Raw genomic sequence first — 137,712 nt, forward strand, 5'->3', positions numbered from 1 at the left:
AAAAATAAAACACACACAAACACATTAAAAATGCCACAAATGATTTCTGAACATTAATTGTCGGAAAAACTTTTAACTAAATACGTATTTTCTGAAAATAAAATTATATAATAAATATACTTACAATCATAAAATGTATAAAAAAAAATAAAAAAATAAAAGTTTCTATTGGGATTCGAACCAACTTACCACGCGGCTGGTATTTGCGTTGTATTGGGATTCACTCGCATTAAAACTTAGCCACAGAGACAGCTTGTCATTATGTGCGAAGATCGTCTAACTAAACAGATTAACCTTTTGACATTTTTAACTTATGTAAATCAAATTATTTTGATTTTGAATTGAAATGATTTAGAATTGAAAAAATACAACAAAACATAGAGTAAGAAAACAATATATTAGGTGAATATTGATAGACATTTTGATGGTAATCAAATTATGTAAATAAAAGTATTACATACTACTTATGTATTTTGGTAGGTTCAAGGTAGGTATCGGAGCCCGTATAACGACTAATAAATTTCGCAATCACTTGCGTCGTGCAAAGTGCCTATGTTCAAATATCATAACAAAATTTGATCAACTATTTATAAAACACTTACCAGTGAAAGATTCTTTAGCTTTGAATAAGCGAGATCTGCGGCAGGCATACTAGTCACAGTTTGATGAGCTTTCACATTGGCATGCAACAATCATCTCTTCTATGTAAAAAAGTCCAAAAATATAATATGAAAACTATTTAAAAAGGCAGTATAACTATTAACTAACTTTTTGTTTGTTGTTGCTCTTCCTACAAATTTTAAAACGCAACAAGCATACATTATAACCAAACCACAGTCCCACAGCTGCCATATTGGATAATTTTTGTCATGTCATTTAAACATCCAATCAGAACAAAGTTATAATGCGCATGCGCCCGGTCGCTAGGTTTTCCCATATAAAATTTCACCGTCATTACGCCCGTAAAGAAGTATAACTTCAAAAACGTTTACTAAACTTAAATCGAACAATTAGAACTAAAGATATTGTAAAATTAGTGCACAATGCAAATTGCAAAATAAGTATTTTTCGAAGCTTTATCGCTCGTAACTCGGCTTCTGCGCATGCAAATGAGCCTTAGAATGTCTCATTTTAAAGCTTAATTAATAGACTTCCAAACAAAGTTTGTTAAATTACTTTATCTTTACTTGTTTTAGAGTTATACCCGTTTGAAGCTATAATTTTCTTTAAAAAATTGTACATTAATTTGTTTATAAGGGTTTCAAGCAAATTTGAGCTATAAACATTTATACTTTAATTAACAATAATGATAGAAGAACTCAAAAGCAACATTTTGTGCTTACGAAAATGTTTGAAAGTTTATTTTTGGCCAAGATATCGACATTTTAAGAGCGCGCTCGGAGGCGCAATCGGCTCATCACAGCGTAAAGGTTTACGCGTTAACTTCTCGATGCAAATTATAATTTCTATGTATACCTATATACGTTATAGGTCTGGATCCCGCGTATGAAAAAAAAGTTGATTAATAGCAAGCTGAAAATTTGTTAATACCTTAAGGATGCCTAGTCGGATAAACTTTAATATATGGGAACACTGGAACAGGGGCAGTTTTAATTGTGGAACAGGTTAAAAATTTGGAACGGTCAGACCACGAAAACGGCACAGTTATTTTGTCCGACAGAACACACTTAAACTCTCCTAGCAGAGATGAAACTCTCCTACATGCCCCGCTAACTCTAATAAAAAACATGTAATCGTATTTATTTTCCTTCCGTTTAGTCAGAGGCGCTGATGTCGGCATTGTGATTGGTGGAACATGACTTTTGACAAATCCTGCGCTATCTGTGAATCTGTAATCAGGGCCCGGATTACGTACACTCGATACGCATCGTATCCGCCATGTTTTCCCATAGCGCCTTACGGGAAAACATGGCGGATACGATTCGTATCGAGTGTTCGTAATCCCTATGCTGTATTCGTGTTCGTTCGTTCCGTTGTCGTTCACTTATTTTATATGGTCGGTTATGTGATGTGTTTGGTGTTTGTGTTTAGTTTGTAAAAGCTGATATTCAGTCGTGTTTTTTGATATTTTTGTTATTTCATAATCGAGTACCTTTTTAAAGGTAAGTTTTTCTGATTGTAGGTACTGTTTATCCAACAGTTTTAAAATACACATTTTATTTCGCGTTTTGTTGTTGGCTCTAATGGCCGATCAGCTGTTGTGTGCAGCCGATAAATTCAACAAGTAAACATATATTTAATCGAAATTAAATACTCATATTTCTATGTAAAATGTCACATTATTATATAAATAAATAATTAAGAAACAAAAGTTGTTTGTGTTTTACCTTTATTGTCCACTTGAATAAAATAATATTAAATATTGGAAGTACCGTATGGAGGCTATGGTGTACCTAGCGTGGAGGCTAGATAACGCTACCCTTCCTATCCAATCAACAGCAAGAACGTTTAAAATTTCACACCTATCATGTCGAAGCTACAGACCACTTATGTGGAGGCCAGATTTGTAGTATCCTTCCAATTTTCCAGGTGCTGAAATACGTGACATATTTTTTGAAGGATAAGATCGCATTCTACCAAATTACACAACACTTTTTTCTATGCTCTCCTACAAAAATCAGACTGCTATTTATCACCTGTCATAATTCCTGTCATTTGAGATATTCTACATGTTCCACTCATTAAAACGCCCGTTTGGTGATAAATAGCAGTCTAATTTTTGCATGAGAGTTTAATCTCTGTTCGGAGAGTTTAAGTCTGTTCTGTCGGACAAAATACATGTGCCGTTTTCGTGGTCTCACCATTCCAAATTTTTAACCTGTTCCACAGTTAAAATTTCCCCTGTTCCAGTGTTCCCATATATCAAAGTTTGTCCGACTAGACACCCTTAAGCTCTTAACAAATTTTCAGCTTGCTATTAATCAACTTTTTTTTCATACGCGGGATCCAGACCTATTATCTTAATTTTTCATATTTGAAGATCCTAATAAAATTTTATCATAATATAATTCTTATAATTAAATCATCATACTGTATCTTTCATTGTATTTACTTTGTCTTCTATTTTTTGTACTAAATGAGAAAAAAACATTAAAAACTAATATTTCAGAAATATAACTAAAAAGTAAGTGGATATTACAACGTGAAATGAAGTAAAGTTGATATTATTTATTAATACTATTTTTACAAACATTTTCTTTCATGCATTTGCAACGAGATATACACGGCGTTACGATCGATAAAGCGTCGAAAAATACTTACTTGACTGTGAGCCGATCTTGTGCCTCATACCGCGTCATTAATATTGATATTTTGGCCAAAAATAAACTTCCGAACATTTTCATAAGCTTATTGTTCCTTTTGAGTTCTTCTATCATTATTAATTATTGTTAATTAAAGTATAAATGTTTATAGCTCAAATTTGCTTGAAACCCTTATAAACAAATTAATGTACAATTTTTTAAAGAAAATTATAACTTCAAACGAGTATAACTTCAAAACAAATGAAGATAAAGTAATTTAACAAACTTAGCCTACTAATTATGCTTTAAAATGAGACCTTCTAAGGGTCATTTGCATGCGTAGAAGCCGAGTTACGATCGATAAAGCTTAGAACAATACTTATTTTGCAATTTGCATTGTGCACTTATTTTACAATATCTTTAGTTCTAATTGTTCGATTTAAGTTTAGTAAACGTTTTTTTCTTCGCTTTTTATTATAGAACAAATTTTTTTGAAACATTTTTTTGTCTCTTTTAGTTTATGAGCGAGAGTCTTATAAACAATTAAATTGTTTATAACAATTTTTTGACCACTGGGATCGAAATCCACCCTCGAAATTCGTAGTCAGCAGCCAACAATCCATAAGAAACCGTTGAGTTTGTCCATCAGAATTGAAAAGGACACGGTGACCCCTCTGGCGCCTAGATTATTATGATTTCTACGTATATTAGATGTTAATTTTGTATTTTTAAAATTATGAAAACGATTAAGTAAAACTAGATATATTTAGAAATTGGTTAAAGGGAAAGAAATGTCACAACCGTAAGAATACCTAATATAGAAATAAATTAATGCAAATCAGTAAAGAGACAATATCGACCACTCTACTATTTTTTCAATCAATAGCACCCAATCAATACAGACCCATATTTTTAAAAATATACAAAAAGTATCTTCAATGTGCCTCCAGCAAGTTGCTGTTCCATCGTTTTCGTAGTCTTCCCACTGATCTCCTAGTCCTAGTCCTATTGGGGAATCATCTTACATATTTATATTTCATTTAGTAACATTAATAGATATTAATAATACCTATTTACGAATGTTTCTTCTAAAATTTAGGAATATATTAATTTTATAATACATTTAAGTATGTAGTAATTTTCTTTACAATTTTTACTTACCAATTTGTTTTGTTTACACCTAATATCGCCGTTGTCTAGCAAGTGTCTGCGTAGATTGGCGGTATGTGTATTTAGCTACGGAACTGTTAGTACTTGGTTCGATTCCCACATAAGGAAATTTTTTTTGTTTATTATTAATGGTTATTGACATCTTAGACTATTATTATATGGACTTATAAATGATTAAAAATAATTAAAAATAATTAAAATAATTAATCGGGATGTTGCCCAACTAATTTACCGGGTTGCAAATTTATAATAATTGCCTATTTCAAAATGCACTTTTGAAATGAATTTTTCTTATACACAAATGCAATTTCAGATTTCTTATTCATTATTACAATAGTTCACAAAATTTCCTGACATTCTCACGAATCCAACGCACCAAACTGCATTAAAATACGTCTTACTGCCCCAAAAATCGAGAGTAAGGCCTTTTTTTGTGCTTCAATGCCTCGACTAATTCGACCAGAGATCGAGAGGTCGTGAGTTCGAATCCAGTGCAATCCTATACTTTTTTGAAGTGATACTTCTTTACGGGCGTAATGACGATGAAATTTTATATGGGAAAACCTAGCGACCGGGCGCATGCGCATTATAACTTTGTTCTGATTGGATGTTCAAATGACATGACAAAAATTATCCAATATGGCAGCTGTGGGACTGCGTTTGGTTATAATGTATGCTTGTTGCGTTTTAAAATTTGTAGGAAGAGAAACAACAAACAAAAAGTTAGTTAATGGTTATACTGCCTTTTTAAATAGTTTTCATATTATATTTTTGGACTTATTTACATAGAAGAGATGATTGTTTCATGCCAATGTGAAAGCTCATCAAACTGTGCCTAGTATGAGTGCCGCAGATCTCGCTTATTCAAAGCTAAAGAATCTTTCACTGGTAAGTGTTTTATAAATAGTTGATCAAATTTTGTTATGATATTTGAACATAGCCACTTTGCACGACGCAAGTGATTGCGAAATTTATTATATAGTCGTTATACGGGCTCCGATACCTACCTTGAACCTACCAAATTATATAAGTAGTATGTAATACTTTTATTTACATAATTTATATTTATATTTACATAATATATTGTCTTCTTACTCTATGTTTTGTTGTATTTTTTCAATTCTAAATCATTTCAATTCAAAATCAAAATAATTTAATTTACATAAGTTAAAAATGTCAAAAGGTTAATCTGTTTAGTTAGACGATCTTCGCACATAATGACAAGCTGTCTCTGTGGCGCAGTTTTAATGCGAGAGAATCCCAATACAACGCAAATACCAGCCGCGTGGTAAGTTGGTTCGAATCCCAATAGAAACTTTTATTTTTTTATTTTTTTTTTTATACATTTTATGATTGTAAGTATATTTATTATACAGGGTGTCCCGAAAAGATTGGTCATAAATTATAACACACATTCTAGTGTCAAAAATAGTTCGATTGAACCTAACTTACCTTAGTACAAATGTGCTCATAAAAAAAGTTTCAGCCCTTTGAATTTACAAAATAAAAATCGATTTTTTTCAATATATCGAAAACTATTAGATATTTTTTATTGAAAATGGACATGTATCATTCTTATGGCAGGAAGATCTTAAAACATAATTATAGTGAAATTTGTCAACCACATAAAAATTTTATGGGCGTTTTGTTCCCTTAAACCCCCCAAACTTTTGTGTACGTTCCAATTAATTCATTATTGTGGTAGCATTAGTTAAACACAACGTTTTTAAACCTTTCTTGACTCTTGGTGTTTTTTCGATAAGCCAGTTTTTATAGAGATGCCGCTTCTTTTTTAATGTATTTACATAAAAATTGTATGGGGATTTTGTTCCTTTAAACCCCCCAAATGTTTGTATACGTTTCAATTAAACTATTATTGTGTTACCATTAGTTACACACAGTGTTTTTAAAACTTTTTTGCCTCTTAGCCTTTTTTTGTTAAGTCACTTTTTATCGAGATGCGGCTTCTTTTACAAAATATACCTAAAAATGTTAATTATAAATAAAATTTTAGATTGTTAACAGGTCTATAATCGTACTTAACCATATACAAAATATGTGGTGGATTCCACAAATATTCAAAATATCTCGATAAACACTGGCTTATCGAAAAAGTACTAAGAAACAAAGAAGTTTTAAAAACACTGTGTTTAACTAATGGTACCACAATAATAATTTAATTGGAACGTACACAGAAGTTTGGGGGAGTTGAAGGGAACAAAACCCCCATAAAATTTTTATGGGGCTCACAAATTTCACTTTAATTTTTTTTTACGATGATGCTGCCATAATCTTGCCACATGTCCATTTTCAATAAAAAATCTGTAAAAGTTTTCGATATATGAAAAAAAATCGATTTTCATTTTGTAACTTCAAAGGGCTCTAACTTTTTTTGTGTGCACTATTGTATATAGGTAAGTGAGCTTCAATCAATCTATTTTTGTCCCCAGAATCTGTTGTATAATTTATGACCAATTTTTTCGGGACACCCTGTATAATTTTATTTTCAGAAAATACGTATTTAGTTAAAAATTTTTCCGACAATTAATGTTCAGAAATCATTTGTGGCATTTTTAGTGTGTTTGTGTGTGTTTTATTTTTTTATTATTTTAATTTTTGGCACTGTTTTAATAAAAATGTTTGAGAAGTAGTAAGTATAAATTAATTTAATATTTAAATAAAATATAAATAAAAAGTATATTAATTTCGTTTATAATCATATAATCATATAATAGAAGTATAACTTCTTACGTGCGTACAAAGTACACACACATTCTTTTTTTTATTTTTTTGAAAGCGGTAAGCACAAAATTAATTTGGTGTTTAAAAAAAATTAAAACAAACTGTTTAAAGTATAGGTATTTATTTTTAAGAAATCATATAATAGAAGTATATAACTTCTTACGTGCGTACAAAGTACACACACATTCTTTTTTTGTGGGGATATTTTGTCCAAAAAAACTTGTGGGGATTATTTGTCCGGGATTTTTTGTCCGGGGATTTTTTTTCCGGAGATTTTTTGTCCAGTGATATTTGTGTGGATTTTTTGTCCGGGATTATTTGTCCGGACCCCGTCTTTTATGTAGTTTGGGTTTATCTGTTTTATGCCTTTTGGTTGGTGTTTTATTTTCCTAGATGTTTGGTGGATATACCCTATTCCACGAAGATACTCCTGTTTTGGATTATTTCGACAACAAATATTTTACTGTGCAAAATAAGAAGAACAAAAATAAATTGCAAATTACATTGTTGTTTATTGGAATAATTATTAGCGTCATTTACTTTCGTACTTCTTATGTTGCACACTAAAATATTCGTTGTCGAAGTAATCCAAAACAGGCGTATGTTCGTGGAATGGACCATACCTATATATTTCCTAGTCTTGAATCTTGGTACAGAAGTTGCTTTTAATTTCTCTGTTTAAGAATTCTGTCTGGCCCTTCATTACCTCCAACGAATATAATCTCAGCGTTTATAAATAGGGCTGATACCTACCTACTCTTAGCTTCTGTATTCGTTGAGAGGTACCCCCTTGTATTGATTTTTTATTGTTGGAATAATATATTTTATAAAACTTAAGTGTTCATATTTAAGAGTAGAATTATTTCACTGAACAATTAAACGTATTAATCCAACTGTATTAAAAATAACATTCCTTCCATTTTTGCGAGACCCTGTTCTTAGTGAATAGTGAAAATTGATATTCAAATACCAAGCACTACGCCACAAATCGATCAAATTTTTTTGCAATTCGATATACGCATTGCCATCTACCGGATTATATAAAACACAAAATATAAACAGAAATCTGTAAGATTCCAAAATAAATTTGGCTTTATATGCATTAAATACTATATTAGATACAAAATTAAACTTACTTTTGTCGTAGAATATATATTCATCCTTTTTTAATATTCAAAATTCGAAATATTTTCAACAAAATAAATTTTATTGCCAGTATGATTTCAATGGATTATATTTTTGACAAAAACGATAGCCGTCACGCCCACTGACGTCAATTGTCAAATCAGCCAATGACAATCGTTGCAGCAGGCAGTGTTTGTGTTTCATGTTTTATGAAGTTTGTGCAGAGTTGCCAGATTGGGGTATTTTCCCCCATTTTTGGGGTAATTTGAAAGCGTCTGGGGGAATTTTTATAAGCAGAAATGGTTGGGGGATTTTTTGGGGGAAGAATTAATGGTTGGGGGATTTTTGGGGGAAGAATTATGGATAATTTTAACGCTCATGGTAAATTAAATTTGTGAAAGTACATAGTCTCATATAATCGAAGATGATAGAACATATGAATTATTTCAGAGCCCTCTGTTGATAAGTAGTATAATTTTGGTTTACTGTTCTCTACATTTGAGTACTATTCTTTTTCTCATGATCATCTTTCAGTGCGTCACAGTTTTTCGATTTCTCTCTAACGCATTAAATTGTATGTGACAGAAAAAAAGGCACGTCTGGGAATACTTCGGTAATTATTCTAGTTCGGTGATTATTCTAGTTGTCGATAGATGGCGCCATAATCAAAAAAGAATTATTTATTAAATAAAATAATAATATTATCAATATAATCTGTACAATTTATAAGATTATACAAATGAAAGAAAATACCATTTTATAAATGCAATAGACACAATTGATTTGGTTTTATTCCAAATTGAAAATAAAATTTGACAACTGTCAGATTTAACTAAAATGTCACGTTAGAATAAATGTCATAAATATGTATTATCACGGACTTACCTTTTTTTCTATAATTTGTGACGCACTGAAAAATGTTCATGAAAAGGAGAATACCGTGTATTAGTCTATTAGTCATACTACTACTGCTCCTAATTCATTAGCTTTGTTTGCGGAGACAGTCCATGACTGGTTTCTGACTGATTCGCATGCGCAATTCCGTTTTTAAGGGCTTGAAAACGGAACTGCGCATGCGTATGAGTCAGAAACTAGTCATAGACTGTCTCCGCGAACAAAGCTATTAAAATGCGTCAAAAATTTAAATTTGGGGGATTTGAGCTTCAATTTGGGGGAATTTTAGTTTAAAAGTGGGGGATTTAGAAAATCGCATCTGGCAACTCTGAGTTTGTGGCCGAGCTGGAAAAAAGAAAATGGAAATTGTGAAAACATCTAGCTAGTTTTGAGTGTCTTTTTCGAACGATTTGACCCAATTTTGTATAATAGCAGTGCGATTTTTTTACATTCGAAGAAATAGCGCGGATCTGTGTTAAAATTCTTGCAATGTACCGTCTTTGTTTCGGACCTTCTCGACCCATATTAGCTCTCCTTAAGGCTGGAGTTGACAACTTCAATTAATTATGTTCTTTCTGATTGAACATATTTATTTTGCGTAAGTTTGCTTTTTTATCTATTAAGGGTTTATTATTTACAGTCGCCCACGCTTTGATTATACTCCAGTTGCGAGTAAAGAACGAGATCTATTTATGAAAATTAGGTTAAACTGGTATTATTAACATTCTTGAGATAATTTGGCTCTGCAATGTCAGGAGAAATATTTATTGAATTAAATCAAGTTGGCCTTTTGTAGAGACTAAAAATATAATGGCACTGAATATTGATAAAACTACTGAACTTTAGAGCACTAAGATCATTCAATAAATGTATAAAATATGACTAAATAGAAGCAGTGGAACTAATATTTCCTGGATTCTAAAACTCTTTGTATACATATTATTGTAATTGAAATCTTTAACTTTAAACAAATGCCATGGTCAATGTCAAATAATAAATACAGTCGGAAAAATGAAAGAATACCCATGAACGAACATATAAAACACGCTGTATTTTCCTGTCACCGTGTCACAAAGAAAATTGTCCAGTGCAAGTACATGTAACAATAATTATTACATGTACTTGCGCTGGCCAATTTTTTGTGTGACACGGTGACAGAAAAATACAGCGTGTTTTATATGTTCGTTCATGGGTATTCTTTCATTTTTCCGACTGTATAGACCTTCAAAGATATAATTATTGTTGTCTTGTTCATGTCATTATTAAATACACTGTTGAACATAAAATGAAACTCACCCCATAATTTGAATTTATTTTAGAAATTATTCTTTTTAAGAGCCTAGGCGCAAATATTTTATCGAGGGAATCGACACATACACTCCTTTCACACACTAAGAATTTGAACGTGCAATCGCTAGAACACACAATGACATTCCAATGGTGACTCAAGCAATCCCATGGTAAATTTCACATTACACTGAACGTTTCAACCACCATGTAATACCACTGTACCAGAAAGGTACCATTGGATTGCTTGAGCCACTATTAGAATGTCATCATGCATTCTAACCCTTGCACGTTTCAAATTCTTAGTGTGTGAAACAAGGGTTACTCTCCTATCATCATCAGTAGCTTGACAACTTTTTTTGGGTCCTGGCTTGTTCTAGAATTTTCCGCCATTCTGTTCTGTTCCTTGCTTTGTTCTTCCAGTGGGTAATCTTAAGTGTTTTCAGATCTTGTTCCACTTTCTTTCCTATAGGGCTTTGCATTCACAGTCATTTGTTTCGAGCTTATGTCATATGTCATATAATCCGTGTTTATTAATATTATACACAGATTATACAACATATGACAGAAGCTCGAAACAAATGATAATCGATGAAAAGCCCTATTCCTACTTTTTCTTTCTGTACATGGTAAATTGGTAAATTACGTGTAGTAAGATTCTCACTGGTATGGAAGCTTTAAAACTGTCACTGTAAGTATCTACTACACATACACTACTGTCAGTTTCAAATATTTAGTGTCCTTGTCACCACATTCTGTTGGAGTGAGTGCATTGTATGACAAAGATAGCGAATGTTCAATTTGGAAAATATCACGGACATGGTGTTAATTTTTTTTCGAATCCTGGAAAAACTAATAAATATTTTTGAAAAATTTAAATGCAGAATGAAAGCTTACATCATTATGGAGGGTAGAAAGTCCCTTAGAATAAACAAAAGGTTTTTTTTGAATAAGATGTTTGAAATTAAAAATCACACTCAATTTTCTCTTCTTTTTCATCCCTGTAACTTATTAGAATAAACATTATAGAAGTTTCCACAGACTTTTTACTCTCGTTAGTGATGTAATCTTTCATTCTGTATTTAAATTTTTCAAAAATACTTATGAGTTTAGAGCCAAAAGTTTGTGCCTATCCCCTTAACTATTTTCGGTTGTAACATAGTTTACTAACGTATCGCTTAAGGCTTAAAAAAACAACATTTTTGTCCTTCAAAGTTTATTGAAAGTAATGAAAATAAACAATTTTCCTTTGATATGCTAAATATTGAAAAGCGACAATTTTAATTTGATTTGCTTTTTATTGAAACAAAACAAATTTTGTTTCAACATTCTCTCCTCTGGCAATGATAGCAGCTCATTTTGGTTCTATTCAGATATACATTTTGGATCACATTCTGTAGAAGATTGCTCGAAGATAATCGAGCTGCAAAAGTAATCCAGAGATGGAAGCCCCAAGGAAATAGAACAAGAAGAAGGCCCTTTAACAGATGGATAGATGACATAGAGGGAGATCTTCAAATCATGAATATCGGGTAGTGGCGAACATTGTTAATTAAGAGCAGACCAAATATTGAAATTCTGAAAAAATGCCTCCTAGGCCAAGTAGCAGTTTCATCATTACGTAGTGGTCCCTACGGATCTTCATGGCATATGGGGAACTTTCCATATCAGTCCATAGGGACCTCCATGGGCCGTAACGTGTTAAGCAGGCCAAGACTCACAAAGCAAGGCTTGTAGAGTCATTAGAAGAAGAAGAAGAAGGTACATGACTTCGTAAACGTCTCTTCATCTAATCCCACATATATGTTTTATGGTATTGAAGAATTCTTTTAACACATGGAACAAGGTTACAATTATGAAAGCCAGATGGATGTGGCTACAAAAGGTGTGGAGAACATTTGCAGAATGTAATCTTGTACATAATGTTAGCTTTGGTGGCATTATGGTGTGAGGTGGCATTAGTTGGGAGAGTTGTGCCAAGCTTATTAAGGCGAATATTCGAATGACTGGTAGGTACATACACAACATTCAAGAGCATGTTTTTTCTTATTCTGGCTTCATTGGGTATTATAACTTCTCCTCATAAACTCCTCATAAACTCCTATAAACTCCTCACCTTCGATAGCTCCGGGATCCTAAACTCTCAGCAATTTGGTTTTACTACAGGTAAGTCTGCTGAACTGAGTTTGTTGACCTATGTTGATTTTCTGTCTGAAGCCTTGGAGGAGGGACTTCAAGTTGATTCAATTTATACTGACTTTTCCAAGGCCTTTGACAGAGTAAATCATGAACTCCTGATTCAAAAGCTTAGCTCCTATGGCATAAGTGGACCTTTGTTGCAGTGGTTACAGAGTTATTTAACCGAAAGATTTCAACAAGTTCGAGTAAACCACTTTTACTCACAAACCTTTCCAGTTAAGTCAGGTGTACCACAGGGGTCCCATTTGGGTCCATTACTCTTTAATATATTTATTAATGATATTACCAACTGTTTTCACGATTGTAACGCCTTGCTATTTGCTGATGACTTGAAGTGCTTTAAAGTTATAAAAAATCATTATGATGCTGCCATATTGCAATCAGAACTGAATAACCTCTCTGCATGGTGTTCACTTAACGGTATGAACCTTAATTCAATCAAATGTCATGTAATTAACTTTAACCGTACTCACCACCCAATATTATCAAACTATTACATTGATGGCCAATTGCTCAACACTGTTAATAGAATCAAGGACTTGGGGATTACACTGGAAAACTCTCTTTGTTTCAATACTCACATCATCAATGTCATTCAAACATCTATGAAAATGCTGGGTTTTGTAAAAAGAACAACTCGTGATTTTACAAACATATCCAGTATTAGAGTTCTTTACTTCTCTTTGGTCAGGTCTCACCTTGAGTATTGTTCTTCAGTGTGGTCCCCACACTACTTGGTCTACATTAGGAAACTTGAACAAGTCCAAAATAGTTTCTTCCGTTACATTGCTTTTAAGCTTCATACCTATCAAGATTACGCTGTATGGCAGCATCAACTGCAGGTCCCTTCTCTTGCAAGCAGGAGAAAACAAAGGGACCTTTTGCTATTATTCAAGATCTTAAATGGTATATGCAGTTGTTCTCAACTACTTAATAAGATCGCACTGTTTGTACCACCTCGCACCACTAGACAAGTGCGAACATTTTACGTACCTTTCCACAGGTTTAATTATTCACTTTTTTCATTCGTACCCAGAGTCTTGAATTTAGCAAACTCCCTTTGCAATTTACAACTGTTCGACAACTCCATCAGTCGTTTTAAAAGAAATTTAGATGGGATCAATATTTGAGTGAAGCGTCTGTAATTTGTTAACTTGGTTTTGTAATTTGTTAACTTGGTTTTATGATATTATTTCATAGTACATATTTACTTCTAATATTATATTTATATTTCTGTATGTCTGTTTTTTATATTATATTATGTTATTGTTTTTTTTTCTGTACACTATGTATTTTTGTAGAATTGGGCTTGCCCGTAAAATAAATAAATAAATAACTTTGTACTAAAGCATGATAATACCCATGCACATGTTACAGAAACAGTCTCATACAATATCTTGAGAATGTTGTTCTGAAGCTATTTTCTTGTGGCATTTTTAGAATCAATTACTTTTAATGGGAAATAAGCGGATATTCTTGAGTTGGGTTGATTTCATGTAATCGAATGAACTATCTTTCAGTAAGTCGTCCCAGGAACGCAACTCTTCAATATTGGCAATATCATTTTAAAGTCTTCTACTTTAAAATGTATAATACATGTCTGAATTGCCGATATAAATGAGACAGATTAAATAAATTATTAGAAGAATTTTTTACTAAGCAACAACATTTTTGTTTATTAGTATTATTTTGTATTTTGACAACGACACCCGACTTGGGTGTCGAAACGTTAATAAAATCATTATTTTGGTAAAATTGTGGCTTATTTCCCATTAAAAGTAATTTATCTTGAGAATGTTAGAATTTAGTCTCTAGACTGGCCACCAATGATTCCTAATGCAAATCCTATAGAATGTGTATGGGACACCCTAAAACGACAAATGTGAGCAAGAAATCCAGCTCCACACTCAATTACAGAATTCAGAATTGCTACACAGGAGGAATGAAATCAACTTCCACAAGAAACCATCCAAAACCTTCTACGAAGCATGTCTAGAAGGATGCAGGCTATCACTAGAAGCTAGAGGAGGTTAAATACTAAGTACCTACATACTAAACTGTTACACTGTTGCTGTAAAACAGTATTTCTATTTCTAATTAAGGCTATGGGTACATAATTCGCAAATATTTTACGTGTATCCCTACTTTTTCTGTCTTTACACGGCAAATTACGTGTAGTAAAATTCACACTGGTGTGGATATGTAAACCACAAACCATACATACTCATAGACGTTTCACGTAAATTGTCAAGGTCAAGACAGCAAATTAGTTACCATTCCAATCCAGAGATGTCGCTGTCAGTCAATTCCCTTGTCATATTTAACAACTGACAATTGACAATTAAATTAATTTGTTATTTACTTTTAATTTTACAGTTTGTGGCTTAATTATTTTATTATAGTGGTGTTACGTTTTTAATTAGGTTCAATCACAATTTTAATCAATTGTATTAACCTCCTCTGCGTTTTAAGGCGGGTTGACATTACTAGTGAATAACAATTTATGCAATGCATAGATACAAATGCACTGCTCGAGTTTGCAAATAGATAATAAAATATCTAACAATAGCACGGGCAAAATATGTAAGCGTGAGCCACGTTCGTTATTCACTAGTAATGTCAACCCGTCTTTAATGAGTAGAATTTTTAGTTTACATTGATTATCCCGTGTTGTTTCTCCACATTTAAAAAAACAATATAATAGATCCTGAAACAGTTTAATAGACAAGTGTGTCATCAACATTTCGGGCCTATATATTTTTGGAAGTTTGTAAAAGATTATAAGGTAATGTTTATCTAAACAATCATCCTACAAGATTCTTTCAAAAATTTTCATTCATATATTACACATCAGTGCTTTCACGTGACACATGGCAGTAGTGTTTAGCATTTTGAAAACAAATTGGAATATTTGAAGTTTTCAGTAAAATATTGAATAAAACATTGAATTGTCTTTCTGTTGTTTTAATTTTCTGTGAAATTTCATCAAAAATCCCGCAAAATTTATAATTTGAAATTCCCACGTAACTAAAATTTGTCAATTTAGTTCCCATTCCAATCAAGAGATGGCGTTAATTCGATCCGAAAGATTAACATGGTCGTGAAACGTCTATAAGTATGTATGGTTTGTGATGTAAACATTACTAGAATGTCATTCTACTTGAAAATGTCATAATTAATTTAAAGAGATGGCTTTTGAATGTTCTTGGATAACTGTTATTTTTATAATTGCAAATTATTAATTCAGTTAATAAATGTGATAATTTTTTCACTAACTATGTTTTCAGTGATTGTAATAATTTATTTGTACAACAAAAACTAATAATCAATCGAGAAAAGAGGAAAAGTGTTAAAGTGATTTTTTAATAATATGTTGTTATTTTGGAACGCTTACAATTTTGAACATCTCTAACAACAAAATACTTGGATCACAGGATATATCTGATGTATTCTCTGCTTGGATCTTCCACAAATAATACACAATAAATAACTTTTTATTAAGTTCACGTCTTAAATCAATTATTTATCAAATACACTATATATCAATAATATTTAATCAATTTCTCAAAATATTCCCGATGCAATGTCAAATATTTAAAATTGTCACTGATTGTCAGTGTCTGAGTGACAATATATGCTGACAATATTATATTCGGTTGAGTGCGTTGTAAGACAAAGACAGATTTGGAAAATATTACCACGGCATTGTGTTCATTTTTTTCAAATCCTGAAAAAACCAATAAATATTTTTGAAAAATTTAAACGCAGAATGAAAGACTAAATTATTACCGAGGGCCGAAAGTCCCTTAGAATAAATAAAAAGTTTATTTTGAATGAGATATTTGAAATTAAAAATCACACTAAATTTTCTCTTAGTTTTTTCACCCCTGTAACTTATTAAAATAAACATTATAGAAGTTCTCAGGGACTTTCGGCCCTCGCTAATAACGTAATCTTTCATTCTGCGTTTAAATTTTTCAAAAATACTTATTAGTTTTCTCAGGATTTGAAAAAAATGAATCCCCATTTGAATAGCATTGCAGCCGAAAATACGTACCGATCCTCTTAACTGTTACAAGCAAAATCAGACTATGTATATCATTAATTTCTCTACTTTGTTGAAGCTCTTCAATATGCAAGTTAGTTGGCAATGAATATACATAGAATAGTCCAGCACAATTTATTTAGCAATACAAAGTACAAAACTTTTAAAAACGAAAAAAATATACTTCAAAAGCAGACCCAAAATATCATATGCAATATTTTTGTCTATGAGTGTTTTAAAGATTTAATTATTGGCTTATTCATGTCATTATTAAATATCTTTCATATAGTCTTCTTCGTTTGGCATCATAACCCTAGATCTCTCTTGTGTGTTTCTCCTCCATTGTCTTATATTCATGGTTTTCAGGTTGTCTTCCAGGTCATCCAACCATCTCATCCTGGGCCTCCCTTTTTTTCGCCTTCCTTTCATATGCATAATCATCAAGCTCTACTAAATATCGATACTAACATTGTGGAATTCATTTCATTATTATTTATTATTGTTACATGACCTTTGGTCTTGAAATATATAAATTTCAAAGTGTAAGGTTTCAACTTTGTCTGATAACAGTTTCTCAGCTGTTATCAATGTAGAGTTTTATTTATTTTGCTTCTTTTAACTGTGTTTATAAAATTCAAACCAAAATTATCTGTGCACAAATACAATAAATTTAAATATTTATTCCCAAAAACTTAGATCGAAAATGTTTTATTTACGAGGCACAAGTATATAGTTATTTTCCTAACAAGTGCAGAAAGTCATACTTTTCCGCCTGCGACTGCAGTTTGCCGAACGACGCAAAGCGGGGGATTATTTTTATTTATTTATTTATTACGGGATGTCCCCATTTAACAAAAATAAAGTATCCTAACTATAACACAAATACTAAACTAAGTATTAAATAATTGTTAAATATTGTTAAACAAATGATTATACTTTAAGTAACTTAAATTTCCTGAAAATATTATTTAAATGAAAATGAAATGAACAATAAACTAAAGAAGAAGAAAAGAATACCTACACCTAAATATAACCATAAATATAAATATAACCAAGTTAAACTATGTGACATGTGACGTCACGGGTCGTTTGAACTATTTTAAAATACAGAAGACTTTAAACTTATACTTCCAAAAAAAATTTCATTTTTCTCATTTTTAAACAAAACTGAACAATATTATGTAATAAAAAAAAATGTGCAAGTTCCCTATTGAATTTATGTAAATACAATCACCCATTTTCAGAAGGGGTATAAAAAGCAAATTTACTTTTAGCCCAGTAAATGAACTATTTGAACATTTGGATTTAGGTTCTACTTATCCTCCACTTCAAAGTTGAAATTGTGCCGTTGGTTGCTTTTACTTGGGGGGTGACAGTCACCCCTTCTAGGGGGTGAAAAAAACATACGTTCAAGATAAGACCGCAAATGGATAAATTGACTGATTTTAAGCATTTTTTGTTATATAATGTTTATTATGTAAGTCAATACTTTTCGAGTTATCTGCGATTAAAAATGTGTATTTTTCGACAAAAAAACTACGTTTTCAGACGGTTTTTCGCAAATAACTCAAAAAGTAAATATTTAATCAAAAAAGATATCCTTAGCAAAAGTGTAGCTTATAAAAAACCGAAAAAAAAATGGTGTATCAGTAAAGTCTATCAATCAAGTAAAAACAAAGTTGTTGCTCATGAAAATACACTCATATTCGTCTAATTCCAAATCGAATATTTCAAGGTGAAATCACCGAAAAATTAATCACTTTTCGGGAAAAACCCTTTCGAACTTTTTTAAAGTGTTTATAGAATGCTTTATTTTAATTGTTTACAAAAGTTTCTAGCATTAAAAATAAGCGAGTTACGCTCAAAATAAAGTTGGCTTTTTTTGCTAAACAAATCATGAAAATCCCCCCGTGTTTAGCTCCCCAAATGAAATTAATCACTACCGCTTTACAAACAATTTACTTACTTATCTATTTTTTATATGATCTGTCGATCTCGCCGTTTTAAAGTGCTTATTTTTGAAAGGGTTATAGTTGAAAAAGCTTGAACGGGTCACTATAATCACGGGTGTATGAAAATTTTGAACAGCCATATCTTAACCAATTCTTGTCTCACGGAAAAACAAAATAAAACTATCATATTTATAATAGCAAAACCTACATTTCTTTACTATTTAAGATTTTTCTTATCACTAATACTTTCTCAGTTATTTTGAAAAAAGTAAATTTTTCAAAAATTTTTAGAAAAATTTTTTTTACCATAACCCCAATTTTTTTCAAATATATGCACTTTAAACCAATCAAACTAATAGATCATATAAACAATACACATACAGTTAAAATAAATGGTAAAGTGTTAACGATTAATTTTATTTAGGGTGATAAATATAGGTTTTCACGATTTTTTTACCAAAAAAAAGGGGCCATCTTTTTTTTTCAGTGTAACTAGGTTATTTTTTATGCTAGAAAATTTTGTAAAAAACAAATGTAAAGCTTTTTTTAGATGCTTTAAAAATGTTAATAAGCTTTTCCCGAAAAGTGCTTAATTTTTCGGTGATTTCGCGTTGAAATATTTTATTTGGAATTAGAAGAATAAGAACGTATTTACCATGAGCCACAACTTTGCTTTTACTCAATTTATAGACTTTACTGATACAACATTTTTTTCGTTTTTTTATAAGCTACAGTTTTAATAGGAATATTTTTTTCGATAAAATATTTACTTTTTGAGTTATTTGCGAAAAACCGTCTGAAAACGTAGTTTTTTTGTCGAAAAATCAACATTTTCAATTGCGAATAACTCGAAAAGTATTGACTTACGTAAAAAAGTTTATAGAACGAAAGTTGCTTATAATCTGTCAGTTTATCTATTTCCTGACTTATTTTAGACACGCGTTTTTCACCCCGGGAGAAGGGTGCCTGTCACCCCCCAAGTAAAAGCAACCAAAGGCACAAATTCAACTTTGAAGTGGAGGGAAAGTAGAACCTAAATCCAAATTTTCATGCAATTCGGAGTTGCCCCTGAAATTTACACTCCAAAACGGTCATTTATTGGGCTATTTACTAATGTAATTACTATTAGTTTATAGTGTTTGTAAAGTTTAAAATAAATAAATAAAAAGAATCCTAGATATTATAATATTCAATGATATGTCCACTGGAGTAAATGTTCATAATTCATAATATGTAAATAAAAATATACAATGATCTAATCCATATTATATAATAATTTTTTTACACCAACTAGCTAAATTGCAGGTGAAATTAAACAAATATTGTACTATATGCATTAAACTTGTTAGTTATTTGGAATGACATCATTGGCAAAGATATAAATATCATCTAATAAACATTAACAAATCTTTGTTACATCACATTCTGAATAAACTCACTATTATACTATGAATTGACCATATTGTAGCGTGATTAGTGTAATTACTTCTAATTACAATAAAACTAGCGGTTCGTAATTTATATACGACTTTATTTATATAAGTTACAGACGAATTTATCTTATACACTAAACTTATTCACAAAATATGCCCGTATTTATACCCAGTTGTTATTCTGGAACAATCGACTCCCATCTCGAGCAATCGGCTTGTTCCGCCTACGTGACGTACCTTCCAGAATTCTCCGGCGAGGCCTAGCACATCCGATTACGTCATTCTCGAGGTGTTTACTGTTATACGGGGATCGGCCAAGATTTCTCTTCCGCTACACTGCTCCCCTCTTAAGATCTGAGCGTCTCGATCAGCAACTCTAAATGAAGGCCCAGGATGGCGGAATCTACACGACTCTCCAGCTCTGCATACACCCTTCAAGAAGAAATAACAGTCTACTGTCTTTGAAGGGTACGACATCTTCGGGTTCATGCAACACACAGTGATTTGTACACCAGTTCCTCTGAAGACCACTTCAAGCATGCTTCTCACAATCTTCCAATCCAGATTTTCTACTGCATGGCCTATTTTTGGTAAAGCCAAATCTTTGATGTCATAATTACACACGATTTTCTTCAAATTACTTAGAGCACGCCATATGTTCTCGTAGCTTGGCGTGTCCGTATAAGACTTCCTGGTCACTATATACAGCAAAGATCGAGGACCATCTTCCAATCGCAATACTCTTCCAATTTTAGGTTGTTGATTCCTTAACTCGTCCAGGCGGCCGAACTTTCTATTGAATACGGACGAGATTCCTTTAGTCATCTCGAGGTCTTGTGCAACACAGTGGGCTAGAGAGACGTTTTCTGGAACACCAAACAGATCTTGCTGAACTTCTGTGGTCACGCCGAATCTAGCACTCTTTCTTTCTGCGTAATTTGACATAAATTCCTTAAAACTTGGCTGTGGTGCATCTTTCATCTCCTGTTGGAGGACTCGGGCTTCCTCTGTTTCATTTGAGCCAGCATATGGTGCAAGACGATTTATGTGAATAACTTTTGGTTTACCGTTTGGTAACTTCTTAATTCTGTATATTACGTCATTTATTTTCTTCTTAACTTCATACGGACCTTCCCATTGTCTTTGCAGTTTAGGACACAGGCCTCGACGACGTTGTGGATTATAAAGCCAGACAAGATCACCTATTTCGAAGCTTTCATTCTTGCATCGAGAATCATATTGATCTTTCATTCTGTCACTGGCTATCTGGATGTGTTGTCGGGCAAATTCATGAATGTTGTTCATTCGTAACTTCAGGCGGTCGACGTATTCTTCGCCTGCAACATGTTCCTCGGAAGGTCTGCAGCCAAACTCTAGGTCGCAGGGCAAACGAACTTCACGACCCAACATCAGGCAGGTTGGAGTTTGACCTGTAGTTTCATTTACGGCCGAGCGGTAGGCCATCAGGAATAAATGAATGTGTTGGTCCCAATCTCGCTGATGTTCAGATACAACTTTGGACAAGTGTTTACCCATCGTTCGGTTCATCCTCTCGACCATTCCATCTGATTGAGGATGCAGGGGTGTTGTTCTGGTCTTATTGGCACCAATCAATTTACAAACGTTTTGGAAAAGAGCTGACTCAAAGTTTCGCCCTTGGTCGGAGTGGATCTCCAAGGGAACACCAAATCGGCTGAAGAATTCTTTAACAAGTACCTCTGCAACGGTAGCAGCTTCTTGATTCGGTAATGCATAGGCCTCGGTCCATTTCGTCAAATAGTCCATGGCTACCAGAATGTATTTATTTCCAGCATCGGTTTCTGGAAATGGACCTGCAATGTCGATTGCTACTCTTTCCATAGGACTTCCAACATTGTACTGTCTCATGGGTGCTCTCTTTTTACCAACTGGACCATTACCGGATGCACACAGTTCACATTTCTGGCACCATCTTCTTACATCATCTTTACAGTTCACCCAATAGAACCGTTCTCGAACCTTTTGCAGAGTCTTCGTAATACCAAAGTGTCCACCTGATGTACCGTCATGCAACTGACGCAATACTTCTGACACTTTACTTTTAGGTACAATCAACTGAAGCTTAGATTCTGTACCATCATCGTTCTCAAAGGTTCTGTACAGAAGATCATCTTTTAGTATCAGGCAATTCCATTGGCTCCAGTAGGCCTTGACTTCCGGACTACATGCACTAATGTTTTGCCAACTAGGTCTCTCACCTCGACGCATCCAATCCAATACTCTTTTTATACATGGATCGTCTTCTTGGGCTTCTTGTAACTGTTGTGGCTGCCATTGCTCATTAACGACGGTAGTTCGTCTCACAGGGCAAAGCTGTTCATCTACTTTAAGCCGGTGATTACAACTTTCACTGCATGGCCGTATCGAGGAAGCATCTGTATTTGAACCAACTCTTCCAGCCCTCTTCATGCGTCTCTTCGGCATCGTGTCACGAATCACCCTCCGTACCATTTCCACCAAACGTTCATCTTTTCTCTTATCGCCTTTTTCCACGGTTATTACTCGATTGTTTCGTGAAGCTTGGCTAGCTGCTTCGTGTTCCAAGGCAATAGCAAGTGCTTCATCTAAAACTTTCGGTCTTGCTAGTCGTAAAGCTTTCTGTAGTTCATTATCTTTCAGCCCATTGACGAAGGTATCTACTGCAATTTCTTCTAAAACGCTGTCTGGCACCTCCGGATAAGCCAACCGCACCACACGAGCCACATCTGCTTCAAATTCTTGCAGATTCTCACTTGCTCGTTGACTTCTATTTCTCAGTTGTGCTTTGTATACTTGTTGTAGATGGGCATCTCCATAGCGTTTTTCTAGACGAGTGAACAAGGTCTGGTAACATTTTTCTTGACCCTTAGGAATTGATCTTAATATATCTGCAGCATCACCTCGCAAAGCAGCAGTCAAGGAAACAGCCTTTTCTTGTTCGGTCCAATGGTTGGCGGTCGCAATAGCTTCGAATTGTCTAAGGTATATGGACCAAGAGGACTTCCCATCGAATGGTGGTAATTTAAATCTCATATGATGCGATGTTTCGTCTCTCGGTGTTTCATCCTTCACTACAAGATCTAAAGCTACTGCATTAACTGATGGTTGTACTTTTGTATCAGTTATCATGCTCTCTAGTTGTTTGATCTTCTCTTCTAGCATTTCTTTATTGTCGTCTACACTTTTCTGTATCTTATCGAATGTTCTGGAAACTTCTTCAAATTTCTCGTCGGTCTGTCTACAAACGTCTTTTATTACTTGAGAAACACTTTCAAATTTCTCATCGCTTTTTCTAGAAGTTTCATCGATCTTTTGAGAAATGGTTTCGAATTTCTCATTGTTTTTTTTACTAACTTCTTCAAGTTTCTCGTCGCTTTTTCTAGAAGTTTCATCGATCTTTTGAGAAACACTTTCAAATTTCTCGTTGTTCTGTCTAGAAGTTTCATCGATCTTTTGAGAAACACTTTCAAATTTCTCGTTGCTTAACTTAGAAGTATCATCAATCGTTTCAGAAACAGTTTTTAATTTCGATAAGATTGCTTGTTCTGCTGACTGGAAGTGGAACGTCTCTGGATCATCTCCGTTCTTCGTTAGGACTTCCTCGAGTCGTGCTTGTAGGACTATCTTGAGCCCACTGCTGTCCAGATCCCGTTCCTCTAGCTGTTCACGGAGCTGTTTTACTGTAAGTTCTCGTAGCAACATCTTTGGTCGGCACACACGTACTTTCCAAAATGTCTTTCCGAATACCGAACAATCAACGCACTTTAACTATTCCCGACGAATAAAGTCCAAAAGTCTTTTAAAGTCTTTCCGAATACCGAACAATTAACGCACTCCGGTTATTCCCGACGAATAAAGTTCAAAAGTCTTTTAAAGTCTCTGGTTCGTCCACATAAGTAGGAATAACAATTTTTAATTTTCTTGTTTTTGTAAAGAATATTTTAATTCATTTTCTTTTCAATATTATGGGACACCCCGTATATACGAGTAGGCCAATACCTAATTCAGTGAGTATGTATTAATTTTTATCATTATTTTCAAGTAAAAACCTTAAAGTTTTTTGTATGTAATTACCTGCCTACTCGCCTCATTTTAAAAAGACAATTCGCCAACCAACTCTCTTGGTTAACAGTCACTTACAATCATTCCGAAAAGTGTATAGAAACTCAATATAGTCCTCGCGAGTGATTTATACTTTATACTACTCAGCAATAGCAGTACGAAAAATAGCAGGCCTGCTCCAGCTTGTGCAACGAGAAATGACAAGGTAGGAAATATTTTTATTACAATTTACTTTAAGGTCTGGTTTTTTTACTGTTATTTTTTTTATTCTATTTTAAATTCACCCTATGCTAAACAGTCCACTAATAAAGCTCTCACTGAGTTAGTAGTCTCCTCCAAGATGATTTATTGATCCGTTACGAGCCTGATAGATCCATTTTCTATATTTTTTTCTTGCATTTTTCATTTTTCTAAGAGGGTAATATAGTCGGGGAAAGTTTCTTTTAAACCTGAATTGTTTGATTTTATTGTCATACTTTGCTAATTTACAAAGATCAGAATCAAATTCAGGTTATTTAACCGCATTTCCTTTGACTTTATTTTTTGTTATTCTTTAACATAAGGCGATAAAATATTCTTTACAAAATTAAAATCACGTATCAATTAGTACATTGGTTTTTTGTTTGTGCCGATCGTTAGTGGTACCTATACCTCAGTTAATGTTGTTTTTTAAGTAAAAAAGGAACACATTAATGTAAAAGTAATTATTATTAAATTGTCAACGTCGGCCAATAGACAAATTTTGTTATAATAATTATTATACAGGTTGACTCTATTATAGATGAAACTGTGTGTTTATTTTACACAGTAATTTTTATTTAAAGGGTTTATGTTTTATAATTATTTTTTGTCTATAAATATTCAAATAGCAGAGGACATAGTTTTCTATTTTATTAGCACAAAGTTCGGTTGTATTTTATTAATTTTCGTGTGGTGAACCTATTTTATTTCCTAACGCTAATTTCATATTTTTCTAAATTTATTATTTCTACATTTAAATTTACAAAATGGCAGATAAAATTAAAAAATATCAATCTTTAAGACAAGTTGAAGTGCAACAAATGACTGAAATTCATGCTGTTGCTTTAAAGGTAGCTGCTGACGATAAGAATTTTTACCCGGTTTTGGAAGTTATGTATGAAGGATTGGAAAAAATTCGTGACAATTTTTATGATCTTCATAATAAAATAATTATGTTAGTTTCTGAGCAAGATAATGAGGACGCGCTATTTAAAGTCGAAGATGGTTGCCGTAGTAATTTTGACAAATTATATTATAAAATTAAATTAACATACGTGCAAGCCTTTAGAAAATCTTCAACATCAAGTCAGCAAACTACATCAACTTCACAGTCTCAAAATCCTTTATCTATAAATTATTTTAATTTACCGAAACCGGAATTGCCATCTTTCAGTGGAAAAATAACTGAATTTAGAAGTTTTATAGATCAGTTTGATGCTCGCGTTCATACTCTTACTTACTTACAACCAATTGACAAATTTAATTTGTTACTATCGTGTTTAAAGGGTGCAGCGCGCGATGCTGTGGATCATATTGACATCACAGCAAACAATTATCCAATTGCCTATGATCTGCTTTGTGAAAGGTTTAATAATGTTAGGGTAATCGCTGCCAATTTATGGAATAACCTTGAAAGTTCACCACAACTGACTTCAGAAGATCCAAAAGAACTACGCAAGTTGTTAGATACATTTTCGAAAAATGTGGCATCTCTAAATAAGCTAGGACTACCCACAGTACATTGGGATTTTATACTTGTTCAAATGATTTTAAAACGATTAACTGTTTCTTTAGTAACACGTTTTGAGCTTTTTCATAATAATTCAACCATCCCAAGCTATAAAAAACTGATTGATTTTTTAAATCAAAGTTGTCTCGCTTTAGATAATATTGATTTTCACACTAAACCAAAATCTAACTTTTCTAAAAAACCTAATTCTTCCAAATCTACATCATTGCTTGCTCAAACAGAACCTGAACCAAAATGTTCTATCTGTAAAACTAATGATACCCATGCCATTTATAAATGCTCCGTTTTTTTGGCAAAATCTCCTGTAGATCGATTTCAATTAATAAAAAAGAACAAGATGTGTATTAACTGTCTTGGATCACATCGTTCTAGCCTATGCAAATCTACATGGACTTGTCACTCGTGCCATAAAAAACATCATACACTCCTTTGCTTCTCCTCTTCTAAGAAAGAAGAGAATGTTCAAGATTCGGCGGCATCCACTTTAAATTCAACGACTGGATCATCCGTTTCTGTGTGTTTTTCTTCCGCTGATAAAAGTACTTTGCTTTCCACTGCATGTATTGAGGTGCTTGATTGTCACGGTAACTACCAACCTGTTAGGTGTCTGTTAGATTCGGGAAGCATGACGTCCTTCATCTGTCAAAAGACCCTTAGGCGTTTAGGTTTACGTCCCATGAAAACTTCAGCTAACATCCAAGGATTAGGTTCTATGCAGTCGACCACTAATTTAGGTGGGGTTACCATTTCTTTTAAACCAGTACGTAAATCTTCTCCTATTTTGACAACCGATGCGTTAGTCTTGACAAAAATATGTGAGGATCAGCCTTTATGTAATTTAGAAGTTAATACTTGGCCCCATATTGCTAATTTAAAGTTAGCAGATGATAACTTCTTTCGTAGAGGATCCATCGACATTCTTTTAGGAGCTGATGTATTCTCTACAATTCTTTTGGATGGACGTATTTACGGCAATCAAGATCAACCTGATGCAATTAATACTATATTTGGCTATGTGCTTATGGGAAAAGTAAATATTTCAAAGGCACCTACTCTTACTTCTTTATTTTGCCAAGTTGAAGATACGGTTTCTTTGGATCAGCAAATAAAGAAATTCTGGGAATTAGAAGCAGTCCCTGAAGTTTTTTGCTTAGCTCCTGATGACGCTAAAGTGGAAAATATGTTTATGAATACTTATAAGCGTGAACAATCAGGACGCTTTGTAGTAGATCTACCTTTTAAGGAAGAAAATCCTGTCTTTCCTAATATTAGATCACTTGCTCTTAGTAGGTTTTATTCATTAGAAAGAAGGCTTCAAAAATCTCCTGAACTTTATGACCAATACCGCACCTTTATGAAGGAATTTGTTGAGCTCGGTCACATGGAACCTGTCCCATTGAATAACTTCGATTCACCTTATGTTTACTATTTATCGCATCATTGTGTTTTAAGACCTGAAAGTCTAACAAGTAAATTAAGGGTCGTTTTTAATGGTTCCGGGCATCTTCCAAATCAACCCTCACTCAATGACAAATTATTCACTGGTCCTAAGCTTCAGACTGACATCTGTACAATTTTGATTAATTTTCGATTGCATGGTTATGTAATTACGGCCGATATTTCTAAAATGTATAGGCAAATTTTAATTAATCCTACTCAAACAGATTATCAAAGAGTACTTTGGCGTTCTAATAATTCTGAACCTGTTCGAGATCTTCGTATCAACAGAGTTGTTTATGGTCTCTCTTGTTCTCCTTATCTTGCTATTAGATGTCTACATCAGTTGGCTAATGATGACGGGGATTCGTTTCCTCTAGCAGCCGAGGCACTTAAAACTGGAACCTACGTTGATGATATCATTTCTTCCTGTCCTAGTTTCGAAAATGCCTTAGCACTAAGAGACGAACTTATTGCCTTACTTGCCAAAGGAGGTTTTGAGTTGAAAAAATGGTCCAGTAATGTACCCGATTTATTGAAAGGATTAGCTGTATCAGATTTAGCAATAAAACCTCTTACATTTAATGATGATATTTCGTCCAAAACACTTAAAGTATTAGGGTTGGAATGGGACGCTTCTTCGGATACATTTGCTTTTAAAGTTCAAGTTTTAGACTCTTCTTGTACAAAACGTCATCTTTTGTCCAATTTAGCAAAAATATTTGATCCTCTTGGATTTTTATCTCCAATAACATTTCTAATTAAACACCTTATTCAAAGAATATGGACTCAAAAGATTGGTTGGGATGATGCTCCATCAAAAGAAATTATCCGTTTGTGGAAAAAATACATTGATGATGTAGCATATTTGAGTAAATTAAATTTACCTCGTCGTTTATTAATTGACGATATTTTACGCTTAGAAGTTCACTGTTTTGGTGACGCTAGCGAGAAAGGTTACTGCGCTGTCTTGTACTTTCGATGCTTATCACCTTCAGGCCAACCTTTTGTTTCTTTTGTTATAGCTAAATCTAAGGTCGCACCCATTAATAAGGGACTTACTATTCCCAGATTAGAATTGTCTGCTGCGGTTTTAGTGGCTCGACTAGTCTCCTTTGTTTCTTCTGTTATTAAAGATAAAGTAGAAATCAAGGAAATATACTGTTATTCTGATTCTGCTGTTACATTACGTTGGTTACAATCTTCCCCTCATCAGTGGAAAACTTTTGTGAGCAATAGAGTAGCTTATGTGCAGGAACGAGTAACTTCTTCATGTTGGCACTATGTTCCTTCTGAAGAAAATCCTGCTGACATTGGTTCAAGGGGTTGCTTACCCTCTGAGTTAATTAACTGTTCCAAATGGTGGGCGGGGCCAACCTTCTTACAATCTGATCCGCTAACGTTCTTTGAACTTAATTCAAAGGAGTCTACTAATGTAAATTTGGAAGTGCGGACTGTCGCATTGATTGCTGAAATTCCCAATAATTTTTTAGATATTTTATTGGATCGTCATTCGTCTTTAAATAGGTGTGTTCGATGTTTGTGTTACATTATTCGTTTTTTCCATTATGTAACCAAAAACCGATATGGTAATCTGGAAATAGGTTGTTTAAGTTTATTGGAGCAACATAACTCCTTACTGGTTTTTGTTAAACGAACACAGCAGATCTTTTTTAATACTTTAATAAATTTTATCCAAGATAAACAGCTGCTTCCAAAAAATTTAAGAAAGCTTTCACCTTTTATCGATGCAAAGGGAATTCTACGTGTAGGTAGTCGCCTAGCTAATGCGCCCATTTCGTATGATCGCAAATTTCCGGCATTACTTCCTAACAGTTGTAAATTAACTGATATGATTATTGAATCTACTCATCTGCAATATCTACACGCCGGGCTTCAAACTGTTCAATACCTAATTTCTCAGCGTTTTTGGATTATATCTTCCAAACGAGCCATTCGTAGAGTACTGTCTAAATGTGTTAAATGTTTTAAGGTGAATCCTTTGTCCCCAGTTCCGTTAATGGGAAATCTACCGCTAGCTCGAATATCTCAACTAAAACCTTTCAGTAATGTTGGAGTTGATTTTGCGGGCCCTTTTCCTATAAGAGCTTCCAAACTTCGAAAGTCTCAAACTCTTAAAGCGTATTTGTCGCTTTTTATTTGTTTCTCAACAAAAGCTCTTCATTTAGAGCTCGTATCTGATTTATCCACTGACGCGTTTTTAGCTGCGTTTAAGCGATTTGTCAGTCGTAGAGGCCGATGTCAACATGTTTATAGTGACAATGGCACTAACTTTGTTGGAGCCAGAGCAGAACTTAACAGATTGGCATCACAAGCTGCTTCTCATGAATCTATTCAATGGCATCTCATTCCCCCTTCTTCTCCACACTTTGGAGGTTTATGGGAATCTAATATTAAGACGGTAAAGGGTCATTTAATTCGCACAATTGGAGAACAAGTACTAACTTTTGAAGAGTTATATACTATTTTTTCTCAAATTGAGGCCATCATGAATTCGAGGCCAATATGCCCGTTAAGTTCAGACCCAAACGATCTTAGTGCGTTAACTCCAGGACATTTTTTGACCATGGAGCCTTTGAGTGCTCCGCCCGAAGAAACGTTGCTCGATGTTCCGCACAATCGGTTGAATCGTTGGCAATTATTAAATAAGTTGCACCAACAGATTTGGGAACGGTGGTCTAAGGAGTACCTCCAAACTCTTCATCAAAGGGCTAAATGGAATTCTCCGTCTCCAAACGTCCAACTAGGTACCTTAGTGGTAATCCGCCAAAATAATATTCCCCCGCTACAATGGCCTTTGGGCCGTATAATTGAGGTTCATCCTGGATCTGATGGTATAGTTAGAGTGGCCACAGTGAAAACTAATAGTGGTATATATAAACGCTCTATAGTAAAATTATGTCCTTTGCCTTTTGAGCCGTAACAATACTGCGTATTGTGGTGGGCGGTTGTGGTTCGTCCACATAAGTAGGAATAACAATTTTTAATTTTCTTGTTTTTGTAAAGAATATTTTAATTCATTTTCTTTTCAATATTATGGGACACCCCGTATATACGAGTAGGCCAATACCTAATTCAGTGAGTATGTATTAATTTTTATCATTATTTTCAAGTAAAAACCTTAAAGTTTTTTGTATGTAATTACCTGCCTACTCGCCTCATTTTAAAAAGACAATTCGCCAACCAACTCTCTTGGTTAACAGTCACTTACAATCATTCCGAAAAGTGTATAGAAACTCAATATAGTCCTCGCGAGTGATTTATACTTTATACTACTCAGCAATAGCAGTACGAAAAATAGCAGGCCTGCTCCAGCTTGTGCAACGAGAAATGACAAGGTAGGAAATATTTTTATTACAATTTACTTTAAGGTCTGGTTTTTTTACTGTTATTTTTTTTATTCTATTTTAAATTCACCCTATGCTAAACAGTCCACTAATAAAGCTCTCACTGAGTTAGTAGTCTCCTCCAAGATGATTTAGTCTCTCTGTAATTCACTTATTTATATCGCACTAAGTTTACCGAACACCGACACCAACTGTAGCGTGATTAGTGTAATTACTTCTAATTACAATAAAACTAGCGGTTCGTAATTTATATACGACTTTATTTATATAAGTTACAGACGAATTTATCTTATACACTAAACTTATTCACAAAATATGCCCGTATTTATACCCAGTTGTTATTCTGGAACAATCGACTCCCATCTCGAGCAATCGGCTTGTTCCGCCTACGTGACGTACCTTCCAGAATTCTCCGGCGAGGCCTAGCACATCCGATTACGTCATTCTCGAGGTGTTTACTGTTATACGGGGATCGGCCAAGATTTCTCTTCCGCTACAATATATTTTATAGAGTTCCTAATGATCTATTTTTGTTGGTAAACAATTACTATTTTATTTTAATATACAGGATATCCCCAAACTCTCTGTATAAAACAGCTAATTTTATGTTGATTTAATAAATTTAGTTTTGCATAAAATATAAATGTTTTTTATGATAGTATTGTATGTACAGGGTGTATGGAAAACAAACCTACTTACAGTGAAGTAAAAAACTAAATAAAAAACCACCAAATGGTATATTTTTTTTAATTTATCGTACTACATACGTAGTATAATAGATAAAGTTATAGGATCGCACAAAAAAACTCAGATTTCACTTTTTTTCGACGGTTTGAGTCGCCCTGAGCCTAAAAAGAAAAAAAAACATGTCGAAAGTATGTACGTATGTATGCATGTATGTATGTCGCCTCCGCTCAGCAAAAACTACTGGACCGATTTCAATGAAATTCTGTATTAGTAAATTTATAAGAATTTTGTCGAGAAACTAACTTTTAAAATAAATCTCTCAAAAGGTGGCCGAAATAGGGGGGTTATTTAGGGCTCATTTTTGCAAATTTTGACCAAAACGAATGAATATTCAAAATGGCGACCAATATAGTCGACCACCCACCTGGCACATTTCCCTACCTATCTAAAAACCTATTGAAGATAAGTTTAATTTGAAAAGGTCGTTATATAGTATAAATATGGGGTTATAAGGAGAATATTATCGTTTTTTAGAAGAAGTTTTTTAGAAGAAATTTAACATAACTTTGAACTAGATTTTCTCAAAAATGGCTCCAAGGAATTTGTTTATTTTTTGATATATTTTAGATGCCCTATCGGTTAATTGAATGACATTAATCAGATTTCGTAACTCCCCATAGGAGGAGAGTTATGAATTTTTTATAAAAAAAATATTCAAGTGCCCGTAACTCCCTCTGTAATAAAAATGAAAATTTGAAATTTAGGAGACATATGGTACTTTATTATCTATTATCATATTAAATTTTACCCAAAACATGGCTTCAGGTTTAACCGGAAATGAAAAAAATCCTAAATTTTCAGACATGCCCTGTATATTTTTACATATTTTGAAAGAATACAAAATTATCTTTCCAGTGACATAAAACTCGTTGCTGTAACTTAAAAACTCCAAAAGTTCGAGTAAATAGAAGGCTTGGTATAATCTCATTTGTCGTCTCTCACACATATTATAAATATGCGCGATCATAGCAGCCCATAGAATGAAGTGCAAATATCATGTAAACTATTAATTTATTAGAAGAATAAACTAATTTGAAATGAAAGTATGACTAATATTCTATTGATTTATACAATAATATATAGGGTGTTCCCTGAAATATTATGGCATCAAACATTTTCTCAAAATCTATTGAAAATTTTACAAAAATCATTATATATAATAAAACTAAGTTGATAAAATGTGTGTGCCGACACACAAAAACTTAAAAAGGATTCCCGATACGATAAAGGGACTTATATAGTGCAATAGCCCTTTATCCCCCCTCGAACAAGTAAGTTCCCGTTTTAACTTAAAGGGCGTATTTTTAAAGATATAAGGGCTTTTCCTAGCAAGCTTGGCTAGCCCTAGACCTGGCTCCTCCACCAAATTTTTAAATATTCCCAATTTCGCCCCTTCGCCAAACTTTTAAATATTCCGGTATTAACATCATTATCATTATTATACAGGGTGTCCCGAAAAGAATGGTCATAAATTATACCACACATTCTGGGGTCAAAAATAGTTCGATTGAACCTAACTTACCTTAGTACAAATATGCTCACAAAAAAAGTTACAGCCCTTTGAAGTTACAAAATGAAAATCGATTTTTTTCAATATATCGAAAACTATTAGAGATTTTTTATTGAAAATGGATATGTATAATTTTTATATCAGGAACATCTTAAAATAAAATTATAGTGAAATTTGTCCACCCCATAAAAAATTTATGGGGATTTTGTTCCCTTAAACCCCCCCAAACGTTTGTGTACGTTCCAATTAATTCATTATTGTGGTACCATTAGTTAAACACAACGTTTTTAAAACTTTTTCGCCTCTTAGTATTTTTTCGATAAGCCAGTTTTTATTGAGATGCGGCTTCTTTTTCAATATATTTACGTAAAAATTTTATGGGGGTTTTGTTCCTTTAAACCCCCCTAATGTTTGTGTACGTTCCAATTAAACTATTATTGTGATACCATTAGTTAAACACAGTGTTTTTAAAACTTTTGTCTCTTAGTCTTTTGTTCATAAGTCACCTTTTATCGAGATGTAGCTTCTTTTTCAAAATATACCTAAAAATGTAAATTATAAATAAATTTTCAGATTATTAACAGGTCTCTATAACCGTACTTAACCATATACAAATATGTGGTGGATTCGACAAATATTCAAAATATCTCGATAAACACTGGCTTATCGAAAAAGTACTAAGAGGCAAAAAAGTTTTAAAAATAATGTGTTTAACTAATAGTGCCATAATAATAATTTAATTGGAACGTACACAAAAGTTTGGGGGGGTTTAAGGGAACAAAACCCCCATAAAATTTGTATGGGGTGCACAAATTTTACTTAATTTTTTTTGTAAGATATTGCTGTCGTAAAAATGCCACATGTCAATTTTCAATAAAAAATCTCTGAGAGTTTTCGATATATGAAAAAAAAATCGATTTTCATTTTGTAACTTCAAAGGGCTGTAACTTTTTTTGTGTGCACTATTGTATATAGGTAAGTGAGGTTCAATCAACCTATTTTTGACCCCAGAATCTGTGGTATAATTTATGACCAATCTTTTCGGGACACCCTGTATATAATAAAACTAAGTTGATAAAATGTGTGTGCCGATAAAACTTAAAAAGGATTCCCGATACGATAAAGGGACTTTATCGTAGCCCTTTATCCCCCCTCGAACAAGTAAGTTCCCGTTTTAACTTAAAGGGCGTATTTTTAAAGATATAAGGGCTTTTCCAATTCCTCAACTTGAAAATTAAGTGAAGTAGTGGCGCCATCTGTTGTCGAGTAGTTGAACTCCATTCAGAACAACGATTATTTGAGTTGCGTTTCGAATGGCGCTGCGGGCAATTACAGCATGTGCAGCAATGACGCGAAATTTGAAATTCCAATTTCAACAAAGTCTTAAATTACATTTGTTTCTATAATAAAGTTATTAAATTTTGTGTATTTATACAGCATTAAGTAGCTTTTATTTTGGAGTTGAAGCGAGATAAGTTTAGTTATTCAAATTATTAATTATTAATTCTCATAATATTTAAAAATTTAAGTTTTCAAATTTCGCGCCTTTACTACTTATGCTATAGCTGCAGAACTTATTGTTACGGCGGACGATAATGTCGAGTACATTCTAGAATGTGTAAAAGAAAATACTCTCGAACTTTTCCGAATATGCTAGAGCCTAGCTCTCTGAATATATAAGGGCCCGGTATCACCCGCCAGAGTTAGTTCGATTTGAAAAGCGATTGCGAAAGGAACTGAAAGAAGTTATCTGTGAGCTTTTATTTTGAAGTATCACGTGTCAGTATTTTTAATAGTGTGTTTAATTAATTCTCGATTTTGAAGCCGAGAAGAAAAAAGTCGTCTGTGAGCCTTTATTGTGAAATATCAAATGTAAGTATTTTTAACCGACTTCAGAAAAAGGAAGTTCTCAGTTTGATTATTAATTATTTATATTAATTATTTTTGAAAAAATAATTATTTTTGAAAAGATAATTAATAGTGTATTTAATTAATTCTAATGGTTGTTTTTCTTTTTCTTTTAATTGTTTGTCTATAAAATGTTTATTTAATTTATATTTTACAGAATACAATGCCTAGACGTAAAAAAGGAAGAGATCTTGCCAGTTCTGCAGCGAAACAGCGGAAACAAAAAGAACATAGAAGAAATGAAACGGAAGAAGAGCGCGAAGCACGTTTACAAAATCAACGAACTAGGATGAGAACTCTGAGAAACACAAAAAATGAAGAAAGAAAAGAGAACGAAAGTATAGAAGAATCGAGAATTTTAAAAGATAATTTAACAAAGGAAGCATTCCACTACGAACCGACGAAAAAATATTACAATCATAAACATGTTGTGATCGGAAAAATGGATAACATTTGCCAATTTTGCGAAAAAATTCAGTAAAGAAACAGCAGGTCTCTGTTGCATGAATGGAAAAATTCGACTACCACCCAGGGTTGCCAGATGAAATTTCAGAATATCCCTAGACGGGAGCTTCAATTTCCCCTAGAAATCCCTAAATCGGATTAATGTCACCTAAAAAAGAAGAAATTGACAGATGACAGCTGTCAATTTAATTTATAACCTATTAAACACTATGTTTAATCCACTTTAATCATTGATTAGGTTGTTTTAATGTTTACTTAGGAATATTTATGTCAGGGAACAATAAATAATGACAATAATAATAATATTTGAACAAAAAGATATTTAATAACAACAAAAAATGGCGCTAGCACAGTTTAATAAATCCCTAGATTCCAAAAAAAATCCCTCCAGAGCTCCAAAAGCTTGAAAAAATCCCTAGATTCGGGGAAAATCCCTAGACATGGTAACCCTGCTACCACCACTGGAAGCACCTCCACAGGAATTTCTACATTACATGACCGGGGAAACACAAGAATCAAAACACTTTCTTCAAAATATAAGATCATATAACTCCTGCTTTCAAATGACTTCTTTCGGTGTTACTTCGACCAACACTAATAGAAATAAATTTGAATATGTATTTTCAATTCAGGGGCAAATTTATCACAAAATAGATCAAAAGATGAAACAACAGCACATTTTGCTAAAATACTTTTACAAATAGGTGAAGACACATATCCTACTAACCAAACGACCGGCCTCATTGAACTCAATAGTGATTTCTGTAACATAGCCACTACTGAAAACGATCTAATCGACAAAATTTATCCAAATTTTGTTCAGAACTATACCACAGAATAGAAAACAAGCAGAAGGCCCACTCTCGGATGCCGCCTTTGATGTTTGCGAGTACGCGCCCGCCATTTGTATTGAGGAAAAGCACAGGTTCGGATTGAGAAATTTGTGACAAGCTACGACAGAACCGTAATTTAAATATTCAGACCTTAATTTAGTAAATTTGAAATAATTTCATGTGTATTCTTCAAGTAAAAGTAGGACATGAAATATTGTATATTATTATGTCTATGGTTGCCGTAAACAAATTTAATTTGAATCAATTTTGGTTAATTTTTCTATTCCTGGATAAACATATAATTGAAATGTACTGAATTAAAATATAATAAATAATACAATAAAACATTTTTGAATTTATTAATTGAGTGGAAAATTAGTATAAATAAAAATGACAAATGACATCATAAATTGTTTATTTTAATTTTAAATTTTCACATAATTAGGTAATAAATAAATACAAATAGCCCATTAAAGGAACGGGAAATTCGGCGATACCGTGTAATTTTCAGGGGCAACTCCGAATTGCATGAAAATTTCGATTTAGGTTCTCTCCACTTCAAAGTTGAAATTGTGCCGTTGGTTGCTTTAACTTGGGGGGTGACAGTCACCCCTTCTAGGGGGTAAAAAACATGTTCAAGACAAGACAGGAAATGGATACATTGACTGATTTTAAGCAACTTTTGTTCTATAGAGTTTTTTACGTAAGTCAATACTTTTCGAGTTATTTGCCATTGAAAATGTTGATTTTTCGACAAAAAAATCTACGTTTTCAGACGGTTTTTCGCAAATAACTCAAAAAGTAAATATTTTATCAAAAAAAATATCCTTAGCAAAAGTGTAGCTTATAAAAAACCCAAAAAATGGTTTATCAGTAAAGTCTATCAATAAAATAAAAACAAAGTTGTAACCCATGAAAAGTACGTTCTTATTCGTCTAATTCCAAATCGAATATTTCTAGGTGAAATCACCAAAAAATTTAGCACTTTTCGGGAAAACTCCATTTAAATTTGTTTAAAAATGTTTATAAAAAGCTTTGTTTTAATTGTTAACAAAAGTTTTAGCATTAAAAATAAGCGAGTTACGCTCAAAATAAAGTTGGTCCTCTTTTTTTTTGTAAAAAATCATGAAAATCTCGCCGTGTTTAGCTCCCCAAATGAAATTATTCGCTACCGCTTTACAAACAATTTACTTACCTATCTATCTTTTATATGATCTGTCAGTCTCACCGGTTTAAAGTGTTTATTTTTGAAAGGGTTATAATTGAGAAAGCTGGAATGGGTCACTAATCACGAGTGTATGCAAATTTTGAACAGCCCTATCTTAACCAATTTTTGTCTTACGGAGAAACAAAATGAAACTATCATATTTATAATAGCAAAACCTACATTTTTTTACTCTTTAAGATTTTTCTTATCACTAATACTTTTTAAGTTATTTTGAAAAAATGAAATTTTTAAAAAATTTTTAGAAATTTTTTTTAATATAAAACCAAATGTTTTCAAAAATAAGCACTTCAAACCAATCAAACTTACAGATCATATAAACAATACACACACAGTTAAAATAGATGGTAAAGCCAAACGATTAATTTCATTTAGGGTGCTAAATAGAGGGAGGTTTTCACGATTTTTTTACAAAAAAAGGGGCCAACTTTTTTTTTTCAGTGTAACTCGTTTATTTTTGATGCTGTAAACTTTTGTAAAAAACAAATAATAAGCTTTTTTTCGATACTTAAAAAATGTTAATAAGGTTTTCCCGAAAGACGCTTCTTTCTTCGGTGATTTCGCGTTGAATTAGTCGATTTGGAATTAGACGAATAAGAACGTATTTTTCATGAGCTTTCCAAATACTCGTCTACTAATTGTTCTGTTTTCTTCCCCTTTATTTGTTGACCAATGTAATTGGACTTCGTCATCCCAATACGACTCGAACGGTTTAAAGACTGACTTGTCCATAGGTTGTAGCTCGTGAGTCGTATTGCTAGGTAAGCAGTACAGTCTAGTACTGTGACCTTCAGCAACGTCACAAATATCTGGATCTAGATGTGACGATGCTCCATCAAAAATCAGAACAACTTCTCCTGCAGGCTTGTATTTGGCAAAATGATTCAGCCACTTAATAAAGGTCATTGTAGTTATTGAGCCCTTGTCTGTCATTTCCACCGCTGTTCCAGGTGGCAAATAATCTTCCCATTCTGGCTTGCGTCGCTTTCCTTTGAAAATGATCATTGGAGGAATGACCTGTCCAATTGCATTCCCACATGACACGATAGATACATTTTGCCCGTGTTCAGGAGCAACAAAATGTAGCCGTTTTTCGCCTTTCTTTGCCAAAACTTGAGGAGACTTATGGAGAGACAGACGACAGCCCTTTTCATCCATATTATAGATGAGCTGTGGCTTGTCAAATGCCTCTAATTCGGTCATGATATTTTTTAACTTCTGGAAATGATCGTTGACAATAAACTTATTCAGTTTTGCAGCTCTTCCTGGGTTCATATGTTGCGCCTTCCTTCTGGCAACCTCTGGGTTCCTCAGTAGAAATAACTTGAGCCATTTGCTCCCAGCCATACCTTTTGCTTCATTGAAGGGATTCTGAAAATTATTTTTTTCGCCGAACTCAAATACACAGCGTCGGAGTACTTTAGCTGTAACTGGATACCCAACTTCAGCAAGCCGAAAAAATTCTTTGAGTAAGTTCTTTTTCTTGAGCTTCCTCTAAGCAAGGTCTCCTTCCTAACCTCTTGGTTGCTACACCGCTGCTTACGTGGTTACGTAACGTACGCCTGGGGATACCGTAAGTTTTGGATGCAGTTCTGACTGACATCCCTTCATTAACAGCTCCCATCGCTTTTTTTAAATCATCCTCACTCCAGGTAGCACGTTTATTCTTTGAATTCATCTGAAATTAAAAAAATAAATGAAACAATACGCTCACACTCGTGAATTGTATGCTTACATTTATTTTTATAGTCTTTGAAAAATTATTTCGACGTAAGTACAAATAAATTGCCGGATGAACAAAACCAAATAATTTAACTTCCATGTTAGATTATAAAAAAATGTGTTTTAATATTGCTTATTAAATTTATTTTTTATATTAGCCTACTTGTAATATTTTATGATTTTTCTTATCTATTTTTTGCTTATATAATTATTATTCTCTATATTTTCAACTTTAAGTGATCCCTTGTAGCACAATAAATATTATTTTTTCATGCAACTTGGCTTTTGTCGAAATGTGTTATCAATTAGCTCTTCTTAATTTCCAAACTGTACTCAATAGTACACAAAAACACGAGCGTGCCGATTAAGGCCCACCCGGGCCTTCTTGGGAGAGCCACGGGTGGGCCTTACTAGGAGCTACCCGCTTAATAGCAGTTGAAACTGTTAAGTTGTTAATAACTTTGTAAATATACGCCGTTTTAGAAAAATAAAACTACCATATTAAAAAACACAGTTTCCTGTTTACGAACACAAATTTACAATTAAAAAATTATTTATAACATAATGGATGTAAGCAGATGTAACATACCTTACAAATAAGAAGACAGCTATGCTTCCTCGGTTGCGGTAACACAAATGAACATAAAATGACCAACACACAAATGGCTTCCGAAGTAGTTGTTGTCTCGTCCACTACATGCCAGTACCTAACTGGATTCAAGATAATTTAGTACTTTTTCAAATTATTTAGGTGAAAACATGAGGGTGGGCCTTGTTGGGAACCGGGCCTTATTTGGGACATGTACCTTATATATGCTCCAGACATTAAAATGAAAAACGTTGTTTATAAGCAAATAGTGTAAAAAATGAGCGAATGTTTTCAATAAATTTTTTTACTATTACGTCATAGTTTATTTTTTTATTGCAACTACCGCGTAATCTCATATCAACTCCCGGGCGAAGCCGGGTATTATAGCTAGTATTTTTATAAAAGTTGCAGGAATTAATGATGCGTAGAACCATAAAATATTTTCAGGTATATACGCTGTGAGCTCGTACGTAGAGGGGATATTTACAAATTCGCGAGCGCCAGTAGTGACAAGTCTGTAAACCTTTACCGGAAATTTGACATAAATGTCAAAGTGATTAATTTAAAATTAAAATTAAAAACATTAATTATAAAAAATATTAGTTGGTCAAAGCTGTGGTATATATTTTTACCTTAAATACGTTTTAAATACTGAATTTAAGTTTTTTTACTGTTCCGTAATATTTAATTATAAATTATTCTACTAATCTTAGCGCCATCTACACGATAACTGTGAAAGTATCCGAAGTAAGAAATTCATATTTTATCAATAAAACGTCAAATTGATTAGCAAAATCTTAAAAAAATCGATTAAATTTAATTACTTTTTTGCGTTGTAAATATTAAGCGATAATAATTAAATAATAAATTTAAAAATTACCGGTGAATGTTGAATTAGTAATCCGCTAGGAGCGCCACCAGCGAAGCTCAGAGCGTATAGGGTGTCTCTAAAATCTCAAAATAACTAGCAACTTTGTTATTTTTAATAGAATGTCATTATCTAGTACGATAACGATATTTGACGAGTCTTTCCCTCTAACGTCTTATTAAAATATTTTGAAAACCATCCAAATGAGTTATAAATCTTCAAAACGTTTTCGATCCAGTCGGACCAACATCTGTGAAACATCTTGATAGTAGTTAAAGCCACTGGTTATGAAAACCTATAAATTACATGATATTGCAATAAAATATAAAATTATGATGACATGAGGTTGATGTTAAAAAATTCACTTTAAGGGAACACACTGACCATTGCTCAAAAAATGGACAGTTCATCTGATGATCGATACCTCGAGGGTTGAGAACCATAGAGTTTCAAGCGACATTTTGTACAAAATCGGTTTTTGTAAAGGATTCTATTTAATAAAGAATTCTGCATCGAATGATATTTGAAATATGTTGAATTGTTTCTAGATGGCGGTGTAATCAATAATGAAATATGGTTTCAAGTACGTGAAATATTTTCAGGTTCTGTCCATAAGGTTCCAAGAGACATTTTACGTCAGAAATAAAGTAAAAAGTTTGTTGATTCGTGATGTATTCAATATAAAAAAAGATAAATTTAATTAGGTACATTTTTCCATAATTTATAAGTATTTTTTTATTTTCATTTCAAGTTCTCTCTTTTTAAGCTTAATTTAGGAAAAATATTTTTTTCTTGTTTTTTTTCTTATGATTTTCAATTTAAGAATAAACATTCGCTTTATTTTGAAATTTATTGCATAATTTCACCAATTGCGCTAACAATATTTTGGAAAATTTAAAATTTTCTGTGAACTGTTTATATTATAATTCCTTAAGGTTCCAAGTACAAGGCTTATAGTGCATTAAAGTTCCAAATACACTGCAGACGTCGTAAAAATGTTACAAAATCACACATTCAGATCTTACTTATGATATTATTGAGGTGTTGTCACAATTTACCACACTGTAGTATAAAATAACTTATTTACAGTAGTTCAAATAACGAAGTTATGACAGTTTAAAATTAGAAATTTGTTTCCTGAAAAATGTGTGAAATGGCACTTGAAACCTTATTGTTCTCAGCCCTCGACCTGCCAACTGATACCTACCAACCTTCAACTACTCTCAATATGTTTCCCTGATAATGGTTCGACCGGATCGAAAAAATGTTAAAGATTTATAATGCATTAGGACGGTTTTTTACTTAGATAGATAGATAGAATTTATTCATCCACAAAGTTTACACAATTCTTACAAAAAAAATGTATAAATCTTATCGGACTAGTCAAAATTTTAGTACAATAGAGTATAATATATAGTAAAAGTACACATGATTAAAATAAAACAGTGATTACAATAAAATAAATAAGAAATAAATAAAAGTTACAAATAAAAATTTTAGAACTATTGTTGCAAAAATGTTACAAATTTAAAAATCTATCAATACTGTAGAATGTGTTGTCCATTAAAAATGAATACACTGTTTGGCGAAAACCTTTATGTGAAGAATTATTGAGAGTTAATATATTGACTATTTTATTCCAATTTTATAACACTTTATTCCAATATATTCAGGTGCATGTTGGGATACACCTAATCTAGAGAAAGGTTGTCGAAAATTTGATTTACCTCTAGTATCATGTGAGTGAATGTCTTCATTTCTGTCAAACTTGAGCTTGTTTTCCTCAATGTGCAATATTAATTGGAAAATTAAAAGGCTAGGTAGTGTTAAAATATTAGACTTCTTAAATAATGACTTGCAACTATCCGAAAATGGAACGCCATACATACTTCTTAAACCTTTCTTTTGAGCTATAAATGCCCGTTCAAAATGAGATGAGCAACCCCAAAATATTAAGCCATACTGAAGTACAGACTAGACTAAACTGAAGTAAATCATTCGCAATATATCAAATGAGACACCTCTTAAATTACGCATTATATAGCTACATGTACTTAACTTTGCTGATACATGATTTACGTGAGTTTCCCATGTAAGTTTATGATCTAGATCTAGGGTTACCCCCAAAAATTTCGTTGTATAACTTTCTACTGATTTGCCATCTACATGTAAATAAAAGTCAGAATTTGGAGTTAAGTTTTTTGGTAAGAAACGCATAAAATGTATTTTTGTTACGTTGAGCTTGAGTCCATTATTTTTACAATATGTGCTAAATTCAGCAGACGCAACATTGGTATTTTTCACCAGTTGTATGGGTTCACTGTGAGACATGAGAATATTGGTTTCATGGGCTTAATGAACAATTTTTTTACTTACTTCATTGTAAGTTTGTTTAAACTATGGTATACAGCCAATCATTGGTATTTTCTCTTTTAATTTTTGATGTATGGAAAACTTCTTAGTCTACTATAAGTAATAGCTTTTTATTTACGTGTATCTTCTTTTCTAGACAATGAAGAATTGTTTTTGTATTGCACTTCCCCTGGCGGTTGAAAAATGAGTACCAGGCCCAGCTCTGGCTCAAAGCTACCAACAGGGCATAGGAGATCGGAGTCTAGCGGACATCACAGACACAGTTCGGGTAGCAGTTTCAATCAGAACAAGTCAGACTCTGGCCAGAGCATCAATTCTGACTACCACGGACACCAGAAACATGGACATCACAGATCGAAATCTAGTGTGGTTGAGAGAGAGGTGGAAAAGGAGCAGACAGCTACTCCTAGATGTAAGTTTTCATTGTCATTAAAAGCATTTTTATTCACGACTAGTGAAATCGATATGGATTTCAAAAACGAAAGACAATAAATAACGGCACGTGGTACTTGCGACAGAAGTGACTACTTCTTATAGCACGTTATATACTATTGTAATTTTATGTCTGCTTATCACCAAAGTATCGACGTGTTATCATACTATATTCAACAAAACCAGCTTCGTACAACCTCTCATTAGATATCGCAAATCAGTTTGGCTGATTTTGTCTGTAGATATATGTTTGAGGAATCCCTTTTGTGGGACTGGATATATGACATTTCTCAAGCACTAAATCACATTCATGGTAAATCGTTGGTACAAAGAGATATTAAACTGTCCAATGTTATGGTAGGTACATAGCAACTATTTCGAATTAGCCGATTTTGTCACTATGTTTGATCTAATGTGTTAAACATAATATAGAATGTACATATTCATTATTTACATTTTCATTATTATCTTCATTTATGTTGAATTACTTAATTTTGTTTATTATTATATTGTAAAAATAAAACTATTGACTTGTGACGAATAAAAGGAAGATTACCTATTTTATTTTAGTCTATTTTATCCATCGTCTTTTTATGTTTTATTCATTATCATTATTAACTTGGGTAGCGATAAGAAGTATTTGCTTTAAAAATTATAGGATATGTTAAATATGAAGTAAATGTGGAAGATATACACTGGTTACTTATTTCATTTTAATTTGATTGATTTTTTAATCATTTATAAGATTTAAAGTAATAAAAGATAAAAAGTTAGGGATTTAAAAAGTAAAAAAAGTTCTCACTGGTGGGGATTCGAACTCATTCGCTGTCAATTTAAAAAATAAATTGACGCGAAGATAGCTGCAGTTTTTAGTGACGTCAGTCTAAAGAAGTTTATTATAACTGTATATAAAAATAACATTGGTGTATTTATATATATCCAATCCTGTTACTCCGTGAAGGAGCATAGGGCATCCACGAAGCTTCTCCATTCCCCTCTATTTCTGGCCATGGTTGCTATTTCTCCCCAGGTTTTCTTCATACTTTTGTAGTCTTCTTCAATGGTACTCCTCCATGCTTTGGTCGGGCGTCCTCTGCTTCTTCGTCCTACTGCACTCCATTTGAGTGCTTGTTTTGTTATGTCTGCATTTTCTTTCCTCAGGGTGTGTCCCAGCCAGTTCCATCTTTTCCTCTTTATTGTTGTTCTGATGGGTTCTTGTTTGGTTTTCCTCCATAGTGCTACATTTGTTATGGTATTGGGCCAATATACCTTTAGAATTTTACGTAGACATCTATTTACAAAAACTTGGATTTTATTTACATTTCCGTCAGTTATTGCCCATGTTTCACTCCCATAAAGTAGCACAGTTTTCACGTTACTATTAAATAGCCTTATTTTAGTATTTGGGCTAATATGTGTTGATCTCTATATATTTGCGAGGGTTCCAAAGGCATGTTGTGCTTTTCGTATTCTCTGTTTAATATCTGCTCGAGCTCCACCTTTTGCACTGATTATACTGCCTAAGTAGCAAAATTCTTGAACCTGTTTTATTTCTTGTTGGTTGATGTATAGTTTGTCACAGTTAGATACTCCTATTCTCATCTCTACTGCCTTGTTCGTGTTAATTTTATTTTAAGACCCACTTCTGCAGACTTTACCTCTAACTTCCTTAACATGCCCTTCATATCATCTATTGTGTTCGCTACGAAACAGATATCATCTGCGTATTCCATATCTGCTAGTTTCTTGTTCTGAAGGTAGTTCCAAGGGATCCCGTTTTATCTTTCAATGGTTTTTTCCAGTATACGGTTAAGACATATATTAAAGAGCAAAGGTGACAGTATGCAACCTTGTTTTAAACCTACTTGTATTGTTATTTTATCTGTCATTTGCCCTTTATGCAGTACCTGACATGTTGTTTGCTGATACATCATTTTGATTATTCCAATGATCTTTTTTAGCTTTAAGATGTTCCACAGGGCTGTATGTTTTATGCTGTCGAAGGCTTTAGCAAAGTCTATAAAGGCCATTATCAAGCCTGCGTTCTTCTCTATAGTTTCGTCTATGATGATTCTTGCCGTCGAAATTTGGTCTATACAGGATCTTCCCCTTCTGAAACCCGCTTGTTCTTTTCTGAGAGTTGTGTCTATTATATTGTTGATTCTTTGATGAACAATAAATGCTAATATTTTATTTATGGAACATAACAGCGTTATTCCTCACCAGGAGGTTAGGTGTATTTAGTATTTTATTAACAATTTCATCACATTTTCTCACCCTTTAAATGCTCCTTGGATTTCTACAAATGTTTCAGAATCGAAATTAGCTAAATCGGTTCAGTTATTCTGAAGCTGTTATTAAAAAGATATAAAAAAATAAAATAAAGTTTTTAGTCTTCCTCGTTTTATGAGATATGTCGCTGATTTGCGTCTCAAAAGTGGAATTATTGTATTCGCGGTAGTTTCCCTTATAGTCTAGGCGCCAGAGGGGTCACCGTGTCATATTCAATTCTGATGGACAAACTCAACGGTTTGTTATGGATTTTTGGCTGCTGATTACGAATTTCGAGGGGGATTTCGATCCGAGTGGTCAAAAAATTGTTATAAACAATTTAATTGTTTATAAATTGTTTATAAGGCTCTGGCTCATAAACTAAAAGGGATAAAAAAATGTTTCAAATAAAATTTGTTCCTTAATAAAAAGCGAAGAAATAACCGTTTACTAAACTTAAATCTAACTATTAGAACTCAAGATATTGTAAAATTAGTGCACAATGCAAATTGCAAATTGCAAAATAAGTATTTTTCGAAGCTTTATCGATCGTAACTCGGCTTCTACGCATGCAAATGAGCCTTAGAAGGTGTCGTTTTAAAGATTAATTAACAGGCTTCCAAGCAAAGTTTGTTAAGTTACTTGATCTTCATTTGTTTTAAAGTTATACCTGAAGTTACAATTTTCTTAAAAATATTGTACATTCATTTGTTTATAAGGGTTTCGAGCAAATTTGAGCTATAAACATTTATACTTTAATGAACAATAATGATAGAAAAACTCAAAAGTAACAATTTTAGGTTACGAAAATGTTCATAAGTTTATTTTTGGTCAAGATGTCGATATTTTAATGGCGCGCTATGAGGCGGAAGATCGGCTTACAGTCAATTAAGTATTCTTCGACGCTTTATCGATCGTAACTCGGCTTCTACGCAGTAAAATGAGCTTTTCATGGTCTCATTTTAAAGCTTAATTAATAGACTTCCAAACAAAATTGTCAAATTACTTTATCTTCATTTGTTCTAAAGTTATACTCGTTTGAAGTTATAATTTTCTTAAATAATTTGTACATTAATTTTTGTATAAGGGTTTTTAGTAAATTTGAGCAATAAACATTTATACTTTAATTAAAACTAATAATAGAAAAACTAAGAAGGTGTATTTTGAGTTTAGGAAAGTGTTCGTAGGTTTATTTTTGGCCAATATATTGATAATATAATAGCACGCTCTGAGGCTCAAGATCAACTCACAGTCAAGTAATAAATATCATGGTAAATATACCGATCGGCTGCTCTCGTGTTACACTATTTTGCTCAGGAAGCCTTGACTATTCTTAATATGTCTATCAATGTCTACAATAATATAATATACTACTGTCAGTTCTGTCTATTTGTTACAACAAAGTCATTGTCTCTTAATAGTGTAATGTGATATTGATTCGTTGCAATAATGAATAATTTAGTTAATAATAAATTATGTATTGTATGTCAAAAAAATATCAACATCAAAGTGTCTTCTACTGAGAACGGTTGTGCACGTATAATTGAAACAGCAAATACTTGTAAAGATTTTTCTCTTGTTTTCTCTTGTTGAAGGAGGCATTTCTCTTGTTAAAGATATGCCACCAACATCAAACTCAATCCACTTACATATAAAACGAGCATTTTATGTTGTGTACACACAATTAACGTACCTCGAAGATTCTGCAAAAGAACTTGATCCACTTGTATATGGATATCTTATAGATAATGAAACTCTGAAGTCCCAAAAAGTTTTAATTTTAATGCCTTCAAAATCAGATTTAGTACCACCATGTGTCTGTAAAAATTGCTCGAAGAATTTATACAGATGTAAAAAAGCTAAGATTCACTGTATATCTCGATGCCGATGTATGAAAGAAAATGTTTGTAAAAATAGTAATAATAAATAATATCAACTCACTTTTAGTTATATTTCTGAAATATTAGTTTTTAATGTGTTTTTTTTCTCATTTAGTACAAAAATAAGAAGACAAATTAAATAGAATGAAAGGTGATACGAGATACAGTATGATGATTTAATTATAAGAAGTATATGATAAAATTTTATTAGGATCTTCAAAAATGAAAAATGAAGATAACGTATATATACATAGAAAATATAATTTGCATCGAGATCTTAGCGCGTGAAGCTTTACGCTGTGAGCCAATCTTGCGCCTCATTCATAGCGCGCCATTAAAATATCGACATCTTGGCCAAAAATAAACTTACTAACAGTTTCGTAAGCTCAAATTGTTCCTTTTGAGTTTTTCTATCATTATTGTTAATTAAAGTATAAATGTTTATAGCTCAAATTTGCTTGAAACCCTTATAAACAAATGAATGTACAATATTTTTAAGAAAATTATAACTTCAAACGGGTATAACTTAAAAAAAAATGAGGATCAAATAATTTAACAAACTTTGTTTGGAAGCCTCTTATTAAGCTTTAAAAGGACACCTTATAAGGCTCATTTACATGCGTAGAAGCCGAGTTACGATTGATAAAGCTTCGAAAAATACTTATTTTGCAATTTGCAATTTGCATTGTGCACTAATTTTACAATATCTTGAGTTCTAATTGTTGGATTTAAGTTTAGTAAACGGTTGTTTCTTCGTTTTTTATTATGGAACAAATTTTATTTGAAACATTTTTTTGTATCTTTTTTAGTTTATGAGCCAGAGCCTTATAAACAATTTATAAATAATTAAATTGTTTATAACAATTTTTTGACCACTCGGATCGAAATCCCCCCTCGAAATTCGTAATCAGCAGCCAAAAATCCATAAGAAACCGTTGAGTTTGTCCATCAGAATTGAAAATGACACGGTGACCTCTATTTGGCGCCTAGACTATTAAATAAGACAGTCTGTTAGTATTTGATTCAGAGTTGTGACTACATAGCTTCGTTGATAACGCCTGAGAGGCAGAAATAGCTATCTGGAGATGGTGGTCCAACTCTGAATCGAATAAAAACAAAAACTTTTTTTCCCGTTTTAAAATAAAGTTTATTAAATGTCATTTAAATGTTTACATATCGACAAATGTCCTGGACAGACTGGGTGACTTGTTGCATTAGGCTTTTATAAGATTAGATTGTTTGCGAAAAGCATCTAAACAGAATAGATACATTTAAAAAATATGCGTATTCTTCTGCAGCTTCTCTTCGACTCGATTTCCGCCCTGTCCAACAAGAAGGCCATCATTATGCAGCTAGACCAACATCTCTCTATCCTCTGAGATCGAATGACAGTGGTATAATTGGTCACGATCCTCTTCAACCAGAGAGGGAGCCACTTAGGTTTGACGTAACCCTCGTGGGGGCACCTCCGGAAGTGGAGCAGCTAGTTAACAACATCAAGCAGGTAGCTGAGCAGTTTCTGTACCACTGGAAGACGTTTCCTATAAGTAAGTACTTTGTGGAACTAATAGGCGAGCGGGAGATACCCCTAAAATGACCAGGTACTGACCACGGAGAGGTGAATGGCTAATTTTATTTATACTTTATATTTTTGAAGGTGCTGAAAACGAAAATACGGTTTTTATTGAATTTTATGTGGGGGAACATTGTCAAAATCGCAATTTTAACCTAAAAATAAAAAAAAAGAAATCACGTTTTTTTGTTTACCTCGCTACAACTCTGTTCAATTTTAATATTTTTTTCTGAAATTTTTACAGTATACAGCTCTAACATTTCTGAAGACAACGGTACCTGTTTCAAGCTTTTATTCTTATCCTGATAAAGGTTATGAATTTTTCACGTTTTTTTGCGTTTAACTCGCTACAACTCTGGTCGATTTTAATATTTTTTTCTAAAATTTGTACACTATATTGCTCACTTTTCTGAAGACAGCGGTATATTGCTTTAAGATTTTAGTCTTATTCTAGTAAAAATTAGGAATTTTTTAATGTACAAGGTGCAGATTCGTGAATTGCAAAGTTTAATCGCAAAAGTTAAGAGGCAAAATTTAAAATTTATCTTATTAATCACGTTTATGTTAAAGAATAGCGTACAAAGAAGTTTTCTGGAAAGTTCTACACACACCGGCAAAATTAGCCGAACACGTTAAAAATGGGACATGTTTGATGTCTCGTATTTCATAAACCAGTGGTCCGATTTGAGTGATTCTTTTAGTATGTTATAGCCTTATTATTTAAGAATATCGGTGTAATAATATTGTTGCTAGACAGGTAAATGTCATTTTATACCGGGTGTAACAAGCATACTGTGTTTTTTTCTTAAAGTTCGGAACACCCTGTGGAATATTCCAGCGTATATAAAATATTAAAATTAAAACTCGAATTCGTAGAATTATGCTTTCTTAACATTTTCTTTTTTGATTCATTTGCTTATGTTGGAAAATAAAAAAGTTATGTGCTTTAACAACTAACCATGTTTTTTATCAATAAATCCTCATAGTAGGGGAGAAAAGTATGGTAAATTTGCAATTACTCGAGCGTTCTTGGGACCTGGAGTGGATTGTGAAGAGTGGGTGCTACAACCAAAAAAGTTAAGTTAAGTTTTCCATAAAGTGTGGGACTCTCCATTTTTCAATTTAATTTTGCATTTCCACCAATCGTTTTTTCCGATTATAGCGCCATTTATCCATAATAGGAAAAACGTTGCGAATAAAACTTGCTTATTTTTACGTCAAGGATCCAAATCTGCAATAAAAATTGGGGGCTCCTATTTAATATTTTAATGTAACCCCCCACCCCACCTCCGTGGGGGGTTGTGTTTGGTGCCATTCGGTAGATTTTTGAAAAATATTGAATAGGTATATTTTGCAGTTTTACGATCTGATGTTCATTTCGCAAAATATCGCGGGGTCGTATTTATAATTTTTAATTTACCCCTCTCCGTGGGGTGTCACGAGCCCCCACGGAGGTGGGGTGGGGGATTTAATTTAAAATATTAAATAGGAGCCCCCAATTTTTATTGCAGATTTAGATTCTTTACGTAAAAATAAGCAACTTTTATTCGACATATTTTTTCGAATTATGGATAGACAGCGCTATAATCGGAGAAAAATGATTGTTTCAAATGGAACATTAAATTAAAAAATGAAAAGTCCCCCACTTTATGGAAAACTTAACTTAACCTTTTTCTGATTTTAGCACATACTCTTCACAATTCAATAGGTCCCCATAACGCTCGAGTAACTGCAAATTTAGTATACTTTCCTCCCCTACTATGAGGATTTTTTGATGAAAAACATGGATAGCTGTTAACGTACATAACTTTTTTATTATCTCACATAAGTAAATGAATCGAAAAGGAAAATGATAAGCAAGCCTAAGTCTACAGTCGAGTATTAATTCTAATATTTTACATATGCTAGAATATTCCACAGGGTGTTACAAACTTTACGAAAAAAACACAGTATGATTGGTACACCCAGTATAAAATGGTATTTACCTGTCTAGTAACAATATTATTACAACGATATTCTTAAATAATAAGGCTATAACATACTGAAAGAATCACTCAAATCCGACCACTGGTTTATGAAATACGAGACATCAAACATGTCCCATTTTTAACGTGTTCGGCTAATTTTGCCGGTGTGTGTAGTTACAAATGTTTAACGAAAAAAATGGCGCAACTTTTAATATAGACGTTATACATCCCCAAAATAATGCTTATTTTTCGAGATACTGACCATGGGAGGTGAATGGCTAATTTTGATCTTATTTTATGTTTTCAATGGTGCTGACAATGAAAAAGAGGTTTATTTTGAATTTTATGTGACGGAACATTGTCAAAATCGCAATTTTAACCTAAAAATGAAAAAAAAAGTGAATTCACAAATTTTTACGTTTAACTCGCTACAACTCTGTTCCATTTTAATATTTTTTTTCTAAAATTTCTACGGCATATATTTCTTACCTTTGTGAATATTATGAAAGAAACTGTAGTCTTTCAATCTTTTTTTATAAAAGTTATGAATTTTTAAAAATAAAAGGTAAAGATTCGTGAATTGCAGAATTAAATCGTAAAAATTAAGTGACAAAATTTAAAATTTATCTATTTGATTACGTTTATGTTAAACCATAGAGTTCAAAGAAGTTTTATGGGGAGTTCTAGATCTAGATGTGTTATAAAAAAATATGGTGCAACTTTTAATTTTAAGAAAAACGTGATTTAACTTTTTTTTTTATTTTTAGGGCAAAATTGCGATTTTGACAATTTTTTCCCACCTAAAATTCAAAATAAACTTGATTTTCGTTTTCGGTACCATCAAAAACATAAAGTAAGACCAAAATTAGCCATTCATTACAATGATCAGTATCTCAAAAAATTAGCGTTATTTTGGGGATTTATAACGTAGATGTTAAACGTTGCACAATTTGTTTGCTATAAAGCATTTTGATCCATTACTTTCCAGAAAACTTCTTTGTTTTCATGTTTTATTTTAAAATTTGATTTAAAATCTATATTTAAAATTTTGTGAGTCAAATTTTGCGATTAAACTTTGCAATTCACGAATCTGCACCTTGTATTTTAAAAGATTCATAACTTTTACTAGAATAAGACTAAAAGCTTAAAGCAGAAACCATTGTCTTCAAAAAAGTGAGCGATATATAGTGTACAAACTTTAGAAAAAAATATTAAAACGGACCAGAGTCGTAGCGAGCTAAACGCAAAAAACGTGATTTAATTGCAATTTAAACAATTGCAATTTTGCCAATATTCCCCCACCTAAAATTTAAAATAAATTTCATTTTCGTTTTCATCACCGTCAAAAACATAATCTAAGACCAACATTAGCCATTCTCCACCCATGGTCAGTATCTCGAAAAATAAGCGTTATATTGGGGATTTCTGATGTCGACATTAAAAGCTGCACTATTTTTTTCTATAAAACATTTTGATCTAAAACTTACCAGAAAACTTCTTTGTACTCTCTACTTCAACATAAACGTTATTAAGGAGCTAAATTTTAAACTTCGTCACACAACTTTTGCGATTAAACTTTGCAATGCACAAATCCTCACCTTTTTCTTTGAAAAATTCATAACCTTTATCAGGATAAGAATAAAAGCTTGAAACAGGTACCGTTGTCTTCAAACATGATAAAGCTATATACTGTAAAAATTTCAGAAAAAAATATTAAAATGGAACGGAGTTGTAGCGAGATAAACGCAAAAAAACGTGATTTCATTTTTTTTTATTTTTCGGTTCAAATTGCGATTTTGACAATGCGCCACATAAAATTCAATATAAACCTCATTCGTTTTCAGCACCCTCGAAAATATAAAGTATGACTAAAATTAGCCATTCACCCCTCCGTGGTCAGTATCTCGAAAACTAAGCGCTTTTTTGAGGGTGTCCCGCTCGTGTATAATGTATTAGTCAGTCAGGTAATTATGTTTAAAACTAGTGATTTTGCCCATCGCAGTGCATTGGGGGATCCAATTAATTGCCATCTACAGTCAGTCCACTAATTTTTTCTGAATTTCTCATATTTTATCGTATCTATCTTCAATTTTTTCTGACTACCTCCCAAGTTTTTTTACTACATCAAATTTTTTATCAGTGCCTCCAATTTTATCGAGTCTCACTATAATTGTTTAATAACTTTAATGCAATATCTAGGCTGGGGTACTATCCAGAATAATGGAAAGTTGCTCAAATTATTCTCATACCTAAGCCCGGGAAAAATAAAACTCAGGTGACTTCATACAGACCAATAACCCTGCTACCTGTTCTATCAAAAATCTTGGAAAAACTTCTTAAACAATTATCCCCAGTCATAGAAGAAAGGAAACTAATTACCCAACACCAATTTGGGTTCAGAACACAACACAGAACGATAAAACAGGTACATATACTGGTAAGACACATCAGAAGCGATCTAGAAAATAAAAGATATTGTTCTGCTGCATTCCTGGATATTGGTCAGACCTTCGACAAGGTATGACGTGCTTATATCCCCTATAAACTAAAGAAAAACCTTCCCCCATCCTTTTTATCAAATCCTAAAAAGCTATATTTCCAACCGACATTTCCTAGTCAAGCAGGATAATAAATACACAAGCCTAAGACCAATAAAAGCCGGAGTACTACAAGGAAGTGTCTTGGGATCGATATTGTACTTGCTGTACACTGCTGACCTACCTACAAGTAACAGAACAACGTGTGTAACTTTTGCTGATGACACAGCTGTACTAGCCTCTCACGATGATCCAATCACACCATCCAGAACTCTTTAAAAATATCTTAACAATATCCAAAGATGGCTTAAAAAATGGAAGATAAAGGCGAATGAGAGTAAATCCACCCATGTAACATTCACCATGAAAAAACAAACATGTCCATCTGTAACTCTGAACGAAACACAACTCCCACAAACTGATACTGTCAGGTACCTAGGAATCCACCTTGATCAAAAGCACATTTTCACAAAGAGAAAACAACTAGGAATAAAGTTTCGAGAAATGTACTGGATCATCGGCCGCAAATCCCAACTATCTCTTGAGAACAAACTGCTGATACATAAAGCTGTACTGAAACCAGTGTGGACCTATGGTATCCAACTTTGGGGGACAGCCAGTCAAACAAACCTAGAAATACTGCAGAGATTCAAGAACAAAGTCCTTAGAACAATGCTGAATGCCCCTTGGTACATGCCAATCTATGTGATAGAGCAAGACCTCAATGTGCCATCCATAAAAACAGTAATAACAGAATATTACAAAAAATATTCCAAGAGACTAGAATCTCATCCAAACAAGTTAGCCAGTAACCTCACTGATGACCATAATGATGTACGACACTTGAAGAAATTCAAAATAGTGGACCTGGGAAGAAGATTCGAATAATCTGTGATAACTAAACTTATTGTTTAATGATTAATTATTTATATGGGAAATAAGCCACAATTAAAATGAAAAAAATAATTTTATTAACGTTTCGATTTGGGCGTCGAAACGTTAATAAAATTATTTTTTTCATTTTAATTGTGGCTTATTTCCCATATAAATAATTAATTATTGTTTAATGTTGTTATTATTTTAACTTGTTTTAATTTAATTTATTTAAAGAGGGTGATCACTGGATCTCCCTCTACAGGTCAAATTTTCAATTTGTGTCAAATAATTTACCTATTGTTCTTAGTTAAGGACAGATTGTAAATATTACAAAATTTTCAAAATAAAAAACCTAATTCTTCTTGACTCCTTTTAATTTTCATCGAATTTAATCATTGATTTATTCATTGGTGATAAAGTCTTGTGCAAATGTTATTATCCCAGACAAACTGCTTTTCCGCTTAATGTATCGTTCTAGCCTTTTACACAGCTAGTAACTTTTTAACAGAAGAAATATTTACAATTGATCCTTTTTTTAGTTCTTCCTAGTCCGGTGTCACACTGTGATCTATTCACCACATCTCAGGTATCTTCGGATGGATCTTTGGGTCGTATGAAGTCGAAGTACCACCTCAGGGATCTGTTTATAGCGCCATCTTTCGACGAGTTGGATGCTGTAGCCGTGGACGGAAAAGGAGAACCAAGAAGACTGACTGGAAAGCAGCTCGAATATATCAGAGAAAGAGGGTAAGAATCTGTTATCTACATTTTATTTTGTTTAGTATCATTATTTTTTATAAAACTGATCTGAGGAGCATATTGTTAAAAAAGGTTTCATTTAATGATTTGTCTGAATTGATATTGTTCCTGGTGTTATGACTTTGTGTTTTTGGGTTATCCAGTTGTTTTTTCTTTATATACGTACTAGATTCTGTACCATTTTCAGAATCAATAATCCCAGTGGTCACACAGGGATTATTATATTTGATGTATGCAGAATAATTGTAGATATTTAAGAGGTTGGTAATTTAGACCAGGACTGATCTGTAAAAAAACGTCTATTTTTGGATGTGAGAGGTGGCATTCGGATTTTTGCAGATAAAGTTAGGTGACACCTTCAGTAATAATAATTAACTTATGCTCCTTCTCAAATATGCCCGGAACATTAATAAAAAAAATTAAAATATTTAAAAATTCCGAAAAACATCGATTTTTTTCTGCTTTCTCTGCTTATAACTTTAAAACGATTCGTTTTGGAACAAAGTCGTAAAGAAATAAAATAAAGATAATTGAATTTTGTATGATATACGACTGGTCAAAAAGGTCTTAATGTATTACCTTTTCTGCAATATAGCAATAAATACAAAATAAGGGGGCAAAATACGCCTGTTGTTATTCAATGTTTCTTAACCACTTTGGTGGCACTTAGAACCTTAGTAATTCGCTTAGAAAATTCTTATAACTTACTTAAACGGTCTACCAAATTTCATTAAAATTGACTTAATAGATTTTGCATAATAAATTTGCAATCTAAATGTTTTTAAAAAAGTTCAAATTTTTAAAAATCTTTCTGAACAAAAAGTAGACCATTTAGAAGTTGGCTAATTTTTTTACATATAAAGATGTGCTCTACCTATCTAATACATTTTACATAATTAAAATCGGATTATTTAAGGGGCCGCAGCAATGTTTTAAAATTATAAACAATTTTTTGGCTTATAGACAAATAGCTTTGTTTAATAATAAAAAATTAATTTTTAGCAATGCAAATAATTAAAACCGGTATATTTGGTCTTAAACTTTCAAATGCTGTCAGCAGAATTGCCATTTTATTTTTTAATAAAAAGTTATTCGCCTTCAAAAATTGCAATTTTTTGATTTTTTGAAAGTTCCACCGCGTTTATCTCGAAAATTATACATCCTACGAAAAAACTTGTAAGAACATTTTTTGCTTAGAATTACCTAAGAAATACAAAAAAAAATGTTTTATTTTGCGAAAAATCGATGTTATGTAATTCCTCTTTCAAGTTCTTTGTTTATAACAATCTTATCGACATCCTGATCAACTGTTACCCAAAAAATTCGTGTTCTACGGGTTAAAATACATAAAAAACTTGGGTAAGTCCATCTAAATAAAGGAGCCCGTAGCACCCCCTCCTGGCCACAGCACTAATTTGTTTATAAGCCAAAAAGTTGTAAATATTCCTGAGGCCACTCAAATAGTCCAATTTCAATTCTGTAAAGTGCATTAGATAGGTGGAGTGCTTCTTTATATGTAAAAAAATTGACAAATCTTTGTATGTTCTAGTTTTTGTTGTGCAAGATTTTAAAAAATTTTAATTTTTAAAAAAATGTTTAGATTGCAAAATTATTATGCAAAATCTAGTAAGTCAATTTTAATGAAATTTGATGGACGGTTTTAGCACATTACAAAAAATTTTCTATGCGAATTAGGAAGGTTCCAAGGTTAACCTAAGTGATGGAAAAACATTGAATAAAGGCAGGCTTGTTTTGCCCCCTTATTTTATATTTATTGCTATTTGCAGCAAGGGTGATAAATTAAGACATTTTTAACCAATCGTATCTGATAGAAAATTTAATTATCTTTGTTTTATTCCTTTGTTCCAAAATTAATCGTTTTAAAGTTATAAGCAAAGAAAGTAGAAAAAAAAAAGAAATTTTTGAAATTTTTAAATATTTTATTTTTTTATTAATGTTCCGGGCATATTTGAGAGGGAGCATAAGTCAATTATAATTATTGAAGTTGTCACCTAACTTTATTTGCAAAGATCCGAATGCCACCTCTCACATCCACCTAAAAACAGATCCTACCTGGTCTAATTGCCCTTACTTTTCCCATTGCTACATACGTAGCTGAAAGATGGACTCTTAAAAAAATCGATAGAAATAAGATTAAAGCTTTTGAAATGTGTTCAAAGCCTAAATTACTTCGGCCACATAGACAAAACAACGGGGAACTATGGGCAGTAGAAGGAAAAGTAGAATGCCGAAAAAAGGCTTTCCTCTAAGTTTCCTCATTACATAGACGGCACCGTGAGTCATCCGTCAGTCCAAGCAGATGAAGGTGCCGTCGGAGTCTACAGTGGCCGGTGAGCATATTGACCACCAGGGAGCATTTTCTACGATCTAGAAGAAGCAATTGGGCTGTGAGACTTTTGGATGTACCCATTATGTGGAACCTAGTCTGTCTCAAACCTCAACAACTGGCCCAGGAGTCCTGGAACCTCCGCGGAAGAAGCTCCCTGAGACTACCCCGACTAGTACTGAAGGGAACCCAAATCACAGGTTCGGGTCCCACAGGCAGAGGGGATGAGCCCTGTCTTACCAGGGCGTCAGCCCGTTCGTTGCCTTCCATACCTGTGTGTCCCGGTACCCATACCTACCTAGCCCTGTGGTCAGAGCAACATCATCCAGGCTCTCTTCCACTCAAGAACCAGATTAGAACTGATCTTGGGCACTTCCAAAGCCCTGTCGGAGCAGATAGAGATGATCCTGCCTGAACAAGCCCTGTCTAATCTCTTGAACACATACCAGGATCGCAAAGATCTCGGCCTGAAAAACTGATGCATGAGAGCCGAGAGCCTGGCTAGACTCAGACACATGGTCTTAATAAGTGCCTCCGAGAAGACTGTAAACCTAACACTCCCCACAACAATCGGATGACCACCTCGAAAGAAACCATATTGATCTGGTAAAGATCTAGAGATGGATTGCATGGAGTTGAACCTACCCTGGGACCGATATCGGGTCTGATCATAATCCTCAATTCCTTGGTGGGAAAATTATGGCGAACTGGTAGTAAAGAGCTGTATTGTGACCTAAGAAACAGTTTTATTTTACTATCCAGTGTATGAAGACTATAAACAGTCTTGGTGATATTACACATCCTTGTCTCTCCTTTTTTTGTGCGATTTAAAGACATTTCATTGTTCATTATCCGTAAATATTTCTTTCTATAATGTATAATGTAAATCTTATTTATCCTTTGAAAAACTTGCCATTTTACGACATTAGAGACGTACTAACTTCATAAAATTAAAAAATATGTAAAATATTTCCCTTTTTCATTTTATTCGTTAATTTTTAATAGTATAAATTAATTAAAATCCTGTTTAAAAGAGGTGTATTTATATCAAAGAAGACCCCTTTTGGATTACATCACAGAACGGTTTCGGAAGAACAATTCCATCATCAGTGCTGCTTACAAGGTATACATGATTGATCTACATCGAAATATATGTGTATAAAGTATATCTAAAAATACAAAGTAACATTTTTGTATACAATAAAGTTATTTATTATATTATTTTATTTATGGGCCGGACAGCTCAGGCGGTAGGATGTCTGACTTCCACGCAGAAGGCCAAAAATCGAATCCCAGCATCGGCGACAACAGGTTTAGGAAATTCGAGATATTTAACATGTCCCATTTTTAAGGTGTTTCGTTAATTTTGCCGCTGTGTGTATTTTGGTGGCTCAAGAATGTATACCTGTAAACAGCACTGATGGTGGAATTGTTGTTCAGAAAACGTTCCGTGATATAGCCCGAAATGGTCTTTTTAATATAAATATAGCTTTTATAAAGGATTTTAATTAATTTTTGTGATTAATGGTATACAGGGTGTTTCATTAATAATTGTCCATATAGTAACTGGAGAAACCTTAACACAAAATACGAATATTTAATCCAAAACACTTAAATAAAATATTCTTCCTTACCAGAGCCTATTTTACTTCAAATCAGGCCCGAGGCAATACACAATTTTCGGGCCCCTAAATATGATTTCATAATAATAATAACTTTTTAAAATGAAATATTTATTTAATAGAAATATAGTTGCACCAGAAATTAAAATTTTTATTAACAAAAAATAAAATTTATATTTAAACAATTAAACATTGTTTAAATACAGTATGTCGCATTTAAAATGAAGACAGCTCTATATTTCGGCTATTAAATAAATGTAGATTTGCAGTTTTGCAGACACATACAGGTTGAAGATTCTTCTTCTTAAGGAGCAGTGCATTTCTGCGGAGGCGCCCACTGTCCACCGTACATTGTCTTCTCAGGTGAGATGATAGATAATCAGGATTAAATAATTCGGTTTTTATCAGCATTGCGAGGCATTTCATAGCTATGGATTCCTGTGCATCGGCAAATATTACGCAGCCATGACATCTATTCACGCTCCAGACCTCTTACTTTCAATTTTTCCTTCGAGTATCAGTTGCTGAAAAGTGTATCGTATTAGTTTTCGTGTATCATTTTTAGTTTTTTCGGTATTTGTAGTCAGGACCCTAAAATTCGTCTGTCCCGAGATGCATTTCGGGCCAGCCAATTTTAAGTTTTAGGATCCTGACTACAAATAATGAAAAAACTAAAAGTGTGAATTTTGTAATCACATTTGGTGTGTGGAGTTAGAATAATATTTGGAACATCTTTTTCAAATAACTTTTTCTATATTTTTAACGCGAAGCAAAAAATCGCAAATTTACCTTGCTTGGGGAGTCGTAGTAGGCCGCTTTTAACATTTAAATTTCAGCTGAGTATCTTGAAAAATGTGAACATTCAACCTGTATAACTGTGCAAAACTTCAAATCTGTATTTGTTTTGATAACCAAAATATAGGGCTCTCTTTATCTTAATTGCGACACACTGTATATATGTCATTTCCTTTTGTAAATAATTTGGTTGTTGAACCATAAAAGAATAGACCGATCTTGGACAAAAATTTAATGGTTGCTATTATTCGTTGAAGAAGGTTTCTCCAATGTTCCTTTTCTTCTAAGTAACTTTTTTCCATTAATGTTACAATTTGTCCTGAGTACTACTTCTCTTGACTACACACCAATTGATGAAATATTTTTAGGAGATCGCTCATGTTGAATAACTGTCCTATTGATATTTTTCCAGTCATTATACCCATCGAAGGTTAGAAAAACAATAATTTTCGTGGAAATAAGTTTACAAACGTAACAGTGAACACTAGACCACGGTAACAAGACAAAAATACATAATATACCCTGTTCGTGACACTTCAACATGCCAGGGTACTGAATCGTTTTTCGACAGGTAACACCTGTAAGAAGAAATTGTAACTATTTCCTGCGTAGAATCTGGCGGCCATTTTTATTTATAAACAATTTAGTGTTAAAAAACAGCCTTTTTATAATTGCGAAAAAAGGTTGAAATTTCAAAAAAATTAATTTCGCAATAACTATTGTAAAAATAAGTATAGATCTTTGAACTTTTTGTCAAATAAGGGTTCTTTGGTGCTTAATATGTGACAAAAATTTCAAAGCGATTCATTCAATTGTTTAAATTTTATTCAAATTGTTTATCCCAGAGAGCTTTTTTTGCAATAACATAAGTCAGAAAAAAATAATGTTAAAACTTTCCAATTGGTTTAAAAAAAGTGAATAAAAAATGCATTTATTAGTAATAAATAATTTCGCAAAAGTATCGTCAATTTTTCTTTTTTTGAATCCTTTAAACTTTTTGAATAAATTTTTTCAAAAAAATCTATTTTTTACCGTTTTTTAGGTGCATAACTACCACGTAATGTTATTTATATGATAATTGATGAAAAATTGTAATAAATATATATAATGTATTATACACTGGGGTACAAAATTAACCGGACGCCTTAAAAATGGGTCATTTTTGATATCTGGAATTTCCTAAACCTGTTGTCCGATTTAAGTGATTTTTTTAATATAATATAGCCTTATTCTTTAACAATATCGCTGTAATAGTATTGTTGCTAAACAGTTAAATTTTCATTGTATACCGGGTGTACCAATCAAACTGTGTTTTTTTTTTCTAAAAGTTCGCATCACCCTGTGGAACATTCTAGCATTTATAAAATACTGAAATTAAATTCCAACTATAGCCTCATGTTTTTTCAACATTTTGTTTTTTGATTCATTCGCTTACATTGGACCATAAAAAAGTTAGGTACTTTAACAACTAGCCATGTTTTTCATCAATACAGGGTGTTTTAAATAAGTATGGCCAACTTTAAGGGGAAATTCTGCATAAAAAATAATGACAGTTTGCTTTATAAACGGTATGTCCGAAAATGCTTCGTTTCCGAGATAGAGGGTGTTGAAATTTTTATTAGAAAATGACGATCTATTTATTGCTTTAAAACCGGTTGAGATATGCAAATGAAATTTGGTCGGTTTTAAGACGTACTTATTGCACATTTTTTGACATACAATTAAGCATTTAATATTCACCATTGGCGCGCATACGGGTAATACAACCGCTCATATTACCCGTATTGTATGTCAAAAAATGTACAATAACTACGTCTTAAAACCCACCAAATTTCATTTGCATATCTCAAGCGGTGTTAAAGCAATAAATAAATCGTCAGTTTGTAAGAAAAATTTCAACACCCTCTATCTCAGAAACGATGCATTTGCGGACATAGGTTTATAAAGCAAACTGTCATTATTTTTTCATGTAGAATTACCCCTTGAAGTTTGCCACACTTGTTTAAAAACACCTTGTATTCATGAAAAACATGGCTAATTGTTAAAGTACCTAATTTTTTTATGGTCCAACATAAGCGAATGAATAAAAAAACAAAATGTTGAGAAAACATGAATCTATAGTAGGGTTTTAATTTCAGTATTTTATAAATGCTAAAATATTTTACAGGGTGATGCGAAGTTTGAGAAAAAAAAAACAGTGTAATTGGTACACCCGGTATACAATGAGAATTTACCCGTTTAGTAACAATATTATTATAGCGATATTTTTAACAAATCAGGCTATAACATATTAAAAAATCATTTAAATCGGACAACAGGTTTAGTAAATTCGAGACATCAAAAATGACCCATTTTTAAGGTGTCCGGATAATTTTGCACCCCAGTGTATAAAAAAAATAAAAAGTTTATAAGGAAAATTGAACATACTTTTGCATAATTATTTATTACCAATAAATGCACTTTTTTAAACCAATTTGAAAGTTTAGCTCATGCTCTTTCATTTGACACATGTAGAATGGTCCTAACATTATTTTTTTCTGACTTATATTATTGCAAAAAAAGCTCTCTGGGATAAACAATTTGAATAAAATTTAAACAATTAAACGAATCGCTTTGAAATTTTTGTCACATATTAAGCACCAAAGACCCCTCATTTTACAAAAATTTCAAAGCTCTATACTGATTTTTACAATAGTTATTAAATAATTTTTTATTTTGAAATTTTGACCTTTTTTCGCAATTATATTAACAATAAATGAGTGCATTAAACTTTGTTATACACCATTTTAAAGCTTTTTCCATTCTCTCGAAGATGTTTGTACTAAGAAAAACATAGGTCATACTATTTTCCATTAATTTGCAAGAAAAGAAAAAATATTGTTTTTTGACACTAAATTGTTTATAAATAAAAATGTCCGCCAGATCTTACGCAGGAAATAGTTACAATTTGTTCTTACAGTTATTACCTGTCGAAAAAACGCTTCAGTATCTTGGCTGTTGAAGTATCATGAAAAAAACCTTATTACCCTGGACTACACGGCTATATTTGGGACTGTAGGTACACTAACTACTCGCAAAGAAATTTTTCCCCTTTAGCTTTCAATTTATAAAAAATTGCACTTTGAAAATGTCTGGTTTTTTTTATAATCCAGTTGTGTAATACATTCACTAATTTTATCAATATATTGATTCGGTCGATTTTATTTATAAGATATTTTTGAAATGATTTGAAAAGATTTAAACGTTTTCACATTGTCGTTTTTTATAGGAGATGACGGAGATGTATTTGTGGCAGGTGATTTCCAGTTCGTGAAATGAAAGAATTTTGAAAATTTATTTTGTTATTGCAATAAATTTTTTTTGTGTGATCCTTCCAGGCCCCATTTAATGCGGGCCCGAGGCAGGTGCCTCAGGGGCCTAGTGGTAAAATAGGCCCTGTTCCTTATCGAGATACAGTGTGTTTTATTACAAATGTGTTTTATTACAAATGTTCTAAAATGATTTTAGCCCATTGTTAAAGCACCTTTTAATATTTTTTGTTCAAACTTGACACACAATTTACACATGTTAGGATACTTTAACTAGTGTTAAAAGATAGTTTTCCGCTGTTACCAGAGGCGTGCCGTAGGGATATATACTTCATTTTCGCCCCTTTTCCCTCTCACAATCTACGCCACTGTCGTAATAATTATTTCAGCATGTTTGTTTGATTCCTTGTTACTTTTTACATAAATATCATCATTTTGTGTCTCATTGTGATAAAGTAAGTAGTTTTCAAGTTATTTGCGTTTAAAGATAATGGATTCCATAAGATTACAAGTCGGAAAAATGAAAGAATACCCATAAACGAACATATAAAACACGCTGTATTTTCCTGTCACCGTGTCACAAAGAAAATTGACTAGCGCAAGTTCATGTAATAATAATTATTACATGTATTTGCGCTGGTCAATTTTTTGTGTGACACAGTGACAGGAAATACAGCGTGTTTTATATGTTCGTTCATGGGTATTCTTTCATTTTTCCTACTGCATGTATTTTAAACTACATTCAATAAGATTATGTGTCTAAAATACATAATTTTATTGAATCCATTACATTAAAACGCAAATAACTTGAAAACTACTTACTCTATCGCATTTTGACAAAAGGATTATATTTACGTAAAAAGTAACGAAAAATCAAAAAAACATGCTGAAATGACTTACGACAGTGGCGTAGATTGTAAGGGGGGAAATGGGCTAAAAGGAAGTATATATACCTACAGCACGCCTCTGGTAACAGCGGAAAACTACCTTTCAACACTAGTTAAAGTATCCTAACATGTGTAAACTGTGTGTCAAGTTTGAACAAAAAAAAGAATGTGTGTACTTTGTACGCACGTAAGAAGTTATACTTCTATTATATGATTATATGATTATAAACGAAATTAATATACTTTTTATTTATATTTTATTTAAATATTAAATTAATTTATACTTACTACTTCTCAAACATTTTTATTAAAACAGTGCCAAAAATTAAAATAATAAAAAAATAAAACACACACAAACACACTAAAAATGCCACAAATGATTTCTGAACATTAATTGTCGGAAAATTTTTTAACTAAATACGTATTTTCTGAAAATAAAATTATATAATAAATATACTTACAATCATAAAATGTATAAAAAAAAAATAAAAAAATAAAAGTTTCTATTGGGATTCGAACCAACTTACCACGCGGCTGGTATTTGCGTTGTATTGGGATTCTCTCGCATTAAAACTGCGCCACAGAGACAGCTTGTCATTATGTGCGAAGATCGTCTAACTAAACAGATTAACCTTTTGACATTTTTAACTTATGTAAATTAAATTATTTTGATTTTGAATTGAAATGATTTAGAATTGAAAAAATACAACAAAACATAGAGTAAGAAGACAATATATTATGTAAATATAAATATAAATTATGTAAATAAAAGTATTACATACTACTTATGTATTTTGGTAGGTTCAAGGTAGGTATCAGAGCCCGTATAACGACTAATAAATTTCGCAATCACTTGCGTCGTGCAAAGTGGCTATGTTCAAATATCATAACAAAATTTGATCAACTATTTATAAAACACTTACCAGTGAAAGATTCTTTAGCTTTGAATAAGCGAGATCTGCGGCACTCATACTAGGCACACTTTGATGAGCTTTCACATTGGCATGAAACAATCATCTCTTCTATGTAAATAAGTCCAAAAATATAATATGAAAACTATTTAAAAAGGCAGTATAACCATTAACTAACTTTTTGTTTGTTGTTTCTCTTCCTACAAATTTTAAAACGCAACAAGCATACATTATAACCAAACGCAGTCCCACAGCTGTGCCACAGCTGCCATATTGGATAATTTTTGTCATGTCATTTGAACATCCAATCAGAACAAAGTTATAATGCGCATGCGCCCGGTCGCTAGGTTTTCCCATATAAAATTTCACCGTCATTACGCCCGTAAAGAAGTATAACTTCAAAAATATTAAGAGATGCCTTAACAATGGGCTAAAATCATTTTAGAACATTTGTAATAAAACACTCTGTATCTCGGTAAGGAAGAATATTTTATTTAAGTATTTTGGGTTAAATGTTCGTATTTTGTGCTAAGGTTTCTCCAGTTACTATATGGACAATTGTTAATGAAACACCCTGTATAGCCGACTAGAGGAAATTATTTTTCCTTGTGGTTTTCTTATTTTTGATGTTGTGTATGTGAAATAAAACTGAAGACATGCTAATTTTGACGAGTTTATAACCCTTATCCTATTATTTTGTGAAGCTTGCACAAGGACAAATTTGGAAAACCAAAAAGATTGAACCAGGAACAACTAGAAAGTATTAGATTAAATGGGTACGTTCGATTGACTGTGGACTGACTGTCTATCTAAATCTACTTTTTCTGCAGAACGTTTTGTTACAACATATTTTTTTTTTATCTTTCGATTATTTGGCGTGTTTTTTTGTGACTTTATTAAATAACGATTTGTGCTAAAACATCAAAATCGACTGATACTAACGATAGTTTATGTTTTTCTATTTGCATGTAAAGAGGCAGATAAAGGGAACCACCCGTTAAAATAACCAAAATGCCCTCGTTCCAAGAATTAAATTTTTTTCATTTTTTACGTCATTGTTTCGTTATTATTTTTTTAGGTGAGAGTCAATAATTTTAAAATTTCAAAAAATTCACAGGTATAGTTAAGATTTAAAAAACATATCTATTTTTATGGACCCGTAGATGGAGTATACATAATCTAAAAATGTATTTTTTTTTTCGAAAAAAGCGTTAACTTTTTTTTTGCTGGTTGTTGCAGCTCTAATTTTTTTATTTTGTGTATTTTATCAAAAACTATATTTCTGAATTTTCCAGGTATTTCCGTAAGGTGCCTCACTTTCAAAAACTGGTTTCATGAGGTTTTTTGGGATATTCTTCATTTTATAGACTAAAGTTGTCTTATTTGTATTCACATAGAATGTAAAAAAAAATTAAACTGATTCAAGTTGTATCGCTCGCAATAAATAAGATTCACTTCGCAAAAACTTTTAAAAACCTTGAAAAATAAAGGTTTTTTGGGGTTTAAAGGTGTTCCGCTCAATTTTTGAATATCCTGAAGGACTCCTTATTTCAATAGGGAACTTGCACATTTTTTAATTACATAATAATGTTCAGTTTTGTATAAAAATGAGATTCACTCTTTATAAGACCGGTTGATAAATCTGAACTGATTCAGACAATCAATAATATCAAAAGCAAATCTTCCTGTAGTACCGATGGACTATCCATAAAAATTTTCTCAAATCTCCCAGACAGTGTGTTGGGAGAGTACCTTAATCTAGTTTAAATATCAGCAAGATCTAATTGCAATATTTATAACCTAATGTATATCAATAAATTACCATATTCTAGCTTAAATATCAACAAAATTTCAATAAACATTACCCCCTCTATAATGTATACCAATAAATTACCTTAATCTAGTTTAAATATCAGCAAGATCTTATCTCTCTAATTAATGATTCTTTTGAGAAAGGTAAATTTCCAGAGTGCCTAAAGACGGCCATCATTATTTCTCTTCATAAGGGTGGTGAAAAATCAAATGCCTGCAATTATAGACCTATTGCATTACTACCGGTACTCTCCAAAATTATTGAGAGACTCATAAAAGCACGACTTATGTCCTTTCTCGTTGATAACAATATTTTATCACAAAATCAGTTCGGCTTTTTAAATAATAAATGTACCACAGATGCCATGTTTTCTGTACTACATGAGGTTTATCAAGCATTAAACAATAATCTGCACACTGCCACTGTTTTTTGTGATTATGCCAAAGCTTTTGATTGTGTGAATCACGACATTTTGATAAAAAACTAGATTTCTACGGAATTCGAGGTATTTCTTCGAACTGGTTTCAATCTTACTTGGATAATAGGAAACAACTGGTTAGAGCAAATGATACAGACTCTAGTCTCAAAAATGTTGTATGTGGGGTACCACAAGGTTCAGTATTGGGTCCTCTACTTTTCCTTATCTTTATTAATGACATCACTAGCTTAAAAATCGATGGAAAAGTTTTTCTTTTTGCTGATGATACCAGTATCACTTGGAGCAACTCAAATATCGCAACTCTTCATGCTACTATAACTTCTGATCTACTTACAATAAAATTTTGGTCCGATTCAAATTTACTCTCTTTTAACGTAGATAAAACAGTAGCATTGTCCTATAAAGGAGCTCTTCAACCCTTACCTCTTCATAACAGCCAGATCAGTATCGTTGATTCTGTAAAGTTTCTTGGTATTTTTTTAGATAGCAATCTGAAATGGTCCCTTCATATTGATGTGTTAAGCAAGAAACTATCCTCAGCTTGCTTTGCAATAAGATCTGTTTCGAAGGAAATGAATTTAGCCTCTTCCAAAATAACATATTTTTCTTTGTTCGAGTCACATCTTCGATATGGTCCCCCTTTTTAAGGTTCTGGTACGGCTGCCCAGACTGATGTTGTTTTTAAATTACAAAAAAGAGCAATAAGATATCTGTTTGGCCTCAGAAGAACAACACATTGCAGAAACTACTTCAAAGATCACAGGATTCTAACACTACCTTCTTTATATATTTTAGAGACTGTTTGCTTAATTCGTAAACATCTACATGTCTTTCCAGCAAGACCTAGACATGACTATTCCACCAGAAATTCTACCTTTGACATCTATTTACCGATCCCGTCCAGTGAGTTAGTAAAGAAATCTATATTATATTCTGCAAAAAAAACTTTACAACCATCTCCCTCTACAACTTAAATCTGCAACATCTTTCCCCAAGTTCCGTAAAATGACAAAGCCTATTTATCTGAAAGACCATATTATTCAACAGCAGAGTTTCTTAACCAATAACTAAGAAAGTACAGTATTCTTATTTATAAGTATAATCTTAATCTATATTTGAGTGTCATATGCAGCAGCTTAACTTAACTTATTAAATTTCTTAAGGTAGAATATGCAATTTGCAATTTTTTTTTAAATTTTGCAATAGATTGTTACTGTTTTTTTTTGTTTCTCTTCATTATTTTTATTTATATAGACGATTTATATCATTTTAGTAAATTGTATTTGTTATTTGTTATTGTTCTTATTTATGATTCTTGTAAGCTTTGTCTATAAAATTGTTAAATTTTTCATGACAATAAAGCATATTTCTATTTCTATCTATTTCTATTACAAAATTTTACGCTTCAAAACCTCATAATAACTTAGAAGTACAAATTTAAAGTCTTCTGTATTTTAAAATAGTTCAAACCACCCGTGACGTCACACAGTTTAACTATATGGTTCCGTTTTTGGTTATAATTAGGTATATTCTTCTTCTTATTCTTCTTCTTCTTCTTCTTCTTCTTCTTCTTCTTCTTCTTCTTCTTCTTCTTCTTTTCTTCTTCTTCTTCTTCTTCTTCTTCTTCTTCGTTAGTTTATTGGCCTCCACCTACTTGGGTATACCTCGTCGCGGAATAAAGGAAAAATATTTATATTCTATTAACATTTATCGTATATGTCATTGTAATAATATATACCAGTTTGTTGAGATTGGAGTTTGATATAGTTATTGAAGGAATGGAAAGAAGGTTTACTACGGAAAATAAAACCATTTTGTAAAAGTACAAGTTTTCTATGAATAGTTCAAACGATCATAAACACTTGTAACGTCACATAACTGTATTTTCTACTGACGTTTATAACGTCTAATTTATAATTCTGTTTACTTTGTTGAAAGAATGTAAACATATAAACGGATGACGTCACGACACGTTTTGAGCTGGCTGGTATAATTTGAATTTTTAACCGTCTTTAGGGGCCAAACGAAAGCCAAACAAAACTTTTTTATCTTTGATACATGTTTTAAATTATGTTCTGTTGTGATTTATAACATTTTTTTCGAATTTAAAATTTTATGCAAGTTCCCTATTTATATAAATATAACCTATAAAAAGAAGTTTAAAAATATTCTGAAGAATATACGATGCTTGGATTAAGGTGCTTGTGTGAAAATACATGCAATTTAAAGAAGAAAAAAAATGCAAAAATCATTATCAGATAACGAATAACCATGAAAATTTAAGCGCCGGGAATAAACGTTTATGTGCTTGATTTTATGATGCCTGTTATGATTTTGTTAATATAGTAATAAACATTTTACTTACAAAAGAGGCACTAAAAGGAAACAAGCAACTCTGTACTGTTCTGCGCTGATTCAGAACCTGATATAAATAAACAGAGCGTCAAAAGTTAGGTATATTGCTAGTATCAAATACATTAGACTGTAATACATACAACTCCTGACTTTTCCCATTAATTTTACGGCAGCAAACAATATAGCGCCATCTAGTGGTCTGCGTTGATAACCACAAACTATGCATTTAAAAGAAAGGTATTTTTATACGATTAAATCAAAATACAAATTTAGTTGTGAGCTATTTTCTTTAATTTTATATTGTTACTTTTTAATTTACATAATGTTTGCTTTTTACTATCGTTAATTTTATTTACATAAGCTTTTATTAAAAACTTAAACTATTTATCTATAAAAGTTTTGTGACAATTTGTACATACATTTTGGAGAGTTTCTTGTAAGTAACATCTTAATTTTAATTTATATTTAACGTTTTCAACACTCTCTTGTGTATAATTTTGAAATTACCTTCTTCTTCTCGTTGTCCTTATGCCCTATAAGAGCGTCGGACCTGAAATTACCTTTTAAATATAATCATTAATTTTATCTGCAGCTCCCTTTATAAGTTATACCTAAATTTCACACTATCAGCTTATTTAGCCCTAATAATAGAGAATAAATTTTCTATACAGTCTTGGATTAGCCTTCTTGTCAAAAGAAATTGCAGCTAAACACCCTGTCATCGGGGTGAATGTGAACAAAGTAATATATTTATTATTAGTTAATTTTGTTGCCGTCCTAGGCATTTGCTGATAATCCATTTTACAGAACCTATATTATAAGACATTTTGTGTAAAAGTACAAACACAATTTAGAAAAATTATCTCGTTATCCAAAAATTAATAAAATTAAATTTGAATGTTTACGTCAAATTTTACGTTGTCAAAACGTAGTTCAACTCAAGCCGACAGAGGCGCTAGTGGCAACGTGCTTCCAGGTTTCTGTGGGAATTGGATGTATTACAGTCTAATGTATTTGCTAGTATTCAAATAAAATATTTGTCATTTTTTGGATACATTCTGAAACAAATTCGGTAAATGGTCTAACCAGTAAAACAATATTTTTTCCAAACATTATTAAGTATTAAAATAAACAAAGCAACTTATCTGAATAAAAGGATTGACATATCTGTCGCTTCGGTAAATTTGCCTTGTTAATTTTAATAAAACAGTCATCAATGCCTTTTTACATGGATTTTTACTATAATAGATGGATGTATAAAATATTGAATATAAGTGTAGTGATATTAGTTATCAGCCGATTTTTTAAAACAAATTTGTAATAAAAGCCATAATATTTTGCTGAAGTGTTATTTATAATTTGTTAAAAATTGTATATATTTTGAGTTTTTGAATTATTTTTTCAATATTCAAATGGAAATTTATCTTCTATGAAGTTTTTGGTGTTTCAATATTACCACAATATATCAGTCAAAAATTTCTTCACCCATTATTTCAATTATTACTATTAACAACATAAGATATGCAGATGACACCATGATTATCGCAAGCTCTGCTGAACAAATCCAACAAAACAAGCAATTCCTAAGAAAAATATGGACTAAAAATAAAAAAAGACTAAATATATGATAATAACATAATATACAGTGAGGACGTTTGAGTTGGAATACATTAATTATCCCGAGAACGGGAAAATTTGTAGAGAAATCCTGAGACAGGTCGATTTTATTTTTAAATTATGACTTTTGGCATATATATCATACTAGTGACGTCATCCATCCGGACGTGATGACGTAACCGATGATTTTTTAAATGAGAGTAGAGGTTGTATGATAGCTCATTTGAAAGGTCATTTAATTCTCTATTCAGTAATATAAACGTTAATATAATTAAAAGACTAAGTTTTCACTCTAATGGTATATAGCATATCCCACCAGAATGAAAACAATGGGAACCTTCTCTGGTTACACCTCCGAGGCTTCTACAATTTGCAAGCCATACGGTTTCATTCTGGTGGGATATGCTATATACCATTAGAGTGAAAACTTAGTCTTTTGCTAGCAGTTGCCGCTAGGGCATCTATGCCATTTCGTTCGTTGCAATTCGGGACTGCACGCTGGGGTTTGTTTTGGTTGGATCAGGGAGAGCAGCATATGTGCCTCCTGATGAGAGACTAATAAGTTTCGAAACCGGTAGAGGTGCTTGCAGCACTCTCTGATTGGACTGGAATATGGTTCGGCTGTATTTTCGTTTTGCAACGAAATTGAAAATGGTTATTCATTTTTTTTTTGTTAATATAATTATTTATACAGGGTGTCCAAAAAATTAATTTTGAATTAAATTAATTGAGACAAAAAGAAGAATGTATGTAATTCATTGAATTCAAAATACATTTTAGTGCTGTCAGAAAACAGAAAGAAATATTTATTTGATAAATAAATATGGTTTTCGGCTTAATTCAATATTAAAGTTGCCAACCACCTGTCTCTGAGTAGTTTGAACATTGAATTTAAGCGAAAAGCAATGTTTATTTGTCAAATAAACATTTTTACCCGTTTTCTGACAGCAGTAAAATGTATTTTGAATTAAATAAATTGCTTTCATTCTTTTTGTGTCAATTAATTTAATAAAAAAAATATTTTTTTGGCCATCCTGTATAAATAATGAGATTATTGTTTATATTACTGAATAGAGAATTGAATATCCTCTCAAATGAGCTATCACACAACCCCTACTCCCATTTAAAAAAATTATCGATTACGTCATCACGCCCAGACGGATGACGTCACTAGTATGATACATATATATGCCTAAAAGTCATAATTTCAAAATAAAAATCGACTTGCCACAGAATTTTTGTCGCAAATTCATCCGTTCTCGAGATAATGAATTTATTCCAAATCAAACGTCCTCACTGTATAATGTCCGGTTTGATAATAAAAAAGAAAACAAATATACAAGTAAACAAATATTTGGCAAATGTACCTATATAATGGGTTGATAAATACATATAACTGGGTACCTGGATTTCAAAAAATAATGATCAAACAACAGAAAAATGAAAACAATTCTTTGCAACAAAGACCTTAGACTGGAACTGAAAGCTGTAGAGATGTTACGTGCTTTCATTACTATGGAGTTGAAAACTAGACACTGAAGCAAAAACACATAAATAAGATACAGTCATTTGAAATGTGGCGTTACAGCAGGATGCTTAGAATATCACGGATGCAGAAGAAATCGATCAAGTCTTGCGATAAATGGACAAACAATACGAAATAATACACACTATAAAAATAAGAAAGTTCCAATATCTGGGACACGTAATGAGGGTACAGCGATATAAAATGCTAAGACAGATAATACAGGGAAAGATAAGAGGAAGAAGGAGAGTATCATGGTTGAAAAATTTAAGGGACTGGTTTAAATGCAGTAGTATGCAGAATAATGGTAGATAGAGTAAGGAGAGTGATGATGATAGCCAACCTCTGATTGGGAGACGGAACTTCAAAAAGAAGAAGAAGTACTTGTTAACATTTTTTTGGATCTTTAATGAAGGACGAAATGTTGACTTTTGTCTCTTCTTCAATATCACCAATATCATCTAATTTTTCACATTTTGGAAACAGACTATTTCCAAATAGTCTGTTTGAATATATTTTAAATATATCCTTATACTCTTTCAATCATTCGATAAAAATAGAATCAAAAACTCACAATAGAATTCATATTTTCGTAAATTTCATCGGCAAAAACCATCATCGAGCTTTCCAAGTATTTAAAACAATGTAAAAATAACTTTAAAACTTGTAAAACAATAAATTATTGTTGGTTTCTTTGTACATTTAACGTTTTTATTTTACGTTGTTTTAGTTTGAGTTTTTTTCCTATTTTTAGCTTATTTGCAATCTTTCTAATCGTAACTTTAGCAATCTGTGTGAAAATTCTGTGCAAGTTTTACTGTTTGACAACTAGTGCTGTCAATGAGGGTATTGGCTCCGAATTCAGTCCTAATGCATATATTTACTTGATATTTTCAAAGTAGGGAATAGCTCAAGAAAAAAGTCTACTGTATGCCAAAATACTATTTTATCTTGGGGTGCATCTAACTAAAACTTATTTTATAACTTAAAAACTATTTACTAACGAAAAAACTAAAACATTTTTGTAGCTTATAAAAAATCAAAAAGATTCGGTTTTTCATAAATCTTCTAGTTCTAGTACAAAGACATATTATGGTAGGCGAAATATTTTTTTTGTGCATGCTGAAATCGGTCTATTCAAACTGAAATAACAAAAAAAAATGGTCGATTTTACGGGTATAAGGTCGATAATCCTTTTTGTAGTACTTGACAAGACCTTTAAAATAAGCACAGGTAAACGTCGATTACATTTGAACAAAGCGAGATACGGTGCAAAAAATATTGATGACTCATATTTTAAGAAAAAATGAAAAATATATTTAACCAAGCATCCACTAGAATTTAAATACATCGTTTTCCTTCTACAATACCTTTTATTCTAGTGTTGTTTCTATGTTCAAAAAGTTGGACTGGTTTAAAATCCATGGTTTTTGAAAAAACGGGATCCAATTATAGAGCGCATTTTTAAATTTTCTTACAAATCTGCCTTTGTCTTCATGTAACTCGAAAATAATAAGAGATACGAAAAAAAGATTCAGTACAAAATGTAGGGTTTTTTAAGAAACATTTTGTTTGTATTTCATTACTGTAGTATAATAACTGTCGGGGATATCACTACGTTATGGTCTAAGAGCTAGCAACGTTTTCGAGAAATCATTTTAAGACGGCTGATCCTTTCATATATTGTTCCCTATGCTTCCTCGAACATCGTACCGGCCATCTGGCTGCTGATACAGGTTGCGTTCATTACTGCGCAGCACACCTGTACAGGTAAACACAAAATCAGGGTGATTGATTAGTGTGAAAAAGCTTAGTAGATCCGCTATAGTAATAGATGGGGAAGTTAAGAAGATTTCGAATATAAAATAAAATATGGGGTGTTCCATTTAAAAAAAACAAAAGTTTGGTCTGCCACTATGTTATCGAACACCCTATAACATTCTAACTAATTTTGTAATGTGAAGTGCAAAGTTAGCTACAATTTTTGTTATTAACTTTTATTGCTATCTATTACTATAGCGGATCTACTAAGCTTTTTCACACTAATCAATCACCCTGATTTTGTGTTTACCTGTACAGGTGTGCTGCGCAGTAATGAACGCAACCTGTATCAGTAGCCAGATGGCCGGTACGGTGTTCGAGGAAGCATAAGGAACAATACATGAAAGAATCAGCCGTCTTAAAATGATTTTTTTTCCGACGTTGTTAGCTCTTGGTCCATTAAGTTAGGTTGATATTGCGAATATCACTTTTCTTGTGTTCTTTAGAAGCTCTTTTTCAATTTCGACAAGAAGCTAAAATATAATAAGGGTATGTCGGCATATGGTAGACTTTGAATTAGGAGGTAAGTAGAGCCTATTCCCAAAATCTCATCAAAATCCATGCGTTAGGATAGACATCGGAGGTAATAGCCTATATCTCATTGACTGGCGTAAATTTCATGTAGCAAGACAAACCAAAAAAAGTCATAAATCTATTTTAAAATGTTTTCAGCGTGTTTGAGGTAGAATCTCTTAACTTTCCTGGACAAAAACATAAATGGAAATTATCGCAGCTATTACAAAAAGGCCTGTTGAACAGCCACGATTCTCTGTTAAATGATTTAGCGTTAGCGGTGAGGTTTATAGTGGTAACAGCTAAAGGGCGGCTCGTGTCCCATTTCTTTAGTCTTTCCCAGGCGGCTAGAGGTCTGTTGACAGGATTTCTAAGGATAGTCGATGTTTTGATTGGGATTCCTAGTCTTCAAGCTCATAATTTGGAATCCAAGCTGAGAGAAGAGAGGAATAAGTACCTTGTAGCGGAATTGGTATGTAGGGTAAGTAAATTTATATTGTGAACCGAATTATCCTCCTATAATTGTAAACTTCACCATCAACAGCTATTCCATCCATGGTAAGATGTAAGTCTGCCTTAGGTGTGTCGATTGATATCTGTTTGCTGTTTTTTGCATCCTTTCGTAGCCAGCCATTCGCATGATGTCATCAGTCCATCTTGTTTGAGGTCTGCCTCTACTTCTTTTGCTTGCCCTTGGTCGCCATTCGAGAATTCGCTTTGTCCAGCGATTGTCTTCCATTCTTCCTATGTGTCCTTTCAAGTTCCATTTTAACACGGCAATCTTCTGGATAACATCTGTTACTTTTGATCATCTTCTTATATTCTCATAAATTTTGTCTTCTTTTCGTTCATTGTTAGACCGTATCCTTTTCCATACTCAGCTATTCTGGCCACCAGTCCCAGAAGGTCTTCAATATTTTCTACCAAGATGACAGTATCATCCGCATATCTAATGTTGTTAATAGGAACTCAGTTTACCCTTATGCCAGCCGTTTCAGCCTCAAGAGATCCCTTTAGGATCTCTTTCCAGTGGACATTAAAAAGAATTAGCGCCAATACCCATGCCTGCCTCACCCCATGTCTAATTATAATATTATTCATTTCAAACATAGCAACTTTGTTGCCAACTTTTTTGCAACCCTATAACTATGTTTTATTCTTTTATAACGATATTACGAATTATTTTAGCCTGAAAATGAAGATTCTTTGGAAGTACTGTGTTCTTTCATCCGCAAACAGCTACGAAGGGCAGCTACCGAAAAGTTCGAGGTCACTAGAGAATGTTCACAACCGCCAGTGTCTGTCCCCTACAAATTTCTAACACCTTCTGGGTCCGAACTAGATCTTCGGCTATGGGACAGATCGCTGATGAGGAAGCTACTGCCCATTCTAGTTTCGATATTGGAGCGGGAAACTAGGGGATGGTTCTTGCATTTTAGAGAAAGACTGATCGCCGAATTGAGGACTCAGAAGATGCCTGATGAGGATATCGAGAGGGTAAGAATGAAATATTTTAAAGAGTCCCCCCCCCGTTATGAATGAAAGTGATTACGTAATGAATATAAAAGTAAATTAACATAAAAAATCTGAGTAAATCAAAATTAATACTGAGTATTTCCTCCTCTGCGTTGTATTACACTTTCCTTGCGACCTTATTAAGTTTCTTACTAATTCCTGAAGAATCGCTTCCCACTTTTCATCTAATGCAGTTTTTAGCTCTGCTGTTGTCACTGGTGTTGGATTACTGACTCTGCGTTTGAGCTTATTCCATAGGTGCTCTAAGGGATTCATATTCGGACTTAATGAAGGTCAGTCCATTGTTGTTATGTTGGTGTTGGCCAGGTAATCTTGCTTGTTTCTTATTTAATGTTGTTAAAAGAACCCCAGTTTACAAAAAAACTCATATTTTATTATTATGAAATAAATATAAGCAATTAAAAACTGCAGAATTTAAATTATTCTTTCAACGGGCGGAATGGGTTGTGATTTCAGACAGTTTGTCGGTCGTCCCTATAATAACGGGCGAAAGCGATAAGTATTACAACGCTGCAACGGTACATTATGAATAATAATATGTGATACAATCATAAGGAATCGTAAAATCGTAAAGAATTATTAAAAATAATTAGAATTAAAACCATAAGGTTCTTTGTAATACTATAGTAAATACCTATTACATTGTATAATGCATTAATATAACATATTATATTATTATATAATTGCATTATGTATATATATTATTATTGCATTGTGTAGCAAAGAAGTGAACATACAATAATTACGTATAATGATATGTAGATGAAAATAGAGTCTGATTTTTATACTCACATTAAAATGATCCTCACGTACGTGGGCTATAGTTTTCGGTTTTGCATGCCTTTAACCATTTTATACGTTTTTGTTCTTGAGGTACAAGAATAAATAGTATTCAGGGCGTTTTATAAGTGGTATTGGAACATATGGGAACGATACAATGTTTGTAATATTGTTTTTGTGTTGTTACCATTATTAATTCACAAACAATCTTCCAGTGTTGCCAGTTCGTTGTTCTCTTCTCCTGGAACGAGCAGCGTGACGTCACATAGCGTGCCGCGCTTTTCGTGTTGGATAGCTGGCGATCACAACTTTAAATGTTCATTGTAAATTAAATATTGCGATTTGAGGGTTGATATTTGGTATGTTTTGTTTCTACAGGGTGTCCCGGAAAATAGTGCGTTCCTTAAAGGTGTGGGTAGAATGCACCATTTAAAAGAAAACTTTCTTATACATTTTTTTTTCTAAAGTCGTGTGTTGCCTCAAAAAAATAAAAGAATGTCTTTTACTAAAATTTACATTTGGCAACCCGGCAGTTTTATTTATTTTGGCATAAAGCGAAGATATTTAAAATTGTAAACACAAACAGTCATATCATAATTACCTGTAACCCGAGAATACATCGTATTGTTGTGGTATTGGCATGATTTCGATCGCAAGTATAATGTTAATTACGTAATACATATAGGGCCGGTTGTTCGAACGCTAATCAACAATTATCATTATCAAATATTTAATTACTGTCACCAAACTGTCAATGTCAACTTTGTTTGGGTTGTTGAAAACATAATTAATTAAAATTATGAGATTTATTATCAATTATGTTAATAATTATTGTTATATTAATTGATTATAGTCTCAGAATTGTAATCAATTATGTTTTTAGCAACCCAACCAAAGTTGACATTGACAGTTTTGACAGTAATTAAAAGGGCCGGTTGTTCGAACGCTAATCAACAATGATCACTATCAAATATTTAATTACTGTCACCAAAACTGTCAATGTCAACTTTTATTGGGTTGCTGAAAACATAATTGATTAAAATTATGAGATTAGTTAATCAATTAACATAACAATTATTAACATAATTGATTAAGTAATTTCATATTATGTTTTCAGCAACCCAAACAAAGTTGACATTGACAGTTGGTGACAGTAATTAAATGTTTGATAATGATCATTGTTGATTAGCTTTCGAACAACCGGCCCTTAGTGTATAATTAGTGCAAGATTTAGGTACACCAAGGCGATTTACCTCGAAGTTTAAGGATTTGTAGATGGTTTCAAAACAAAATGTGTAAAGTGTGGTGTGCAGATAAAGCTTGTTTTACGAGAAATGGTGTTTGTGTGTTTACTTTAATAATGCCAAAAGTATTAATGTATGGGCTGGGATTATTAGTAATCATCTGATTGAACCACTCGAACTTCCCAGAAGATTGAATGGAGAAAGTGTAATACTCAAATTTTTTGTAACATGTTCTACCGATAGATACTTCTTGAAGACGTAGCTTGATTGAGTTGATTGTAATAAAAATTTTTCATGTAAGTTAAAACACTATACAAACCTTATTTATTAGATATTTAATAAACACAAATATTATGCTGTTTTTCTATCACTGTTATCAGTATTTTATCAATACATAATATTATGCCTAATGGTCGATGTTCATGATAGTTGAGTTCCAGTAAAATTATTTTTACACAGAAGAAGGAACGCAGCGTTGCCGGCTGTATTTGCATTTCTGTGGACATTAATCAAATGCATTAGAATTAATAAATTATTTGGTGCACTTGATTGTTAAATGGTGCACTTAGCCCGTACCTTGAAGGAACGCACTATTTTCCGGGACACCCTGTATATGTAGACAAATATAATAAATAAATAAAAAAATGTCAAGTTCCCTATTTTCGTCTTAGGAAGTCAACGAAGCCGTAATGAAAGAATACCTTCAAAGAGTCTACAACAGCATCCTTGCTCATCCAGACATCATGGCTCTAGGCGAAGATTTCGGGCAGCTCCTGGTCCAGCAAGCACAAAGCGTAGTTCTGATGCACAGAGCCGTAGAGAACGTTCAACATCGGTTGTACAAGTCACAAGAAGAGGTTAAAATTAGGTTGTGTAGCACTCATCCAGTGTTGTCTAGAATAGGACCTTGGTTGAGAGCCAAACTTCGAGCTGCCGAACAAAAATTTAGTCAAGAGAATCAGTGGAGTGCTCACGAAGAGGCTCTAATGTTGTGCAATTCGCAGAGGTTGTTGCAGACTGTATATTTTCTTAATAGGTAAGTACTCTATTATATTATTACACCTGAAAGAATTAAAAAACAAATATCGCTGATTTATGAGTTATTTATGAGCTTTCATATTCCGCAAATTAAAAATTTTGAGCTCGTTACACTGGGCAGGAATTAAATATTTTAGTGGAGGGGCCTCCCCCACTTCTTAAAAATAGGGATATTGAATCTATCTTTGCGGCAGAATTACGAGCTATTTATGAGCTTTCGAAGTGATACAGTTTCGATTTTTGAGGTCATCCCCTTCACCCCCAAACAACCCTTTAATTGATATAACAAGAGAAACACGCTGAAAAAAATTTGCTGATATAATTTGTATAGCTTATATATTCTAAGAATAAACTCTTAAATTACGCTCATTTCGATTATTGAGCTACAACCCCTTCGCAAGAAAACCACCCCATCTTCCCGGCTTAAGAGCGAGTTGTACTTAAAATGAATTAAAATAAAAATTATTTGGCGATTACAAATTGCAATTTCTTTTGTATGCATGGATCACAGAAAATACTGATCAGGCCATGATACTATAAATAACAAGATAATATATTGCACATCCTGAAGTCGTGACGTAACTGGAGACCGGCAAGTTCGTAATGGTTCGTAATCATTCGTAATGTCCGATTACTTTGAATTGTTCGCGGTTGTAAGCTGAGTGTATTTTATATTTTATTTATGTCAGTTATTTTGACAGGAATCTCGACACTAAATTTTTTTCGAATACATACATTGAAGTTTAATGTTATGTTGCTAATTGAATAATTTCATCACATAATGCATACAAATCCCATTTAATTTTAACAAGAATTCAAATTCAACTTCCGGTCTCCAGTTACGTCATCATGCGCGAACTCGGACGTATTTGAGCTACGGGAAGATACTATCTCGTTATTTATAGTATCATGGATCAGACCAAAGAAATAAGATGCCGCATGACGCGCATGAAATTGTACGCTCACTTTTTAACAGAATTAGAAAACTTTTCTGTAATCGCAATATCAATATACCGCTGTGGATAAGAACGCTTCGATGTTATATTTTTCCCACCCTTTTGTATGGGGTTGAACCCTGGGGACACTGAAACAATCCAACATTAAAAAATTCGAAATGTGGTGTGAAAATGTCATGGATGGATAGCAAAATAAACGCACAAGTTCTCGAACAACTGGGAAAGCAATGTGTAAGTTTTAAATTCTATAAAAATCAGGAAGTTGGAATATTTGGGGCACAGTATAAGGTGTGAAAAATACGATCTATTAAGGACTATTATTCATGCAGGGCAAATCAAAGGCAGAAAGACACGTTCAGTTGTACAGTTCAATTTACACGGAATGGAAGCTTGGACATTGAAGAGACAACACATAAGAAAAATAGAAGCATTCGAAATGTGGTGTTACAGAATAATATTGAAAATTCAGTGGGTTCAAAGGATTACCAATGTTGAAGTGCTACGACGCTTAAATAAGGAGTGAGAAATCATGAACAGTATAAAACCAAGAACACTGGAATATTTGGGTCACATAACCAGAGGAGAAAAATATGAGTTGCTGAGAATTATTATGCAAGGAAGGATCCAAGGAAGAAGAAGCATAGGAAGAAGACGCATCTCATGGCTGAGGAACCTTTGAGAATGGTTTAACTGTAGTTCATTACATTTATTCAGAGCAGCAGCCAACAAAGTGGCCATAGCCATTATGATATCCAACCTCGGATAGGAGATGGAATTTTAGGAAGAATTTTAATTTAAATATTCAGGCGCGTAACCAATAAAATTATAACTGCCAGAATTATTTTCAATCTCCGATATTAGCGAAACTTGAAGAAGAAGAATATATGATACATTATAGACAGTATTTTTAGTGAATTTGTATTCTTTTATTTATTTATTTTTGTCTCTTTGTTATATTAATTCATTGAAGATTATTTTCGTTCCAGGGATTTAACTTTTATGAAAGAAAGAGAACCTGCTTTGCTAAGAGAGCTGAGAAAAGACAAAATACCGACCAGAAGCTTCCTATGGCCAACGCAGATATGGTTACCGAAAAATTGGATAATTAGAAGAAACTTCCAAGGCCAGTCAGAGGTCGTACCGACTGTTTTAAGCAAGCAGGCAACCAGTATTACCACTCCTCGGTCTGATCCTAGTCAACCAGTACGTATATTAATTTCCTGCGTTGTTAATGGTACCAGTACTTATTTTTTTTTTGCGATTGTAGGTATTTCTAGTCGAAAAAGAAACCATCAGGACCACAACTACTCGCTGGCCTATATGGAGGATCTTCAACTACTTCCATCGCACTTGGTGCTGGACTTGGAACGCCATGTTCTTCTTCGGCATAGTTCTTCCTTGGTGTAGCCCAGTAGGTCTAAGGGCTCTGTTCTGCCTTGAACCTTTCATGGCGGATTTAGAATTGTCCCAGGTTAACGGGACTTTGTTTCCTAGAAAGAGCAGTTTAACTCCGACGCTGATGTCTAGGTTACTGAGTCTTTGGAGGCATATTTCAAAATCTAGGACGCATTTTGAAACCAAGCCTGATACAGGGTTCATAGGGAAAGGGCTTACTAGACATCTGAATAGGATTTGGAATTATTTCATCAAGGGGTAAGTTTTTTGGAACATCTTTTTTTTAGAGTTTTTTGAAAACAGAAAAACCAAGGTTATTGACGTCATCAAAAGGATACCGGACTAAAATGAAGATGAGAACACATAGCTGGAATGACAGAAGGGAAGACAAGAGAAGGCTAAGTAAAAACTGGTAGCAGGTAGAGAATCGCAGAGTATTGAACAGAAAGGTTCCTTTTCTCGTAGGCAGGAAAACGTGAACGTAAAATTTGGTGAAATAATTTATTATTTCGGTAATTGGCCGTTTATTGAAAAATAACCCTGATTATTTCATTCATAGGCGATTCTGACCAATAGAAAGCTGCAGAAATAAAAATTACAGCGATTATTTTTTTGATGATTTTAACTTCCAATCGTATAGTAAGATATATGATCACGTGTTTAATTCTATCCAATCAGATTAAAATTATACTGAGAATTATCTACTGTAGAAAATTACCGATAGAATTTTTTTAAGTAGATTGTTTCTGTTTAATGGCAACCAGTTTCCTAGTTTTGACAACTGTCACATTTAAGAAAATATTTAAGAAAAAATCTTACGAATATCACATGACAGTAAGAATAAATAAGAAAACAATGCTTCATTTTTACTCAAATTTGTTGTCATTGGGCAATAGCCACTTGAGCCCTGCGGGCTCTCGTGTCTATTGCCAGACAACAAATTTTCGAAAAACTGTCGCATTATTTTCAATTTATTCTCACTCTCTTGTGATATTATACCCGATAATTTTTGATAATTTCCCTTCGTCAAGCATTACGTCAGATGCCATTCGTTACTACGCAAAAATGAACATTCAGTGACATTAATGACAATTAATGTTTTACAACTTGTCACAGAGAACACCAAGAAACAGGTTTAGCTAATATTTAGGTGAAGATATCAATAAAATATTAGTTAAGATGATTTAAAAAGACAGTTTCATTCATGAAATAATCTCAGCAAATTACACTCGATCTCTAAAATTATTATCGACTTGTTGCCCTCGTGACACTTTGAAATAATTTCACTCCCCTTCGGGTCGTGAAATTAAAACTGTCAAAATGTCACTCGGGAAACAAATCGATAATTTTAGAGCTCTAGTGCAATTACTACTAATAATATAAAAAAAACTTCTAATATCATGTTTGAATGAATTAAGAAGGAATAATTAAACTTATCACAGTTTGTGGGTTTTTTCACTACTCAAAAACTTATAAATTAACGTCAGCGGTCATTACAACAAACTAAGAAATCGTGGTTATTATTTATACTTTTAGCCAGACTAATTCGAAGAGCAACATGTATAAACCTTCTTGATGGGAGCTGCGGTTATTTCATGCCAATAATTTCATGCAATTTTAACATAATTACAACCAATCATTTTTAATTATATGAGATATGCAAATGAGACGTAGTCTAGGCAATGACAGTCTACGAAATATTATAGATACAGATCCACTGAAATATTTTAAAGACTAGAAAATTGCCACATAGTAAACAGCAATGATCTTCTAGTCTAATCCTTCGTGTTTTTTTTACAGGTTATTTGGTACAGTTCTCATAGTAGTCATCTTTCCAATAGCGTGTTTCATAGTGACTTTCGCCAGTCTCTTTGTCGCCCTGACCTGCGTCCTTTGGATGCCGGCTCTCACATTAGCAGTTCAAGTTACGAATCTCCTCATTTACGATTTAGATAGTCCGGAACAACAACGGAACCGATTTTTTGTTATATTGGAAGCAGTTCTGTGGAATATTTCGTTTCAAGGTTGTTTGCAGCCCTTACTAGCCTTATTTGTAGCTGTTGTTGTGTGTCCCGTGATATCGCTTACGATTTTAGCAGGTAGGTCCAGGTATAAACTAAAAGTCAAACTTGACGGCAAACAAATTCAACAAATTTTTCCTCATATATTAGTTTCTTCACTACCATCAAGTTTAGCAGAAAAAAACTGTTGCTACATAAAAAACGTATATATTGTTGTGGTTTGCTCAAATGTATTTTTATAATATTTATTTTAAATTCTCTTTACTTGGATTTATATATTTTTTTAACAAATTAATATGGTATCTCAGGGTTCTTTTACTAATTAAAACAAAACGTGGCTTCAAAGTATTTTTTGCTAGTTGCCTTTGAGGCAAGAGATAGACAATAGGAAAATAAATTTAACGCACAATTATAAAATCAAATATCAAAAGTAAAAAAATTTAATAAACATATACCATATACAATGATCAGCATAATAAAGCAAAATTATCAATACAAATTAATTAAACTTATATCGAAATCAAAGATTTCTTAATTTTAGTGATTCACGATTTTACTAAATCACTATTCAGAATAGCAGCAAGCAAAGTTAGGATAGTCATGCTGATCGCCAACATCCGGGACGGATAGGCACCTTAAGAAGAAGAAGACGATAAATTTTTATTTATTTTAATTCTCAAAACACCAACAAAACGAATAACTCTAATTTAAATAGGTGGTCGTGATTGATAGTCTCTGTTTACTAAATGACGAAACTAAACTTTTGTCCCCAAAATTGATGACTTCACCTCTCTCTCCTTTCATTGTGCCTTGCCCACTTTGCTCGTACTTTTCAGTTTCTCCAAATACTCATAACTCCTCTGCTCCAAATCTTAACTACATGAATAAACCCCTTCTCTCTAGACACAAGCACTTGGTGCTTAACTAATCTCCTTGGTCGTCCAGTATAAAACTATACATCTGTTTATTACTTACAGCATGTCAGTTATTTCTTCTGTCTGCTACCACAGTTGGAACTCTTTCCACCAAACACAAATATAATTTTCACAACATACTTTTTTTTAAACTTGGCTAATTAGCAACGTCGTCTCCGCAGAAACTGTAGTGTTCTCGAGCGGTCTTCAATTCACAATGCCCTCTCCTCTCATGGCAAAACTCCATCCAAATCATTAAATCTCCCACTTCGTTCTTTCCACCAATCAGGACCTATCTCTATCCAAACAAATTTTACCGTCTTCTCAAAAAAAACCAACTTTCAGCAATAGAAATTTTCAACCAATAGAAAGTTCCCGCAATACATGTTTACAAATGTCTATCTAAATAAACGGTAGAAAAAACCACTATATTGTCTACTTATTTTCTAAGACTGTTTTTTAACTGAATACGATTCACTAATTTCGAAAAACACTTTCTACATCTAATTGCTTAAATAGTATAACATACAGGGTGTTGCGATTTTTGTTAGTCGGTGATTTGATTTTTGTCTTACTATTTTCTGTTTGATTTTTTGCAAAATATGGAACCTGGTTAATATGTATTTACCACAGCAGCTACCGGCTACACTGTTTCTCTTTGTCTTGGAGAGTGTGAAACAAAGATAAATATCTGTAATATAAATGTCAATCATGTTGCCCTATAGAAGGTTATGTGAGAATTTTGTTTGTTTATTATTTTTTGTATTTTTTTATGGCCTTAAAAGTTGTGCCCGTTTAGCCAGCAACATTTCTTAAAATTAACGCCTAACAAAACCTACCGGTACAACAAGACTATTACGAACCTATAGCCTAATAAAATAAAAAAAAAATCAAAATGTAATTCCGTACAGGTTGGAATAAATTTTATATCAAAGTATAGGTGAATAAAAAAGATATTTTCAAAAAATTATCCAAATCATATGAAAGGATCATTGTTTAAATAATTAAAAAGGGGTAATTTTTGAACAATATTTACTTTTTTAACTACAGAGGTAATTTACATCTTAATGAAGGTCTTTAGAATTTTTTTTCTATAAAGCTGAAGGATAAATCTTTCACCTAAGGCTTACTAAATTAAATTTGACCCCCTATTTATTTAAATAATTATATATAAAATTTAAAAATCAAATTTGCAAAAAAATATTTGCGTTTTTAATAAGCACTATAAATTATTTTATTTAATAGGAGAAGTTGCGCTATGTTACCAGTATTAGCCAAAAAAACATTGGTTAAATATAACACCTTGTAACTCAATAACTTAACCATACTTTATTTAAGCGATTTTGGTTAAATCTTAATATTTTGAAATCTAGAATCTACAACTCAGAGATTGGACATTCTTAATGAAACCCCCTCTATAAGCAAATCTATATCTTTTACTATAAGGAAAAAAAGAAGAAAAAAAAACGACAAAAAAAATTTGTTAATTAGTGAAAAATTCCCAGGAACCTGATCATCGGAACAGCATTTCAAAATGTTTAATCCCCGCGACGTTATTAAAAAACAAATTATAAACAAATTTGAACAATTATATTTTCAAATGCCATTTTAGAGGAGAGTTAAATTGAGATTTGAATTTATCAATACATTTATCGAAAACATACATAAAAATAAAAGTAATGAGGTTTTACACATATTTATATTTTTTTGGTAACAACCGCGTTTTTACAATTGAAAATATAGTAACATTTGATAAACAAATTAAATATCTCATAAATTATTAAATGTTTTTTAACCAATTTGTTTTGTTTAATACTGCCAACATAGTGCAACTTCTATTAAATAAAATAATTTATATTGCTTATTTAAAACGCAAAAAATATTTTTTTGAAAATTTGATTTTTAAATTTTATATATAATTATTTAAATAAATATTGGGTCAGATTTAATTTAGTAAGTCTTAGGTGAAAGATTTGTCCTTCAGCTTTATAGAAAAAAATCCTAAAGACCTTCATTAAAATGTAAATTACCTCTGCAGTTAAAAAAGTAAATATTGTTCAAAAATTACCCCTTTTTAATTATTTAAACAATGATCCCCTCATATGATTTGGATAATTTTTTGAAAATATCTTTTTTACTCACCTAAACTTTGATATACAATTTGTTCCATCCTGTACGAATTTACATTTTGATTTACATGTAGTGTAATCTTATTTTACTAGACTACTAATCGACCAATCAAGGTAAGGGAAAGTGAAGTTGGTAAAAAATAAACTGTCGTTAAAATATAAACTAAATAAATAATATATATAGGGTCGGTTGTTCGAACGCTAATCAACGATGATCATTATCAAATATTTAATTACTGTCACAACTGTCAATGTCAACTTTGATTGGGTTGCTGAAAACATAATTATTGATTAGAATTATGAAATTAGTTAATCAATTATGTTAATAATTGTTATGTTCATTGATTCACTGATCTCATAATTATAATCAATTATGCTTTCAGCAACCCAACCAAAGTTGACATTGACAGTTGTGACAGTAATTAAATATTTGATAGTGATCATTGTTGATTAGCGTTCGAACAACCGGCCCTTAACCTTCAATATTATGACATACGCAAGGTTCATAAATAGACAGGTTGCATGGTAACTTTCCACCAATCAGCGTCGAGAATCTAATGGCGGGAGTGACGTCACCCAGAATGCTGCATTCAAATTCATTCACTTCACTCATTGAAATGAAGTCGGAAAGTAGGAATAGGGCTTTTCATCGATTGTCATTTGTTTCGAGCTTCTGTCATGTGTCACATAATATTAATATATCTACGCCATACGTCTTTGGTTTGTATCATTGGTATATAGCAATAACGTATGACGTAGATATATTAAAATTATGTGACACATGACAGAAGCTCGAAACAAATGACTGTGAATGAAAAGCCCTATGTATTGAAAATGTGTATATTTAAAAAAATACGTTTGGATTTTTAATGACTATTTATTTCATATATTCTTTAAAAAATGTGGTAGATACCTGTAGAGTTACAAAAATCATAGAATATAATTGCAATTAAATATATGCAGTAGAATAGCATTACTAGTTAATTAAAGCAGAAGGAGATTCTTTCTTGTGTATATATGGGACTAAGGGCCGGTACTTTATGTCCCGGTTAAACCTCGGTTAGCTAACCGGGGTTTAATCGGGACAGAAAAGTACTTCATAGAGCCTCTTGCGTTGTAATAAAAGCAATTATAATTATCATTATAATTATTTATGAATATAATAATAAGTATAATTGCGTTTATGTCTATGTTATGCATATATTTCTGTCCCGATTAAACCCCGGTTAACTAACCGGCTGTTAACGGAGACATAAAGTACCGGCCCTAAATCATTCAAATATCCTAGGTATATTAATAATGGGTTGAATACAATTTACTTTTTTTAAATGATTTTGAGTAGGTATATAATAATTTTGAATTGGGGATAATGCATGTAGTACATTATTATAAATTCCTCCTAACATGTAAACCATGGTGAAAAAGAGATTTAACTAAAGATTTATGTATCAAAATTAGTAGTTTTTCCCTTAAGTTAAACATAAGAGCATCTGATTACGTTAGGTACTGGATTATAATATCTAAAACTATTAAAAAATTATGATTCCATTCAATAGGTACCTGTGAAGTTTTACATTAACAGTAAATTATAAAAAAATACAATTTCAGTGCAATAAAGGGAATTTTCCCCATTTTATATATTCATTTAATTTATAATTGTTTATTCAAACTATCTTCAGACAGCTGCAATATTGATTATAATTTTATATGAAAGAATTACATATAATAGATCTATTATCTATAGACTTAATTAGATATATTGTTCAATAAGTATAAGCAGATTGTAACCTACACAGATGATGTAAACTTGATGTGAAGAACCGCAAGAGACATTACAGAACTGTAATGTCTCTATACAAGAATGTCCTTTACTATACAATACAGCAGAAAGAAAATCCAGTAAGTAAGTAGGTACTTAATACAACCACATTAAAATGTATCTTAACACTTATAAAAGAGTTTTGGGTTTAAGTTATTATATTAAAAACACTTAATGATATCTACAGATACATTATATCTCAAGATATAAACACAAATTAAAACACTAACGATATTTAATAACAAAATATAGCCTCCAGACCACGTATCCTATTATATTTACAAACAATTCGTAAAATTGATCGTCTGGGTGACGTCACGATGACAATATTTCATTTGTCAATGTCAAAGTTACCATACAACCTATGGTATAGGGACCTTGTGACATACGTTATTTTTACCACTTACGTCAGCAACACTGAGCAATGCAACGAGGTGAAAGTGGTGGGTGAGAGAGAGGGAGAGTTGATGTGTAAGGCAGTGTTGCCAGATTTCTCCCAGCACGTCGCATTATTTCTCAGTGGCGTAGGAAATCTTATTTTACGAATTCCTAATTAGATTTAAAATTTTCAGGCGGTTTCGTCCGCTACTGGTTACGTCTTCTCTGGGACGCCTTGATCTTCCATATGTTAATCAAAAAACGCGGCCGTATCCCGGCCAGTGACAGCTTCGTGGTGAAACGAATAGCGGGCCCCGGCTTGGCTTCCGATTACTACTTCCAGATTAGTCCAGAACAAGCCCTAGCTGCCTTCGAAGCCAAGATGGAGTGGGACGAGCTGGCGGCCTATCAATCCGTCATCGAGAGCACCATCGTCCAACCCCAGAAGGACTTCAGCCATTTCGTAGAAGCTTGTTTCGGGAGTTTTTCCACGCAGCTTGCCAAGAACGGGGCGTATAGAAGTTTGGAGAAGGAGGCGCAAGATTTGATGGGGATTTTGCACGAGAAGTTGGAGAAGAGGAGGAGGGACTTGCAGACGGGCCTTAGCGTTACGGTCAAGAGTAAAGTCAAGCTTAGCACGCCAGATTTAAAGGTAAAAATATACTACTTACTGAAAATATGTTACTTTATAGGCCAGGGTAATAAGACAAAAATATACCGACGGTTAAACTGTAAAACCTCGTAAGTCAGTTTTATGTAACTTTACAGGAGAGACGAAAAATGTGTTGGCTTCTTTATGTAAGATTAAATTTATTCGTTTTTTGTGTGTAGGGTTCTTTTTAGGTAACGATTCCATTACCATTAAGTAAAATTCAGTATTATTGTTTTTTTTTGTCAAAGAGCGACTTACGAGGTGCTGTCTCATAAAAATGCTACTTACGAGGTTTTGTAACTTAAAATCTTACGAGGATTTTGTAGATGTCACTAGTACCATTAAATTTAAATATTGACTTACAAGCTTTCGTAGTTTAAAAGATATGTAAAAGTATAAACCAACAAAGTATAAAAATCATAATGGACCCAAAATCGACTTACCGAGGTTTTGCAGTTTAACCGTCGATATACTCAACCGTTCGTGAAACTTTTAACAGCCAGGATACTGAAGCGTTTTTTCGACAGGTAATACCTATAAGAACAAATTGTAACTATTTCCTGCGTTGGATCTGGCGGCCATTTTTATTTATAAACAATTTAGTGTCAAAAAACGATCTACTTTTCCTTTTTTTTCAAATCAATGGAAGACAGTGAAACTTATGGTTTTTTTAGTACAAACATCTTCGAGAGCATGGACAAAGCTTTAAAATGGCATATTGCAAAGTTTGATATACATACTCATTTATTGTTAATATAATTGCGAAAGAGGGTCGAAATTGCAAAAAATTAGTTTTTCAATAACTATTGTAAAAATTAGTGTACATCTTTGAAATTTGTGTAAAATGCGATTTGTGTAAAATTTAAAAGCGATTCATTCAATTGTTTAAATTTTATTCAAATTGTTTATCCCAGAGAGCTTTTTTTTGAAATAACATAATTCAGAAAAAAATGATTTCAGAGCCATTCTACAGGTGTCAAATGAAAGAGCATGAGCTAAACTTTCAAATTGGTTTAAAAAAGTGAATAAAAAATGCATTTATTAGTAATAAATAATTATGCAAAAATATCGTCAATTTTCCTTACTTTTTGAATAACTTTTTTCAAAAAAATCTATTTTTTACCCTGTTTTGGGTACACAGCTACCAAGTAATGTTATTTATATAATAATTGACAAAAAATTGTAATAAATATACAGGGCGTTAGTAAACAAGTATGAAAAACTTTAAGGGGTAATTCTACATGAAAAATAATGACAGTTTGCTCTATAAACGTATGTCCGCAAATGCTTCGTTTCCAAGATACGGGGTGTTGATTTTTTTTTTCAAACTGCGAATTTTTTAATTTTTCTAAGACGTTTCAAGCTATGAAAATTAAATTTGGTGGGTTTCAAGAGGTAGTTTTTGCGCATTTTTTAGCAAACAAATAACAATTTTATATTAATAATTGGAGCGCCTACGGGTAATGGTCTGAATTTTTTTAAAGAAAAAATAGTACGCCACTGAGGTATTTCAAATTAAAAATTATTTTTGTATTCCACGTTTAATTTACGATAAAGAACCTTTCTTGTCTTTTTTTCATATGGTGCACCGTTTTTATGCAAGAAAATAAAACATCTTCGCTCGTATTTTTCATTTCGTAATACATTATCAAGAACTCTCCAATATAATAATGCCAAACTAGAACAACAACAGAAAATATTTCTAAAAAGATTTTAACTATGTGCAAGGCTACAACAAATGTTCAAAATTACCTTCTTTAAAGGTGACAGAGTAATTTTATATTCACCATTGGCGCACGTACGGGTAATGGCCGAATTTTTTTAAAGAAAAAAATAGTGCGCCACTGAGATATGTCAAATTAAAAAATCATTTTTGAATTCCTCGTTCAATTTACGCCAAAAAATCGTTTTTGTCTTTTTTCTTAACGTTTACAAAGTATTTGAAATAAGTTTCGCATATGGAATCTACCTCGAATAATTTGTAAGCATTAACATGTTTTATTTTTTTGTATAAAAACGGCACCGCATATGAAAAAAGGACAAGAATGATTTTTTGTCGTAAATCGAACGAGGCATTTAAAAATGATTTTTAATTTGACGTTTTTCAGTGGCGTACTATTTTTTTTCTTTAAAAAATTCAGACCATTACCTGTACGGACGCCACTGGTGAATATAAAATTATTCTGTCACCTTTAAAGGAGGCAATTTTGAACATTTTTTGTAGCTTTGCACCTAGTTAAAATCTTTTTAGTAATATTTTTTGTTATTGTTCTACTTTGGACAAAATACTTTATATTGGAAAATTAATTTGAAATATCTCAGTGGCGTACCATTTTTTTCTTTAAAAAAATTCAGACCATTACCCGTAGGCGCGCCATTGATGAATATAAAATTGTTATTTGTTTGCCAAAAAATGCGCAATAACTACCTCTTGAAACCCACTAAATGTAATTTTCATATCTCAACTGGTCTTAGAGCAATAAAAAAATTGGCAGTTTGAAATAAAAATTTCAACACCCTGTATCTCGGAAACAAAGCATTTGCGGACATACGTTTATAGAGCAAACTGCCATTATTTTTTCTTGTAGAATTATCCCTTAAAATTTTTCATACTTATTTACTAACACCCTGTATATGTATAATTTATTACATAAAAAAATCAAAAGTTTATAAGGAAAGATTGATGATACTTTTGCATAATTATTTATTGCTAATAAATTCATTTTTGATTCACTTTTTTAAACCAAGTTGAAAATATAGCTCATGCTCTTTCATTTGACACTTTTGTGGAATGGTTCTAACTTAATTTTTTTTCTGACTTATGTTATTGCAAAAAAATGCTCTCTGGGATAAACAATTTGAATAAAATTTAGACAATAATTGTTTATTCAAATTCATTGAACGAATCGCTTTGAAACTTTCTTCATATATTAAGTACCAAATAACCCTCATTTGACAGAAATAGCTGTACACTGATTTTTACAATAGTTATTGCAAAATTAATTTATTTTACAATTTCGGCCTTTTTCGTAATTATATTAACAAAAAATGAGTATATCAAACTTTGTAATACGCCATTTTAAAGCTTTTTCCATACTCTCGAAGATGTTTGAACTTTTTTTTTTATTTATACATATGACCTGGCCTCTAGTGACTAATCCAGGTCGTTTTTTCCTGATGGGATTACAGATATTTTTTTTTTATATATTTTTACATTTTTTACCCAACTATTAAATCTATTTTTACAATTAACAATTTGCCATAATCTATTAATTACGTTTAACAAACAAATTTAAATAAACAATTTAAAATATTTTTGGTACTATCAACTCCCTTCTAAGTTATAAAGACAGTCCCTCTATTTTCAGAAGAGAATTGGTAGTTTTTTTTTTTTTTTTTTTTTAATTTCATGAATTATGTATTGAATTATTATTTTTATTTATTTATTTTATATTGAATTATTATTATTATAATTGTAAATATCTATTTTTGAATTTATATTTCTTGTTGTTTTTTAGATATTATTTGTGTGAGATTGTTTAATATTTCAAAATATTCTTTATTTTGTAATATATCTCTTATTTCAATTCTTTCTAATCTTCTCATTTCTCTATGTTCTTCATTTTCTATAGTATTTTCACAATGTAACACTATATGTTCTGGTGTACCTAGTTCTCCACATTCACAATATGCATTATCTTTTAAGTTAAATCTTTCCAAATATGTTGGGTACGGTCCATGTCCTGTTAAAAAGTGTATTAAACCTTGTTTTGGATTAAAATAATTTGGAATGTTTTCTAATATTGGTATAAAATTGTATAAACGTCTAGATTTTGTTGAATTTTCCCATTCATTTTGTCTTTTTCTATTTATTATTTCTTTTAATTCTCTTTTATTTCTTATATCTAATCCTATTATTTGTATTATTTTTTCATATTTTTCTTTTTTTAGCCAATAATTACATGCTCTTTTTTGTGTTTCTAAATGCATTGGCATTACTCCAGTTAAAACTGTGAGTGCCTGTGTTGCAGTTGTTCCAAATGCTCCCGTCATTCTTACAAGAAATCCTCTCTGAGCTCTATTTAATTTTTCTGCATTTTTTTTATTTATTAATCTATGTGCCCATACACTTGAACCGTACCCTACAATTGATGCAAGTATTGTACTTAGGTATATTCTCATCTGTCGGAACGAAATTCTATATTCCTTCTGTGCTAGACTAGCAATGCTATGCATGATCTTTGTTGCCTTTTCACAGACACAATTCATGTGTTTTGTAAATAATTTTTGTTCGTCTATTATAATACCTAAATATCTTGTTTCCATTTTTCTTTTTATTGTTTTCCCTCTAATTTTTATGATTGGATCTCTTTCTAAATTTCCTTTTATTAAACTATATGTTGTTTTTGAATCTGATATTGTTAATTTTACTTTATTCATCCAATCATTTACTCTTATTAATACTTCATTTGATTTATTTTCTAATTCTCTTCTTGAGTTTGCATCTATGATCAACAACAAATCATCTGCATATGCTATGCTTCCAAGCACTTCAGGATCTATAGTCAATTGTTCCAATAGTTCCTCTAGCATTACATCCCAGAACATAGGTCCACAAACTGATCCTTGTGGACATCCTTTTGTGATATGTTTTGTCTTTTTTCCTGTTGGACAGTAGGCTTGCATATCTAATAGTTTTCTAATATGTTTGAACTAAAAAAAACATAAGTTTCACTGTTTTCGAATTGACTTGAAAAAAAAATGCTGTTTTTAACACTAAATTGTTTATAAATAAAAATGGCCGCCAGATCCTACGCAGGAAATAGTTACAATTTGCTCTAATAGGTATTACCTGTCGAAGAAACACTCCAGTACCCTGGCTGTTGAAGTGCCATGGAAAAAACCTTATTACCCTGGACTATTTAACAAATTTTCCAAGCATTACACATAACATAAACTTTCACATGAGCTGGAAGTTTGCTGGCAGCTTTCCATTGTAGTGATTTTATGTTAATATTTCAGATTTCCATTCAGCAAGGTGCCCTGATGCTGGAACGGTTTTATCCAAAACAAATCATTCCGAAACTGGGTTGTACAGAAGATCAGTTCTGGGACAGTCGAGCGCTGAGCCCTGGCGATTGGGCTGGCCTGGCCGGACTTCTGTATTCGGAACTGTTCAGTTTAGATTTCCTAACGCCTTTGGATCATACGGATACTAGTTTTAGGCTTGATTCACACTCGCAAGTCGACCTGAGCCGGTACACCGATATGGTCCAGTGTGCTCAATTAGGTAAGCACATATTTATTCTAAAACTAATGATGTTGCTAGTCACCATTCGACGAGAGATCCAATCAGTTGGCATCTACTATTACTCTATTTTATCGTATCTCCCTCCAATTTTTCCGGAACAAATTAATATGTTTCTAACTGTTAATCAGATAATTGAGAATAAAAAAAAATATGCAAGTAACAGTTATTTATGTACCAAGTCAGTAAAGTTACTCTTTATCGAACGAGTCTGATAGTATGAGCAGAGCGAGCGAGGCGAATAACAGACGAGTTCGATAAAGAGTCTTTACTGACGTGGTGCATACAAAATTTTATCGCCAACAATTTGATATTGGTTTTAACACTTACTTCCAATTTACAATTTAAGAATTTTTTAAATTTTAGACGTAATAAAAGTTTCGTGACAGTGATGACAGATGACTTTTGCATGATGGCCGCTTTCGATTTTTAATCGATAGTTATTAATATTGAATAATTGAAGACATAAGTGGATAAAGGTCATATGTCACAAAATAATGTTTTTTTAGTAATGAGCATTTTAGTGTCTTTTGTCCCAAGTTAGTTATTTATTTTATAAATTTGCATTGCTACACTTTTTTAAACAGGTATTTTAAGGTACTTTTTTCACACTTTAAATTGAATTTAAAAAAAGGTACGTTAAGCCTAATATTTTAAATTTTGTGGACATATTACCTTTATCCACGTAGTAAAAATAATTTAAAAATGTTAGGGTTAAGTGGATAAAAGAGTTAAGTATCAAAAATGGGGATTGATTGTCAAAAAAAAAATTGCAATACAAACTATAAAATTAATAAAAACATATTTTTTAGTAGGTTCTTCTTTTCTTTTTGGGATTTTTTTTATTTTCCTCTATCGCGTTTTCATAGGGAACAAATTTTATTCGGTCTCTTAAATTTCCCAGCTTTTCCAAACTCAAACTACCAGTTTTATTTTCCAGTCTTCTTGGTCTACATTCAGTTGTGGTCAGATGTGCTGTCCTTTTTTTTCTTAAATCTACTTGCTGAAATGGCATGTAGTCATTAAGGTATCTATGTCTTATAGAGATATAAGCCAAATTCGTCCACTCTTATCCATTTTACGTAACACGAAAATTAACCTTTTGATTTGAAGTGTTTGTTTGCTTTTTACATAAATAGAGGTTCGTCAGCAGATCTTCAAAGTAGTTGAAAAAATTCTCCATATTTACACATTTCACATGGATAAAGGTATTATGTCCAAATGCGATCTTGGACATAATACCTTTATCCACTAGAATTCGAAAATCTAGTGGGACATATTGCTTTAATACCTTCCTGTTATTTTTATTTAGCTAAAAATAGGTTATTTTAAAATTTTAAAAGGTAAAACAACATATTAGAAGAACAAAAGCCTAATAACAATTTCCTCAAAAAATGTGACATATGACCTTTATCCACTTATGTCTTCAATTACTAAATCGGTAAAGTTTTAATTTATTTATATGAATATAATTACAAAATGCTACAGAATTTCACTTTTTAATATAAATTTAATTAACAATGTCGTAAATTGTGTACAATATGTTTAATAATAAAAGTAAATAAATTGTAAGTTAACTCAAATAAATAATCGATTACTGCCATCGAAAACGTACATTCAATCTCGATTAATCGCGGCAGGTAACGTAAAATTCTTCTTTCAGTACAATAAAGTGCTACTTTACTGCCGCAAATGAGGGCAAATAGTACAATACTGAATGACTTTAGTGACGGTTCGCGATAAAGCATACAGAGTGAGTTTTATGTATGGAAACACTCAATTATCTCGAAAACGGCTTGCACGATTTTTATAGATTTTGGTAGGTAGGGGTTTTCTAATGCGTTCGATATTATAGTGCTAATTACATTGTTGTCAGATCTTCTGTTTTTCTGCAAATCTAATCAACTTTCTTATTTCAAATGTAACACCCTATATATTTTTTGCGTTTTGAAGTCCCTAAGAAATTCTGATTATTTTTCATGTTATATTCCCTATACCTAAATGCCATAATTTCGGAGTTATTGCTACATTTATTTAAAAAAAAAATCTTAATAGAAATTTAAACAAATTATAAAAATCAATTTTCTTGGCCCGGGTGGATATCATTTTAGGTTCTTTGAATCATTGGGAACAAAAAAGGTCTTATGTAATTTTTCTCTAAAGTTAATCGTTTTCGAGTAATCAACAATTTAAAACTGAAAAAAATCGAATAATGACGATTTTTAAGGTTCTAAAACACAAATAAAAAATATAATTTTTAAAATTATAAAGTACCTAAATTCAAGCCCAACTCGTCTTCTGATAGCTTGCTATAAGATTTTTTGTCTCTTTTTATTCTAAAATATTGATTTTTAATTTTTAATGAAGTGCATATGAGAGGATGGGCGATCGGGCTGCATTATCATTTAATATTACAATGTTTTAAAATGAAACAATCTTAAATTACTTATCGGTATCTGATAAAATAAGGCTTGAGGTTGAATTTGGGTACTTCGCAGTTTTAAAAATAAAATTGTTTATTTGTGTTCTTTAGAACCTTGAAAATCGTCATTATTCGATTTTTTTCAGTTTTAAATTGTTTATAACTCGGAAACGATTAATTTTAGAGAAAAATTATAAAAGATTTTTTGTTCCCCATGATCTAAACAACCTAAAATAGTGTCCAGTAGGGTCAAAAAATTGATTTTTATAATTTGTTTAAATTTTTTTTTAAAATAAATGTAGCAATAACTCCGAAATTATGGTATTTAGGTATAGGGAATATAACATGAAAAATTATCAGTATTTCTTAGGGACATCAAAACACAAAAAATATACAGGGTGTTCCATTTTAAATAAAAAAGTTCATTAAATTTCCAGAAAAACGGAAAATATGACAAAAATGTAATTAGCACTATAATATCGGCCGCATTAGAAAACCCATACCTACCAAAATTATAAAAATCGTGTAAGCCGTTTTTGAGATAATTGAGTGTTTCCATACATAAAACTCACTCTGTATAATATAAATATTGTATACTTTATAATGTATACATAAAATTGAGTTATATACCTACAAAGAACACAAAATATATCGTTTAGTTAATTCATTTCGATTTAAACATGTTTAAAATAGAGACTGCACAAAAATATTAATTAATATGTATGTGTGTTTTTGTGTTTTATTGGCACTGGATTTCACAACCAACTGGCCAGTCAATTTCATAATGATTTTTTAGACTATAACTTATCACTAACTCAGGGGAGTACTGTGTAGTGTGTGTGTTGAGTAAGTGTCTTGTTACTTTGCAAAGTCGACGTCATTGTCTTTTCAAAGAGATGCTAATTGTATCCGAACGTCTGCGGTCCCTCCGGTGAGTACCGACCTCACAAGGACAGAAACTATTTCAAAGAATGAAATACACACTGTTTATCAAAAACATTTTAAATATTAAAATCTATAACATAACTAAATTTCTAGGGTGCTTGGTAAAAAGAGTATAGGTCAAAAATGTTCAAAATATTATTTGTGTCGAAAGATACTATAAATGACTATATCTTTACATTGGTATCAATAGAACAAGTCAATATGGTAATATAAAATAAATAAAATTATTTGGCCGTAAATAAAATTGGTAGTAGATATGCCAATTAATTATCGTTTTTTGCTTCTCCTGAAAAGTGGATTAAATTGATTTATACTTCTTTTACCGAGCACCCATTTTTAAATGTCTACAGGCCCCAGGCCGAGTCAGCCTGAATAAAATGAGTACCTTGGGTAAAACCAAGAGTAATAATAGGCGGTTGAAGCTTAGTACTAGTCCTGTTACCTTAGTTGTATACCGTAGGCGTAGGCCCTAAAGAAAGTAGAGTACCCTGCTATAATTCCAAAGCCGGGAGACTATTATTATATTGGTAAATAAACTTTCTTAACGTGAAACCATCATCTTTCGTCTTGGCTTACAATATAAGAATGTACTCGCAATAATTTATAATCTGTTAATCAGATTAAGACTGAAGGGCTTCGACACCCTCCGAATAAAGGAGGGCCTCCAAACTAGGGAGTTGAGAACCTCGGCGGTACTGAGATAAAAAGGAGGTTCCATACTAGGATGAGAGGGGCCTTCCAAACTAGGATGCAAGCGGCCTCCGAACTAAGATGAAAGTGGTATTCGTCCTAGAATAAACTAAGAGCATAATTAGATAAAAAATATGCTTCTTCTTCTTCGTGCGACTATGATTATTTCTGTTTGTCTGCCTCTTATTCTGTTACAGTTGTTGTTGACTGTACATTGTCTTTCCATCTTTTCGGCGCCCTTCCAACGGGTCTTCTGGTCTAATCTATCTGGTCCCATTCGGTTTACATGCTCGTTCCAGTTTTTTTTCTTGTTTTTATCCACCTGTTAATATTTTCAATTTTGCATTGTTCGCGTATACTTCTGTTGCTTTGTTTGTCTCTTAATGATATGCCCGCTATTGATCTTAATACATACTTTCATTTCGATATTGTTGATTTATTGGTTCGTCTTTCTTGTATCGGTCCTTGTCTTCGCTTCATATGTTAGGATTGGTCTTACTGTTGTCTTGTATACTTTCATTTTGCTTTTCGTGGTCAGATATGTGTTTCTCCATATGGTTTCTCGGAGGCAACCACTTACTCTTACTAAAAAAATATGCAAAGGAAAAAAGGTACAATAAACATATTTCCCTTGTTAGAGGGGTCTCGTACACACGTTCACATCTTAATTGCAAACGGAAAATAAAATGAATCGAAAAGTTGGCTGTTTTTATAGACACAAAAATTGCCTGGGCAAAGTACTTTTTTCGAATAATTTTGACCGCAATATTGAGAATGCTTGGATGGCTCTTAACGGGATTCTTTAAAAGAGATTATTCAGAATATTTGCAAACATAACGTTGACACTATCGTTTAAATAATATGTACCTTTCTGATAATTATTTCATTCCAAGTTATTGTATCTTTTATTTTCTAGGAGCAGGCGGTCCTGATTTATTGGGGAACGTTTATACACCCAGAGGAAATATCCAAGTTCACTCTCCATACCTCGACGTTTCTGCATTTAATCCTAGGTCTAAATTAACTGCCACTGGGAAGAAAGCAGAGAAGGCAGAGTAAGTAGAATCTTGATATTAAAATTGAATTCAGATTCATTAAGAAGCTACATAAGCGCGTCTTTTTCGATGTCTCGCCGAGGGAGCAATATGAACTTCATAGATATTTTCTGAACAACAACCAACTTGTTGCTCTTTCTCCAATTTTTATTCACATAAGGTGCATGCAATGCAATAATAGATTTTAATTCTTTTGCCGAGGAACTAGGTAATTCAGAATTGTTTTCTGCCGTAATTGCCTTTAAATTGTGTTTTAATATTATGCTCATTTCGATGAGTCCCTTTATTTTGGCTACCATTGAAATGGCCACAGGTTCCAGGTATTCTTTCCGAATTTCAAAACAATCATGTTTGATAAATTTCAGTAATATAAAACACGTTCTCGCTTTATAAGTTTTAGAACCCAACTGTCGAGTTACAGCTGCACCTTAGGCGTCGCGCGTTCTTGTATACAAACTAGTTTTAGCTCAGGTAGAAACCGTTATAAATACAGCTATGCTTTTTCTCATCAGCATTTTTCAGTGCGTCACAGTTTTTCGATTTCTTTCTAACGCATTAAATTGTATATGACAGAAAAAAAGTCACGTCGGTGATTACTTTGGTAATTATTCTAGTTCGGTGATTATTCTAGTTGCCGATAGATGGCGCTATAATAGAAAAAAAATTATTTACTAATTATATAATATATCTACGAATATAATCTGTACAATTTATAAGACTATACAAATCAAAGAAAATACCATTTTATAAATGCAATAAAGACAATTGATTTGTTTATATGCCCATTTGCAAATAAAATTTGACAACTGTCAGATTTAACTAAAATGTCATGTTAGAATAAATGTTATAAATGTATATTATCACGGACTTACCTTTTTTTCTATCATTTATGACGCACTGAAAAATCCTCATGAAAAGAACCATATAACTTCGTATCTATTTCGAATTTCTTAATAAAATTTTAGTACAGTGTTTCTGTGATACTAAGGCCCGGTTTTTCAGTGAGCGGTTAAAATTTTGGTAAGCTAACCTAGTTTAAATTTTAACCAATATTTTAACCCTCAGCGTTTTTCAGTGCTTTAAATCAAGTTAAGAAAATCTCGGTTAGCTAATCACTTTTTTTCTTCTGTTGGCAGCAGTAACTGTACGTGCGCATGTGCAATTCGAGAAATAATGATCAATTTGTCAGAAAAATAAATAAAAGACAAAGACAATTTCATAACCAAATTAAAAAAAAATGATTAATGCAATGTAATATCAAGTTCGGAATCTTTGTTTAGTTCATAACGTCTACCTCGGTTTCATAACAGAAGAGAATTAGAATTACTGGGACGATTTAGACTTTTTTTCCGATTTTGTTTGTCAAAGACCACGGTCTTATCACTATTTGAACAGATTGACCAGGAAATAAGAAGTCTCTTTGGTAAATAATTAAGTATTTTGCTGTGTAGACTAATATAAAATAATCTTTTTAAAATAATACTAGGAATCATGCATTAAATCCTGTTACAGTAAGTGTAAACATAGGTACCTGTTACAGTTATATTTAAATATATATTCTTATAATTCCTTCCTATATAATAACAATAATAATTTATAATTTCAATAATATTAATTTCGTTATAACAATAAGGAGGCATTAGAATACTTCCAGCGATGAAAGAAAATAACATAACCCAACTAATCCCTTCTGTCAGGCAGGTACTCAAAAAAATAAACATGATGCATTCACTGCACCAGTGCGCAAGCGTAACCGCAAAATTCGGAGTTAAACCATCTAACGAGGATCGGTTAAAATCGGGGTTAACTTAAACGAGTTTAAGCTCTAACCTAGTACTGAAAAACTGATTAAACATAAAAATTTCGGTGACAAAAAAATAAATAGGTTAACCCAGCACTGAAATACCGGCCCTTAGGAATGTTTTTACATAAAAAACAAAAATCGATTTTTTAATTTATAAAGTAAAAGTCCTCTTAACTTCTTTGTTCTAAAAGTTTGACTGTTTTATTCAGAGATACATCTGCCGCACTGGGTTCTCTCAAAACGAATTGCAGGGCGACCCTTTGGATGCCCTGGAAGAAACACAGCCGTCCTTTTTCACCAGACAAGATGATGATTCCGCTTCCCATTCCGCATCCAGCTCACATTGCCGTTACTATATACAATAGAGATTCCGACGATCCGATTCCGTTGGAATCGGATCTCTGCCAAAGCATTTTGAGGGGTATCGAAGAAAGCCATGTATCACCGGACGATAGTGGTAAGCGACATTTACTGTAAGTTATTGAAATAAATACTACCATTGTTTACAAAAGCATAGTTGGTCAACGCAATGAATAAATTTGTTTGATTCTAATTGAGACAGCACCAGATGTCACCACCATTTCTGTCAGGGTCGCAACGTCACGCGTAACTACGATAAATCTAAAATGCATAGACACCAAGTTGGATACGACCCTATTCTTCTTCTTCTTCAGGTTCCTTCCCCTATTGGAGGTTGCAAATCATCATCACTATTTTAATTCTATTGGTCGCACTTCTGAATAATTCTAATGAGCTGCAACCGAACCACTCTCTCAAATTTCTTAGCGAAGTGAAAACTCGTCGTTTATACCCCGTTTAGGCTTAAGCCTCTTCAGGGTGATCAATTTCTTAGCCAGGATATTTTGCGTCGTCCTGGGTTTCTCTTCCCTTGTATCTTCCCTTGCATAATCAACCTAAGTAATACGTACTTCTCGCCCTCATTATAATGATCCAGATATTGAATCTTTCTAATTTTAACAGTTTTTATGACTTAACATTAGTTACTTTTTCAGTCCACGATATTCTGTGGATTCTCCTGTAGCACCACATCTCAAAGGAGTTTAATTTTTTGATTTCAGACTATTTTATTGTCCACGCTCCCATGCCGTATAGTAAAGTAGAAAAAACGTAACAACGTAGCATTCTTGTGCGGATCTCTAGATCCGCAAATATAGATATATAGATAGGTATATATATAGATAGGTTACGGTTGCAAAGTAAGTTCTTCAATTTTATGCACGTGTTTCTTGCCATTTCTATTCTAGATCTGATTTCTTTTGTTTGATCTCCATCTTCGGTTAGCTACGTTCCTAAATATTTATATGTTGTTACTCTTTCGATCGTTGTATTATTGATGATCATGTTATCTACATTTTGTGGTTTTTTTGAGAATATCATTGATTTCGTTTTCTTGAGATTCATTTGCAGTCCGTACCTTTCACATGCATTGTATACGTGTTGTATTATGTACTGTAAATCTTCCATGTCACTTGCAAATATGACCGTATCGTCCGCATATCTAATAATATTAATGCTATTTCCGTTGACCAAAATACCTTCCACAATATCCAATAAAGCTTCTTGAAATATCACTTCACTGTAGACGTTGAATAAGAGTGGTGAAAGTATGCACCCTTGTCGAACTCCTCTAAGTATACTTACTTCCTCTGTCAGTTCTCCTTCGACTTACTCTTGCTTTCTGATTTTGATACAGATTCGATATAATTTGTAGATCTCTACTATCTATGTTTTTGGTCTTACGAATACTTAAAAGCTTTTCATGTTGAACTCTGTCAAAATCTTTTTTAAAATCTATGAAGCAAGCATATAGGCCTGATTCATATCCAGACATCGTTGTGTCAGAACATTGACTCTCTAGTTCCTAGACCCTTTCGAAAACCCATCTGTGAATCACTTATTTCTTGTTCTAATTTCACGTGGATTCTGTTATGTATAATTTTAAGGGAGGTTTTCAATGTGTGGCTCATTAATGCAATAGGGAACTTGCATAAATTTTTAAATTCGAAAAAAATGTTATAAATCACAACAGAACATAATTTAAAACATGTATCAAAGATAAAAAAAGTTTTGTTTGTCTTTCGTTTGGCCCCTAAAGACGATTAAAAATTCAAATTAAAACAGGTGGTCGAAAACGCATAGTGACGTCATATAGTTGTGCATGTACATTCTGCACCAACAAAGTAAACAAAATTGTATATAATTTTAAATTAGACACTATAAACGTCAGTAGAAAATACAGTTATGTAACGTCACAAGCGTTTTTGATCGTTTGAACTATTTTACATTGGCTAAGGATTCTTCTAAACCAAGGCCAGAAAACAGAAAAAAATATATAGATTTTAAATTATCTTCTAAGTTATTATGAGGTTTTACCGCGTGAAAGTTTGGAAATATTATTTTTAAAGGAAACTGAATAATATTACGTAATAAAAAAATGTGTAAGTTCCCTCATAGGTTTGGCATTCGTTTTGACACTGACACTAAGTTTTATAAATATATTTGATAATTTCTATTTTTGATATATTTGAGTGTTTTTAAGATATATTTTCTAAAATGACCGAAGAGGGCTTTTGTAAAAGGCAGTCTGATAACTTACCTATAGTTGATATGTGTATGGTGGCTACATATTTTCAAAAGAGTGAAAATTTTTCCGTCGGAGAAGTTCGGGGAGTTAAAGGAGATAAGTAAGTACATATATTATGTATATTATACTCCCATTATACCTACTAATTTTATACTGTGATTTTATTCTGATTATTATTCTCATAATTATTTAACGATAAAACTTAGTAGGTACACACTTCCTATTAAGTATAGTGATCAAAAAATGTCATTACAATATAAATATTTTCCCATATTTCGCGACGATGCTGTGGCCAAATACCCAAGTAGGTGGAGGCCAATAAACTAAAGAAGAAGAAGAAGAATATACTTACATATAACCCTCCCACATCACTGATATAACCATATAAAAAAACTAATGTAAAACTATATGACGTCACGGGCCGTCTGAACTACTTTAAAATAAAGAAGACTTTAAATTTGTATTTCTAAGTTATTATGAGTTTTTGAAGCGGGAAATTTTGGAAATCTCATTTTTATACAAAACTGAACATTATTATGTAATAAAAAAAAAATGTGCAAGTTCCCCATTGTCCGATAGTCATTGCAATCTTTAGCATTTGTGATTTTTGGAATCGTTACAAAAGTTGACCCTATTCATAACACACCAACTCGCATACGTATTAAGAAAAATAAATTTATGGAAAAATATAGGTTCAGTCGGAAAAATGAAAGAATACCCATGAACTATCACATCAATCACTTATTTTGTATTTGCTGTCTTTTTCTATAAATAACAAACGTTTGTTATAGAAAAAGATAGCAAATACAAAATAAGTGATTGATGTGATCGTTCATGGGTATTTTTTTTATTTTTCCGACTGTACCTATATTCTTCCATAAATTTATTTTTCTTAATATGTATGCGAGTTGGTATGTTATGAATAAGGTCGTATCCAACTTGATGTCCATGCATTTAGGATTTATCGTAGTTACACGTGACATTGCAACCTTAACAGAAATGGTGGTGACTGTCTCAATTAGAATCAAACAAATTTATTCATTGCGTTGACCAACTATTCTTCTTTAAAATTTTTCGTTTTTTGAATTTGAAAAAAAAAATTCAAAATAAAACGGTATATTTTATCGACTTAAAGCAAGAGTAACTTTTAGTACTTCATAATTTAATAATTTAGTGTCAAAATGCTTAAAAATTAAACACGAAACCGATAAAGCGATAAAATAGTTTTTTAAAGTTTTTTTCAAATTCAAAAAACAAAAAATTTTCAAATCGAGTTTTCTAGAAAACTGTAAATCATACCGACTTAAAGCAAGAGTACCGTTTAGTACTAGAATACCTCAGAGTTTAATAATCCAATGTCAAAAATACTTAAAAGTTAAAGACAAAAAAGTTATGGAATAAAATAACCGTTGTCGTACCCAAAACGGACGCATATGACCGGTACTAGAAATTCGAAATTGATGGAATTGATTTATCTCTGGATTATAAATAGGCGTGCCAGCTTTTATTTTTCCTAAATAGAAACGTTCTGGAACTATTAAAAAAATATAATTACAAGACGCCATCTTTAAAGAGCTCTAGTTCTCTATGAAGCATTTTCGGACTAGATGAATTGGGTTAAATTTAAATTATCTTCAAATTGTCTGAGAAATCTCCGGTCTTCGTTTATCGGGAGAGTTTCTGAACACCTTTTTTATGTGATGAGGATCATCAATCATCATTATGTACAAAAAGAATATTATAACAACATGATGTTAAACAACCTAACTGCAGCAATTGCTGAAACTTTATCACAAAAAATTTGTAGTGTAGTTATGCAAGCAAACTAAGAGTGTCATTAATATTCAGCTCAGCGTGGTACTATTGATGGAAATAAATAAACAAGGGATTTAAAACAGGTAGATCACTTGTTGATAGAACTTGACACCTTGAAAAATAGCACCCCGCTGAGCTGAATATTAATGACTCTCTTATATAGTTCTGCTGAGCGGGGTGCCATTGTCCTTATTGTGAAATTATATACATAAACAAGGGTTTAATTTTATAAAACAGGTAGATCCATTCTTTATGAAATTTCTCAGCTCGGACAATAACACCCCGCTCAGCTGAATATTAATGACTCTCTTAGATAGTTTGTCAGACTTTAATCCATTATTATTATTGTTGTTTTCAAACAGGAATAGGTAGATTTAAGGGCGGAGCCGACTCCTTCGGAGGTACCACCAGTTCCAGTTCCAACACACTAGACAGCCAGCCGATCGAAGAATCCACCAATGAATCAACGGACGGCGTCTACCGATGGACGCTGAGCAACTGGGGAGGCGGCAGGAAACGCCAGAACTCCGGCAGCGTGCGCGTCGACCTCGCCAGTCCGGAAGACGTCACTTTAGACAGCGATAGCACCAGAGTGGTATTCTGTACGTACGGTACGACTGTATGATAAGGAGTCTTTGCTTTGAAAGGTCGAAGTCGGTTTTTTGTTTAGAGTTTGGTGTTTTAAGTAAAAGATGCACGTTAATATCAAATCTCAGTGATCAAGATTGTCACCAGTTAATCGTAGTACAGTGAATTGTTTTTTTATTTAAAATACCACATCATGAATAAGGTAGTCTCAAAGAAATGTGTGAAATAGATTGTCCGATGAGCCAATAATGTAGATAAACAATGTGTTTCGGTTGCAGTAAATGATTATAACATCATTAACGTCCATAAGTACAAAATAGATGGAGCCAAATTACTTAATGATATATTTTTAAATACATAAATAGTAGACATTTATAATAAATGGTCAAAAAATATCATACAGTGTATATTAAAAAATAATATTACATACATAAAGTCATTGAATTCCTAAGTAAAGCATAGAGCTTAAGTGAAAACGCGCCATCAAGTTCTATTTTGCGCCAAGATCTTCACCTCTTCTTCTTAGCTCAGGCGAGACTCGTTAGTCTCTGACACTTGGTCATAAGACCTTTGTACCAAACCCTGTTCTTCTCCTTAAACTCTAGTAAGTCCTGTGGCCTCAAGGAAGACCAACAGTTTTCTTATTGGTAGTTTTAAAATCTCTTCTGGCTCAAACCTTCTTACATTACCTAGCACACTGCAATGGCATAGTATGTGTATGGTAGTCTTTTCTTCCATTTCGCACTTTCTGCTAGAGATGTTGAAAAAGTATCTATTCGTTAAAAAGTACTCGATCAGAGCGAGTAACGACTATTGTATCTACTTTGATTACTCTGATTACTTCGTACCAATCGTATCAGAGCGAGTAACGACTATTGTATGTACAACTAGTACACTTGATTACTTTCTACCTATCGTATCCCAGCGAGTAACGGACGAGACCGGTATTTTACGAGTGCTATCGAATATCGTTATCGGTATGAAGCGTTTTAAGGGTGTGAGGGTGAAGAGAAGGTAGAAGATGAAACAGAGGGAGGTATAATGGAGGGAAAATATGTAATGTATGTCATTAACAAAGATCGAATGCGAGAACCCAATATTTTTATCTAGATCTATATCTATACCTATACAAAATACCTACCTACTGAGAAATACGATTCTCGATATGATTACCGGTACTCAAATACAAAAGTAACAAAAGCAATCATAGTAATCAAATCATTTTTATCCTTTAAACAGATCGGTGAAGGTTGTTGTTATATCGGAATACCTATACAAAATACCTACCTACTGAGAAATACGATTCTCGATATGATTACCGTTACTCAAATACAAAAGTAATCATAGTAATCAAAGTAACGAATACTGTAAATTATTACTTTATACAAAAGTAACGATTTGTAACGAATACTCGAAAGTAACTATAATCAACATCACTACTAGTGATGTTGAAAAAGTATCTATTCGTTACAAAGTACTCGTTACTTACGAATACCGAAAGTAACGATTACTATACAGAGAGGCAAATCGTTACTTTGATTACTCTGATTACTTCGTACCAATCGTATCAGAGCGAGTACCTATTTGAGTATTGTATCTGCAATTGGTTGATATCGGACTCTGACCGGTATTCCACGAGTGTTCGGTATCAGTACAGTTAACTAAAATTTTATCTGTGAAGGGCGAAGGCTATGAAGAGTTTTATAGGATTACAGGGCGCTGAGAGGTAGCTGAAACAGAGGGAGGTATATCATTTAACAAAGCATACACCCAGAAACAGATGTCTATACGATTTGTCGAGGTAGATAATTCACAGAATTTCAGATGTTCGTTCCTTTGAAAATAAAAATGCAACACATTAGATTTTAATAATAAATACACACTATTCTTACCAGGCCTAGAGAAAAAGGTTTAGACCGGAAAAAATGTAGAAATGATAATATTTCTAAACTATGATCATCGACTTTTAATTTTACATGTAGGTATGGCATTGTTTTTATTAGACCAGGGCATTTAACACTAAAAACACAGGAATAAATCTATTTTTAAATACAGTGATGAGAGCGCTAATAACCGGCAAAATAGCTCATAAGATGGAAAACATAATACATTGCGACACAAAAAAAGATGAAACTGGTGGAGGTGGAAATTATCGTTATAAACGTATTAATTAACATTATATTACATAGTTTTCCACCTTTAGACGTCTGTGACAGGAGTATTTTATACAATTCTAGTGTCACAGTGACAGTTTTCATACTCCTCTGATACGTCTAAAGGTGGGAAACTATGTAATGTAATGTTATTTAAGACGTTTATAACGATAATTTCCACCTCCACTAGTTTCATCTCTTTTTGTTTCGCAATGTATTATGTTTTCCATCTTTTGAGCTATTGCCGGTTAATATCGCGCTCATCACTGTATAGTAGGTACATAGAGACTTACAACTTTTTGCATTGTAGGTATTTAGGATTAGGATGACGTCTGGAAAAAATATCACAAGGAAAAATTCCTGTACTGGCTGTATACCATAAATCACAAAAAAATAAAAACCTTATTTTGTAAAAGGTTTATGTATTTAAAATCCCTAAAAAGGGCTGTATCACAAAACGTTTTCGGAATCAATATTCCATCATCAGTGCTATCACAGGTTTACATGCTTTAAGCCACCAAAATGTACGGGTAAAAACCCTTAAATTGATTTTAAACAGTTGGGGTTACATTGTGTTATCTTATTTTGAAGGATGTTAAAAATATTTCCGGATTAACCCCTGACATCACATGACATCAACCATATTGGTTGGAAAATTGTAGGTGGAACCTTACATGGCAGAGTTTAGGTGACAACTCTGTTGTTTTTGTGATAAAGCCCTTTTTAGGGATTTTAAATACATATACCTTTTACAAAATAAGGTTTTTATTTTTTTGTCTGGAAAAAAGTCTACAATAAAAAAATGGGTGGAAGTGTATTATTACATTTTAAAGTGTTTAAAACGCATCGAAAAATTGCATAAACATGTTAAAATCAGTATATTAAGTGACAGATTTTCTTATTTTGGAGTATTTGGGGTCACTGAACACGAATATGCAATCAGAACCGACCTATGAATCACCTGGATGCCCAGCGTTACTGCTAAGGTACGTCATCTAGTTTCGAGGGTTTGATTTTGGCACTTAATTGATGCAAACAGATTACTCGAAACACAATAAAATACCGGAAGAATAGAGAACGAGCGCACTAATTCTACTATTCAAAAAAGCAGCACAAATTTCGTGATAAATTTCAATTGGTTTGTTGTTTTTAGCCAACAGGAACCGTATTATCACACCTCACAACTGGCGGGATTTTATTCGCGGCACACATTTCAAGAAGCTGTTATAAAATAACGAGAAGAGACAGTGACTTCGTGCTAACATGGCTGGGCAGCTACTGAACGGAGGAACGCCACGATGCTAAGATGGCCGCGCTGGCCCCGCCCCTAGCGGCTACAGATCAAAATGTAACGAAATTTCTCGATAGCTCTAGATCAGTCGCATTCTCGTCCCGGACGTCGAAGAGTAAGGTCACTGCTAGCACACCCCACTCTTACCGACGAACAGCGAGAAGCCTGAGAGCACCAAGTGCTGAAGAAGCGGCGCACGGTTAGCCCTAAGCTATTAGTTTGGAACCAGCGTGAAAAACCAACGACGCTTGGCCGTGTAAACCAAAAAGGTAGACGGATTACTGGGTTTCAGAGGAATACTCTGGCCCTGGGCTCGAGCGAGTTCGCTCGCCCCGAACTCTACCTAGTGTTCACATACGGTTACAAGAACAAGTGCGAGTAAGGGGGCCAAACTAACTGCGAAAAAGGCTTTCAACGAGGGACCCACCAGCAGCAGGGTAAACTGCACCCATCAGGTAATTATAGTCACTGTCTTACGCCGGAAAAGCACGGAGGGGTGGACAAGCCACCTTTATCCCTGGGGTTTACCCCCCAGAACACCTTGAGGCTGAGGTGCCCTCCGATCGCTCGACTTGCATCCTCACCCATTTGTAATGCCTTCTTCTGTAAGGTCAGTCAGCTCCACCCGGTCGCTTCGTCCTCGGACGACGACCTCGACAAGCGTTGCCACCACCACCACCACCACTACAGCCACCACTACTGCCAACCAGTTCTCTTCCTTACATCAGGAAGGCACTGTACCCCCAGCCAGAGGTTACAACCGGCTCACGGCGGAGCTAGACCTCGAGACGCTTAGCGCGGAGATGGAAATCGTCCGCAACAAGTATCGCGAGGCCTACCTTCGCATCGAGCAGGACGACGCCTCCAACCCCCTTCTGCAGCGATATGCTAATGATTTTCCGCCTCTAAGAACACCAGCACAGGCTGGTCCTCAGCAGCAGAGCGCTCGGAATATTCACGGTGCCATACCCAAAGTCCCAACTCAACCGTCAAAGCAAGCACCCAAACAACCGAAACAACAATCTTCTCAACAGCAACCCTCTTCTCAACCACAAGCAACCATCAGCACTGAAAACAATCCTGAACCGAACGATTTCGTCTTCCAAAGAAGACAAATAAGACAAATGTCTTACGCCAATGCCGCAGCCAATCCACGTCCCAAAACCCAAGCCAGAAATCAAAACGTCATCAACGCCATAAACGATCCCACACTGTCCGAATATCTAATCAAAGATCTCCCAAAAGATCTTTGTAACAAACGTACCTTCTTTCGGCAAATAAATGCCACCACTCTTTTGTCCAACAAAATTCACTCTTGTAAAGTTCTCTCACATGGAATCGCACATCTTCGACTTTTTAATCCTATAAATGCAGGGGATATCGAGAAAGCTATCCACACAGCAACTGGCCAAACCATGGTTACGGTCCATAGCCGTAGCAGAAATGCAAACACTTCCGCTAAAGAGCCTACCTATCTCCTCTGCATTACCGGAATCGACGTAGATTACTCCGAGCAGGAGGTCACCGACTTGCTCACAGAACAGCAATTCCCGGTCGAAAGACTGTGGAGAGTCAAAGCCTATAAAACAGGCAAAGACTCTAAAGTGATCAAGGTGGTGACCAAATCCTTGGAGAGATTTACGTCAGCACTGAGCCGAGGCATAACTCTAGATGGCGAAATCTATAATGCCGAACTCCCTCATGGCTCCGACCCTACAATCCCTACCCCAAAATATTGCAGCAAATGTTGCATCAACGGACATTCCATCGACGAATGCCCTCAAAAAGCATTCGTCTGCCCCCACTGCGGCGGTAACCACAAGTCCAGCGCCTGCACCAAACAGCAGGAACCCAAATGCCCGAATTGCGGCGGTGACCACCCCGCATATTCAAACAAGTGTCCAAAAAGACACACCATCCCCTCCGCCCAACACGAAATACAGCCACTCACGATCGAAAGATCATTCCCCCCTTTCGAACTCCCTACTGAAACAAAGAACATCTTGTCTATTCAGACTGCTCTGTTGCTTAACTTGTTGCCTGAACTTCGCGAGCATATCGCTGCAATCACGGCTAATCTGATTAGCCAAGTCTACGACCACTCCACAGTGGTCCACGGGTACGGGAGCAATGTCACGGTGACATTCCGCCCCAACCACTAAACACCCCCCTTTTATGGATTTCACCCTAGGCACAGTCAACTGTCAGGGTCTCTCCAAAAAGAGACCCCTCATCAAGAATATCCTGTCGAAGCATAACATCCAGATCCTCGCACTCACAGATACTCTGTCGAAAAACGATCCACACTTCGCAGGATATTCGATCATCCATCGAAGCCGCTGTCAGGTTTCACGTGGGAATGGTATTCTCGTGAAACACGGAATACCGCACAACATACACACATTCCCACAAAATTTTCGTCCACCTGATGTGGACTTCCTGGCAATTGACGTGCACATCCCCAACAACGAAACCCTCACGATAGTCTCTTACTACAAACACCCGGATCAACCACTCAACAGGCATTTGCTAGAGTACTTTTCGAGGCTCGGCAAGGCTGTGTTGATGGGCGATCTAAATTGTAGACACACACAGTTTGGTGATCATCGTCAAAACCCAGAAGGCATCCGCCTCACGGATTATCTACTAGACCTTCCTATTTCAAGAATCACCAACACTGAATTCACGTTTTTGAACGCCAATGGGGCTTCTATTGTCGACCACATCCTAGTTACTAGTAACATTCTGGATCGGTTCGGGGATAGATGCCACATAGGTGATTCGATAACGTCAGACCACGTACCTCTTCTTGTCGACACCGACATACTCATTCCAAAACAACCAAACCCTCCAAGATCTATAAGAGACTATCGTCACGCTAACTGGACTGAATTCCAAAACTTCATCACACAAAATCTCCCTATGTTAGGCGAACTCGATACTAACGATAGTATCGACACCAGTGCAACCAATATCGAGAACCTCATCACTGAGGCGATCACGCACGCAATTCCACTCAAACAAATAACTTATACATCACCGGCACTTCCACAATACATCATTGCCAAAATTCAACAAAAACGACGTCTTCTACGTCAATACAAGGCCAACAGAAACCCACTTATCAAAACAGAGTACAACCGGATCTGTGCCAGGATAAAGAGGGAGATATCTGTCCTAACGGCTCGCCGGTGGGAAGATGCTACCTCAAAACTGGACTACAGAGACGGAGGTAAATTCTGGCAAAAATTTAAAGTCCTAACAAAACAAAAATTATCTCAACCATCTCATCTGTTGGTCAACAATCACATAGTCAATTCCCCAGAAGGGAAAGCCGAAGCATTCAGAAATTCGCTTCAAAACAATTTTCAAACGCCAGATAACCCGAACTTTGATCGCATATTTAAATTCAACACAGAATACATTGTAAATGTTACTCTCAACCACTACATTCCAGTCTATGATCCTATCATGGACCCCCTCACAGACAGGGAAACGGAGAGCTTTTGCCAAATCGGCAAAAACAGCGCTCCCGGACCTGATGGCATCAACCGAAGGTGCCTCAAAAAACTTCCAGAGAGTATCATCCCTCTTCTAACTAAAATATTCAATGCATGTCTCAAAAACAGCCACTTTCCTACTCCTTGGAAAGTGGCCAACACCATCATGCTTTTGAAAAAAGGCAAACCCCCAACCGACGTGGAATCCTATAGACCAATTTCATTAATCAATACTCTGGGTAAGGTTCTTGAGCTAATCCTAAAAGAGAGGCTCAATAACTTTCTCGAAAACCACAATATCATACCAAAATTCCAATATGGATTCCAGTCAGGTAAATCTACTAAACATGCATTAATAGACTTCACTACCAAAGTTACTCAAACCATCAACGATGGTTCATTCGCCATAGCCACATTTCTGGATGTGCAGAAGGCTTTCGACCAGGTCTGGCACGACGGGCTTGTTCGGAAACTTCTGGACATCGGGCTTCCATTGCAATTTACCAAAATTGTACACTCCTACCTCCACAATCGTACTGTCAGAGTGAAAATATGCGATCAAAAGTCCACCCCCTTCACTCCACAAGCTGGAGTTCCCCAGGGTTCAGTCCTAGCGCCGCTGTTGTACATTATCTACAACAGCGACATCACTAACCAAAATATCCCAGGTACTCGGCTGTTTCTCTATGCAGATGACACGACTCTGCTCTCAACTACCTCTCGATACAACCCAAGACTCCTCTTCAGAAGAGCCCAGGCTCTGTTGGACGGCGTCGGCGAATGGTGTTGTAAGTGGAGAGTCACGCTCAACGCGAACAAAACAACAACAATTGTGTTTCGCGCCCCTTCTGTGTCAAATAGAATCATTCGCAATGAAGACGACCAATATCCTCTGAGTTTGTTGGGAGAAAGGCTTGTTGTTAGCCCGACTGTGAACTATTTGGGAGTTCGGTTTACCAGGACTCTCAACTGGGACGCAGATCTAAAGGCAACTTTAGATAGGGTAAGGAACAGGGCCAGACTTCTCAACGCTCTCTCTGGAAAAATTGGCAAGACACACAAGAACACTCTCATTCACACTTACAAGACCTTTATTCGACCCGTCATGGAGTACAAGTCATGTATCTACTCTCTTTGCTCTAGACAAAAACAAGAGAGGTTGTTGAGGACAGAGCGCAGAGTCTTGCGTAGATGTAACTATGAGCACTGGCGATATCCCTCAAACGAAATCCATAACATTTCGAACACCCCCAAAATCACCGAGAGAATAAACTCTCTGAACAGGAACTTCACAATCAAAGTAATCAACGGCCCCCCTTCCGACACCCAAGAATCTCTCAAATGTTCCTGTTCATCTTCCGGCCACGTACTCCACCGAAAGCCCAAACGCAAAAAGATTCATGTACCGTCCGCTCTAATGCAAACATGCATTGACGAACTCCCGGTGGAGTACGAAAACATCCTTGAGGCTACCCCGTTAGCCTTCCGTACCCACCTCTAACATCTCCTCTTCCCTACCCCGAACAGGGAGAAGTTGGTTTTTTGCGGTTTCCCAACTTCATTGCACAATTATACCTGTTCGTCCCAAGAAAATAGCCGCAACTATTTTCTCCACTCGAACGCTCACTGTCCACGCTGCGCTCAAAGCCACCTCCTGACCGCCGACGAGGGACGCAGGTTCGCCTGTCGTTGTACAATGGTTTCTAGGGAGATTGGTCGAGAGCAAAGCACGGACAGTACACGTAAATGTCTATGGAACCAACAACAATCCATCAAACTTTCTTCTCTGTTGACTTCTAGCCTTCTGGACACCACCGTCCGGCATAACCAAGGATCCAAGAACACCAGGACACGGCGCTTGCCCCAGTGTGTTTTTCGGACTGTTTGCTTTTGCTGCCAACACTAAACATTCACCACAAACCCTGAAGAGGACAAAATCCTAAACGGGGAAGCACATTGTACGCATTTCTTCTTAACATTATCAAGACAAGCAAATCAAACAATGTAGTAGTAGTAGTCTCGATAGCTCTCGTATATACCTTTTATGAAGGATCTTACTAAATTTTTTGTGATTAATGTTACACAGCCAGCTATAGGAAATGTTTTTTCTTGTGGACAACATATCTGTTTTACACATTTCTATTCGAAGACTACTTTATTTCCCCAGTCCATAATGCTCTCCGAATAGCTTTAAATATTACAAAAATCTCAAAAAGAGTGATGTTATTTTTAATTTTTGAATAATTGTATGTAGATTCGTTAGTTTTATTTCTATATTTTGCCAAAGATGATTGTAACATAACCGTAGATTATTGTTTTAAGCTTTAAAATTACATTTTTTCTATGACGTAGGTTTAAGAAGAAAAAAGGTATTTAATACCGGGTTTTGAAATGCGGAATCTTAAATCACCATTAAATAGGATTGTTATTTACACAATAAAAACTACGAAGGTTCGTTAATATTCATTTAGGTATCTTTTTTTTTCCTGTTTTACATTCTCATACAATTGGTAAATCTAAAGGTGGGAAACTATGTAATGTAATGTTAATTTATACGTTTATATCGATAATTTCCACCTCTACTAGTTTCATCCCTTTTATTTCACAATGTATTATGTTTTCCATCTCTTGCATTATTTTGGCGGTCATTAGCGCGCTCATCACTGTATATTTATGTTTCAACATTTTTTTCTTTAGTTTTGGACATCGTTGAGGGGAATTTTCCCTTTGTCCTCTCCTGTCATTCACCACTGGTGACCACAAATGCACATGTGTTTATTTTAAGAAAAATAACGTTCAATAAAAGTGAGTGTAAAGGTTTAATTACTATCGGGATTTAAGAATATGTTCGTAGTTCATTCAACAATCGCTGCAGTTGGTTTTTATTAAACACTTTAGTCTACAACACACTAATTTGTAAACATCGTTGGGCTGAAAAGTTCGTAGGCTAACATAGAAAGGATTTTTTTTTAGTTAGATTTTATTGTTGAATATAGTTAGTCATTATAGTTCTCTCTCTCCTTCGACGGAGATACAACGATTATAGCGGTCATACAACTTTTCGATACCATTTTTATAATGCAATTTGTCTTTAGCCTCAGAATAATCCTCAGTTTCGGCGATTACCTCTTCATTGGTCCTAAATTTCTGTGGCGACACGCTTCAATTACTATTTGGCTAATTTTAATTTTTAATAACTTTTTCAAAATGAAATAATACGTCCCATTTTAAAATTCACAAACCATATGCATAAAGGGCCTGTTAAATTTTAAGAAACGAAATATATCAGTATTCAGATAAAATGCCTTCTCAGCTTTTAAAACACCAGTTGTTGATGGTCTGTTCAGTTTATGTATGGGAAACGCAAATTCCATAATAGATTATGGGACGATAAAGGGCCAGCCTCCTTATGTCAATAAATCAGTCTTCAACTTCTTTAAAACCCACAGAAATGTAAAACTAATGTTTTTAGTTCATCCACAGGCAGTCTGACACAAACCCTCGTCCCGCAAAGAATAACAAACCCTCTTACGAGATATAAGCACGCCTTTTCAACCAAAAATAAATAAAGATATTATTGTTCGTTGTCTTACACTTATTGTAATTTCATTTAATTGATTCCGTAAACTACCAACGGAACATTTCTGTCCAGTGAGCTGTCTCTTGAGGTCTGCGAACAGGTGGTAGTCTCTGGGAGCCATATCTGGTAAATACGGTGGCTGCGGAAGCTATTCGAATCCCAATTAATGAAACTTTACCATCGTTTTCACTGATTTGTGACACGGTGCGTTGTGTTGATGAAATATCACTTTCTTTTTTTTTTTTTTTCAAATGGGGCCGTTTTTTCGCGATTTCGTCCTTCAAACGTTCCAATAACGCAATGTAATAGTCGCTGTTAATGGTTTTTCCCTTTTCACGATAATCAATGAATATTATAGCATGCGCATCCCAAAATACCGATACCATAACCTTGTCAGCCGACTGTTATGTTGTACAGGATTTATATTAGCATTCAAAAAATAAGAACAATTCATATCGATTTATGGTTAACAAATATATTTAACAATCTATATGACACAGGCATAATTCCCCAAAAATTGCTAGAATCAACTTTTATAAATCTTCCAAAAAAACCCAATGCGAGAAAGTGCGAAGACTATAGAATTATAAGCCTTATGTGTCATTTACTTCAAACATTTCTAAAGGTCATTCACAAACGAATATATACAAAGTGCGAGGAACAACTAACAAGAACACAATTCGGATTTCGTGATGCTCTGGGAACACAGGAGGCCCTTTTTGCTGTGCAAGTGCTATTTCAGAGATGCAGGGATGTAAATTGTGGTATATACGTATGCTTTATAGATTACCAGAAAGCATTTGACAGAGTAAAACATGACAAATGAATAACTCTAATGTAAGAAATTGGAATTGACAACAAAGATCTAAGAATTTATCAGAAACATTTATTACAATCAAACGGCCAAAATCAAAATAGAAGACCAGTTAACTGATAAAATTGCAATAGAACGAGGAGTATGAATTTGTATTGAATAGCATTAGATATGCAGATGACACCATAGTTTTTGCCGATAATCTCAATGATTTACAGATATTAACAAATCGTATAACAGAAGTCAGCAACAGATACGGACTAGCTCTTAACATAAAGAAGACCAAATTTATGACAATTAGTAAGAAACCAATACTAAACGCTCAACTGACAATCAACCAACAGAATATCGAAAGAGTTGAGTAATATACATATCTGGGCACGAATTTAAATAGCTAATGGGACCACTCAACAGAAATTAAACAGCGAATAATAAAAGCGAAAGCAGCATACGTTAGAATGAGACCCATTTTCAACAGTTGAGATATAGCATTAAAAACAAAATACCGTCTGTTGAAATGCTACATATTCTCAGTTCTGCTCTACGGAATGGAAGCATGGACACTAACTGTTGCATCTATGAATCGGCTCGAAGCTTTCGAAATGTGGTGTTATAGGCGCATATTACGTATATCCTGAGTTGACCGAATTACCAATGTGGAAGTCCTGCGTAGAATGGGGAAAGAGTGTGAAATTCTCATAACCATCAAAACAAAAAAATTAGAATATCTAGGACATGTAATGAGAAATCAAGAACGTTACGGCCTTCTCCAACTGATTCTCCAAGGGAAGGTAAATGGTAAGAGAGGACCGGGAAGAAGACGCATTTCCTGGCTTCAAAATTTACGTAAGTGGTATAACACGACTACCACGGAACTGTTCCGCGCTGCGGTAAACAAAGTCAAGATAGCCATGATGATCGCCAACATCCGGAACGGATAGGCACTTTAAGAAAATATCGATTTAATTTTTAAAGGTCTTACACAAACATTATTGTTTATAGTAGAATAACTAGGTGACATTGATGTCACAATGTAGGGCACTCGTTTCGAGAAAGACCTAGTCAGCTATTTTGATATTATGAATATTTCACGGTCGATTCGGTGTCGGCAATCATAATAAAAACAATTACGAATTTAAAATTAAAAATGAGTAACCATTTTCAATTTCGTTGCAAAATGAAAATACAGCCGAACCATATTCTAGTCCAATCAGAGAGTGCAGCAAGCACCTCTACCGGTTTCGAAACTTATTAGTCTCTCATCAGGAGGCACATATGCTGCTTCTCCCCGATCCAACCAAAACAAACCCCAGCGTGCAGTCCCGGATTGCAACGAACGAAATGGCATAGATGTCCTAGCGGCAACTGCTACAACATGACTAAGTTTTCACTCTAATGGTATATAAAACAACATAATGCCATTCTACACCCCACCAGAATGAAAACAATGGGAACCTTCTCTGGTTACACCTCCGAGGCTTCTACAATATGCAAGCCATACGGATGCTGAGACTAAGGAAGATGAGGGAATTCTACAATTTACAATTCACGTCCCATCTACTCAGCGCGGTAAAGTTCCAACGAGAATGGTTCCCTTCGTACTCCAATCAGAGTAAGTGTAAATCAATTGTAAATTGTAGAATTCCTGCATTTTCCTTAGTCTCAGCATCCGTATGGCTTGCATATTGCAGAAGCCTCGGAGGTGTAACCAGAGAAGGTTCCCATTGTTTTCATTCTGGTGGGGTGTAGAATAGCATTATGTTGTTTTATATGCCATTAGAGTGAAAACTTAGTCTTCTTAATTACGAGTTTATTTATAGATACGGAGAAAGTATTGCATATCATTCATTATTCTTATTCATCATTCATTATTTAGACATCCATGTAGTTCGAATGTAGACTTCGTCCACCAACTAGTTACTAACGTATATAGTGATTAAATAAACGCAGTATGAGTAATTAGTGTATTCCTGATATCCAACCCCTAGCAGAGGGACGTTCATCTCCCCTTACAAAACCTATTATATTATATGCCGATCCTGCCAGGATTTGCCTTTGACTTTCCACGCTTTTGAGTCAGTTAATCGCGTGCAGTCCACTCGGCAGACTGTCGATTGGACTCCGGAGTGAAATGATGGAGCCATGTTTCATATTTTGTAATATATCGACACAAAAATGCGGTCTTATTACGATTGAAGAGCTTCAAACACTTCTCAGAATCGTCAATTCCTTTTTATCGATTTTTTTAAACTATCACAAGTTGTTTCACTCAAAATGCTATATCTCGTAAATAAATAGTTCGACAGCTGTCAAATTTATACACGCATCTTTGGAAGGTTAGGGCTAACTAAAAACCATATGGATTTACTAGCAGTAGTGCCATCTATGTGTCAGCCTACGGACTTTTTATTCCACCTGTTATCCGTTTAATGTAAGGTTTAAGATTCCAAAATTTCAAAATCAATTAGATATCACGATATCTAACAATAGTGTCATACTTGGCGTACCTATCAATAAAGGGAAGCTGTACATAAACTAATGCTCAATAAAAATTATCAAGTTCGGTAGCTATTTGTAAAAATTTTATCTTGGAATGACAAGTTTCCATCGAAATAGCTGTAGTGCCGACTAGGATCTTCTCATTCTAGGGTAGCGCGAAGAAAACTATTTTTTTCGGCCGAAAAATTAAAAATATATACACTGAAATATAATAAATTTCGATTAAAATAGTTTTTGAACGTTGTATTATCAAAAGTTTAGGTATAAAGTATAATGATATTAGCATGTTTGAGATATTTTGTTTCTTAGCGACATGTTTCATGTGTTGGTTGTGTTCAGGTTTTCTAGAATACGTCATACAATTGCCAGTACTATAGTTTTATTTGGAACTTTCAGTATAATTAACTGAAGAATATGATATGAGGTCTTACTGACAAGATAGATGTAAATTCCAAGAGATCTGTGACATTGTCGGTGTATTTGATGCTCCAGGTAAAAAAATTCAGCCGAAGACAAAGATTCGCTTTTTAAGACATTTTTATTTAGAAACAAAACATACAAAAGATAGGATAATTAGCCTTAATTACTCGTTAATTTCGTTAATAAAATATATTTATAATCTACGCATCGAGCTTTCTGTTCGGGCAGATGTGACGATATTTTGTACATGAATGAATAATATTGACGATCGTGTGGATTAGAAATTACTTTTATTAATATGAAATGGACGTATAAGGAGAGGAAATCTCGCTCAGCTCGCCAGAGGAAAAACATGTTGGGAAATACGATCACCGCTCGTATAAGGATAGGTAAAAGGAAAAACCGTCGGATTCGTTCAACACACCAAAACGACTGACGGCGGAAAATGGTCGGGATAACTCACCTCTTATACCTCGTTGTAGTTTATTATTCTTCGATCAACGCTCCAAGAATAATAATCGAGTAGGCTTTTCGTTCCGACTTTTATATCGTCCGAGACGGTACAAAAACACGTTTTACTTAATTCATTGGCGTACTCTAGACGATAAAATTATATTATCATCACAACCGGAGGGTTAAGCGAGGCTCTCAAAAGATCGAAAAACGGTAAAGCAGCAGGACCTAGAAACATCTCAATTGAGTTGGTAAAGTACGGACCAAAAATATTACATGAGATGTTGGTTCAACTATTTAATAAATGCTTAAAAGGAGAAAATATCCCTGATAATTATGTAGAATGTTGGATACATCAGCTCAATATACAAGAAAGGGGATAAACGCATATGCTCTAATTATAGTGAAACAAACGTTACCAGCTCAGTGGGGAGATTGTACGGTCGAATAATAAAAGAAAGAATATAATCAGAATACGAAGACATGGAAGAACAAAATGGATTTCGTGCAGGAAGATCGTGCACTGAAAATATATTCGTTCTGCCGCAGGTAATAGAAAACGGAAGACAAGGAATCTATCTACCCACCTATTGTTTGTAGATTTAGAAAAGGCATACGGTACCTTTGAAAAAACTGTTTCAAACATTGACAATAGTAGGTCTCAGTAGAGAGTATGTGGAGGCTATCACAAATATATACAAAAATGCAAGAAGTGTCGTTAAAGAAGGAAACTTTATATCTGAATCATTTCCAACAACAAAGGGGATTAAACAAGGATGTTGTCTGTCTCCGACCTTATTTAAAATATATATTTAATCATCGCTAGAGCAGGAGGAAACAAGTATCCGGAATGGGAATAGACATAGGCGGTGGCAAATGTCTAACAACTTTATTTTTCGCAGATGATCAGGTAGTCGTAGCGAATGATGAGGAAGACATGGACTACATGTTTAGAAAACTAAAGAAAGAATATGAAAAATGGGTCCTCAATATGAATATGTCAAAGATAGAGCATCTTAAAATAGGGGATGATGAAGAAAATCAAAAGTTAGAAATTAGAACCACAAAAACATGGAAAGAATATAAATATCTCGGATCTATAATATCTAAAGAAGGCACTACCAAAAGAAACATCGAAATCAGAACACAGCAGGGTAAAAAAGCGATAAACATTCTAAGCTCTCTACTATGGTCTAAAGATGTAAGACACAAAACGAAATTGACAATCTATCGAACCTTAGTAGAGCCTATCATGACTTATGGAGCAGAAGTTTGGCAGATCACGAAAAAAGATAGAAAAAGAATAGAAGTAGTAAAAATGGATTATCTAAGGAGAGCGCTTGGTATATCCATAAAAGATCACATCAGGAATGAAGATATTAGAAGGAGGAGAAATACTGTATAGTCCAGTGTAGACAGAATTGAAACGAGACAACTAGTGTGGTATGATCACGTGAAACGAATTAATGAAGATAGATGGTCAAAGAAAGCTTTAAATTACATTCCACAATAAAGAAGAAGTAGGGGAAGGCCTTCAGTTTCCTGGGAAGAAAATGTACGGCACATAATGAGAGATAGGACCATCAAAGAAGACGAATTAATGGACAGAAAACGATAGCGGTCGAAATGCGAGAAGCGGCAGAGGCTGTAAGAACCTCGCTTATAGATAGATAACTGATAAAGTAATTTTATGGTATTAAAGATGTATAAATACAGAGAATAAAGTTGCAACTGCGAAGATTTCAGGCCCCACGTTGGGCGCCAAAAATTTAACCAATGTAAGTCTGAATTTACGGAAGTTTTTGTATACAATATTCCGGTGTTTTGCTCAAAACACAAGATATGCAGATGATACCATGATTTTGGCAAACTCTGCTGAACAACTCACCGCTACTTCTAAACAAGGCAAGTAGTTTCTGCGAAAAACAGGACTAAAAATGAATATAAAAAACATAAATATATATGATAACAAAGAAAACAAATATTCAAAAATACATTTAGGAGATGTGCCCATAGAAAGGGTTGATAAATACAAATACCTGGGAGTGTTATAATTGATGTACTAAATTTTTAGATAATCTAAGCCTAGTTTTAAAATACACATCATCAAATCCAATAAAAGGGTTTCTTGAGTTTCTTCTTCTCTGTAGCAACAAGTATTGTTTACTTCCTCGCTGCATATATCCGTTTTCATCTGGGGATAATATTGATGAATTTTATTCATCGAATGGACTACTGTTCTTCGTGGGTGAACCTGACCAATAGATACGTAGAAATCTCAAACGGAATGTGTCAAAATATGACAGAAGCAAATACTGTTTTGTCAAAAAGTGTTAATAACTTTCAAGTTCTTATTTAGATAAAAGGGAACGACAGTTTTATCTTTACCTTTACTCAGATTTTGAGTAGGAACTATCTTTCGGACCTTTTCCTAGACCAGTAAGACGAAATGTGATTGCATATTGTAGAATCCTTTTCGCTTTTTTTATTCGTCGTCTCTTGGCTTATAAATTGTAAAAGTCAGAGATAAGAAAGTGGTTCCAAGAAAGGTTTCAGATTTAAATCATTATTTGTTATTTTAATAATAAATTTTGTACCTGGGATCTTTCTTCTTTTCTTATTAGAGTTCAAATAATGATCTAAAAAGTCTTCTTCATAGTTGTTGACCGATTAAAATCTTAAACTATAGTTTATTTAAGAATGTTAGTAGCTCTTCGTATTCTTGTGCAATGAGTTGATAATTCTATAAAATCTGAACAAATTTAATATTCTAAATCCCTATGTTTACAAAGCATAACGCATACATGCTGGTTTAAACCGGTCCCGAGACGTATCCCTGTGGAGCGCCCAATTTTATATATATTTGTTATTGTTGTTTAAGTACGTAATCATATAGTCCATTCACGCACGGTAAAATATTGCAAAACCTCCGAATTTTAAAAAACCACTTGGATTGACATGAAATTTGGCATACACATAGCATGTCATGACAAAGAAAAAAAGTGATAATGTGCCGATGTGTGCTTTTGCCTTGTGGGTGAGTACATCTATAGAGTTTTTCACTAAGTCAATACTTTTAGAGTTATTTGCGAGTGAATATGTTTATTTTTCAATAAAAATTCACATTTTTAGACTGTTTTTCGAAAATAACTCAAAAAGTAAGTATTTTATCGATAAACATATTTTTAGTAAACATATAGCTTATAAAAATGAAAAAAAATGTGTATGTATGGTATGTATGGTGTAAGTCAATACTTTTCGAGTTATTTGCGAGTGAATATGTTCATTTTTCAAAAAAAATCCACTCTTTTAGACGGAACAAAAATCCACGGTTTTTCGAAAATAAATCAAAAAGTAAGTATTTTATCGAAAAAAATATTCTTAGTAAAAATGTAGCTGATAAAAATGAAAAAACTGGTGTATGTATGAAGTCTGCAAACCCAGTAGAAGCAGAGTTGTAGCTAAAGAAAAGTAGGTTTGTATTCGTCAAATTCCAAATCGAATATTTCAACGAGAAATAATCAAAAAATGAAGCACTTTTCGGGGAATACTCATTAACGGGTGATTTTCCTGATTTTTTTTATCAAAAAAAGGAACCAACTTGTTCATCACAACTTGCACAAAAAAAGTTGTGATGAGTTTTCCCCGAAAAGTGCTTAATTTTTTTTTATTATTTCACGTTGAAATATTCGATATGGAATTTGACGAATACGAACCTACTTTTCATTAGCTACAATTCTGCTTCTACTGGAACTGCAGACTTCATACATACACCATTTTCACTTTTTTATAAGTTATATTTTTGCTAAAAATATTTTTTCGATAAAATACTTACTTTTTGATTTATTTGCGAAAAAACGTCTAAAAACGTGTTTTTTTTTTGTTGAAAAATGAACATATTCACACGGAAATAAATCGAGAAGTAGTGATTTCGTGAAAAAACACTAAAGAACAAAAAGTTGCTTAGAATTAGTCGGTTTTTCAATTCCGGACCTATTTTGAACGTATGTTTTTTCACCCCCGAGAAGTGGTGGTATCAGGGCAACAGCGCCCATTGGCACAATATCACTTTTTTTCTTTGATGTTCTCACTTTTTTTCTTTGATGTTACATGTTAGCTATGCGTATATCAAATTTCATTTCATTCCAAGCGGTTCTTTAAAATTTGGAGTATTTGTGTAAATGGACTAATAAAAAAGCATCAAAATTATGATTGACTGATAAAGAAATTCATAGTGTGTAGAGATTATAGAGTTTTTGGGGCAATTTGATGTCAGAATATGTAATATTGGATGATCGTATCGTATTCGTTAAAGCTAAATTCGCATTTAGTTTTTTCTACGTTCAGAAATAGATTCAGTAAGCACTTCTAATGGTAATAATACAAATAGGGGATTATTATAACTACTTGACTTTTTTTAAAGTGTAAGAAGCTGCAAAAGTTCGATAAGAGGCAAGAAGATGAATTCAGTGAATTAGTAGCGTGATCTTCATCGAGATGCTTACTAATTTTGATGAGAAAGTTGTTTAAAATGTTGAATTTGTATTATTTTTGTGATTTGGTATTTATTAAAACAAATTTGTATATTTTATCATAAAGTATCATTGGAAACAAAACAATGTTTTAATAGAAGAGACTCAAAAATGTGATTATAAGGCAATATAACAAGTTATTTTGATTCAAAAATAGTTTTTGATCAAATTTTACTGTAGAAAGTGCGAAAATACCGTTTTTTACATTTTCCTTCATTCCCAAAATACATTATCTTCGATTTGGCTGACAATTTGCCCACATATAGCCAAAACACAGGACTTAAGTGGTTAAAAGGAGTTCTATAGTTTTACAATACAAAAAAGTTATATGCAATAATATCGTCTATAAAATCAAGTCAGTCAAAAATATAGGCGTCTACTGTAAGTACAATGAACTCATCGACCTCACGACAAAAATTGTTAAAAAGAAATTGTAATAATTGTAAATAGGATTTGTTTGGAACAATTTCAGTTCCTACCATTCTTGTAGAACAGTCCAAAATGACGGAGATATTGTACAAAATTAACTGCTATAAAACCAATCAGGTCTTACGCTCGCGACTTTACCGCATACGTACTACCTTAAATATTGATTTTGGCAAAAAAAAATATGGAGTTCAAAATTGTATAAAATTTAATTCTCTCCATTTTTGTATAGGTACATTTTTATTGTAAAACTAATAATAAACTAGATAGTTCAATAATTATGTCTGTCACTATTTTCCCCCTTAACTCGGAAAATATCGACCGCACAAAAAATTTGTAATAAGAGAAATTATAGGAAATCGTATTTTCAACAACTTCAGTCCTTACACTTTTTGTCGAAAAGTTGAAAATGGCGGAGATAACGAGCAAAAACGGTTCTCTTTTAAAATCAAGATGGCGGCTAACGTAACGGCGGAATTCTTTCGCAATTTTAACTTTAGACTACTCCCCCTACTATTGATCCCCCTAAAAAAACCCCCTACTAAAGATTAGAAAAATAAAATTTTGGATAGCTTGGCATGCAAGGTCAAATTAATGCTATCCGGACTGGGCTATACTTTTGACTCTGATATTATTGTAGGAAACTTTTTTTGTATTGTAAAACTACAAAAATCCTTTTAACCACTTAAAGTCCTGTGTTTTGGCTATATGTGGGTGTGGCGACACGCTTTAATAACTATTTTTGCTAATTTTATTTTTTTAATAACTTTTCTCCAAACGAAATAATATGGGTCATATAAAATTCACATTTAATATACAAACCAGATGCTAAGAAGGGCCGTTAAGTTTTACGAAACGAAATGTATCCCTAACTATATCTTTTTGGTGTGTTTAGTTTAACAAACTGAATTCCCCATAAATTAATTACCTTATCAGACCTTATGTCAATAACGCACTTTGGAAATGCATGTGAAGACGTTTCTTAAAACTACAGAAAGGTTCTGAGCTTTTAAAACGCCAGATGTAGTAATTTATTGCCTTTTCTAGCCATATTGTATAATCGCAAACATGATGATAATAGTGTTGTGGTCTCTGCAGTATCGTCACGGCAGGCAGGCAGTTCAGACGCACCACGCTGCCTTCAAACAATAAACAACCCTCTTACGAGATGAATAAGAACGCCTTTTAACCAAAAATAAAATAAATATTACTGTTCGTTGTTTACACTTATTTTTAATTGATTCCGTTAACACCCACCATGATGATATACTTTGGGAAAGGAGGAAAATGTAAAAACGATATTTTAACGTTTTGTACACTAAAATTTGATCAAAAACTTGTTTTTAAATCAAAATAATTTATTATAATGACATTTTTGAGTCACTTTTATTTAAAAAAATATTTGTTTCATCGATAATTTATGATATAACACACAAATTTGTTTAAATAAATACCAAATCACTGTAAAATCGCTAAAAATGATATTTTGAGAAAAAATGAAGACTGTTCGGGCTTAAATACTTCAGCTTGAGTTTATTTGTACGTTCCGCAGAAGCTATAAATCAATTCAAACAAATCGGAGATCCAAATTTTGTGTGAGTGATTTGACATGGATTGCACCATTATACATTTGGGAGATGTACCGATAAAAAGTATTGAGAATACAAATACAGTCGAACCCGCTTATTAGAATCCCTGTTATAGGAATATCCCGGTTTATGGAATATAAATTGGAGTTCCCGAAACGTTTCCATTTACTCCTTAATAAATTTATCCTTTTATTGGAATAGGTTCTAATTAGATAATACCGCTTATTAGCATATTTTGCAGGTCAACGACTATTTTTTTTTACAATTTTACTAAAAATTTAAATTATGTTTGGTTATTATGGTCAGTCGTCAAGGATTATGGATTAGATATTATTAGGGTAATAAATATTTATTACTTTGTTACGAGTACCAATTCGATTTTTAGCCGACAAATGCATGGGTCATAAAGTAATTTTTATTTGTCTACACAAAGGCACTGTTGCCTGCTATAAAATTGTTAGAAGCAGTTTATTTAGAATTCACCCAGAGAGGCTTATGGCTTTGTTAAATTCAATTCATCCATTTCTTGCCGCCAATAAAAGTTCCATTCAACCAATGGATTAAGGATGACCGCACGGATTAACAACAAAAAGCTATAATTACCGATAATTTCTCAAGAAAAAATAAGTAATTTTGTTATATGCATTTTAATAAGAAAATATTTACATATCTACATATTGCATACATTTTATATTAATTACCTATTGCTACTGTATTCATTCACATATATAATGTAATGTAATTTGGTATTTAACACATACATAGATAAGTAGTAGTTACACTACTGTATTATTGACGCAAAAAGACCTAAAACCATTTACATATACTGATTATGTAGGTGTACATATATGATATACATATTGGCATAGTATGTAAAACTACACATTGGTATAGTATGTAAATAATATTATTACGTATATTCGGTACACTTATTTCGACTAGCCACCAATGATCGGTTATTAGAATATCCCGGTTATAAGAATATTTTTGCCTGGTACAAAGGCTATTCCAATAAGCGGGTTCGACTGTACCTGAAATGCGTTTGTAAAAATAAAAACAATTATCTTCAATAGTGCTTATGCTTAGAATATCATAAAAGGACGTAGTTAGCAATGAGGAAGTGGTGTTAGTTTTTATTGAATCTCACCCCAACAGTGGCGAAAAGGGTTTAATTATTACCTTTTGTCTAATTGGACATAGGTGAATATTTTAGGACCACACGCATATGTCCCAAAGCATAGAGTCCTTCGATATTAACAAACTAGCGAACGTTTAGGGCGACTGGTTCTGAGAATTTATTTGGTCTGGTTTTATAGTTACTAGTAAACACGATATGAAGGGTTGTGCAAACGTGAAATAAAAGTTAAGCGAACAAAACATTTATTAACAACAACGAGTTTAACAAATATGCGGAATTAACGATAAATTGTCTTAATAGCGAAAGAGAAAGAGTATTTAACCTAATTATTGCGGAAAGCGTAACTTATCTTCAAGGCGAAAAGAGGAACACACTCGAACAGAAGTGTCCACCGCTGAGAACTAAAAAGAACTGCTCCAATTATTTTCAAAATCACTGCATTAATATCTTAATTTACACTTTTCTGCCTGAAAAAGGGCGACACACATGTTTTTCTTAGTTAGCAAGGATAGATGCCTCTTCTAATAGCAACCACATGTGCGTTAACTTTTGTGCCTACATAACACAAACTTTTGAGAGAACTAAAATATATTTTCAACCCACATACAGATTGTCCTAAAAATTTAAGAGCGATATTTTTACATAAATGCGAATTAATTTAACTGTTATTTTCACAACAGGAAATATGGTGAATAATGGGTTTCCAGGAGAAAGGAACTGTTTGATTATGTAAAAAATAAAAAGACTGCATACTTGAGAGCATATTACGAGGACCACGATACACTTTTTAGTGCTCGAAGAAAAGATAACGGATAAGAGAAGTCTAGAACGTAAAATATGTCATGGCTGTATAACATTGCCAATGGATAGGAATCCAAAGTCACGAAATGCTTCGTAATGCTGCTAAAAACAGAATAATATAATCCTGACTACTTAACATCTTACTTGACAAGACAATCTACAGTGGACGCCTACGCAGAAATGTTCGGCACCTTTAGAAGAAGGGGTCGACGGAGAATCATCTAAAACAATTGATACGCAAATTCTATACTAAATTTACAATCAAGATGCAGTAGAAATAAACAAACCAAGACACGTTAAATGCTACTGGGAGCACTCCCGAATCATAATTTACAATGTATATACATCGTAAATCCCAAATCATGATTTAAAAAATTTGTACATTGTAAATTATGATTCGGGAGTGCTTCTAGTGGCATTTAACGTGTCTTGATTTGTTTATTTCTACTCCATCTTGAATGTAAATTTAGTATACATTCTTACAAATTTCTTCCCTCAAAATCGCAGTTACACCCCACACTTATTATGGAAAATATATCACTCAAATGCCATAAAATTGACATAAATAGATTCGTGTCGAAATTACAATTATTTCATATCATTGTGCCAGCCTCTGAATTTTGATTAATAACTACGTAAATTGTATTACAAGTAAATTATTAAGTATAATTAATTTTACGAAAATCACTCGCTATTGAAAGCAGCTTAACCCAGCGTGACACTGGAAGTGCGTTGTCATTTATTATCTATGAACTACCGATTCACAAAACCTCTCACTCTACCTCACGTACATACCCATTTGATTTTAGGTTTATTTATACAGGGTGATTGATTAGTGGGGTAAAGCCCAATAGATCTGCTATAGTAATAGATAGCAATAAAAGTTAATAACAAAAATTTTAGCCACCTTTGAGCTTCACATTACAAAATTAGTTAGAATGTTACAGGGTGTTCGATAACACAGTGGCAGACCAAACTTATGTTTTTTTTAAATGCAACACCCTATATTTTATTTTATATTCGAAATTCTGTTAACTTCTCCATCACAAAAATATAAAGGTTTGTTATATTATACAGGGTATTTACAAAGTTATAACCAATTTTGTATGAAAATCGTAACAAGTTCAACTCCTTGTATAAATAAAAATAAGCAGAACAGCAATGGTTTATTAATGCCATATTTTCTATTTATTGTCAAAATTTTTAAGAATTATTGACATCGCTAATTTTCTTTATATCTAATACAGGGTGAGTCAGAACGCAAGTACATTATTTTCTCAGTAATGTTAAATGTACACCCTGTATTTTATATCATTATTGAAAAGTAACATTACCGTACTTTAAGTTTTTATATAACATACCCTATGTCCAAAATTTATTAGTTTTCGAGATATTTTCATTTTTCAGAGCAAATTATTTTAGGTGTCTAAAATCTAAATTTTAAGTAAGCCATGACTGAATTGGCAATTGACCATTACTGATTATCAATCCGGTAATCAATGAAACAATGTAGCAAATAAAGAAATAAAAATAACTTATTAGTAACATATTTTACAAAATAAAACACAACCACAACATGCAACATTTTTGAAACAATTAAAAACTACTTTTTTTATGTAAATGTAACAAATAAAGAAAGAAAATTAGTAATAAATTTTACAAAAAACACACAAACACAGAATACGACGTTTTGTGAAGACAATTAAACACTACTTTTGTATGTAAATGTAACAGTGTAACAAATAAAGAACGAAAAAGAATTTATCAATTTAAAAACATGTTTGAAAAAATTAGAAGCTACTTTTAATAAAATATTTTTAATATTTAATTACAGAAGGTGTTCAAAATTATCTCCTAACAGATTTATTCACGCCTAAAAATGATAATTGAATGAGCTACTTACTCTACGAAGCATTTGTAAATTAACACATCGAAATACACTTTGTATTCTATTTTTCATCTCATCCCTCGTTGTTGGAGGTATTTTATAAACTTCATTATTAACGTAACCCCAAAAAAATCAGTCCAGTTTATTAAATTTGGTGATTTGGGTGGCCACGCTACTGGACCATTGAAAAATGAAAATATCTCGAAAACTAATAAATTTAGACATAGGGAATGTTATCTAAAAATTAAAGTACGGTAATGGTACTTTTCAATAGTGATATAAAATACAGGGTGTTCCATTTAAAATTACTGAGAAAATAATGTAGGTACTTGCGTTTTGACTCACCCTGTATTTGATATAAAGAAAATTAGCAATATCACTCATTCTTGAAAATTTTGACAATACGTAAAAAATATGGCAATAATAAACCATTGCTGTTTTGCTTATTTTTACTTATATAGGGAGTTGAACTTGTTACGATTTTCATATAAAATTGGTTATAACTTTGTAAATACCCTGTATAACATAACAAACATTTATATTTTTGTGATGGAGAAGTTAACAGGATTTCGAATATAAAATCAAATATAGGGTGTTCCGTTTAAAAAAACATAAGTTTGGTCTGCCACTGTGTTTTCGAACACCCTGTAACATTCTAACTAATTTTGTAATGTGAAGCTTAAAGCTGGCTACAATTTTTGTTATTAACTTTAATTGCTATCTATTACTATAGCGGATCTATTGAGCTTTACCCCACTAATCAATCACCCTGTATCAGTTTACGACGTTATTAATGAAAATTCAGAGTTGGCGCAATGATATGAAATTATTGCAATTTCGAGATAAATATATTATTTTATTGCATTTGAGTGACATAACATTTTCGATAAGATGTGTACGGTGTCCTTGCTCAGATTTGTGAACATTCCTCTATATCAAATTCTTGCAGCCGCAATCTAGCAATAACTTACCGTTTCAAACGATCTTTTGTTTGTTTTTATGGAATCGCGCATAAAATGTTGCTTTAGTGATATGACATTGAAATTGTCATGTTCGTTTTTGTGATACTCGTTCTTTTGCGTCAATAATGTTTTTGATATTATCGGCGATTTTTTTATATTAGATATAAAAATAAGACACTGATCCAACTGTCTCTGATGCCATTCACATTATTGTATCTTTTATTATGTGTTACGAAGAAATATGTACCGTGTTGTGAGTGAATGGTGTTGGAAGATGGTTGGACATGTGTGGTGATCACTAGTAGAACTAGAAGCAATGTACTATTTAATATCTTATGAGAAAATCGGTAATATGACCCGTATGCGAGCCAATGGCGAATATAAAATTCTTAATTGTATGTCAAAAAATGCGCAATAACTACCTCTTAAAACCCACCAAATTTCATTTGCATGTCTCAACTGGTTTTAGAGCAATAAATAAATCGTCAGTTCGTAAGAAAAATTTCAACATCCCCTACCTCGGAAACGAAGCATTTGCAGATATACGATTATAAAGCAAACTGTCATTATTTTTTCATGCAGAATTACCCCTTAAAGTTTGCCATACTTATTTAAAAACACCCTGTATTGATGAAAAACGTGGCTAGTTGTTAAAGTTCCTAACTTTTTTTATTATCCAAGATAAGCGAATGAATTAAAAAACAGAATGTTGAGAAAACCTGACGCTATAGTTGGGTTTTAAGGTGATACAGTAGCGATCAACAGGTAGCAAAAACGCGTTCCAAGATTGCGACTGTAATTTTGAATATTTTTTCGAGATATTTGGCACACGTATTCATAATATAATAAAGAATGGCGATACAGAGCCCAATTTGAAGAATATATTAATATGTGGAAATTACTCTGTAATTAAATACAATATTAAAAAAACGAGCCTGTACCGCCATTAAGAAGAACAAAAAAATACACTTTCTTCAAATAAACTTTTTTATCCGATGCCTAGATTTTCTTCTTAATGGCGGTACAGGCTCGTTTTTTTAATATTGTATTTAATTACATAGTAATTTCCACATATTAATATATTTTTCAAATTGGGCTCTGTACCGTCATTCTTTATTATATTACGAATACGTGTGCCAAATATCTCGAAAAAATATTCAAAATTACAGCCGCAATCTTGGAACGCGTTTTCGCTACCTGTTGATCGCTACTATTTCCTCTTAATTTTAGTATTTTATAAATGCTAGAATATTCCACAGGGTGATGCGAACTTTGAGAAAAACAGTTTGATTCTAACACCCGGTATACAATGAAAATTTACCTGTTTAACAACAATATTATTACAGCGATATTGTTAAAGAATAAACTTATAACATATTAAAAAAATCATTTAAATCGGACAACAGGTTTACGAAATTCGAGGCATCAAAATCGACCAAATTTTTAAGTTGGCCGATTTCTATGCACCTTGTTTTAGTTTTATAGTTTTTGGGCCCACATATAAAATTATTATTTATGACCACACCGTTGAAACTTTTTTTACTTGTTATTTCTGTGGAGTCGGACAAATTTGGAGCTTGGCGCATTATGGTAGTGGGGCGTTTGTCTGTCAAGCTGTCACGAAGCTGTCAATTTTATGCAAGAAAAAAATTAAAAGATTTTAAAAAATAGTATGGATACAATTTTGATGACAAAAAAAAAACAATCCTGCAACAAATATCATAAAGTTGTGAGAGAAAAAGTAAATGCAGTCAGAAGAATAGGAAGATATCATTATTGTCAAATGAAATAAGTGCAATAAGATAATTAAAATTAAGATGACGATGAAATGGAAAGTTGTCTACTAAAATAATACGAACAAAAAAGAAAAAGTATTCGACAATTTTAAGTTAAAGGTAATAAAAAAAGTTATGTCTGTTGGTTTTTCATTGTTTTTACTGAAGGGCACAGGCGCAAAATTTCGGCTCTAGTGTTTTTTAAATGCATTCGTTTTTTTTTTTCGAATCCTGAGAAAACTAATAAATATTTTTGAAAAATTTGAACGGAGAATGAAAGATTACGTTATTACCAAGGACCGAAAGTCCCTTAGAATAAACAAAAAGGTTCTTTTGAATCAGATATTTGAAATTAAATATCACACTAAATTTTCTCCTTTTTGTTTCACCCCTGTAACTTATTAAAATAAACTATAGAAGTTTTCAGGGACTTTCGGCACTCAGTAATAACGTAATCTTTCATTCTGCGTTTAAATTTTTCGAATATACTTACATATTTAGTTTTCTCAGGATTCGAAAAAAATGAAAGCATTTAAAAAGCATTGGAGTCGAAATTTTGTGCCTACCCCCTCATTAAATAGATATGAATATTATTAAGTCACTAAAGGCAGATAGGTAAATGAAATTTAAAAAAATCTGTTGAATTTGTGTTTTACTAATACATATTTGAAATTTGAAACTCGTCTTCATCTCGTTTCATATTTATTTATATTGAATATGTACATTGCTTAGTTACTCAGTTTGTGTCACTGTGTATATAATTGTATCCATTGTGTATTATTATCTATGTATTTGCTTTACGTTGTTTGTACTTTTGTGTAAATTTATAACGCTGTGAACTTTTGCTAAATTTATGTTGAATAAATAGAAAAATAATAAATGACGCATTTAAAGACTGATTCTGTTGTTATTATTTAAAAATATATATGTATGAAGACTAGACAATATGGAAGCTATTAATCTTCTCTGTATGTGCGTAATTAATTCAAATGTGGCACCTTACCAAACCAATTAACCCCGTCAAGATATTAAAACATTAGAGCTAAGAGTAAGGTTGGCTAGGTGTTGAATTTTCTCGACTTTGTTTTACGAAATGGAAGCTTGGACCTTAACTGCGGCATCAATGAAAAAACTGGAATCATTCGAGTTATGGGTGTATAGAAAAATTCTGAAAATATCATGGACAGAACACGTCACAGAGGTTCTGAAAAAGATGAATAAAGAAATGGAAGTCTTAAATACAATAAAAACTAGAAAATTGGAATATCTCGGACATATTACACGTGGAGAGAGATAAAACTTGCTCCAATTGATTATGCAAGGAAATATTCAAGGAAAAAGAACCATAGAGAGACGCTGGATATCGTGGCTGCGCAACCTGGGAGAATGGTACGAATGTACATCAAATGAACTTTTCAGAGCAGCCGTCTCTAAAGTCCTAATAGGTATGCTGATTGCCGCCCTCCGTCGCGGAGATGGCACTTGAAGAAGAAGAAATTAAAACGCAGGATGTTAAAATTATTATAATGCGAGATTTTAACGCAAATATTGGAGAAGAAAAAGTAGACTATACAGGAGGATACGGTAACAACAGAAACGAAAGGGTGATAGTCTTGTCGAATTTTACTAAATAATTTTTTATGGTAAATATAATAGGTCTGGATCCCGCGTATGAAAAAAAAGTTGAATAATAATAACCTGAAAATTTGTTAATAGCTTAAGGGTGTCTAGTCGAACAAACTTTGATATATGAGAACACTGGAACGGGGGAAGTTTTAATTGTGTAACAGGTTAAAAATTTGTAACGGTCAGACCACGAAAACGTCACATGTATTTTGTCCGACAGAACTTCCAATTGATTTGTTACCCTTTCATTAAACTCTCATGCAAAAATCAGGCTGCTATTTGTCACCAAATGGGCATTATAATGAGTGGAAGTTCTGTCGGACAAAATACATGTGACGTTTTCATGGTATTACCGTTCCAAATTTTTAACCTGTTCCACAATTAAAACTTCCCCTGTTCCAGTGTTCCCATATATCAAAGTTTGTCCGACTAGACACCCTTAAGCTATTAACAAATTTTCAGCTTGCTATTAATCAACTTTTTTTTCATACGCGGGATCCAGACCTACAATGTTTAAACTGCCAAAAAGAAGACTATACTCATGGAAACCACTAACAGATCAAGAGGAGAGAAACCAAAAACCAAATAGACTTATGTACCTATAGGGCTTTTCATCAATTGTCATTTGTTTCGAGCTTCTGTCATAAGTTGTATAATGTGTATAATATTAATATCCACGGATTATACGACATATGAGAGAAGCTCGAAACAAATGACTGTGAATGAAAAGTCCTATTAGCAAAAACATATCCGCCGACTAGGATCAGATCACAACCTAGTCCTAGTATATAGTGAACAAAATTAGGCTCAAAAAGAAAATAGGCACTCAGGACAACACCTGACATGAAATTAATAATAGATTAATGAATGTTAAAGAACAAATTCTGCAAATTACTCAAATGAATACAAGATGGTTT

The 137,712-nt window shown here is 33.1% G+C and overlaps 1 protein-coding gene across 3 annotated transcripts; it reads left to right on the plus strand.

Annotated features, from left to right (window-relative positions):
• The first annotated feature begins 9,414 nt into the window (after positions 1 to 9,414).
• Positions 9,415 to 107,746, plus strand: LOC126890640 (uncharacterized). 3 transcript variants are annotated; one of them, XM_050659733.1, is made up of 17 exons: positions 9,415 to 9,792; positions 43,143 to 43,418; positions 48,888 to 49,136; positions 55,082 to 55,289; positions 65,876 to 65,947; positions 75,414 to 75,735; positions 76,443 to 76,751; positions 79,486 to 79,850; positions 81,795 to 82,011; positions 82,076 to 82,461; positions 84,004 to 84,302; positions 89,659 to 90,116; positions 95,139 to 95,406; positions 100,398 to 100,536; positions 102,550 to 102,797; positions 104,901 to 105,045; positions 107,123 to 107,264. In XM_050659733.1, the coding sequence occupies exons 2-17, from the start codon at positions 43,190 to 43,192 to the stop codon at positions 107,130 to 107,132; spliced, it is 3,924 nt and encodes a 1,307-aa protein (XP_050515690.1). In that variant the 5' UTR covers positions 9,415 to 9,792; positions 43,143 to 43,189; the 3' UTR covers positions 107,133 to 107,264. The 3 variants fall into 3 exon arrangements, with proteins under 3 accessions (XP_050515690.1, XP_050515688.1, XP_050515689.1); XM_050659731.1 differs by lacking the exon at positions 104,901 to 105,045 and having other exon boundaries at positions 9,417 to 9,792; positions 107,123 to 107,746; XM_050659732.1 differs by lacking the exons at positions 65,876 to 65,947; positions 104,901 to 105,045 and having other exon boundaries at positions 9,418 to 9,792; positions 107,123 to 107,746.
• The last annotated feature ends 29,966 nt before the right edge of the window (positions 107,747 to 137,712 follow it).

This window comes from Diabrotica virgifera, chromosome 8 (assembly GCF_917563875.1).
Source record: "Diabrotica virgifera virgifera chromosome 8, PGI_DIABVI_V3a".
NCBI classification, from domain to species: domain Eukaryota; kingdom Metazoa; phylum Arthropoda; class Insecta; order Coleoptera; family Chrysomelidae; genus Diabrotica; species Diabrotica virgifera.

What these genes read in the sequence shown, in the direction of transcription:
- LOC126890640 (XM_050659731.1), top strand. Translation starts at nt 43,190, where the DNA reads ATGAGTACCAGGCCCAGCTCTGGCTCAAAGCTACCAACAGGGCATAGG. An exon ending in CTGATGAGGATATCGAGAGG is followed by an intron (nt 76,752 to 79,485) that starts GTAAGAATGAAA and finishes TTTTCGTCTTAG; the next exon opens with GAAGTCAACGAAGCCGTAAT. An exon ending in AAGAAAGCAGAGAAGGCAGA is followed by an intron (nt 100,537 to 102,549) that starts GTAAGTAGAATC and finishes TGTTTTATTCAG; the next exon opens with AGATACATCTGCCGCACTGG.